Source organism: Dromaius novaehollandiae, chromosome 11 (genome assembly GCF_036370855.1).
Source record: "Dromaius novaehollandiae isolate bDroNov1 chromosome 11, bDroNov1.hap1, whole genome shotgun sequence".
NCBI lineage: Eukaryota > Metazoa > Chordata > Aves > Casuariiformes > Dromaiidae > Dromaius > Dromaius novaehollandiae.
In genome coordinates, this window is record NC_088108.1 from 5,447,348 (window position 1) to 5,591,526 (window position 144,179).

At 38.1% G+C, this 144,179-nt stretch overlaps 5 protein-coding genes, 1 long non-coding RNA gene and 1 other non-coding gene across 12 annotated transcripts in view; 3 read left to right on the top strand and 4 right to left on the bottom strand.

Annotated features, from left to right (window-relative positions):
• FGF16 (fibroblast growth factor 16) overlaps positions 1-73 on the top strand; it is a 6,501-nt gene extending 6,428 nt beyond the window's left edge. Inside the window, exon 3 of the mRNA XM_064518111.1 lies at positions 1-73. This exon is cut by the window's left edge and continues 760 nt beyond it. The gene's annotated coding sequence lies outside the window, so the exon portion shown is untranslated.
• Positions 74-4,037: 3,964 nt separating this feature from the next.
• On the bottom strand, positions 4,038-95,412 carry ATRX (ATRX chromatin remodeler). 2 transcript variants are annotated; one of them, XM_026099984.2, is made up of 35 exons: positions 95,227-95,412; positions 85,176-85,288; positions 81,997-82,052; positions 80,052-80,104; positions 78,238-78,362; positions 76,811-76,930; positions 72,966-73,075; positions 70,750-70,817; positions 66,910-69,845; positions 63,242-63,320; positions 56,371-56,501; positions 55,648-55,827; positions 53,833-53,926; positions 53,164-53,272; positions 52,486-52,665; positions 51,947-52,088; positions 50,698-50,807; positions 45,790-45,936; positions 45,400-45,577; positions 37,914-38,051; positions 36,799-36,974; positions 35,519-35,636; positions 31,588-31,718; positions 31,200-31,288; positions 30,872-31,044; positions 28,351-28,504; positions 27,942-28,045; positions 25,716-25,824; positions 21,446-21,623; positions 19,840-20,034; positions 11,741-11,890; positions 9,510-9,635; positions 8,454-8,549; positions 7,796-7,924; positions 4,038-6,987 (listed from the first exon to the last, which is right to left on the bottom strand). In XM_026099984.2, the coding sequence occupies exons 1-35, from the start codon at positions 95,244-95,246 to the stop codon at positions 6,709-6,711; spliced, it is 7,296 nt and encodes a 2,431-aa protein (XP_025955769.2). In that variant the 5' UTR covers positions 95,247-95,412; the 3' UTR covers positions 4,038-6,708. The 2 variants fall into 2 exon arrangements, with proteins under 2 accessions (XP_025955769.2, XP_025955775.2); XM_026099990.2 differs by having other exon boundaries at positions 55,648-55,824; positions 95,227-95,389.
• A 4,945-nt stretch (positions 95,413-100,357) lies between these two features.
• On the bottom strand, positions 100,358-114,926 carry MAGT1 (magnesium transporter 1). 4 transcript variants are annotated; one of them, XM_026100021.2, is made up of 10 exons: positions 114,784-114,926; positions 112,386-112,555; positions 111,430-111,547; positions 109,931-110,071; positions 109,270-109,410; positions 108,852-108,941; positions 106,222-106,285; positions 104,075-104,149; positions 102,725-102,815; positions 100,358-102,041 (listed from the first exon to the last, which is right to left on the bottom strand). In XM_026100021.2, exons 1-10 carry the CDS (start codon positions 114,811-114,813, stop codon positions 102,026-102,028), a joined length of 936 nt encoding a protein of 311 aa, XP_025955806.2. In that variant the 5' UTR covers positions 114,814-114,926; the 3' UTR covers positions 100,358-102,025. The 4 variants fall into 4 exon arrangements, 3 of the variants coding, with proteins under 3 accessions (XP_025955806.2, XP_025955796.2, XP_064374183.1); XM_026100011.2 differs by lacking the exon at positions 114,784-114,926 and adding an exon at positions 113,668-113,810; XM_064518113.1 differs by lacking the exon at positions 114,784-114,926 and adding an exon at positions 113,226-113,244.
• Positions 114,634-114,749, bottom strand: TRNAL-CAA (transfer RNA leucine (anticodon CAA)). The gene is made up of 2 exons: positions 114,712-114,749; positions 114,634-114,679 (listed from the first exon to the last, which is right to left on the bottom strand). It is a non-coding gene; the product is annotated as a tRNA-Leu (tRNA).
• Positions 114,927-114,990: 64 nt separating the features above from the next.
• On the top strand, positions 114,991-117,135 carry LOC112983134 (cytochrome c oxidase subunit 7B, mitochondrial). The gene is made up of 3 exons (XM_026100038.2): positions 114,991-115,143; positions 116,234-116,358; positions 116,927-117,135. Exons 1-3 carry the CDS (start codon positions 115,107-115,109, stop codon positions 116,999-117,001), a joined length of 237 nt encoding a protein of 78 aa, XP_025955823.2. The 5' UTR covers positions 114,991-115,106; the 3' UTR covers positions 117,002-117,135.
• On the bottom strand, positions 116,996-118,055 carry LOC135329536 (uncharacterized). The gene is made up of 2 exons (XR_010391001.1): positions 117,848-118,055; positions 116,996-117,169 (listed from the first exon to the last, which is right to left on the bottom strand). It is a non-coding gene; the product is annotated as an uncharacterized LOC135329536 (long non-coding RNA).
• A 239-nt stretch (positions 118,056-118,294) lies between these two features.
• Positions 118,295-144,179, top strand: part of ATP7A (ATPase copper transporting alpha) — a 29,664-nt gene continuing 3,779 nt past the window's right edge. For both annotated transcript variants that reach the window (XM_064518114.1, XM_064518115.1), the window contains exons 1-23: positions 118,295-118,374; positions 125,790-125,926; positions 129,069-129,558; positions 130,300-131,034; positions 132,127-132,333; positions 133,455-133,618; positions 133,827-133,988; positions 134,647-134,723; positions 134,915-135,140; positions 135,598-135,831; positions 136,304-136,395; positions 136,823-136,950; positions 137,148-137,302; positions 137,604-137,738; positions 138,575-138,769; positions 138,954-139,136; positions 139,457-139,670; positions 140,355-140,501; positions 140,963-141,105; positions 141,470-141,673; positions 142,298-142,415; positions 142,976-143,078; positions 144,010-144,179. The exon at positions 144,010-144,179 is cut by the window's right edge. In XM_064518114.1, coding sequence (XP_064374184.1) covers positions 125,819-125,926; positions 129,069-129,558; positions 130,300-131,034; positions 132,127-132,333; positions 133,455-133,618; positions 133,827-133,988; positions 134,647-134,723; positions 134,915-135,140; positions 135,598-135,831; positions 136,304-136,395; positions 136,823-136,950; positions 137,148-137,302; positions 137,604-137,738; positions 138,575-138,769; positions 138,954-139,136; positions 139,457-139,670; positions 140,355-140,501; positions 140,963-141,105; positions 141,470-141,673; positions 142,298-142,415; positions 142,976-143,078; positions 144,010-144,179 — 4,390 coding nt within the window. In that variant the 5' untranslated portion in view covers positions 118,295-118,374; positions 125,790-125,818. The remainder of the gene's footprint in view (positions 118,375-125,789; positions 125,927-129,068; positions 129,559-130,299; positions 131,035-132,126; positions 132,334-133,454; positions 133,619-133,826; positions 133,989-134,646; positions 134,724-134,914; positions 135,141-135,597; positions 135,832-136,303; positions 136,396-136,822; positions 136,951-137,147; positions 137,303-137,603; positions 137,739-138,574; positions 138,770-138,953; positions 139,137-139,456; positions 139,671-140,354; positions 140,502-140,962; positions 141,106-141,469; positions 141,674-142,297; positions 142,416-142,975; positions 143,079-144,009) is intronic.

Below are 144,179 nucleotides of genomic sequence, written 5' to 3' on the forward strand. Positions count from 1 at the left end.
GAAATGGGAGGAAAAAAAAAAGAAAAAAAAAGTTTTAAGAGCTTATCGGCAATAAAATTGTCTTTATATTGTAGATCTCTTGCTAGCCCCTTTTTTTTGGTGTTCTGTAGCAATTAACCCAGTTTCCCGGCTCACGTGACAATTAAGCGCACCTAACAAAAGGTTTTGAATGGCAAATCCCGCCATCCCTGTTTGAGAGCATTTGCGTTGACCCATCATTCATGCAACAAAAACACCCCTTCTCGTGCAACCGCCCCGAAGCCTCACGGAGAATCAGTGAAGCAGCAAAGCGATGAAAGCAGTTAAAAAGCCCCTAGTTATTAGCGGACGATGTCGGGTAGCGACACTCCCTGCCCACAGCACTTGGACGTCGATCACCACGAGGCCTTTTCCTCTCAAGAAGCTGCCTGCTCGTTTGGCACGGGGTAAATCCGCGGGGGACGCCTCGTGCAAGCGTGATTCTCCCCCCCGTTATTTTGGTGGCTAAAACCAGCAGACCCACATTTTGGCCATGGCGGGGGCAGGAACGTGGCACCGCTGCGGCCCCTTTGCACGGCAGACAAGACCTAAGCGTGCACCAAATATGTACAAATACAGATTTTATGGGCCTGGCTTGGGTTTTCCATCGCTTTTCCCCAGTGTTGTTTCTCAGAGCAGCCTGGTTAAGACGTAACATCCTCGGGGCCGAAGGCGCGCTGGAGCCGGGGGCCCTGTGCTGGTGCCGTCTCCCACTGCCTCTCTGCCACCAGACGTAAAACCCCCCCAGGTCCTGTACCCAGAGAAAGGGTACTCGCACCCTGGTTTACTGAAAGCCCCTTGGCGAAGGCCGAGCGCAGGACGCTCTTTCCGGTGGAAGCGTGCTGGGCTTAATCCCTGGGGAGCGGTTACTCGCTGCAGGAATTCGCTGGGTCAGGTGCTGCTTCAAGAAAACATTTAAACGTGTGAGTGATCTGGCCAAACCGGGACCTTAACGGCAGCAGGACTGATGGCCGTGGCCTTCGGCTGTGTTTTAGGTTGTGCTAGCGAGCGTGATGCAGCGCAGGCAGCGTTTTGTTTTTGCGTGCGCATCTAAGGCGCGAGGGAGGGCTGCCCGCAGTGCTGCCGCTCCGAGCGCTCTTTGAAGACGTGGGGTTGGGATCTCGGCTCCCGTTGCTTCCTCGTGTTTCCAGTCCAACTTCCCAGCTGGGAAGCACCTCTGCCAGGCGAGGCAAAGCCACAGGCCAGCACGGCGCCGGCGGCGGTCGTGAGGGACCCCGAGGCGGAGCAGCCCCGCGGGGAAGCGGCCGAGCCTCTCCCGGACGCTGAGGCAAAGACGCCCGCGGCTCCTGGGGCGGTGCTAGGCGCAGGAGGTGGCTCCAGCGGCGGCACTGGAAGGCGAAGACGTCCGTTCCCCAGTCCAGCGGTTTGAGCTGGCACCATGAGCCCCCGGCCCCACCGCCGCTCAGCCTGAGCCACAGGGCGCCCCGACGCCGAGCTCGCGGCCGGGCTGCTGGGTGTCCGGGCATCGCTCGGCATCGCGTGTCAACCAGCCGCCCGGGCGCAGGGAAACCACTTCTCCTTTCCTTGACAAAGGAACCGCCACCTTGCTCGAAAACCGCCTGGAAGACGCCGCAGCGGGACCTGGACGCAAAGCAGCTGTGGCTCGCGGGGCACGCGCAGCACCCAGGTGCCACGTGCTGCTTCCTAACCGCACAGGCGCCCGGGGCAGCCGCCAGGGCTGGAGACGCGCCGCGGAGTCAGCACAGAGTGGCGAAACCACCGAGGGGAGCCGGGCAGAGGCGCTTTCTGCCGCCGGAGCTGAACCAGCGCAGCCCTCGGCTGCTCCCGGACGAAGGCGAGCGAGGGCCCGCAGCCGCTGCGGAGAGCGAGCAGCAAAAACCAGCACGGCCGACCGCGGCCCAAGCGCCGTCGGCAGCCAAAGCAGGACCAGGTTTGGTAACGCAGCATGGCGAAGCGAAGTTTTAAAGAGGAACTTAAGTCAGGAGGAAACATGGTGTAAGATGCACCTGCCCCCTCAAAGCAAGCAACTGCTTTGGAGGCGTTAACTTCTCTGAGGCGCCTCACGGGAAGCCACGACGGACGTAGTCTTGTGGCTGCGCTGGTTAGCTCTAGGTGCGAGACCTGCAAAGGTAACCCAGCGCGGCCGCCCAGCCTCCTCCCGGCGGTACCAGGGAGCGCTCGCTGCCCGAACGCGCGTTCCCCAACCTGCCAGGCGCACGTGGGAGCCGCGGCGAGCCCACGCTGCTGCCTGCTTCGCTGTCACCACGCGTCGACGAGAATCCCCAGAAGCGATGGATGCGTTTTTTGTGCAGTTACGGAAGCAGCTGTTGTCACTGGATTATGCTTCGATTAAGGCCCCCAGTATCACTTGCCATTTCGCATTCAGTGCATCAAACAACAGTTTCCACGTGCACCCATCATTTAAAAAACAAACCAAAGCCATCCTAAGCACACGGCTGGAAACTGGAGCTCCCATCTCGACCGCGGCAGAGAGCTGGTCCCTGCCACCCCAAACCCCAACGCTCTCCTCCCAGCGCCTCCGGGGCTCCCCAGCCCACACTGCCCCTTATCGCACGGTTTAATGGGTTCAGCCGTACAAGAACGCTGATTTTTTCACATCCTCGCCTGGCAGGACGAGGGTGGGGAGCTGCGAACTGCTGAGAAAACACCGTGGGCACCGTGTGCGGGAGCAGCCGGGCTTGCGGCAGCGGCACTCGGGGGGCGAGCAGCTTCTCTCACCCAGGCGCTGCAGACCGAGCTCCCCCAGCCCACGAGCGCCCAGTCGCCAGCAGTCCGGTGAGCCCTGCTAGAGCTTTGTGCGAGGCCGAATCCTCAAGGTAGGTTTCTAGAGCACAGAGGGCACAAACTGGCTTCCTGCAGCAGCCCAGCAGGTTTGGGCTGAGTTCAGCACTCATCTACCTACGTGGCAAGCTCGCCCCGCGGCTGCTGCCAAGCCAGCACTATTCCAACCACCTCCAGCTGGGACCATTTAGGACATTTGTCTTTCACAAGCATGGAAAATTTATCCAATTCCAAAACACACTCTTGCTTGAACTGATAAATTTTATTTACTCCGTTCAAAACAGTTCTGGTTTTAAGGACCAAATTATCAGTTTTCTGAAGGAATAAAGAAAATCAACCCTGTCTTCATCCATCACCTAACTGCCCCTAACCAAGACACATCAAAATGTCACCATTCAGCCCTACAGCACCCTGCGGGGTCGTTTCTGTACCGGGCACTCGACAAGGGACCCTGCCCCAGCTTCACGTGCAATGCCGAGACCTAGCCTACAACACCCTCGCATGGGTCTCCCCCGACCTCCATGAAGGATTAGTATCAGTCCCAGCAGCGAACAATTTACAAAGATATCTAAAAAGCCTTTGCTCACGCTGTCCCTTACAAAACAATTCAATCGATTCAGGCGTTTAAGAACTCTGATTATTTTCACGCTATACAAGATTGCTATGGCACATGCACTTGGTCAGCTAGTTTTAAGTCCAGCTGCACCACCCGGCCCAGAGACCCATCTCATGCAGTAGCCCGGCTGCAGCGCCGGCCAGCATCCACCAGAAAGGGTAAATCCCAGGCACAAGCATAGGGGTAACATAAACTCAACTGTCACATGATTTTTTGGTGATTTTTTTTTTGTCCAACGGGTTTACTAACCAAGAAAGGAAAAAGTACAAGAAAATGAGATTAAAATACATAGTGGATTATTCGAGTTTGACCAAGTAGACCAGCTTCACCTCACGTGATGGTTTATCATTGTTGGGCAACACCTCCTTGTTCATCACTTTCAACAGACAGGTTGGCTGCAGAAGCTATTATTAATTTATGCAGTTTGAAAGTCTGGCCCACAACTATTTTCCCTAAACTAAATTAAGGACTAAATCCAGAAAGACATACTTCACTGTGGACAAAACAAGAGCTTAACCGACAGCCCTGTGTAAGTTAGCAATTCTCAAAAGAAAAGCTCCTCAGACTACATCCCTGAAGAGTCAATACTGTACTGCAAATGTAGCACAAGGCACATTGATGTATTTTGGTCACTTTATTAAATGAGATATTAAATAGTTTAAGTTTCAACTACTAAACAGCACTTTGAATGGTGAAAACACAGATAGTATATCGTCATACTTGAATGCTTCTTCTCTTTAAAAACACATTTCCAGTCCTTATATATATTACAAAACAGCCTTATAGGAAGAGGTGACACCTTTTCTATAGTACTTAAGATATTTAATACAGAACTGAAAAGCCATCTAATAGAAACAAAGGCAAGTCTTCACAGCTGTATGATTTCAGCAGCCAAAGCTGGTTGATGGACTGAAACATTACTATACAACTGGGACAAAACATATACAATATCACAATACTAAGCAAAAACGCTTTACATCCAAAGGAATAAACAGGTTACAAAATGTGGAGAATTTAGCAGGCAAAATTGTATTACAAGCAACATTTTTATTCGTCATCTTAAGCCATTTCAACTAGTTAAAACATCTAAAACAAATATAAAAATGAGCCTTTTATTATCTTATTGATGTATGTTCTGTCTTTAAATATTTGTTAAAGCTTGATGTTATACTCAAAGCACATCGTTATGCAGCTAAAATGTCAAGTGAGAAACATGTATGCAAAGTGGTCCAAGTTTTATTTCAATGCTTATCTCCAATTTCTTCTTATGCATTAGTCTTCTGTTATCCATAGTTTTGTCCAGAATGAAAAAAATGTGCCTTTAAATGTTGCCTAAAACTTCCACATTTAAGTCTTTGAGTTATTGTAAAACTCCATTGAACATTCCCAGGTTTGGTAGAAGATATTTCTCTTATTCATGACACGTAGGAATATCAGTGAGAGTTGCCCAGAGTACATTTGCCTTCACATGTTTGTCTCAAAGTCTCTTATGTTCATTTCTTCTAGTGTGAACATATCTCTTTTTTTGCTCCCCTCCCCCCAAATTAAACAAATTTAATTGCAGAGTTGGCAAAGCACTAGAACATACTGAGGGTCTTTTGTGGTACCTTGTAACAAAGACTCCAAGACAGCAACTTTGTTAGCTGGTTTTACAACAGATCAAACAAACTCTGTTCAGATCACAAACCAAGTTTCAATCACAAAATGAAATATCGCATAAGATCTGCATATTTAGATGCAAAAAACACTTGTCCATTCAGGGCAAGAACTCAAACTCCTGCAAGAAAGGTTCCGGAAACCCAAACAATTTTTGTTCATGTCAGCAAGCCAGAAGAGTCCAGCAAAATCCCTCTATCCACTTACTTCTGAAGAACTCTCTAGCTGTTCTCCATACTCAATACACCATTGCATCAAATGTTCCTGTCATTTATTTTACCCCCAGATTCTCAACACTTTTTTTTTTTGAAGAATCAACGAAACTATATTCAAAGAAAAGCCCTATTTGTGTTTAATTAGATCTTCACAAGCACAGAAAATGTGGGTAAAGAGAGTGCTAATGATATATAATAAACCAGAATTTTATCTCTGGTCTACATAAAGAAACCAAAAATCAAACTCTTTTTGTACTAAATTATGTTCTCACACAAACGAAAGGGAATGGGGAGGAGTGCATGGTAACCAAAACTCTTATCTAATAGAGGAAAAGTTATTTCACAATTCTGGCAGCTCTGGAAGTTGCTACACAGCACTTCCTTTGTATCAATTTTAAATCAGCAATGGTTCTGCCATTTTGAAGTTGTTTATAAAACAGGGTTTGACCCTAGCCACCATCACTATTTTAACCCCCAAAATACCAGGAATTTAAATTTCTTGGCCCATCTCCCATTGCCGGCAATGGGAAAAGACACTAGCACCAGCATTAAGGAGTTAACAGAAATGTGCTTTGTATTGGACTCCGCATAGAGTAAATTAGCGTGTGAAGGAAAAACATCTCCAATTCTAAGTTTACCAGTTGTTATTCCATCACATAAAACTGAAAATAAAAAATGGCAGAAGACTAGAGAAGAACAATCATCTTCCCCAAGTCATGATTTAAGGCTGTATACACAGTTTCTATATAACTGCATGACTCAGAAGTTTCAGAGCAGTAGTATTTAAGAATATTGCACTCAATTCTGCTTCAAAAAGAATTTTCAGTTCCTATGTTTTATTCCGCATAGATGATATAGTATGAGTCCAGACCTCAGTCAAAAGGAAACTAGACTATTTCCGTTACAATATTCCCACTAATTTCAAGAAATGGGTAAGCAGAAAATTATTCCATAATTTGAGGAATCAACTCTAATCAAGAACTCAGCTGTGTACAATTCACATATGGTATACTGAAACATACAGATCTGTAGTCCTTCCTAAGCTTCTCAAATCAGATGATAGCTTCATGGCTACTAAAAGCAAGCATAGGAGTTTAGACAGGAAACCTGTGGAGCTGCTACTGTTACGGGAGGACTTGTTTTCACTGAAAACAACTTGTTATCTCCTGTACTCAACATATGTAAGAAGATTCTAGGCAACATCACTGACAACAGGGAAAACATTATGTCCTATTTAAACAAAGCTGAAACACTAATATGGAACATGGCATTTAAGGGGACCAACCAAACTATTTATTATTACTTTTTTTTTTTTTTTTTTTTTTTTTTTTTACAGTTGAGTTCTGTTAAGCCATTGATTCCTAAAAAAATAAAAGTTCTTTCTCTGATTTTAACAATCCTTTAACTTTTAGTGCAAAATCACATTGATTTCCCTTGGGAAGGCCCTGGATTTTTGCCTCTCATTGGGGGTGGTGCTCGTTGTAACGGTGGTGGCTGCATACCACCAGAAACTGACTGATACATTCCTCTCATATCTATCTGTTGGTAGTTGGAAGGATTCATGATTAAATTGGGAGGCTTTGGCATCATGAGATGACTCATTGCTGCTTGCTGGTAAGACATTTGCTGCTGTTGCTGCTGATTGTACTGCTGCTGTAGTCTTCTGTTCATAAGTATCCTCTGAACACAACTGATTAACTGTGAAGGGAACGTAGAGCTGTTATAAGCGCATGACCGAATATCAAGTTCAGAGTTAAAATCAATTTGTTAGGGATACCATGGCTGAAGGAGAAAGCACTATTGTTATCACCATCACTAATGTGATGGCATTCACAAGCTGATTACTGTAGAAACTATTTAGTAACACCATTTAGGGCTAAGTCCTCTTAGGGACTTGCCTGTTGTATTGCATACAGCATATAGGTAAGTTGCTATGGCAACACGCACTATACTGCGAAACTACACCCAGGTATAAGTTACAGCATTTTTTGTTAGGTACCCTTCATCACCGCTTTGGAAGTCTTGCCTGCTGATTGTCACTAAATGTATGTTTTCCTAGCATCAAAGCAGAAAACTCTTCCAATTGGCATAATCTGGGCAACTTTTGCAAAATTATTCTGAGTTAAAAAACCCTTAATTAATTACTTGATTAATACCCCCTAAGAGGCATGTTTCATGAGTTGCTCGTTTAGTTCTGGGAATTAGATTTCTCTTCAAGCCACATGAATTTCAAGCAAAAATACGTGAACAGAAAATTCAGACGACTATTTTTTGCAATGAACTTCCCATGAAGTCTCCCTCAACAAGGCTGAGCAATGGACTCCAACACACTGCAGAAATCAGCACCTCCTGACATTACATGCAGTGCTGGCAACTACCTGACCCAATGAAACGTGCATTCTGTAAGTACATATTTATACATCTAAACATACACCTAATTTTATAAACAATTCAACATCTCAGTTCAAGCACAGACAGTTGGTCAAATAAATTTTAGATATTTTACCATCTGTTGCTTAGTAAGGACATCGTTATAGATGGCTTCTCGGCGCTTAACGTCAAGCTCTTGGCTTGCCTGTCTGCTTAGGGCCAGGGCCTGCACTTGGCTCTCTGTAAGTGTTACATTTTCTTTCCACTGAAAAGGAAAAAGAGTAATGATAATTGAGGTCTCACATTTTGTTTAGAGTCGCATCAAGAGTAAAACTACAACCAAATTTCCAGTAAATGTAAAATTATACTTCCCTGTAATTAGAAGTAAGAGTTATCAGCTCTTTCAACTACTAATTAAAATAATATATCTCTAAGTTATTAGAAAAAAGGGAGAAATGCAACTGTACAAAAAAAGCTAGATACAGACAAAAAAATAGGAATTATTTCCTAGCTGAGTATAATTATCATCCTTACTTTTAGGAAGTCAGTATTTGCAGTGCATGGCAAATAATAATGGATCTAAGCTGCTAATCCTACCAGGCTCTACAACATCTAGATGCCATTAATTGTCACAGCAATCCACAGTGATAAAGGTGAACACAAACTGGAAATTATTTGTTAATAACACAATTAACTAGCTGAATGAACATACAAAAATAGTCATTACTTTGCCTGATAACGCTTAACAGTTTCCCATATCCTGGTCCAAACCTACAAATATCTATTTCACTCACTATAGTTGAAATGATGTCTTCAAGGGGCTGAATTCTTGCTGCAGTTACATTGTTGGTTGCTTCCACAACTTTCTCTCTTCCTTGATTAATGAGGTCCTGAGAAAACACCAGGAAATTAATTATAAAGCATTGATGCAAAGCACACATCTGTTTGCCAGCCTTTTACAAGCTTTCTTCAGCTTATGCACCTATACTTTAATTACTTTTTTCTCCCAATTTGCACAAATCAATGAATCTGGATAACAAGATGGAATCGAACTTCTATACATTTGAATTTGAGAATAAAGTGACTGAACGGAATACATAAATCTCCCAAATTTTACAGTAGATGGTATTTATAAAGATTTTACCCAGGGGTTTTCAGATCATCACAAGAGTGCTACTTTTACAGCCAGGCAAATTTTCTGTGGTGCTGATTTTGATGGTATTACATCCTCAACTCATTCTATGTGCTCAAACTACTACAATCTATTTTAACATAATGCTGGCATACATGTACTATACAGGTATGTTATTCAAAATGTATGTTCAATACAGAAGGACCCCTGAATTTGCCTGCTTTGTTAGAAGGTTTCATTTTGGTAACACAGACTTCTCTCCAGACACTACTAGGTGGCATAAGACAACTGTGCTTCAGCCATTGCTGTTTACAGCCTTGCAATTTATTAGAAAGGAGCATCACCAGCTACTTCAGCCAAGACAGCAAACCATGACCTGAGATAACTGGGTAACCAAGCACACTTTCCTCTCTCCCTTTCCTTCCTGGGGAGAAGACAGAGGTAGAAAGCTAGATGTGGCAATGTCTGCAAAGGATGCAGTTAATCTTGAATCCTGAGAGACACAGGTATAGCTTTTTCAACATGTATACATACTGGCTAAATTTCAGTTGAAGAGACCTATAGCTATAGCAGAAAAAATTAACCATTAAAAATAGGAGACAATTTCATAAATATCAGGATATTTAAGAATGACAGTAACTATTGATTTGTGTCAGAATAATAAGCACGTGCTTACAGCAACATAGACATGTTATGCTATTTGGACTTCACTACTCACCTCGAGCTGCTGATTACTCATCGCTGACAGAGCTCCCAAGTTGAAAGGAATATATGGTGTTTGAGAGTTGAAATTTGTGGGAAGCATAGTGGTCCCAGTTGGCATGTTGAAACGCATAGTCAGGCCCTTAAAAAACACAAAATGCACTTATGTTTGAACATCCATTACAATTCCTGTTCTTCTATAACCACCCATGAACTAGCACACAGAAACAAATCGGACCTTAGAGAAGAATACAAGGACTGTACATTACACATGAAGGCTAACCTGTCTCAGCATAATGAACTGTGTTTCCAAACCTGAATTCAAAAGGACATTTTGATCACAGGGGAACCTAAGCTCTGGTCTTAAATTAATACTGGAGTTTAGTTTAATTATAATTGTTTGGTACACTATGACAATAAACTACCAAGGCTTCTTAATATACCTTAAACTGTTTAAGATGCATCTTTTAATTGCAAACCCACTGTTTAATGTTGATTTTGATATATCTGATTTTAATCAAATTCTGAAGAATTGAAATGGATAATTACTCTGTGTTTTGGCTAGATTGAAAACATTACTGACGTACCAAAACCAGAAAAAGGTCTTCCAAAAATTAGTCAAATATTCAAAAACTGGCAGAATAGGATCAGTCAACCCTTAGTAGAAATACCATAAACAGAATTTTGTTGATGAAGGCTCCTTAAAATTCTTCTCTGTACGATAAACTACACTGTTTTCTGGAGAAAAAAATTTGATTAAAAAAAATAGAATCAAAACCAGTAAATAGATCACAGCTGGGTCCTTTAAAAATTTATGTTTATTTAAAACAACAACAAACCTCCCCAAAACAGGCGATCAGCACAAATTAATTCAGATGAGCATAATGGGAAAGGAAATGCTTAAAAAAGATGGCTGGCTAGCAAAGCCTTGCATTAACTTCTAAACAACAAAAAAAAGGATGTGATTTTTGCTGGCACTGTATGCTTTCAGAACAGGAAACAATAATGTTCCAATGTATACACGCAATATAGAAATACTGTGTGCTATTTTCCCCTGTACCTGAAATTTAAAAATTGTGCATATACATATGCACAGAAGTTTTCCTTTTAAATATACATTAAGGCATCTACTAGGTTCGTTAGCAGGAATATAAAGCTTATATCCTGTATGGATTTCTCATGAGGCAATTTCAGTGCCTTATTCCTTATTATTCCAGTACTAATTTCCAATAAATTCCATATTATTTCAATACCTTCCTATCCCTCCTCCCTCACAAAACCTTCTCCCAGTATCAGCCCCCAGCATTTTATCTAACCCACTTTTTGTCCTTTCAGATTACTGATCAGATCTGAATACCAAACTTGGCCTTTTCAAGAATCTTCTACTATTAAATTCTCCACAGAAGTGCTTGATCGTAGCAGTTACGACAAGTTACCATTCTCCTTTGACAGTAAGATAACTGCAGCCAATTTATGACTTTCCTGGTTCTTTTGCCTGCTTACGTATGATAACGATTTTCATTTTTAAAATCTGAGTTGCCAGTCATTAAAACCAAAAAGAAAACAAAAGGTTTTATTCTCCGAAGGAACAGAATTCATTTTACTTCCTGTAGTGACTGCTCCCTCTGACTTTTTGCCTCCCTTGCTGTAATTCAAATCAAAGTAATTGCATTACCATCAGCTGCTATCTTCTTGGAGAGGTTATAAAAATCTTTGTTAAACATCCAATTTCCGTTCCCACTACTTTTTAAAAAGCAGTAATTTTGGACTTTTGGTAGCAGTCATCATAAATCTCTCCTAAGAAAATAGGACACAGGGAATGATGAAAAAAGGCACATTTTTTGGCCTTTTCTGGCAGATGCTTACGTTTGCTGGACTGTGGCAAAAAGTTCTGAAATCAAGCATACGTCTTCAACAGAGCTAGAAACTTCCCTCAACTTGTAAAAGTGAGGTACTACACAGGACACCAGTCTGGTTTTATTATGAAACAGAAAAACTGTGTGTAAACAGAAAATGCAACTTTTAAATCAAATGAAAGTAACAAAGAAAACACACACAAAAGACCACCATCAAAATGGCAAACAAGACATGATGTCCCAGTTTTTCACATCGCAAAGTTTGCTTTATACATCCGTTTCTTAAGCCTATAGGAAAACTAATTTTCACAAAACTTACTGAAAAGGTAAATTGTACTTGAAACTGAAAAGCATAGCTTCCTATACTTAAAATTGGTATAGACAGCTTTACCTTCTTCTCAGCTTCATACTCTGCCCATGCCGCCTTCCTTTCTTCTTCAGTCAGTTCCTCCTCCTCCTTATGGTCCAGGAGTGAATCATGCTCATGATATCCCACTATATATTCTTTATTGATTTGAAGCAATTCTGCCAGAATAGTATCCTGTTCAAATGAAAAAAAAAAGAAACTGTAAAAGGAGAAGTCACTCAGCAGCTTTGTTACTATATTTATTCTTTGTCCATGCCTAAGTTTCTGCCATGACCCAATTTTCACAAGTAGCAGCTCAGGGGACTTCACAGAGAAACAAAATTTAAAAATAATTAAACAGTATAATTTTCCTCAGAGGGTGAGTAATGGATTAACAATCTGTTACAGAGATGACAGTCAAATCACTTAATGAACCCCAGGAATGCACTCAGATTCCTCAACAATAAACGCAGTTTAAGAACCTAAATAGAATGGAATGTGCTAAATATTTTGTTCTTTGCTTAAGCTGGATACCTGAGAAGACATATCAATAATCCTCATCCATAATCTATAAAGAGCACCTTTTCCAGATATAAAACCCTAAGTAGTACTTGGTCCATCAACTGTCCATCAGCATTCAACAGAAAAGGCTGCTTTCTTAAAACTGTCAAGGGATATGTTGAAATAAATCCTCATCTACCTGGACTAAAAAAAGTCAAATCACTGCCATGAACTGGATATGACCAACAGGCCACAATTTAGATCTCTATATTCCACAATACCCTGAATGTTTAATTGTTTTTTTTTGTTGTTTTTTTAAACAGAAGTATTTTATAAGCAGACTACAAAATCACAACTAATCTCTTAGTAAAAAGTAAGACTTTGGTATTTACACTGTCTTTTATTATTGCAAACTACTGTGAATTATTTTGTTCACAGACATACTACAATTTATATATATAAAAGAAAAAAACCCCATGATCCTAGTACTGTTTTCCAAAAGCCTGTTGAATATTTCCTAGATAAAGTAAAAACAAATAAACTAGCTGCTAACCAAAATATTTAGTTACTACTGCCCTTGTTTGGACTACAGATGCCACATAATGATAGATCATTATCTCAATTACAAAGTGAAATATAAAAACAGATAGAGAAAACGAACAGGAAAGCTGGTGATAGCTCAGGTTAGGAAGTGAATGGTTCATTTTCCCTGAGTCAACATTCCTTGTCTCCGCAGTCTTGCAAAGATGATTCCTCTTCGTGTTAAAATGAAAGTAATACTGCAGAGCATCAAGAAAAACACAGCCCATCAGACTACTGCAAACAGCTCCTGCTGCACCACAGGAGTCAGCACTGCCGAACTAGTGACTTTTTTTTTTTTTTTAAATGCACCTGTATGACTGACGAGCTTGCCTAATTAAGAAAGCAACAGAAAGCATCCTACCCTGACCTTTTCCAGTCGAGGCAGAGCAGCGACTGGCAGGAACAACTTGCACCCACGGGGAAACAAGATGCTTGCAACAGCACCAGGATCTCCAAAGTCCTGACCAGCAGCTTCGTCACAACCGCTGCAGGAAGCTGGTTGTTTCTGCGCAGTCTATACACAGCTATTTTAACCAGCTCTGTAGAAGCCAGCCTTGGTTTCACCCTTCTGTTATCAGCTGGTCTTCTTGAATTTGAACCAAAGTTTTCTTCCCCAGCTCCTCAAGAAAATATTCTCCGTAATACTTGCATGACTAACGGGCCCAAGAAACATATAACAGGATTTTGGGGGTTCAGGGAGAGGGACAGGGATGTGATAATGGGATACACAGGAAAACATCTAAGGAAAGTGGACAAAAAAGTTTAGAAGAGATTAAAAAATTAATTTAACATAATAAAAACTCTCTCAGCATACTGTAGCTGTACATCAATGCGTGGAGGGTTCTTGGATATGCATATGCATTAATTTCCATGGTAACACTATTATTGAAAACAATACTGGAATATAATCCATACTCACTTAGCCAACACAGTCTTCAAAATGTGGTTTAAATTACATCCAACTGTGCACTTGCTTTTCTTTGTCTAAACTTTATTTTGCATTAACTAAAATGAGGGAGCTTTAAAACTGAGATACGGAAGGTACTGCCATTTAATTTAACTAATTTTACAATGCAAAAAAGTAATAAATTCACCTTGCATACAGAACCCAGCAGAATAAGCACTCCTCTTCATTTGTTTAGCTTGTTGTTAGGAAAATGTTTATCGATTTGATTTATAAGCTTTATAGTGAAATCCTGGTGATGGATGGAAAAATGAAGAGATACTGAAAAAGGTTTTGAATTAAAAAAAAGTTTCAGTTGTCTTTTTTTAAACCCTGATGTAAATTAAATGCTACATAGAGATAAACAGGTAACAGAAAGGAAGTCATTCCATAAGAGAATGCAAGTTACATTGTAGTTCATAAAGAAATGGTTTTTTTCAACCTATTCAAAATCCAATACCAAGGTTGAAAAAAGAGGAAAAAACAAATAAAAAAGGAGCAAATCCTCCCGGTTCCGAGATTAACAGCTTTCCCGAAGCGCACAAAACCGTCTCACAGTACAAAACTACACTAAAAACCCATGCCCTGGCCACGTCCTGAAGTAGTACAAACTAATGATATACTACATCCAACTGAATCTGAACTATCGTTTTAATCTGCTTTTGCAATCTGCATTACATGACTTCAGCGGAGCCAAGTTTTCATTTAACATAAAAATGCGACTGCGACTCCAACCCACTGAACGCTGCGATCTGGGGACGACTGAGCAAGGCAAGGGACGCACGGTGCCCCCTCGCTCCCACCTGGTCTTTGCCCAGCTCCTCCCTCGCATTTGCTGCTCCAAAACACGTATCACGCTGGCCAAGGTAAGCCACCTACTAACAAGTACTCATCACCGAGTGCAACAATCAGTATTTGCGGTGGAAAATCTTTTTACCGTTCACCTATGTATCAGCCAAGTCTCTACCCCTGCATACAACCCTTTGGGAAATGAGTGTTAAGAGTCTGTGGGAAACTACTTAAAAACATGATAGTCCGGGCATAAATCACCTTTATTTAAAATAAAAGACTCCAGATCCATCGTTAAATTCAGGGCAAGTAAAACAACATCTGAAACAGGATCATAATACATTAAACAGAATCTTCTCCCTTTACACCATTTTTTCCTGTTTAAACTGCTGCTCTACAGAAATGATTTAAAAAATTGCTTACTACCCTAGTCTGTACTAGATAATGAGTCACTAAGTTTGCATAAAGCTCATGGGGTGCATATAGTAATTATTTCTATACTTACATCAGTAAATTCAAGTCAGTGATTACTCAGTTTTAAGAGACCTGTTATGCCTCTCTTGGACCGAGAGAATTGTAGTGTATTTTCAAATCTGCAGAGATATTAGATGAATGAAATCTGCTTTCAATCAGGGGAATTAAAGGCAAATTTAACAATTCAGGTGAACTTTTACATGGAAACAACATTCATGATAAAAATATTCTGTTAAAATCAAGTATTTACTCTACATTCTTCAAAATGCAGAGGTTGTTTCTGACAGATAAGAGCAGAGAAATGGCACTGTTAAGTTACTGTTGGAACGTAATACACGTTTTCCCCTTGAGACCTGCATACTTTGGCTCTTCAGTACTCCTAGGCAACCTGATGGCCTTGTTCAGACTGCAAAGTGCAGAAAACTGCTGCTAAAATTAAAACTTGACATGAAACTTTGATAAGCTTCCAGGAAAACTTGCATACTCTCCATTTGCCGTGTGACGTTTTATATAAAACAGCAACGTTCTACATCTTCCCCCATTAACACTTCCTAAGAAAGCTGTTCTTTGATTGAAACTGGGATTACTGAGAAGACGTAATTCTCAAGGAAATATTTTTAAAACGAGTAGTATTTGTTTCTTTACTTACACAAAGGCTTTATTTCTGACTTTTAAAGCAATCTACAATGCACTCTCCCAACACACTAAAAACAACTGAATTAAAGAACATTTTCTCATATCAAAAAAGCTGAAAACTGTGTCAAAACTAGGAGTTGTAACGACAAACCCAATCTTCATCCCTGAATGACAACATACACAATTCCTGGCTGCACAGGTAAAAATCCCTACTACTACAGGGTTCTACTGAGTAAAGAAGTACGCTGGCTTTGCAGGCATCCAGCAGAAAACCTACAGCCCCGCTAGCATTTTCCACCTTCATGCTCAGGCAGTTGGAGAAAAGATGGAAGAGAAGATATTTCACCTAATTTCTATCCATAATTCCCACCAAAAAACACACTTTGAAAGTATGCTTTTAGAATCAAACCCTTCAAACATTTTCGGACACATCCCGAAGAAGCTCTTCTTTCTGGTTCTAGCTGTAGCTCTGCTTAATACTTCCAATATACTTATGTGTATTTATTGGACAGTTCGCACCAATGCTACGGATTACACAGGTAAGCCCCTCACCTTACTGCCTGCACAGGAGTAAAACTACACAGTGACGTCCCTGTTCAACAAACTGCGCTGAAAAAGATGAAAAGGCCTGAAGACAAAGAGAGAAAATTACACACAAATCCTGTCAGAAGAAAACGAAAGCCTCCTTTTAGCATACCTGCCTGTGCTGTTTTGCTGATAATTATAAAGGAACAGTTCAGTTTTTGTAAGCAAGGGGTAGATGGCTAAATGTTGGATGCAGGTAAGTGTCGGCACCCAGTTTTAGTGGCCTTTGTTTCCAAGAACAGGCTGCAGAGGGGTCAGGCTGGGGGTGCTGAATTTATCATGACCTAAGTGCCCCAGGATCATGCTGCATGATCTTAAACAGTATTTTAACCTCCAAGAGGTGTACAATTAATGGATGTTACAATAAAGTGTTTTTATAAGCATATCAATAGTCTTTTTAATCAATTTCCCTTTCCAAACATGCTACAATAGCATGAGGTTAACTGATTTATTGTTTTACAATTATAAAGCTAAATCATGCATCTCTTAAAATTACACTGAAATAAGAACAGTGAACTTTCTAAAGGAATAAGCGTACACAACAGCGAATTACAACATCCACTGCCATACTTCCTAGAGCTTGGTTTTGATACTCGCTTTTGATTGTCTACGTAAGATTTCTAGAGAACAGGTCAGAATAAAAGAGATAGAATGAGAAATAAAACATAAAAGTTGAACTAATAATACTATAAATAAGGCAGGTGCCACAATTCGATGAAGCAGCTCACAGGAATCGGGAAGGAGTCACTGCAGCTATTGGACTAACTCCGTTTTGGGGGTAAAGCAAGAACTCAGTTGTGGACAGAATGAAAAAAAATATCAGAATCAGCTCAGCTTCGAAGGGAAGAAATGCAACAACAAAAAAGTGGAATAATCAAACAGTTAAGGGGAAAGGGCTATGTCTTTACATTCTTCATAGTAAATATAAGGACCAGATGAAACAAAATGCTCTGACAAATGAGCGACAGCACACTGCCACCGACTCCAAGCCCTATTCATGGAGGGGAGCCAGCCTGGGGCAAGAGCAGCCCAAGGTGGCCCCCCCCGCAGCTGCCCCCTCCGCGTTTCCCCCGGCACGCGGCGCCCAGGATTCACCAGCGACGGCTGCCGGCACGGCACGCGCCTGCGACGTCCCCCCAGGACAGGCTTCGCCCCCCGCCCAGACAGCTGCCCAAACCCCAAACCGCAATTAATACTTGCCACAATGACAGCTACTGATTCTTATTAAAGCTCCCAAAACACTTTTCCCCCTGAACATTTTGAAGTATTTCAAGACCAAGACAAATCAAGACCATTTAGACACGAAACTACCACACTGCAGGCCACAGGCTACTCCGTCTACCAGCTGAAAGCGGCCATAAAAAATTAAACACGTTGCGTGACGCTCTGGCTGCCCAGGCCTCTCCGTTGCTAACGTCAGTAGGGGCCGAGGGAGCTCAGCAGCCAGCACAGCTTGTCCTTCCCCGTCACGGACCCAAAACCAGTCTGGGGGCCAAAGCCAGGGCGAGAGCGCTGGGGGGGTCCTGGCCAGCACGGCAGGTTCTGTGGGGCTATCGGGAACGCAAAACCTTGCTACACACACGGACACACAGCTAAAAGCAAGACGGACTGATCTGATAGTTTTCAGCCCTTTCAAACACCAAATCCAAGAACTGATGAGAAATTTGCACGCAGTGTATGCTAAGATGTACATCTTAGCAAGAACCAAATTCCGTTCAAGACCATCTGCTAAATCCAGGAAAAAACAAAGAGAATTCCAGTACACGGATTTGCTTGCTTTATAGCCAGGGATTTGGTTAAAAGCTCGTACTCAGCTTCCCTTACACGAACCTCATGTGTCTGGTTGGAAGGGAATTAATATGGAACTTAATATTTACAGCTGGATACTAAAGTAAGTTTGGAGTTTGTAAACCTTCTCTCTTACACTGCACTTTATTCATGAACTGATATATTATCATAAAAGAAAATAAGTAACTTTCAAGATACAATTAGTGTAACGGATTATTTACTCAAAGCATTAATCATATTCAGTTGCTCCACAGGCTTTCCCACATTCAACCTTTCTTAAAAATACACAGTGACAGCACATAGTGACGCGTTAGCTGTTAGTTTGTGGAAGTATAAATGTACTGGCATGAAATAATTGAGAACATAAAAAGAAAATAATTAAGAAACATATTACTTAAAAACTTAAAAGAAGAATTAACCAATATAAAAAGTTACAGTAAAACAGAAGAATAAAAAATTCAGTTATCTACAATTTACTGCTTAAACTCAGACTCATCATAGTAACAAGAGCTTATATTTAGCCATTAAAGTTTGTTTTCAAGGGTTTTAAAATGAATGTGTTACAGCGGCTCTTTATAGGGTTAACGCTTCCTGAAGGCCCCGGCAGCTGCAGGGACGCGGTAGGTGGTCTAACAGGCTATTTCAGAAAACACCGGTGTGATGCTTAAGCACAACTCGATATATTATACTGGTCTACAGACAGTCCAGAATCGAAACCATACCATTTTCATCGAAAATAAATGTATTTACAAACCAGAAAATCTCCACCCTTCCCACACCCAGACAGTTTATAATATCCACAACACAGTAGTGATGCAGAAATGTAATCAGTTAACTAACTAGAGGCCACATGTTTAAGTGTTACTTTTTACCAGCTATTCACCTGACAACCACCTGACAAGCAGAAACCATCTCACAACAGCTCATTGATGAATTTGTCTTTGGCAGACCACACTACATAAGTGCGTGTGGACAACACCTAACATAAAGAATATAATGAGACAAAGGACTAACACCTTAGTCTAACCTTAAATGCAAACTGATGTGCAAAACAATGGATAAATGGTCTAGTCATTCTTTCTCCAGAAGTTTATTTTTGCCTGACTGTAAAAATTATAGCTTATGTTTAAATTTGATTAGTAGTTTTTGGGGGCTCCCTAAGAGTACCTCATAGGATACCAAACCATTACTCAATGGAAGAGTGATGACGAACCACTAGTCACGGTGCCACATACATTACGTGCCACTTAAACAGTAAGTAAGTTTATCTGTTTTACTACCCTATCTCTATTAATGGTCTCTACAAGAAGAGTTAGAGTTAAACAAGGAATTAAAAAAAGAGAAACACTTGGTAAACAAGAGCATGGATTAATTTGTCTACTATAAAGTCCTACTTAGGTATATAAAAGCCAGACCCTGAAGTACAGTATATCTTCACAGATTTGTTATCATTATCGAGATAATGCTAGCTATCACCAGCACTCATTTAGGTGTTCACTCTTTTGAATCTTGGTTTCCACAGTTTCCTGCAGCGAAGCTTCTATTCACTCAAATTGGGTGAAAAAGTATCTCTCTTTGTTTTGTTTCCAATTTTTTTGTCTTTTAACTGAACATCTATTTTTCATGTACTTTTTTTTCAGTTAGACTGAATGAAAAAACATTATCCAGTTTCATTATATGATCCATTATACATTTCACTATGTTCCCTGCTATTCACCTGCTTTCAAAGTGAAGACTACTACCCTTTCCACAGCACACTTTTCCTTCCAAGGTCAAGAACCCCATGCTCTTAAACAGACATGATTTTTTTCTACTGTATAATTCCTTGCGATGTGCATCAACTTACTTTTGGCAACATCGGCGTATCTCTCTTCTTTTTCTTTTCTGAATTAGGATCATCCAGCAAATCTGGCTCAAAAGTGTACAGCTCTGTAAGCTCATTCATAGTAAAGTGACGCTCAACCTGCTGTTGGTCAACAACCCGGAAAGACAATGACTGCTTTGTTACCTGCCGATCATAGATCTTATCTTCCATTGTTCCCTGGAAAACACAGATATTCACTTTCATACAAACACTGGACTTTCTGTCACAGAGGAAAAAAATCAATAAATGTAAAAGAGCAAGAGTAACAACAGTGCAACAGCGCTCTCTTCTCACTGTTTCTTTGACCAAGGATCTACAAAGTTATCTGAAAAAAACCCAAGCTTTCTTTCATTTGCTAACAAGAAAATATACACTCCTGGAAACGAACACATAGTAATGTGGATTGTTTATGTGACAGGCATCATACACTATTGACTAGGGTAAGAAATATTTTCTTTCGGTAGTGTTTTGAAGGGACCAGCTTTTGCCTCAATTCCCCCAAGTATGATTACAACAAAGAATGGCAATTTCCACAGCATGTGCCTTATTTTGCTATCTTGATCAGCCTGTAAAAAGGAAAACAGATACCACACAGTGCTGGCGTGGCGGGTGGGGGGGAAGACTGGCAGTCGAGGCTAATTCATCACAGCTGTGTAACAACAAACTAGATCTTTGGGAAAAAAAGCAGGAAAATTACTTTTTTTTCTTTTTTTTTTTCTTTTATAAAGATGATGGCTATGTGAAGTATGAGAACAGCACAGCCTGTTCTGAACACTGCAATTTAAAAAGGATACCAACGGTTCAAAAGTGCACATGAAGACCTGCAAAAATAGACTGAAGACTGAAAAAAACCCTGTGTCTGACAGTAATGTGTTTCAAAAAGCAATCTATTTAGGTTGGCAATGGAAAAGTGACTTGATCAAGAGTTAAGCATTATTACTGGGAAAAGGTTTTCAGTCTACCACGTAACAACTGAAGACTAGAAGATACTTTGTATCAGAAATATGGCAATATACTTAAAGAGCATAGATCAGTGACCATCAGAATTATGACCCTGCAAGGTCCACAGGTCGAGATACAAGTTTTCAAATCATAACTGGATGCCTTTTAATTAAAAAAACAACTTTAGCTCGCTGTGCTTTAATTCCAGCTGGATCTTCAGCGGCCCACAGACCACTTTTAAGGTGTCTGCAGAAGACAGCTACATTAAGCAAGTCTATTGCCTAATGAGAAGCATCCTCTAGGCAGTCTATTCCATTACAAATTTTTAGTGGTGTGCAAATTAGAAAAGGTTGAAAACACTATTCTAAGTCTAGATGTGCAAATCTCTGGTGAAGTGCTGAGATTTGTATTACACAAAGTGTCAGATGAGGTGGGCTTAACAGGAAATAACTTCAGCTATTATTTTACCAATACCTTTCCTCTAATATTTTGTTCAATGTTTTTTGGGGCCAACTACTGATATCAGATAGGGCTGGAAGATGCTTGGATCACTGATGAGCACTAGTGACTTCAAGTTCAAACTGTTGCTGGTTACAGATTTGATTGCAGGACCAGAATACCACAAAAATATCACTCAGACACATACCTGAGCCAAAAACCTGTATACAAACACAGGTTTGTTCTGCCCAAAGCGGTAAACTCTGAAAATACTCTGGATATCATACGATGGGTTCCAAGAAGCATCAAAGATGATTACTCTATTAGCAGCCACAAGATTAATTCCAAGGGAACCTGCTTTAGTGGAGATGATAAACAAGCGGCCTCTGGAATGAAGAAAAATTACAAAATTTTAATATTTTAGAAAACAAATTACTGTTTCTGTTTTGCTATGCTACTGTGGAATTGTTCATTGAAATAACTCAAAAACTTCATTAAATATAGAATAGATAGAGATTTTACACAGACAAAACTTATAGCAAACCAAATATGCACAATCAGAAATACAGATCAGAGACTTTTGCAAGTCAGTTGTTACCAAGAACTGGTGGGTAAGAAAACGTATTTTTTTTCAGCTTTTTCAAAATGTAATAAAATCAGTTATATTGAATTAAACCATAATTTTAAACAGGCATACCCTGCATTATTGAAACTGTTCTCTGGCTAACAAACTCAAAGGATAACTCCAGCATGATATTGTCTCTATGATGTGCCTGTTTTTTCTCATTATCATCAGCGTTCAGGTTTAATTTAAAGTGAGCTCTTTACAAATACCTGCCAAAATAAACTATATAATATTAAGAGTATTAACACTGAATCAGTTTGCTTTGTTCCATTTAACTTCTTTTTTTTATTCCTTTGTACATTTAAAATGATTGCATTTATGTAATTTCATTTTTCTTATAGGAATTTAGGAAGATGTAGCTCCTTTAGGTTCATTAAACTAACATGCGCAATTTTCTGTCGACCTGCCTATCTAAATCAATCAGACTGGGAAGTCCCAACTCATATGAACAGTGGATGGCCAGGAGACAAGCCCAGTCTGGTTACAGCTACAAGAGCTACGTGCTTCACACTGGCCAAGCGACTGCTGTCTCCGGGCCAGACCCCATGGGGTTTTGACCTTTCCAGGTCCTTGTATCTAGGCTACATATAAGCCTTGAAGAGTCCTTTTGTGTAGTACCTCTCAAGATTCGGTCTTTTTTATTTTAATCCATCTACTTTGTTAAAATCCGTATCCTGTATATTCACTGTTAATCCTTTCACTGAAGAGGCTGCATGCACATCTATTATTTTTCCTGTGGATATTGAGCTTCTCCTTCCTTTATGTGTGAAGTATTTTCTCAGAAACAAACACCTTTCTTTTCTAGAAAAGTGATCACCTTTCCCAAGAATGCCTGTATACTTTACCAGTGCTGAACAGAAAGAAAAGTAAATGTATTGCCTTAAAAGCCTTGTAGCATTTTAAACAGAACCATGCCATAGTTGCATTACAGGCCATTACACAGACAAACTTAAGTGCATCACAGAAAAAAAATGGGAACTGCCTCTCATATCCATAGGAAGCATACGCTAGAGCTCACCGGCTCAGGGAATGGCAGCATTTAGAAATATGTTATTGCATCTGCTGTGCAATTTTCAAACTTTCAGACTGAATTTTAACAAGTATGATTCTTCGAATAAAATTGAAGATTGCTAAAAACAGTAAAAGAACCTCAAGTGTCCTCCTCTGTTTTACATATCTGAAAACAAATGTATTTTGTTAAAGCTGATTTTCCAAAAATGAAGGCGTTTGTCTCCGGAAGAACCTTTAAATACAAAAGAAGAACTGAGTGCTTCAGTTTATGATGTGGGAAGAATCCCATATTGCTTGTTCCATACCATCTCTTTTTTCTTTCTGTTTGTGGCATAGCTCTGTCAGGTGGCGATGGAAAGGCTTTATTTTTTTTTAACAGGGAATTGACAAAAAATGTCAGCAGAACAAGAGACAAACAATAAGTCAGAGTGTAGTTTAAAGATGATTTATATTATGGAATAGTTTGAAATCTTTCAAAAACTGTGATCATGAATTTTTGTAAAGAATCTTTCTAATGGTATCAACAAAATGGGAAAGATCAACCTAAAGGCTAAATATGGTCAGTCATATTGTGAAAGCTGCTGAAAGTCTTGTTCATACAGAACTGCCTTTTCCCACCATTGTGCAATTACCTATTACAGTTGCAGCACAGAAATACTATTAAAAAAATAAAGATGGTACAAAAACATGGGTATTGTATTTTTATAAAATGTTCCTATCAAACTAAAATCGTAACTTATCATTTTTCATCGTCATTTTTGAAGTGATTTGGAAAGACTAGCGAGGTACACCTAAGTCACGTTAACGGCCAGCTCTGCTACCAAACTGCCTCTGCTTGTTCTATTCTGCAACGGGCCATACGCCCACAACACGTGTGAGGGATGGCAAGAGTGCCACATCAGGGGGCAAGACAGGCAGCAAAGAACATACCCTGTAATCGTTCCGCTCAGTAAGAAAACTTTAACAAAATGACAAAATTCCTATCTTAGCAAATTAAAAAACTCTCAACTTCAAGCATGTTTCTCTTCAGTAATAGCAGAACCACATTATTATACCCCAAACTACATACTACAGCTCTCTTCCTAAATATTTCTTCAACTTATTTAGCTCAGTTTAAGAACAGTTCTTACACTGAGCTAAATAACTTCTTATTAAAGAGCATATTTTGCAGCCTCTCAGTCATCTTTCGCACCTTGGTATTCTCCATGATTAATGTAAATAATTTATTTAAAAACAATTAACTTAAGCCAACACATAAGCAAGTTAAAATATCAACTTTGTTACCACTTTAGATTAGTAGCACATAGCTACAGAGAATTTGTACCCAAGAAATGTTATTTATTCACTTAACAAAATTCATTTGTTGAAAAAATTATATATAATATTCCAAGGAGAAAAATCTGCCCCATTTTAAAGACCATGTAAAGGGTACCAAGGTATAGACTGGATCAATCGGAACAAAATGCAGAGATAACATCTTTTGACAGAGTAAATGAAACTGCTTCCTGGAAGGGTTAGTCTTAGAACTCCCAAGAAAGCATTCGACTTCAGCTCTGGTCTTAAGTGGTGCACAGCACATTGCTCGAGAGGTATTACAGCCAGAACCCCTATGATAGAATAATCACAGTATATTTTGGTTTAACATTGTAGTGGAAGAAGCAAGCCAAATAAGATCAGCACAGGGATATTCAATTTCAACAAAGAGGACTATACAAAAATGAAGCGATTAGTAAAAAACAACCTCTGCCCCTCCAAGCCCTTAAAAGGAGGAGTCCAAAAAAACCCTAAGCCTATAAGCAGCCTGAAGGCTGTTCCAAAACACTGCAGTAAAAGCCCAGGTAAACTGTGTATAACAGGTTAAAAAAAAAAAAAAGTGTATGGCTTAATATACCATTTAAGGGCTATTCTGTAGAGAAAAGGCTGGCATTTATAAAATGGAAAGCTTGTCCAAAGGAGAATAGGAAAGCCCATAAAACACAAGAGGTCAAATATAAACAGGAAATTAAGACAGTTAAAAAGGAATTTGAAGATTGACTTGAGAAGGATACTTTAAATATATCAAAAGCAGTAAAAAGCTAGTTATGGAATCGGAGGAACCACCTGATGACAAAGGTGTAAAAGGAGCACTTTGGGATGACAAGGCCACAGCGAAGAAGCTTAATAATTTCTCTGCATTGGTCTTTACTGATAAAAATGTTGGGGAGATTCCCATACCTCATGCATTCTTTGTAGCAGGTAGGTCATAGGAAGTAGATCAATTTGAAGTTAATACATCAGAAGTATTAGACCAAACAGATCAGTTAGGTGTTAACAAGGCACCGGAACTCCGGAGAACCCAAGAGGCCAAGGAACTCAAGCCAGAGATTGCCGAGCTGCTAGAGAAACTGTGCAACCCCTCTGATTCAAAACATGGAAACAGCAGACTGGCTCAAAGAAATAGCTGGAAGATTTCAAACGCAAAGACAGATAAAAATCTATATATTTTCTTAGTTCTTTCTTTAATATGGCTGAACCATTTCAGTTGAAATTAAAAGGAAGTGAACTGTGGGTACAGAAAACACCTGCAGCTGATTTCAGCAAATAAAGATGATGAAAACAAAGTCCCCCCCAAAAGTAATATACAATTTGGCCACAAGTACTGAAGTAAACAAATACGCACACTAAGGAGTGGGGAAAGAACAGTTACATGTTTAAAACAAAAATACTAAGCAAGCTCTGCACCTGGCACCCCTGTGATACATTTTGCACCTGCATATCCCTAAGAGGTACAAGTAACAAAGAAATACAGAACAAAAGAAAGAAAAGGGTAAAAATTTAGCATATACATCAGTACAGATCTCACCTCACATTAGTTTCATCATTAAATTCTTCTGCCCATTTCTTTCTTGACTGAGCTGTAGTTGAACCATCTAAGCGATAGTAATCAATGTTTCTGAACCATTTTCCTTCACCTATAAATGTAAGAGCCATGATTAAAATGATGATGTAAATACCAGACTCACAATACTGGATATACAGGGCTCTCAGACCAATAAAAGAATAAACATTTAACACAAAATATGCTATTCTCTGACATTTTAAAACAATGGGAAGAGAATATAAGTTTATCAAGAAAGAGTCACCCAAAATAGAGAACATTTTGGGAGAACACAGGCGCTTGCTTCAAGCAAGCACTAAAAATTATATACTGAAGCTTGCACAATAAAATATAATATGCAAGTAACGTGACAGAAAATAACGGCAATTGCATTTGTGAGGACAGTGATCACCCACAAGCCTCTACTGCAATAACTCCCACCATCCATAAACTCATTTCGTCTAAAATAATTCAAGAGTAGAGTAATATAAATATTGTCAATAGCATTTTACCTTACAAAAAGCATCCAATTATCCTTTTCTTCTTAAGATTTTGATATTTAAAAAAGAAAAAGATGTTAAATGAAACGTCTCAAATGGTAATCTGTATAAAACTGCTTTAAAGATGTGAAGTTATAATCAAATTGTGTACTAAGGTTAAATTTTAATTGAAATATTTAAAAGAACCTTAGCTTTTCTTGGGTAGTTCCTCTGATTCCTCGCCATTTCTAGTCATTTGGACACAATTGTAGAGCAGTTTCTTTTTTAACTTGCAGCCAAAATCAATTTTAAAAAGTAACCGCATTTAATCTTTAGGCGTTATAGTACTAACCCTACTTTTCTAATTGATCTTTGTAGATTCATGTTTTCAATTAGTCTGAGCTACAGCCTCTCCCATACATAGCATCCGTAAGTAAATGCTTAAAAGGAGATTTCAGAAGTCCAGGTCTAATCATTTTGGAACTGAAATTCAGATCAGCTGTTTGAGTTTAATTATCTTGTGAATTATGGCTAGTTCTTGCCAGATGAAAAGATATAAAAATTACAGCTGATAGAAGCAGATTTTCTTCCCCCTGCAATTCAGAACTAACGTTTCATTTTCTTTGGCAGTATATATGCACACAAAACGAACCCCACTGTGTCATCAATTAAATTTTTTTTTCCTTCTTTTTTTTATAGGAAGCAGCACTGCTCAGTACAATGAATTGTAAGAAACTGCTTGTTGAGTCATGTCCAGAAGGTCTATATATGGTGACTCATATTATAACACATAGTCTAATTGTTTAGCAAAAGAACTGCCCAAACAAGAAAAAAAAGCCTTAAAAATTAGCTCAGACTACAGCGACAGACTCTAAAAACACAGAAAACTCCAAATCTGAAGATGACAAATATTCAGAAGTTACAGAACCAGCAGCAGCCAGGAACAATAAATCTGTGTGAGAAAGATACTGGAGGATCTTCCTCAAACTACGATGTTGATATTGCTAAGCCAGATTTCTCTTATGCAACCGTGCAACATGTTTATACTTAGAAATCAGATATCTGAAAGGAATGACAGATTCAAAGAAACTCTTCAATCCACACGTACTGGGATCTGAAACTTCCACATAAAAATGAACTGAAATCATCAAGAGCAGTGGGAGGATTGCACAGAGGAAACAAAAGAAATTTCCTACACACAGGATACGTCTGGTTAGTGAGAAATTCCTCACCATTCAAGCACCACCAGGAAAATGATTAATTAAATACATTGCTCCCTCATGGAATCCATAAGACAATCTACTGCAGTACATATAAAGCCTAAGCCGACATTTTGCATCCAGTCTCAAAACACACACTGCTTTAAAGTAGTATAGTTTTCCTTCATTATCTCTCTTTCAGCAGGAAGTTTCAGAATTCACCACATATCAGCATACAGTATCACTTTTGTGTAAAATTTAACAAAATACCTTCTCTCTTTTTACATGATCGACATTTAATGTGTTTAGGCTGTATTAAACACAGATGACACAGAATGAATTCAGAAGCAAGAGTCCGTAATGGGGTAGCACAGACAGCTTACAGAGCAGACCAGCGGCCCTGTCAACTTTGGGCATGGCAGAGAGCATACAATATTTCTAACAAAAACAATTTATTTCAACTCTATTCCCTTCAGACTGAACAGAGTTGTAAAAGAGTCATCAGCTTTGTAACAGGCCTTGCTGACACTCACCTTTATAAATAGGAGGCTTTTCTTTGTCAGTCTTCTCCCTGTTGGCCAGCTCCAGAAAATCTTCTATCAAATCCAGTGATATTAGGGACTGGCTAAATACTAGGCTGAAAACAGAAACAAGGAAACGCACAAAATTCACTTCTGAAGTTATTTTGATCATTGTATTGGTTTCCTTTTCTTCCCTCCTCACCCTGACATTACCTTTGAAACAAACAGCCTTTCTAGACAGAGTCAATGACTCCAGAGGAGTACGGGTATGTATGGGAAAACTATATGATGAAAATGAATGTAACATGCGTATTTGTTTCAGAAAACTGAGCTACAGAATTATAAAGACTGAATGAAGAACACTGACAGACTAATATATTTAGATGGTCTTTAAAAATATTAGTTTCTAGAATTGACTTACACTTTGTCCCCAAGCTCCTCTGCCATCCGAAGAATTTCAAAGAGAAGCACCATTTTCCCAGAATGCTCCAACACTTCAGCATCTGCATCTGTAACAAAATCCTTGTACCAATCTGGAGCTGGGCTACCGGGATTGGAAGAAGATGCAGCTTTACCTGTTAAAAATAATAATAATAAAAAAAATTATTAAAATGAAAACTGAAAGCATGAGACTGTGTACATACTTTAAAAATTCTGAACTGCCAAATTGCTTCCTCATTATTAGCTTGTATGAAATAAGTAAAATACACAGTCACACACACAAAAAAAGAAAGAGTACTAGATTAGCAGTTTAATTCCAAGAGTTATCAACAGCAGTCACAAATCTCATTTTTGTGTTACAGAATATTTGGATGAATAGCTCTGCCATCTGCATCTTTTCCCCAGGAATATTTACGAACAGCTTTGTTTCCAACAAGTATGCATCTTTGAAAAACCATCCGTAAATGTTACAACAAGTGAAATAGAACTTTTTATGAGTTACCTAGTTCATCTATCAAGAGAACTTTCTGGAAAAAAACTTCCAAATCTTACAGCAATACAGATTTTTAATACTCACCAGATGTAAACTCTCTCTTATTATTTGTCAGGCTCAGGTTTAGAATCTTTTTTCCCTAAGCTAATTTAAAAGACATGATTAGCAATAGGGTAGAAGAAGAAAAAGTACAGCTTCCTCCTTGTGTATTAATTCACAACAGAGGAAAAAAAAATTGATTCCACTATCATATTCTGCCTTTTTGCAAAGTTCTTTAATAAAATCTTACTGCCTGCTAAACTGCTAAAACACTGCTACACTAATAAAACCTATCAAACACATAATTGGGAACAATTTCATTTTTAACAACTTAGTAGGTGATGTAAGTTAGTTTTGTTAATTTGACTGAATTCCTAAAAATATAATAGTATGAGAAAGAATTATAAAATTCAGTTTCTCACTGTGTAACTACTCCAAAATAACTATGCACCTAGCAAAACAAGTCAAGTCTATCTGGGTCTAAATCACCCACTCCAAAGCGTCAAAGGCAAAGCATGCCCATCTTTAAAGATACTCACGCTATCTTTATTCTGAAACACTGCTGGATTCAAACAGGAGAAAGCTTATATTCAGCTTTATAATCTGAACCAGAAAGGCAGAGAGGAACCAGGAATTATCTTTATTTATATTACTTAATTTCTTCTTCTGATATAGCATGACTTTTAGTTTAACCTCCTTTGCATTAGAGTGATACAAATTGATTAATTAGAAATATAACCTGAACTTTTTTCACTTACAAACTTTGATCTGACTGAAGTATTTACTTACATAGTAGGAGAAAAGTGTTCCATCTCCTGAGCAATTCAAAACACTTAAATTTAAAGACTACACACAGCGAATCAATCATGACATAGCAGTAACATTTTGGGTGCAAGAAAGAACTGATCTTGACAGAACTCCTATTTGAGCCTTCCTTCACACAGTCTTTTAAAGAATACATTTTTCAATTTCAGAGTGAATAATGAACATGTTAACCAAAGAAGCAACCTAGATGTGCAGTGGGAAAATCCTACATACACCACCTATTCCCATTTTCACCCCTAAACTTTGCAGAAGGGCCTTCACCATTTGAAATGGGATAGCAAGTCTGCCCCCAGACCTCGTCTGGTACAGCACCAATTGTTTGTTTAGAAATTCTATGCCCATATTGAACTGGGGAAAGCTGCAAGAGACAGACTTAAACATTTAAATGATCTGTATTCAGAAACTCATCCTTCCTATACTGCAAGTAATTAACACATTTAATTAGAATTTGTATGTGTACATATTTCTCATGCACACACGCTCCCCATTGCACACTTATAATACATGCTTGTCATAAAGTCAGGAACAAAGAAAGAAAATAAGTTTTCATCTTCACTGTCACAAAAAAATCATTTATTTATGGAAGGCACTAGACATTAATGCACCTATTAGACACATAATAAATGATACAGGGAATCACAACGGTGATGGATTATTAAAGAAAAATCTGAAAATTAAACATACAGACACACATAGCTTGAAAAACAAATCTTAAAAAAGTTTTTTTCTATTCCTGCTGCATTATAACCACCTGCTTGCTCAATATCCATTTGAAATTCCAGGTGCAACAATGAATGACATACATTTTTCTTAATCTTTCCATCTATATTTCATCAATACATTTCAGCAGAGATGAAAAGCAGCACAGTTCTGTGTTAACCTGGTAACATTTTGTACTTCTGAATTCAAAAATTAACTGTTCAGCTTCCCTGCCACAAGACCCCTCAGTTTTAAACTGATGCCCTTTATTTTACCAATAGGCATGTATCATTACAAACAGCAGTGAATCAATTCTATGTTTACAGCTCCTGCGTTACGGAATTTGCCATTTTTTGCAACAAAGCAGAATTTGTGACAGCCCTCTCAGATCACCTTTCGCAAAATGACGCTGCATCATATTTGGTTTACTTTACATTGCACTCACCTTCATCCGATTTTGTAACAGACGGAGGGATGTTTACAAGTTCCTCTGCGTTTCCTTCTCCACCTCCACGAGATCTTGAATTCCAGACTTTAATGACTTCGACATCATTATCACTGCCACTTCCACTTGAGCTACACTCTTTCCTCACTTTTTTCCCCTTGGATTTTTTTTTCCTAGAAACATAAAATTATACACCCCTTTATTTCAAAAATATTCTACTTCAAGAGAAGGTATTATAAATAAAATGAACATTTACTTTTATACAAATCACTTAAGTTCTATTAGGGAAATAAATCCAACAACGAACAACAAATAAAAGCTCAATTACTTTGCATAATCATCAGAGCTTAAACTCATTGAAGTTTCATCGGAATCTGAAGCTATGAACTCATCCAGACTGTCTTCATCAAAATAGCCCTCAAAAGAGAAAAAACAGAAATTTTATTAAGTACTCTCATCCAGAAGCTTTTATTAAACCTTTAGCCACCTGCTTATTCCTCATTTAAACAATGGTAAGTTCCACAAAGGATCAGCCTTGCAAAATGTTTTAAGAATGACAACATACCCAGAAATAAAAATATGACAAAAACAGCAGCAAAATCACTCTACCCCACAGCAACAAAGATTTCCATTAATTTGATGAAACTTTACCTAGCATTTGGCATAGCTTATTTGGAAAGTTCTCAATACAGAGTATTTTGATATATCTAATTTACCTTATTTTCTTTGCTAATATAATCCAGCTGCAAACACCAAGGGTGAGTCCAGATTCTGCTCAACATCTGGAAATCCTGGAATAGCTTAGCTCCAGCTTTGCCTCTTCCACCTTCACTGCCACTACCTACACCTGACAATAAAGTTCAGATTTTAGAGCGAAACCTTGAAGTAAGTTTGCCACATACTGTTCCCCTTTGAACAATCCATTAGTTCAGTACTGAGCGTTCTTTCCAGATGCACATCATATTGTAACGTCTCTTGTAAAAGAGGTCAAATTACTCAGTCACAGGCATTTTTTTCCTAGTTAAAGTTGTCAAAATTAGATTTCCCCCTTTTCTTGATAATGAGAAACATGATTACATTTTTACATGGAAGCGCATTTCTCCCCAATATAGGAATGAATCCAAATCCTGTTAAAAGGACAGTCATGTCTATTTAGGTTTTGTAGAAGTAGGTCTTAAAAAGCAGCCCAAGCTAGAAAAAACAAGGTAAAATCTGCACTTAGGCTTCGATGAATTTGGCTTATTGTTTTCAGCTAGCTTTTTTGTATGACTGCATTGATCTCTTACAATAAAGTATCTAAAGATTCACAGCCTATTTTCATTGTTCAAGTCCAAATTAGTGCAAAAAAGTAAAGTGTTCAGAGAGCTGTATTTAATTTTTTTTTGTAGCTTCAATTACTCATTAAGCAACACGTTAACTTGAGGTTCTTGAAACTGATCATATTTCATAGTTACTACAGATATTTATTTCATATTTATTACAGTTACATAGTTTAAGGCACATCTAACTACAAGAAAAAAGAATTTACTGCATCACAATGATCAAATATCTGTGACAAAACAGGCACAAAGCTTATCCAGTGCATTTGTTAAACAGACAAGACAATCCTAGTAAAACACAGAATATAAGTATTTTAATAAAGCAAATTCTTGATAGGTTTTATTTTTAGAACAGGTTTAGGTATCTTCCCATTGGCGTTCCCCTGTCTCTAGGAAATGTGACTGTAAGAAAAGCAGAGTATCTTAGGTTTACCTTCCCTAAACCTGAGTTAACGTCAGAGAAACTTACTGCCCTGAACTCAAAGTTAGTATCCCCGGCAGAGTTTACACTATATTTTCTATGTAACAGAAGAACTGAAGCAAAAATTGCATCATTTTTGTTATATGAAGGAAAACTGAAAGACTTGGTAAAATTGTATCTAAAGTATGTATGTTTTAGTTATATGCCTCTGTTACAGCCCATGGGAAAAAATTAAAAAATACAGATGAGAAGAAAAATTTCCCCTGCTATACTTGTCTTCAATAGGAAGACTCACTTTTTTATTTAATAAAAATTGAAGAGGCCACAGTTAGATTAGGCAGCTTCCTTTCTCTAAAAGAGGCAGTCCCTCCTTCCTTCCTTCTCTCTCATTTCCCTCTTCCTCCTCATATTGTCTCTGGCACTGATCACGGGATGATCTGATTCAACACTCCAAACTGGCAGGAAACTAACCCAAAATTAACAGAGAGAAAGCAAAAAGGGCTTTCTACCAGTTCAGGGAGTTGAATCAGCCCGCTAAGGAATAAGTCATGAAACAGGACCAGCCCTTTAGACAGCTGCAAACTTAAGAGGAGCTCAACTAATTTTGCCGAATCCTCAATGTCTAGACAGATTAATTAAACTACCTGTCCTTGACTGAGTTAGGGAGTGCATTTTCTTAAAGTTATACATATACAACCTAACTGTTAAGAAATTAATGGTTCCAACAATGCAGCAAATTTGAAACCATAACAGGCTTACAGCCAGAGCAAATATTTCCCTTAACTTTAGCAGACACTGGATTAGGGGCTACTTCCTCTTATCTGCTGCCTGGTTTATTAAAAAAGGAAGCACTGAAAGCTATTGTACGTACAATAAAGACTTCTGTACAGAGTGGAAAAAAAACCATTTGTAACCGTACAGCGCTAGCTCTTATGTTCATCAATGACCTGTAAAAGATCTACTTTGCCATCTCAAAACACGGTAGACCAACAAAGCCTGTGTTGTACAGCCTACAATTACAAAACCAGCCCTGCTTTCTATCAGAAACAGGCCAAAGATTCTGTAGAACTATTGTGGCTGTCGTGATTAAAGAAAAATTGCTATGAAGAACAACAGGAATTTAACCTGAATCATTCAGATACATGCCTGTAAAGGAAATGGCTAATGCTTTTTATGTTTAAGCTACGAGCTGTTGGAAGACATTTGGAACAATGCAGAAATGAAGAGAATGCAAATAAGCTTCTTCTCAGAACATTCATATAAAGAGGAGCCAACACAGAACAGACTGCAGTAAAGAACTAATTAGGAATGAGCACTGCATAAAAGTTTAGGTTTGTTTATATACTGTTTTGAAGCACTATTAATGTAAACTTAAAAAAAATAAAATAAAATGCTTTTACTTCCATAAAATAGAAGGGCAAGGAACAGTCTGCACTTAGACATCCCATTATTACTGGAGATATCAGTGGAAGTGAAATTACTTTCACTGGTCCTTCGAAACTCTCTGCTTCTGTAACTTACACCAAATGCAGACAAGAGTTGACAGAATTCCAGAAAGGAAATCTAGCTTGCAGTGTGTCCAGGAGATCACAAACTACATTATCCAGAATCTAAGTCATTGAGAAAACGCAGTGAATTTCATATTGTTATAAATCACAGCTTGATTTGATATACAATTAATCTTTCTTGTAATTAAACTCAGAAGGGTAACCAGAACAGAAAAATACTGCATAGTTAAACAAAACAAAACAAAAGCCTGCAGCAGCTACGGACAGGCATTTTAAGACATGCAGCTTATCAAGTGAAAAAAAAAAGTAGTAAATTGGCATAACAGACTCTGTAATACATTTTGTAGCCACTGCAAATAGCAAATATGTGCTTTAAAGCTTTAGACAAAAGCCTGCCCATCATCAATGCCTTACGTATTCTTGACTATGGAATTCAACTCCTGATCATTAAGTCAATTATTATAAACAGTATTTAAACAAACAGAATTGCTCCAGAAGCCAAAAGCTGCTGCTGTGGAATTCAGTTGCTCGAGGCCTGACCATAAACACCACCTCAGTGAGAGCTCCTCGAGATTACCATCCTCGTGGTCTATTCCTCCGAAGTGCTGCTGACGTTTAGATGCCTTGACATACTAAATGACAAGCCTCAGCGGTTTATCTCTAATATGAAGTGAAGAGCACAGCAGCTCACAGTACATGCACTTTTTTTTCCTTATATATCCTTTCAATTAAACAAGTGTATTCTTAATCTGGAAGAAGCAAGTCCCCAAAGACAGACAGACCAGTCAAGACTGAAATGAAAGCTGATGAAAAGCATGGTCACCGTGACAGAAAGACTTGTGGGTTTCAAGAACAAGAGGAGACAGTTCCCCAAAAGAGCCAATATTTGACAAATAACAGCTTCAGCTAGCAGGATGACAAAAGCAAACTGCAAGGCTCTGCAGTGCACTTACACCACTACATCTCTATTTTGAGTTCTTGCTTTCCAATCTTACTGTCAATAATTTGTTTCTTTGAAGAGAAAGACACTAAATGAATTATGTTTTATGTTTAGAAGAGGAATAAAAAGGAGAGATGAACCCCAACCTGAAGGCAGGCTACTATTAAGAGATGTAAATATCAGTATTCCTCAAAAAATATTTTTATGTGTAACCAAATGTTTTGCTATAATTCAAGTTTCAGAGTTAAGGCAGATTTTACAACAAGCAGGAAAAATACATCTGTAAGGCTGATTTTTTATATATATATATATATATATATATATATACACACACACACACACATATATATACATACACATATATATATACACACACACACACAAACAAGCAACCAATGCAAAAAGCCCCTGATAAAAAGACCATTAATTGTGTTACCTGAGAGAGTTGTAGTTACATACCTGTCAAATGATCCAAGTAGTATTGGTACAGTTTGCACTGAATAGGCGTCATTCTAACTTCTAGAACGTACTCATATTTTGGTGGGAGGAACTTTGTTAATGCTGTGTAATCTTTCCTCTGTAATTTTACAAATAGAATTTTAGTCGTATAAGCACAAGGATTACTATGCTGAGCTTGAAAACTTCTGGCATCTTAAATGACAAATTACATTACATAAATTACAGTAACTCAGATGTTTTCCAACCACAAAGTGGAACCTCCCCCCCCCCCAAATAAAGGCACTGTCCGCACAGGCCTTTCTTACCTACGTATTTGTGGCTGTGTAGTCAAAAGTACATGAGTATATAGCATGTGAGTCTCTAGTCAAGAGTATATGGGGTTAATGAACCCCATGTCCCAGTTCCACATCCTTGCAAAGGTGACTGCAGCTTCAATAGCTGCTCTGATAACTGGGGGTTTTTTTTTTGTTTTTTAATACTCAAACCTTTTTTTGTGAACGAATGGGTAGGTCAAGCAGCTAATACCAATGTTTGTTTCACAAAGTAACTGACTATCCCACTCAAGTTAACTGTTTTCTGTTTTAGGGTACGTTCTGTATGCTTAGTGCCTACAGCATCACATCTTCTACATAAGGTGCAATATCACACTAAGGTAACTGAAGAGCAAGGGAGCCAGCCTTCATTTAGGAAATCCAGAAGTGATTTTTCTTGTTTTTTTTTTTAAATCTAAGGTTTTTGAGGCAGTAAGTTCTTCACCCATCTTGACACAATTAATCCTCCTTCTCTCCTCTTCCCAATTGTCCCGATTCTCACAAATTAAAAAGACCAAATTAAAAAGTCCAGAGCCAAGTGATTAACTATGCATCATCAACCTTCTAGGCAGTTTTTAGACAGCTAAACTTTTAAATGTGTATTCTTTAAATATATATTTAAAATGAAATGAGGATATTTCAAAATAACTTTTGTCCTTCTCTACCACATAATTTTCTAGTCTCCTAACAGGAAAACAGTTGTACTCTCTAATATATACATATGTCCTGCTCAGGATACATTGACCTTTCATAAAAACGATGCATTTTTGGTAAGATTTTCTAGCTATAACAATTAATCTAGAAATCTAGTAATCAGTGAAAATACTTAAGTCAAAAGTGATAGCTGGATTCAAGAGACCACTTTAATAGCAAATTTACAGGATAATAGGCCTTTAAATGTTTTATTAGAACAATATTAAATAACTCCCCCCCCCAACTAATTCAGGTAATTAACTGAACAGTTCTTACCTGAACACATCCAGCTAACATCTCATAAAGAATATGTGCACGCTTCTTCATTACTCTGACATCTACCAGAGTAGAATCTGCACACTGACCATTCTGAATTGGATTTATAAATCGATTCCGGAATTCTTTAATTGAGCCAAGCAAATTCTCCTTAATAAAGTTAACCATGCAGTGATCTAGGACAGAAAGATCAGGCTCTAGTTGTTCAAAATGAGAAGTACAGTACTCACAGAAGGGTTAATTCTAACAGAAAATGAATGTGTCTTATCTAATCAAAGTACCACCTTCTGCTGAGCAAAAACAATTTTTAAAAACAATATTTTCAGGAAAGGGTATCTTAAGCTGATACACACTTTAAGCACAGAAGTAATTTCTAAATTTAATGTCAGATTTAAAACAATCTCATCTTAGATGCTACACAAAATTTGAGAGCTGATGCACACCAACACAATCATATGACAAAATCATATTCATAAAGATTTTGCAATAGATTCAAAAGCATATTAATCAACAGTAGCAAATATTACAGCATATTAATGAATAGAAGGAAATATTGTATGTTAATTTAGAATGAAATGATCAAAACAGTAATATAACTCACTGTTTTAGTAAGTTTACTAAGAACACTGCTTGACAATAGCTTAAACCAATCTAAGCCACTGCTGCAAGACCTGGTCTGCCCTTTTCCACTCTGAATATTTCCTCCCCTCCCCTTGCAACATGCTGACACTCATCTGATTCTTTGGTGGGCCACATCAAGGAACTAAACTGTCATAAAGCTATTTGCTTCAGCAGTGTTAATTTTCTGACACTTCTTGGCTGGCTCCCTGAGAGATCAGATGCATGCAAGGCCAGTGCGAGGAAAGGGATGAGGAAAGGCCATAATCCCAACAGCTTCAGTTTAACTTGGCTTGAACTGTCACGGAAACACATCTTAAGGCAATGAGTTAATATGCAAAATGCAAAAAAAAGAACAAAATGATATTTTGTTAGATAAAGAATCACGAACAGCTTTTCTAATCAAACTAAATCCATCTGTAATTACATATTGCTGCAGGCCAAAGGTATATTCAAAGAAATAAGCACTTCCTCAACCAGAGAAGAAAACTACTCACATTCTATAAGATTATTTTGTAGTGGTGTTCCTGTAAGAATTATTCTTCTCCTAGATCGAATAGAATTCATCGCCTTAGAAACAGCAGATGCTTCATTTTTTAGTATGTGCCCTTCGTCACAAACAACAAAGTCAGGGCCTAGAAAGAAATAACAACGTTAGATCTCTCCTGTCTTTTATGACCACAGAGAAGCTGGCAGCCTGAAGACGCCCAATTCTGTCTTAGCAAAGTTTATTTTGTTTTCACAATAGTCTTGTTTTAGCGATATTAAAGTTCTTATTTAACCTTTGCATAGGTATTCACAGTAGCTAGTCTGGTAAACAACAGTGTCGCTTATAAAATTTTTTGTGAGCAATTAAATACAGTATGGCAATATATTCCTATAAAAACTATCTATCCACGCACCAAGTGTGCGCACATCTATATTTTCTTTCGCCCTGTCAAAACTTCACAAAACTGTTTCTTAAATTCAGCTTATGCTGCCATCTACTGGTCACCAGTAAACCGCAACACAACTGAAAAATCAGGCTGTCATTCTTTTTTTTCCCCTTTTTGCTTTTTTTAAAGAGAGACAGCAGATCAGTACTGGTATGGGTAAACAGTGCAGTTTAAAATCTTATCTAAGCTACATGCACACAGTTGAATCTGATTTGGATTACAGAGAAATGAATTGCCACCGTGTAGCTGAACGTCACAGCAGAAACGTCCGCAACCAAAGATAGAGACACAAAGCCAAGGATGCTAGACTGAAATCCTAGACAAGTAGCCCAAGGAGCATCAAACAGGCACCACGATACGCTCGCCCGGTACGCAAAGCAACTACAGCAGAATTACTATGTGTCAGAAACCAGGGTTTAAGATAGAGAATACAAAACTCGGCAGAACACATTTACACACTGATGGTTTTAAGACTTGGAGCAATCTGTGGAAGCTCCTTCCTTGGAAAGGGGAATAAAAGACATTCTAGGATACTATCGGTCACCTGAATCAAATGCTTTGCCAAATCTAAACCGGACCAACTCCAATACTGTCACAGCCATGAAGTTAGCAGACGCCAGCTTAGGGGTCTTGGAAAGTCACCACCCAAAGCCGTCAGCTGCGGTTAGCTGTCCAGCGCTAAAAACACTGATATTTTAGGTGACAAAGGAGAATTTATCAGCACAATCAATTTAATCTTTCGTTGTTCGCTGAGAAGAGGTTTAGTCGGGCTATAAGGGCAACTTTTAACCAGCTTCTAGAGACGAACATTAACTCCAGGAGAGCGAGCAACAACAGAGAAAACCAACCAGTACACCTTTGATCACTTGCAGGATTTAACGCTCATGCCGGACATCATCGTGCCATTTTAAGTCTCAAAAAGTGGTTTAAATCCTATGGGCCAACAACAGAAAAACAATCGAGGAGACATTTTGTCCTCAGCAGAAAAAAATCCTCTTTTTAACCAAGTCTAGAAGGAAACTATGAAAATCCACTATCTATATGAATTCCAAACACATTTAGACTTGTCTCAATTTACTTGTTTCTGAATTTTCGTACCTGTCACAGAAACATTTCCCCATACCGTTTCAGGACTTTTGTACTCTCCCCAGTTTGGAGAGCATGCACACCACTCCAAAGCCTTCCTCTCCTTTAATTTCAGGCAAACATCTATTAGTGACAGATTCTTTCTATGGTCCCGATTTTGAACCACCTCAGGGCTAGTGTTTCCTGAAGCATAAGGATCTCACACAGGCGACCCAGCTACTCAGTGTACGGTAGTACTGAGATGGTTTGGGGCTGATTTCTAGAACTCAAAATATATGTAAGGATTTGCCAGATCTCCCCAGCAGATCTGGCAGTCTGCACTTTGACATCCCCACTCACAGAAACGGATTTGGTCTAGTACATCATGCTAAGATCAGAATCAAAGTACATTAGAGAAGAAGGATAATGAAATCTTAATGATGATTAGTGATCAGAATTGTGCCGATGCCCCAGAAATCACTGTTTTGGTACAGACTGTGATTCATGAACATGAACTAAGTGGTTAAGTAAAAAAAATTGTTTAGATTAAGTGTCAGTAAAAATATGAAAAAGTATAATTTGCTTTGTTTGAGAAACATATAGCATTTGTGTCTTGAACAAATATCTTGGCTACAATTCAGTGGCAAGGATGTTTCATAATTTTGGATTCCTTTCTTATTCTTAAAAAAACGAATTATGGACAGATTATTTCTCAAAAATTATATAAATGAATGTAAAACTTAAAGGCACCTCAAGGGATCGTTTAGTCATTTAGAGAAAGCGATGTACCCTCCCCGACAGTGGGAGGAAACTCCACGTCCTCTCTTTTGCTAAAACACATCACGTAATACCTGAACTAAATGACTTCTGCTGCAAGTCAAGACAAATTCTGCCTTTTCCTTTCTCCAGCTGATGTAAAGATCAACCTGATAGCGGTCCTCTCTGCAATCACATCTCTCACATGGTGCAGAATGTGTCCGCTTAGTCTTCTTTTTTCTAAGCTACCAAGCCTTATTCCTTCAATCTTTCTTTAAAGATCAGTCCCCATCTTCTCATCCTTCTTGCAGAACTGGCACACATTAATATACAAACCATATTCACTGAGATACATGTACGCAGTTCTCCTGTTACTCTGAAGTCTACAAGAACTTAAGTCAGTTTTATACCAGTGTCAGTTAAAGAGCTCTTTCCGAGTTACACAGTAACGGAATTTTTACTGGTATTAATACACACAAAAAAATGCAATCACTGAAATGCTGCAAGCATAGCACAACAGCTATCAATAAACCAAACAGCATTTTATCAGTTGCACAAAGCATTATGGGAAGTCATTTGTTGCTTTGCATGAGTATATAATCCTGTCATTATTTCACATAGCAGAGCTAGTTAATTAATGAAATCACTTCTCCCCCTCACTATTTCCCCCCCATAAACTTTGGCTAAACCTTCCCTTTCTGGTCCCCTCTTCTGTAGTACACAGGGCTACGTAAGCTTCTACTACAGAATATGTCTTTCCTAGCAGTGTTTGGCTTAACCAGCCATATGTCATTAAATTATCGCTCAAATACCAAATTTGCCACTTTTTAAATTAAAATTGCTCCCAGATGCAAAGGCTTTCTCTTTTACAGTCACAGCAGTAAGCCAGCGCATAGCTTCATAACTCTCCTCTTTTTTACTGGCAGCCAGCTCTATTGCCAGCACCGCGATTCACGGGGATAGCAAGAAATGAGTAGTGGTTGTTGCAAGATACTTCCCACCAATTTAGCCAAACAAAATGCATCCAAAAAATACTGGATAACAGAAGAACATTTCTGCCTTTTTGTCATTAGTTTCAACAGAGAAAGACTTGAAGCAGTATAAAAATAATTACTGAGTTATTTCAATATTAGTTTTCCTAGCAGTCTGATTCCAGTCTACCAACCAACCAATCTAACAGAAAGATCCAAACAAGGTTTCCATGTTCATGTGAAATTATTCAAAGCCTACAAGGCTCAGGGTGCTGCAGTTTCTGAACTGGAGTTAATCTACACAAGTTATTAACCTATTCACAAAAACTGTGCTGTCAAGTTGTCCCAGAATGGATTTGAAAGCAGAACAGAACAACCCTCATCAGCGTGATGCAAAACGAAAAACAAATTCACAAGGGGGCAGGACTGGGAAGGTCACACGAGACACTGTCTCGCCCATACGATTACATGCCCAGCACGCCACCTCACTCCACCGTTTGCTCTTTTCCCAGTTACATAACCATCAGAGGGGATTTTTCTCTCTGCAGACACATAAAGGCTCAGTACAAAAAGGAAGGCCAACTATCAGGACACCAAAACACATTAAGATTAGATTGGATTAGATTTGGTATTATAATCCTTCCACACAGAGCCAGTTATAACCTCCAGAAACTTTCCCAGAGAAGGCTGTTTCCCATGCTATTTTGGAAAAGATGATCCGGTGGAAATAACAATAAAGGAAATAAACTATGAGGAAATGAAAAAAAAGGAAAAAAACTAAAAGGAGCCACTGGAAATCTGAAAATTGCTCCTAACAATTTGAAGCATAAAGTCCAAAACAACAAGAACTTATGTCTTGCTGAAATGTAAATTTCCGATTTTTAAAACAGCAGCATTATTCACAGTCAGAGGTTTCATGACCTCCAGAGACTAAACATTTTCCAGCATTTCACCCTGCTTGTCTTTCCATCTGTTTATAGGGGAAAATCCCCACTTAGTTACTACCAGTCTGGCTGCAGCACCCTGACCTAGGTGGCTGCAGCCTATGGAGCTTCCGATTCTCTCGAAACACTTCTCTATACTGCTCGCTTCTTATCTTTTGCAAGTGGTGATTATTCTTCACATCTGAGGTTTCCCAACTCAAAGGAAGATCGGTTAAAGGAGTACGTAAGTTTCACTGTTGATATGCTCAATTTTTACCAATATTTTAAATGGTATTTTCAGCTTGATTAGGGCTTCTTAACTTGATTCATCTCCCTTATTCTTCATTTATTTTGTAAGCCAAATTCAAATTTATTAGCAGCTTTGAAAAATTTTAAGAAGTCAAAGCACTGACCTTGTAGTTCTGCCTGAAAATGGAAGATTACAATTAAGCAATGATATGTCCATAAAAGGAACATGCATGGCTTTATCACACCTAGTAAGCTCTGACTCTCATCAGACATCAGTAGGCTAGTATGAAATAATTTTCCATGCTTTCTTGGAAAAAGTCCCAAATTTTCTCTTTGGAACTACTTCTTTAACTTCTCTTCTCAATCTTGATCTTGAGCTATACAGGACTTCCAGAAATACTATTCTAGGAGTCCATAGCACTCATAAGGAAAACAGGTTTTCGCCACTGTGTTTTAAACAATCTGTCAGTGTGAGGGCTGCAAAAAAAACACTGGAAGTGTCTTCTGCCCATTCAACTCATCAGTTGCTTGAGCTCTGCTAAAACTTATTCCCAATTTTAAATACGCTCAACTTTTTGCTAGTAGACTAGACAGTTCTTGATGTGAATGAAAACCAGTATGATACTTTGCACTTGCAGTGTAAAACAGTAGAGATTGTCAATCTATAGCAAAAAGAAGTATTATCATCACTTACAAATATGCTAAACACTAGAGATAACAGATAATCCTTACAGCTTTTGAAGCTTAAAAAGCATCAATATACCTTTTTTTTTTTAATTGGCTAAAAGCTCAGTGAGCATGTCACCAGGGCTCTAAACCACAGCTGTGTTACTCAGGAAGCGGTTTTGTGATAGATTAAGTGGATCTACATTGCAGCTGCTCTGATCCTGTCCTGTCCCCAAGCTCCAGCAGCACCTTCCCTCTTCACTACACCTTCTCCCGAAAAGCTGTGTGTCTATCCTCAATCTGAGCCAGCCCAGAGAACTAAAACAGAAACACACTAAGCATTTCTGAAGGTTTAGTTTTGGGCTATTTTACATTCCTGAACCAATTCATAACAGAATCAGACAAATGCCCCTTCCAGTGCAAGGGAACAGGCAGGAGGAGCATAAGGAAATGGCAAAAAGGCAGAACGATTAGCAGCTTTGATTTAAACCAGTTTCAACTGTCAAGAAACCACATTTTTGTGTGTTAAAATTAGCATGGTGACTCAAAAGCTTAATACAAATGCACTGATACAATGGAACAACAATACGAATATATGGGGATAAATAAAAATTTGACAGGCATTTTAAAATCAATTATATCAGATTACATAAGAGAAAGATTTTTCTTAATAACAGGATTCAAACTAACTCTGAACTTTGTTTTGACTCTCGCTGTTACACATTAATGCTAAAATCTCAAACACTAAATTTCAAGATTCCCATTCAAAACTAAATACCTCGTGATCAGTAAGTCTGTATTATTAACAAATGGACTTGTGCTATATGACATTAAAATGGAGATAACATCTTCAATACACTAGTATTTTTATTAAATAGGTTCCTGTGCAAATTAAGAAGTTTAGGAAAAGATGGAGAGCCACAGAATTAAAAAAAATGCTTTAGAAGAAATATTTATAAGAAAGTCCAGGCATGCCGATATTAATCAGATAATAAAAGCAAACAAAACATACTCATAGTGAGCTGACAAACTTCAAAACTAAGAAGGAAGAATAGCCACCATCAGCTAAACATAGTTTAGAAATACAGAAATGAATAGTTGTTTTGTTTAAGGAATACTGAGACTGAAATCGCACAACTGCACCACTGTAGTATGTATAGAAAGCTGTCAAAAACAAACTGTCCATGGTCAGGTTACACACATAGCTGTTTGATTTTTGAAGGGTATTTATCACTGTAGCATGTAATTGCTTATATGCTTGCCAATTAGAGCACTTTTCTATAGTATCAACTTATATCTTACCTCACCATTATGAAAATACCATGCTTAAAGTTGCATAGCAATAATTACAAAATGATTTTTCCCATTAGAGGAGTCCCCTAACCTATTACCACAAAAATCATAGCACTGTTATCATTTGAAACTTTACAAGATCAAGCTTGCCAAGCAGAATTACAAACCGCACCAATGCTATATTTTATCAGAAATCAGAATTAATGTAAAAAAAGGACAAATCAACTGTATTCGTAACAGTCAACAAACCTAAAGACCAGTCAGATAAAAAAAAAAAACCAGGAAAATCTACCTCCAGGATATTTCCCTTGCCGTATCAGTATTCCCAATTCTGATCTATTTTAACAGAAATATCAAAGTTATAGCAAAGGTACCCTTCAAAAACAGGATTTAAAATACCCTGTTTGTTGAATACTTGCCACTTGCCATTTTGGTGAAATTTGCTATTCCTAGGATTTTTAGTTCTGTTTGGCAATCACCTAATAGATTAGTTATATCAAATTAAAATCTTGTCAAGTGCTTATATTTTACATAAATTTACTCCAACGTAGTTCAGCTGAGCTTAAAACCAGATGTCTATTTTTTTTAGACTAAAAAAAAAAAGTGCTTTATCTGCAATCAGTTCATTAGCACTTAATTAACACTTGTTTCTTCACACTTCTAAAGTATATTCTCAACTGGTTTTAATATGTAGTTGCTCCCATAAAGACAGAATGCTAGTGAGGATAAAGCAGTTTGTGGTTATAACAAATCAGCAGGTTAAAATAACCTTAGGCTCCCAATAGAGACACTTCATATTACCCGGCAAAGCAAGGAATGCTGGCAAAAAAAAGATACCTACTAGACAAAGTTGCTAATGGTCATTCCTGTCAAATGCCTGTGGTCATTTTTGTATTTGACCTAATACACAAAATCACTGACAGTCTACTTACAAAAATGCAAGGGGTGGTTTCTGAATGACCATTTCTGTACCTCAGCAAAGGAAACAAACCCAAAAAAGACCCCTCACTGACATTTTAAAAATGATTTTCCAAACAAATTTCCATATGCCAGATTACTTAGCTCATATATTCAAACCAGAAAATATAACATACATAATGCATACTTGTATTAATTTTCACTTACCTGGATCAACTAAAGCCTTATTAAATATTTCTTTAAGTTTTCTACTCTTCACATTTCTGCCTTGTGCAAGATTGCGATACATCTCGTAGCCTATAATCATCACGCCTCCTTCATCTTGCCAACGTTGGAGCATATAGCTTCTCTCTTGAGGGCGTTTCACAGTTGCTAGTTCACAGACCTTTCAAAGGGGGAAGAATACGCTTGAATCTGCTCTTGAAAATATCAAAGTAGTGGTATAACATTTAAATTCCTAAAGGATATTAATGTAAGTATGTTTTTCAAATAAAGTGCATTCCTTAATCTGTATTTTGAGTGGTAGACCTTGCCAATTACGTAAACCAATTATGTAAAAGTTATTTCATTTTTAAGAACTCTTTTTAAGCCTTATACCTCTAGTTTCTCATCATCATCTAAACCTTCTTGCCATTTTTCGAACTCATTCAACCAGTTCAAAGCAGTGTTCAGTGGACACACCACCAGAGCTGTGCGGAAATCCAGCTTGTCACAGAGCAAGACGGTGTGAAGAAAACTTACTACCTGCAAGAAGAAAAAACAAACAAACAAACCCAAAATAAAACACTATTAAAATCCAGAACAGAAACATACAAGCATATATTCATTCACATAGGAAACTTACCAACAGTCTTGTTCAAACTTTTTTATTCTGCTTGTTAAACAACTCACTTTCTGCTTAAAATTCAATACACATGTATTTCATTTAAAGACAGACTCACTTCTCTGTCTGTTATAATGGCTGCTCACATCCTTCACATAGTGAGAGACACATAATTTTGCATTGCTCCAGGTAGCTGAACAATTCCACAAATAATAAATTCTCCCTCTAAATTTCACCAATTATTTTCATAATTTAAAACATTTCTACTAGGTCATTTTTGAGTCTTCTCCCAATCCTCCCCATGACCCTGACCCTTAAATAAGTCCACATATTTAAACTTCATAATATATTAAGTTTCTTCAAAGCAAACTTCTTCCTCTTAAATTACATATTTTCCACATTTTTTCAACTTACTGGCCAACTCTGGCCTGGATTTATCAGATTTTCCAGGATTCAAATTTAGGTAGTACTTTCTCAAAAGACCTCTGAACCAGGATATTGAAATCCTTTCCAAATATTCACCTGCAGCCAGTCTGGGTGTATGTTGCAGATGATGTTGCCTCCTTAAGGCTTGGAACTAACTCTTCTGATGCCAGCCAGAGTATTTCTGCTGGAGTGCCTGTTTTTGAGCAGTGGTGAATGAAGAAAGGACTACAGGTAGCATGCAACATGCTATGAGCACAGAGTCAGTGACTCTGGCAGCTCCAGCTCTCTCATACCAAACTTTAATGGTGGAGACTTCGCTCTAACCCACTTAATTAAGATCAAAACCTGGTATTTGACAACTCCAATTTAATATACTAGAGTATCAGAGACATGTCAAACTGCATGACTACTCTGTGAACACTAGACACCAAACTGTTTTGAGATGCTGCAATACTGAAAGAAACATTAGTGGTTTTACTATTAACATGAAAACATCTTACGTTCAGATGCAGGAAGAAACTACCCAGATAACTGATGACACAAGTCCCATGTCTTTGAGAGCCAGCAAGTCCCTAACTGCTTTATTTCCCTGATCCTTTACTGACATTCTTCTCCGTGATTTACAAAGTCTTCTAAAAACTTTGATCTAGCTCTTGTAAGAGCTAAACAACAAATGCCATTACAGAGTACAGCAGAAGCACTGGCCAAGGACCACATAAGAAAGAAAACAGCCCAGTTACCTAAGCTACAAACAATGGTCAAAGCAATTAATATGTATTTTAAACTGTGGCTTTTTTTTTTTTGATTATTAAGAAGTTACAGCCAAAAAGACTATCAAATCTTATGAACACATGTAGATCACACAGGAAAAAAGTATCTTCTGCTGTAAAGTATTTCCTCAAATTATTTACTGAAGTACATAGAATATAAAGTAATGTAGACTACACTTAACTTCTACTATTCTTCAATACCTTGCAAGTTTCCAGCAAAAGGCATAATCTTAACTCCTGAAGAACCATAATGCCTAAATCAGAATTAGGTATGTAAAACACACTTTTCAAAGGTGAATTTCAAAGTATGTGCAAAAATCCATCTCTGTAGGATTGTGGACTGACAAAATTTTGTGTCTGTGGTCTTAACTTCCATAAATAAAACAAAGTTACATACCAGCAGCTGGATTTACTAGAAACATACTGTCCATACATTGTGCAACACAAGCATTCAAAATTGAAGCTTGTTTTACCTAAACAGTACATACACAGAATGACTGCAGTCCCCCTGCTCCTCTGTAGCTCCATGTTACTCAAAAAAACAAAACAAAACCAAAAAACAAAAAAAAATACAATTCCCATGATTCCCTTCAGCCTGTTTTTTACAGAGGTATCTAAAGAATCTAAAGGTGTTATTCCAACCTAAAGTGCTCCACGACAGCTCCTGCATCTTGCAGTTCCCAGGTCAAGAAAGAAGATTCTCAAAGTCCTCTCTAGCAGGATCACCAAGTCTTAAACAAAATTTGTCTCAACTAGGCCAGAGGAGAGCAGGATCATATATTTGCTATGTAACTACTTTTTGAAGAATCTTGGATAGCAATAGGATTAGAGGGAAAACATAAGTACCAGGAAGGCATCTGACCCAGTAAGGCTTAGTTAATTCTAGCTAAGAATAACTGACTCCTGCTAGATTCTCTCTGAAGATTTTGCCTTGGAGTATACTTCAAATGTCTAAAAATAATACTCAAGGACATCAAGCCAAGCCAAGCCTGATGTCTAGTAGCTTCCAGGTGTGATGAATATGTCCAATGCCAAGCAGCAAGGCAGACACGAGCACTACAGAAAGTAAACATTTCTGATAATTCTCATACCAAGCATAGAAGTGTCAAAGACTAACTGATTGTCAACAGGATCGTAAAGCATTTTGTTTGCTAAGTTACTAACAACACTGCAACACTGGCTGTTGTCACTTTCAGGCTATGAATCTCGCTACGGCACAAAAAGGCTGAGACATCTTTTATACAGCTTGGAATTCCAGTACGCTGATATACTGACCTCTCTATGAATGAACAGATCTGGAGCCTTCAGGTATTGTGATAGGGCTTCCCAATCCAGTGGGGAAGCATTCACCACAACTGACCAAGATGGAAGAGGATGGTGAAATGGCATTTCCTCACAGACGCTTTGAGGATCCCATCCTCACTGTAGGAAGAAAATAATCTCTTTGAGAACCATCATCACCGTGCTAAAGAGACTGCGCTCCAGGGAATGACTAAAGTGCGTCCATTTGAAGAAGAAACCTAGAATGAAGTGTTGTTCGCTGTTGTGCGATTTAGAATTGCCAGCCACAACCTCACTTGAAGTGTTAGGCAGATGTCCTAGAGAGCGATTTCATAGCTAAGAATTGCTCCTGGAGGAAGAAGGCCCTGACGGAAATGATACTGAGTTGAAATCAATTCTAACAGATTCCAATGTCTGCAGAAGCTGCAGATTAGACTTCTAGTGTTCACCTTGAGCTAGAGAATCAGAAAGGTTCACAATAACTTGAAAATTCATTCCTTTAAGAGTCATTTCACCAGCCAGTTGGCCTGATAAAGATATGGGAGCATCTCCCGTCTCCAGAAATGAGCAAACAGCATCGGAACTTCAACGAAGGCTGATGACAGGGAAACCAAAATGGCCCTGCTTTTATCAGCAGTAATCTCATCTAACAATAGCTAGCAGATTTTTGTGGAAAGATAAAGTGACAGTCAGCTTCCTGCAGGTCAAGAGGCATGAAGCAGTTTCCTTTCTGAAGGCTCAGGATGACACCAGCTAAGGGCACTATCTTTTTCCCCGATGAATGTAAACATTCAGTCCTTTTCAGCCTAGATGAGACTGTTACTCTCCTTTCTTCAGTGATTGCAAAAAAATCCCTTCCTTTTTCCCAGAACCAAAGGGAAAGGTTCTTCTGTCAAAGGAATTCCTGGGAACAAATGAGGCAAGCAAGGGAGGCAACTCACCCCACTACTTTGTTCACAGCATTTGTAGTGATGCTAAATCTGGCTCAATGCAAACCCCAAACTTATGAAGACAGACAGACAGATACTTGGAAAAAAGCAAATGGAAAAGGAACTCGCCTCTCCTGACTGCCTTCAAAAGGTACTAGCCTGAATATTGAGATGCAGGGAATCCAAGAAATCTCTGGATTTTGATCTTTCTTTTCTTTTGAAGTTCAAGGTGACCTGACAGGGCAACAACTGTAAGAGGCCCAAGAAAAAGAGCTAGGAGCAGTGACCAGTTTCGGAAGAAACATTAAGATGAGGATTGAGCTTCAGGTTTTAAAGACTTACAGATGTGGGGAGTTGTTCACTGTGCCATTTTTAACATGGCAGAACAGGGGCTTGTATCAGACAAAGGTATATGGAAATCTTTTTGATTAATGCTGTAATATTCTGTTTTAAAGTTGTTTTAAGAAACAGTCCTCAGCAGTGTGAAAGAGAAGGAAGAGCTTACATGCACTGAAGTGACAAAGGAGGCTTGAACCTGAAGATCTTGGGAAGCAAAGAATTGTAAAGCCAAAAGAAACAAACGAGTAAGTGAAAAAATAGTTGAAAGTGGTTGAAACTCGTATGGTTACTGTCAAGGCAACAAAAATTTCTGGTCTTAACTGTCTGCAATGCACAATGACCCAAAAATATGAATGTACAGATGGACAATCGCTGAAAAATAAAACAGACCACCTCCGGCCACAACCCAGAACAATCTGTCTAAATTGTAACAAAACATTGTTTATCTTAAAATACAACCCATTTGACTTTAGACACTAAAAGACACAAAAAATGTGCGACAACCCTCTACTTCAGCAGTGTAGCAAATAAATCCAAAAACCACTGAGAAAAAGGAACAGTTTAAAGGTTAGAAACAGAGGTTCTTGAAGCTTATCTACTACTCGCTATACGCTGTTATTCTGGGTTGCAAAGGAGGTACACATTACTTACAATTAAATATTAACTTTTCAGTGAATATCAATTATTTCCTGATTTAATTTTAGATAGTTCTGAAGCAGAGGATGCACAAGTGTATAGCAGAACTTGCAAAACTACAGAGACAAAACCTCTTTCAGAAAACCTTTTACAAAGCTTTTTTCAGCAACCCCCATCAAGTCACTGCCTAGGAAATAGCAAGTTTTTACCATGTTCTGAAAGTCATTAAAATTGCCTTTTGCTGGATCAGCTTGTGAGAGCAAGCTACAGACCAGAAAACAAGGAGACTTTTGTTCCTTACCTGTAATGTTTTCCCCAGACCCATACAGTGAGCAAGAATGCATCCAGAACCAGGAGATGTCCTTGTTTTTTTTACAGATTCGCAGCAGCAATCCCACATGAACTGAACACCTGAAGAACATTTTTGAAAAAATTCTTATTAAACATTCATTTTATTAAAGTTCAGCTGATAAGAGATAGGTTAAATCACTGTAAGATAATGGTAACTCTTAAAAGCAGTGCTCAAAGTAATTATTGATACATTTCTGTCAAATGAGTAGTATGTGGGATGATCTTTGTCTTGAGCTTAGGCATATTCAAAGTTTTCATTGCAGATGTGGAAACTGGAATAGAAAATGTAACTGTGCAGGCAGTAGATGACTGCAAACTTGGGGACAAGGAGAAAAGAGGAGATGGCAGGGAAGTGGCAAGAACTTCATGAAAAGACTAAAATGATCTTGGTAAATTAGTGAAATGACACAAAATCAACAAGAAGAAATTCTGTAAAAGTAGATGTAGAGTAACAGGCTTAAGGAGGTAAAATCAAATAAAGGAGAGGAAATATATAATATATAATAAAATGCATTAACAACATGAGGGGCTGCAGAGTGATTTTTTATTCTTCGCAATATATTTATAGGAGAGTTGCATTCTACTCTGCTATATTCAGCACAGATGAGGCTTCAACTTGACTGCTGTGTTTGGTTCAGGGCACCTCCCTTTAAGAACTGGAGCAAGTTCAGAAGATTATTATTAAAACGGAAAAGCTGTAGATTATGATCTTTGAGGAAAATTTAGAAGAATAAGTTACGGAGAAACTTATAATTAGCTATCATCCTTTTCTTCTTCTTCACCAGAAATAAAAAATGATAAGAAGTTGGCTTGACTTGCAGTGAAGTCATGTCAGGTATTAGAAAAAGTATTCATGACCAAAAAGTCAAGAACTTTCAGAAGATCATGAAATCTTCACTGAAAACTGTAAAAAACAATTAGGCAAATCTTTCTCCAGAATGATAAACCTGCATTTGATTCTGCCTGTGTGCAGAAAATCTGATGATTCTGAGGCCCCTTCCAACTTTACATTCCTAAGGTTGCCTGTAAAACAGAATAATGTATTGCTGATTTCATTTATTTTTGTTTAGACCTTCCAAAAACGAAACATTAAATCCTGTGTTTTGGCCAAGGAGCTTTACTTACAATTCTAATTTGGGTTGTATAACCCACACTGCCAGAGTAAAAAAAGGATAAAAACCTCTTTTTTTTTTTCTTACCATCTACTTGGTGTGGTTTCAGTTTGGTAACTATGCTCCTGTGAACCTGCACTAATGGTTCTTTAGTTTCTTCATCTTCATCTAAAACCAGCTTAGTTGTAATTGGACATTTCAGAGGTGAAGCATCTTCTATCTCTATCACCTGGAAGCAGAAACAGTGCACGACAGTACTTCACATGTGAATAAGCATTTTGCAAATACAAGGTTTAGCAAAATTGGAAGTCATCTAGTTATTAAGTGAAACTTTCAAGCCTTTGCATTGTCAGCCTACTTCAGGAGACTTCCCCCCCGCCGCTCCCATGAAAGGTAAAACAGTAGATAACTAATACAAGAAACACCTTTAAGTTCTCAGTACTCTTAAATAAAATTTAGAAATCTTAACCTACAGCAAATTACAACTCAAACTTGTGGCTTACATAGTTGCATGTAAGCAGCTTTAAAGGTTACTTACCAAGTTAAACTGAGATAGAAATATGATGTCTTAAACATCTTTAGCAATTTAACTCCTAGCAATGTTTTGCGAAGAAAACAGAACATACCTCTCTCAATTTCTCTCTCTCTCGTTCTCTTTCTGCAATACGTTTTCTTCTTTCTTCTTCTTCTTTAAGTGCATTTTGTGTTTCTGTTCTAAGCTTATCATCTTTAATAATTTTCCTTATTTTCTTTCTGCCTTTTCCAGGAGATTTTGAATCATCATTGTCCTCATCCTCAGAATTACTCTATTAGAAATTAAATAAATCAGCCATTAACAAGAAAATTATGACACTGACCACCAAACCCTTGATTTTTAGAGAAAATTTTTATACACAGCTATACAATATTCATACACAAAATTTTTTATATTTAGTCAGTTTAGCTCACAGAAAAAAAGATGCTTTTTTTTTTTTAAACAAGTTAGTTGGCATGATAACAGAGGTACCACCTTTATTAGACTGTATTCTGAGATATTAAGGATAACTTTACCTGTGTAAAGCAGTACTAAAGCTACTGTTATCATATGATACTAATGAGTTATATAAAATATTAATATATCAACTATAATATATTAATATATATTAAATAAAAACTATTTTTCTGATCTGGTGGTGCATTTAGTCAGCTATAACTTGCTTGTTACTTTGCACACAGCTGCTCCAGATGTCCAAGTCCCTAACCAGCTGGCATAAGAAACACGAACTCCTTTTCCCATTTAATTAACTTAAAGCACAGTATTGTACCTTGTTGTTATTTTCACTCGAAGAATCCTCTGGAACCCTTATACGCCTTCGTTTCTTTTTCTGTTTGTAACTGCGCTGGTTTTCTTCTGCCTCAGCTTTCTTGGCAGATCTATTAAAAAAAAAAAACCCACAGGCAGTCCCATGGTAAACAAAGACAATTCACTGCTTCACTGATGGACAATGCTAAAAAATTACACAAAATACATGGCTGACCAACAGAATACATACTCCTTTCATGCAAGCAACAATGTATTTCCAAATTCTCTCCTCGCCCTCCCCTCACAGGAAACACGCAACAATCTATTTCAGACAACCTCACAGAATCTCAACATTTTTAAGTATTCTCTTTTTACTGGAATCCACCATTCCTTGATTGACGTATTTGGCAAAAAATGGTCATGTTTCATTAATCTGTTTTCCCCATTAGCTCATCAAATAGCCATGTACCACAAACCGCAATATAAATACAAAATTCTTGCATTTGCTGCAAAGTTAGTTAGCAGGTATCAAAATTAATTATAAGAAGTATCAAAGGATTTAAGGATTGATTCTAGGTCTCTTAAGTCAGTAAGAGTACATAAATTCTGCCTTTTCACTGCTTAGATTATACTATTAAAACAAAAACCAAACACCAATCACAAGATAAGCATAGTTATGTTTTATTTATACCTTGTTCTTGGACGTTGGTCATCTTCAGACTCACTAACTTCTTCACTAACTGCAGATTCATGAAACTCTGAGTCATTTGAATCATCACTGCTCACTTTGAAAATAAAATATGATTTCATATTGAATATTATGGTAAAGCAAGCAACATCATGTATTTTCTGATTATACAACATATTGCTTAAAATCAACAATCCCTGTAGCAGTTCATTTCAAGCAGTATGGGAGCCATTAAATATATCAAGAGGGAGCAACAGTAATAGAAGGTGTCCAGAGCAGAAAAGATAACATGCGAGCACTAGCTGAGTCCTTATAAATGGCATATTAAGCCCACAAGACTTAAAGTCTTTATATATGTATACATCTAACTGTAATTTAAAAGCAAGTGACGGAAAGCATTATATTAGAAAGCTCCACATTTCAAAGACAGTGTGTGACGGAGAACACAAGGAGGAACAGTACAGAACTCTACAGTAAACATAAGATGATTTTTACTTAAACAAGCTTTTGTTGCAAATGTTATTTTTATAATCGTGATCCACTCTTCAGGATTCAAGAAAACAACACTAATTTACTAACAACATAGGCAAATAAATGTATTCATGGCTTGAAATTGCTTCAGGTAATGCAAATTTAAAACGGACTGAAAGAACAATTAAAAATAAACTTAAACAGCACCATTAAGTAATATTTTTGTAACTATTTTTAGAAGTCATCACTGGCATTTATAGGTAATTAAAACCATCATGCTATTTAGCACTTTGACTTTGAACGCACTGGAAAGCTGAATTGTTTTATGAGTAGCAGACTTCAGTCACAGATTGTTTTACATACTTGGGGAAATATAACGTTAATAATGGAGGGTTAAAACACGTGAGCTGAAAAAAAACTGTATTGCTCTACTTGGGAACAATGTAATTTCCAAGACTTATTGCTAAAGTATCCTGAGAATTATTCTGGCCACCCCTTATTTGCACATTGCCACTGTACTGAGAATTAATTTTTTGAAAGAAATACCACTGGTAGAGTAAAAACTCCATAAGGGAAGAATGGTATGAATGTGTGCTCAGATAAAAATGAGAATTTTCATGGGGGAATACATTAAACAAATTACATTGCATCTTTTGGCCTGTGAACACTGCTAAGGAGTGTGACATAGCTTGCATTACTGCAACGCTAAAAAGAGAAAAGTACATCTTCATTGTACAATATACATCCTTACTTCCACTGCCACTGAAACAGTCAGACATCTACTCTGACCAAGGTGGCAGTCAGCGTTCACCTTTACCACCACTCCCCCGCTCTGCCCCAAATGGGAAAAGGTTAGGGCAAGGCCTCCTTTGCTCTTGCAGGTGTCAATGAAACTGAGAAAAGTCAAGCACCGTTTCACAGTGCCATCTGGTGTCCAACTAAAGCCTGCAGCGTTTAAACTCTACGATGGAGAAATTTTCTGGTGACACAATGGCCTATTAACAGTCCAAGGAAAAGATAAATTGCATTAGGGGAGGAGGGAAATTGATATTCATGAATTAGTCATACTGGGTTTAGCTCTGTTATTCAAGATTAATATTCAAGATTTAACAAGATTAACCCAATTCAAAAGCCAAGAGAGCTGTTACGAGCTGCAGTCATCTTTCACATTTTAAATAAAAGCAGTTATCAAGCACAGATAAGGGAATTGTAGATTTAATACATGAGGAAGTTTATATAGATATTCTAAAATTACAGAGTTTACTCTAGATCTCCAGTGTGGCATGCTTTGGACCTGTTTTATAGAAACAAAGCACTTTCTGTGACACAAGTGTTTAGATTATGTACCTTTCCTTCTATTTCTGCGTTTCCCTTCTTTTGTATCTTTAGGTTTCCCCTTTTTCTCTTCGCCAGATTCTCCGTCACTCACAGTTAGCTTGTGCCTCAGCAGTCTGTGTCTGTATCTAGGCTTCTTGGACTCTTCTTCATCTGAATCTGACTCAGAATTATCTTCCTTTTCATTCTCTTCTGTCAGAGATAAGAGTCAGTGCAACATGCACACTGGTAATTATTTTCTTATTTAAATTTAGTAAAAATTAAAATCAGAATTAATTTTGGCTACTCTTTGTGCTTTTTAAGGAAATTACGGACAATAACACACAGTTTTACCTTCCAGGTGTAAGTATTTTACACTGTCTGATCATCTGAATCATCTGTAGCAACAATTGTGTCTGTTAGTCATATCGTTCCCGGGCTTTTGCATGTCCTACTGTTCTTTATACATTATTCTTCACACATCCCTAGGACTTCTAAATTGGTTACAAAATCTGACCATTAACCAAAAAAGAAAAAAAACAAAACAAAAACAAAACACTTGCACTGTAGTTTGCGATAATAATCCATATGGTCATACACATTAACATCTATTTGGCAACTAGCTATCGACATCAGTTAATTTATTTTTTGTTGAAACTGAAGACACTTTACTAATTACGATTTTCCCTACGAGATCTTTGAAATTATGACAGACACTACAGCACTGCTTTTTTCCGGCTGCTTTTTGGTGCTCACCATCATCTCCTGCGTTTTCATTTTGCTTTCCAGTTTTCTTTTTTCCTTCATCCGACTCTTCATCTGAAGATGCATCCTCATCAGAGGAAAGATTGGCTTTGATTTCTTCTAAAAGCATTTTCTTGGCAATTCTTTGAAGTAAAACAGAAAAAACTATGTATTCCACTGTTCAAGCAAATCTATGAACAATAAATGTAATCCTATACCATTCAGAACTTCAAAAATAGGGTTGAAAGCTGAACGAAAAAAACGTGATGAAAAAAATCATAGTGATAAGACAGGATATATCAACAAAATCTCATGTTAAATGACATGTCAACTTGCTTTTAGAAAGCTTATCTTTATAATGCTTCTTAAAAAAGTAGTTTCATACTTTACAAGACTGGAGATAGCTATAAACTGTACAGATTTAAGCATTTCAAAGTAAAACCATTTTTTTTCCTCTGCTACTTGCTCAATTCTTCCCTGCTCATCTCTCCTTGTTAATTTTGGCATAGGCGTCTATATGAATTCTAATGGTAACAAGAACATGAAGATGCTGCAGACCAAATCCTAACAGTCAAACGACCCAAGAAAAAAAAAATTATCACGTTTCATTCATTTTAATCAATGGGATCCAGGTGCCCTAATTTCCTGAGGCACTGAATCTACATGATTGTAAACAATAATAGTTTTAAAAACAGTGCATGACTGGTTGCATTTGTTCTAAGCATAAAGATTACTATAATATGCATTAATTCACACAATTCAGACTCTGCGAGCTAAAATGAAAAACAAAAAAAGTATGACCCTACATCTACATAGTTTGCCTTCAACTGTGTTACCATTCTAATCGCCTTGGCCCACTCTACTGCAAAGAGATGCTGCAGTAATTGATGCAACTCATGATGTCTCAAGATGAATTGCTATTAAGTGCCCAGGGGAAAAAAAAATCACGCTGAATCCCTCAAATATCTGCAAGCACTTGCCTTATGGCAACTACAGCAAAATACACACATACATGTATGTATACGCGCGTGCACGTGCACACACACACACACACACACATATTTTAAAAATAATAATCTATCGAACATTATGGGACCTGAACTTTACAGAAAAATTACCATCTTATTTCCTGTCCCGCAAACTCTTTGCTCAGCTTTCCAGTTTCATCTCAGCACAAAAATGTTTTCAGCTAAGATACAAAAAGTTACTATGGAAAAATGATTTCTTTACATGCTCTTGCAACACAAAACATAAGAAGAAATCCTATATGAAAATACATCCAAGGGAAAGTATGAAATGATGTGTCAAATGCACAGGAAAACAGTGGACTTATCTGAGAACTCTTTTCCCCTTCTTCTAGGGGAAAAAAATCCTGAAAGAATGAAACCAGGCCTTCCTCATATAAATATTAGAAATATTTTACTTTTCATTCCATAGTCTTCAATATTAAATGAAAAACTTCTTTCTTTCCTAGGTCAGATCTGGTCTGCCCAGCTTTTCAGGAGAATTAGTGCATACTGTAGGTATATAGTTCAGAATGGGAAGGTATTTATACCAGTCAAAACAATAGTTCGAAACCCATGAAACTGAACCACAATCTAGGCTTCACTTGGAAGAGGCATAGGAACAATGAGTTTTTATGTATGGCTTCTTACGCACTAGAAAATTACAGTTGGTAACTTTTATGTTGAACTACAAAATATGTTTTAACGAACTTGTATTTCATTTTCCACCATACAACGTGACCCAAAAACAAAGGAACTTTTCAAAAGGAATTTTCCCAAAACATCTTTCAATACACTTCATATTGTATTTTCTATCTTTTAATACATTACTGTATCTTCTACAAAGACTTTAAGGCTAATGTGTGTTGTTATTATTCAAAGATGGAAGTAAAATGGGTTTGTCAACAGCATGAAGCCATTTTAGATAGCTCAGTCAATCACAAACTGTCAGCATCCAAAACAAAAAAACCTTTTGTTTGAAAAATGGCTTTCTAAAGAAACACAGTCCCAATTAAAATGCAATACTCTTGGTGAGCTTTTAATTCCATATACACCAATAGATCACACTCTAAACCCACTGAAAACTTTAGTAAAGTCCATAGATCAAGTATTAGATCTATAGATCCTCTTCAGTCAGTTTTTGTATTAGCCCTTTCAGAGGATTTAGGAAAGGGACTTAAATAAGGTATTAAAAAAAAAAAAAAAAAAAAAAAAAAGGATAATGGCAACAGGAATAAATGGCTCCTTTTATTAGGAGTTCAGGCTGCATTTCTTCCATCCATCTGTTAATGCTTTGAAGAACATTTTATTCAAAATAAAACTGCTTGGAACGTCACAAGTTGCTTTCTTTTTAAAAGCTTTTAATGTAAATTATTAACCTTGAATCCTACTCCATGAAATGCAGACAGAAGCAGTTTGGCCACTTTTCATATTTAAAAAGATAACATCATCATCATCATACTGTTGCTTTGGACGGTAAAGAAGCAATGCTAAAAAGAATTGCAAAATTTTAAAATTTAATCCTCAAAGAACTGTCTAGTAATATTTCATCTGACTTATTTCATATCACCCCCAATAACGTCAGCAAAGTCAACAAAACTTTAATCAGATAATGATACTCACCTTTCACACACATCTTCTAAAAAAATGATTTTTAAACAAAAGTGGACTGTGGTTTAATGGGAGAAGGCAGGGATTTTTATTTGTTCTTTACTTTCTTAAAATATATTTTTTAATGAAAAAATCTAATAATGAATATATCATTCATTTAAAAAAACCACCCATGCACAAAATCTATTATTCATAAACAAAACATGCTGCTATTTCCCTATTAATAATCATTGTCCTTCATATCAACAATCAGCTCAACCTCCACACTGGGTAAACTCATTAGTTTCTAATTAATTATTTATAATGACGTTGATTGGTAAGTGATTGCTTCTATACTCTGTGAAATAGAAAAAACCCTTTTCAGCCAGGATGAAGATTCAACCACTTTAAAACGAAAGGAGATGGAACTATTTATTTAGTGGAAACAGCTATATTCTCTTCAATGTGTTCTACTGCAATAATGTTAGACTAAAAATGCAACACCTTGTTCAGACATGTCCAGAATTTAAAAGATTTCTGCTTTTAATGTAACCACATAAATTAACAGAATTAAAAGTGTAAACAATATATCAGAACTAAACATATTAAACCTTGTAAATGCATCTCAAAAATGACTGATGTAACAAACAGCTTATATAGATTATAATAAATTGAGCACTGTGCTCTTGGAATTGGTTTACGATAAAATTATATGTGGCTCAAAATAGCATAGCGTATTCTTATTTTAGGATGTAAACCCATTAAAAGTGAAAAGGTTCCTAAGCTAAGAAACTTCATACTTTTGCTTTACCATTTTAAAATTTGTTTTAACATCAAACTGCAAGTACCAGGAAAAACAACTCATGGCAGTGTGAAAACTCCCCGCTCCCATTTTCCCAAGCAAACCCATGACAATTAAAGATACTGTAATATTTACTGGGGTCATGGAAATAAAGTGTATTCTTGGCCACCCAGATTTAACAATTGAATACTATAAAAACCTTTAAATACAAAACACAGAAAGCTGTATTATCTTCTGCACAGGACTTCAGGCAGTAAAGAAACCCGCACTGCATTCTCATTTCTGCCACGGACTTACTGTGACCTTGAGCAATTCATGTTGCCTATTCCCACTCCATCTTATCTGAACAGATAGCAAGCTTTATAAAAAGGACATTTTTCCAATATGTATTGATACAGAGCCTTGCAAAATGGGGCCATAATCTCAACCAGGGGATATAAAAGTAACTCTAGAATAAAATAATAGTATATAAGTATAATTTTATATAAATTAGGATTTAAATATACTTCAGTTTTGTAGGAATGACACTGAAAATATACATTTTTAAATGAATTGGTTACAATATATTTTCTAATTTATGCTAAAGGAAAACATAAAAAAAAAAGAGGTAGGCAAACTGGAAGTTACCTAGGGGCTGCTTAGTCACAGAATAGGACTATCTTATATTATCCTTCAGACATTTAAGTAAAAATGGAATAGTAGGTGCAGCCTTTCATGATGTGGAGTTAAGTCCACACAATAATTTGCACCATTCTTGTTGATGAATTTTAGGGAGCCAATGTGATGGACTTATTTATAGCTTGTCAAAAATCTTGATGAGACAATGCTGACACTATAAAACAATTTTCCTCTTAAAAAGTCATAATTTAAGCTATTAATTACCACAATATATTATTATTACCAATTAGATATCAACTCACACGTAGTGTTCATAAATACCTACTAATTACATGTAGAAATTAAGTTGCCCAAAACAAGCCTTTAAGGAAGGGGGGAGGAAGGGGGAAGACACCTGTGTGTGGCTAATAAAAGGCACCATTTTTTCAGCTAAAGCATTACTGAATTAAATGGGCCTTTGATATAGTTTTAAAAATTTAGATCCATTTAAAATAAATTTTAAGAGATGAATGTTTGAATGAAATGTCATACATATTACAAAAATAATTAGTCAAAACTGCCAAACACCTTGTTCTAAATACTGTACTGTCTTTGTGGAAACAGTCTGAATTTCAAGCTGTCAGAGTTGTATTAAATTAAATGCTTGGACAAGAAAAATGTTTTACAAAAATTTATTGCATCCATCAAATACTTAAAGGCATTCTGCATTAAATACACTATGTACTTCTTAATGAACAAAACTGCTGCAAACATTAAACAGTACCATTTAAAAGATCAGAAGGACCAATAATAGATAATTACATAACATAAGATGAAAGCATACAGCACTGTCTGTCATATTATGACCCACTTGGATATTGCATTTTGGCAAAGATGATTTCAAGACTATTAATATTCATGTCATGCACATCCAAAGGTATGCAAATAAAAGAACATCTAAACTAGAGACTTGCAAACATGAGAGTTCCCACACTACAAATACCCAGTAGGTACTATGTACCCTCTTTGGCCTGGAAGAAAATAGGCAACTTATCTGAATAGTAGGTAAACTATTTAAACACTTTGTGTTGAGTAAACAGAAAACAAGCTTTTAACTTCTCAAAATTTGTTCCATCTTTTTACACTTTGTATCTCTGATTTTGGTGCCAAGTACAATGCATGCTGAATGTAAAATTAGACTGCAGTTACCAGTTAACATGTCTGAAGGTTGACAAATCTATTCATTGACAAACACCTCCCCAACTCAGAAATATATATTCAAAATATTCTCTAAATAAAAATGTCAACAAAGATTCAGCTTAAACACAAATTACAGAAACTGATTTTTAAAACCTAAATTGATATTACTGGTTTGTTCGTTACCAATTGGGTTAACTCATTTCCCGATATAGCTCTTAGACTGATAATGAAGATCTGCCAGTTAGCATTTGTACTGTAAACATTGAACTTTGACAAAACTGTATTGGCTAAATTATCAACCATAAACACTTAAGAAACAAACAAAAAAGGGAAAAAAAGAAAAAAATTCAAAACAGGACTAAAATTAAAGCATCATTTTAAAAAATCTTGTATTACCAATGTTTACATGTTCTGCTTATGACCCTGTGCTGTAAGTCCCTAAAGAGCATCTTTCTTTAAAAGCTGAATTACTTCATTAAATTTTATGACCGAAAACAGGCAAAAACTATATCATCAGCAACATTTTGATGCCAAACTGAGGTCCGTAAAGGATATAAAATAGTGTTTTTAAAATTTACTTCAGTCACATATCAAAACGTACAACTCTGTGAAACAAAGATACCATATTCTAAACTAGTAAGGCTCAGAAGCAGAAGAAGACTCCATCAGCAATTGTGCAAAGCTATGAAGCTGGTCCCATATATACTATATGGCAAAAAAAATCAGTTTCTGAAATACTGTATAAAATTTTGATGAACAACTGTTTAGTCTAACTACAATAACTTCCAAAAAGAAACTCCAGCTCGTAACTGAGCAATACTTTATTTATGTTGTGCATTCACTAGTTAGGAAATGAAGCTTTTACATTTTCTAGCCAGGCTAATTTCAATGACTACAATGGTACTGGTTAAATTATGACATGTCTTAATGAACTAACTATATCTTACATAGAATCATTTTTATTGAACTTGAAACCCAAGCAATACATTTAGGCCACAATTCTGAAAATATCTATGCAAAGACTTAAAATTTAATGTATAATTAGTCTCCTTGATACCAGTTGAGCCTATGCACAGTGCTTGTAGAATCACGGCCTTAGCTATCACATAAGTGACTTCAGGTATTCCATTAATGGATTAAAACTCAGTTTAATTAACAGTTGGAAATGTCTCTAATACTGTTTTCTCCACATTGCGCTTTCTCTTTTATTGAGAAAAAGGTGTTTCAAGTAGAAAAAAAAAAAGCAAATTATGTAACAGTAATAACCAAGTTCAATCCATAGAGATTTTAGCACTGCATATTGCACAGATGCAAATTTTTATCATCTATTCATATAACTATTCAAAATTCACATTTATCAAAAGTAGGCTTTTACCTGACTGAGTAAAAAAACTTGTCACAAAACCCACATGTTCAATGGGAACATAAAATGGACAGTGCTGCAGTGCATTTATAACACACCCTATGCAAGGTGTGTTAGTTAACACTTCTAAATACTTTCTTTGCATTTCTGGATTTTGGCCTCTGTTTTCTGGCCCCATGTTCAAACTTGCGGGAAGCCTGTGAGCGAGTCTTTACAAGGCAGGCAGTCCTGGTTTTTACAACCTGCTTGCTCTTCCGTTGCGCCGGTTTGCGCCCACGCCTAGGGTGTGTTATAATCTTTTTTAAGTCCTTACGGATGGAATCATACCTATTCTCAGGATCGTCATCATCATCATCTTCCTCCTCCTCCATTGGAACAGCCCTTGACTTAGTCTCTCCCTCATCTCCTGGGGGAGGAAGGAGAAAAGAAAACAAAAACAAAAAAGGAACACTTGATACGTGTAAAACCAGCAACAAACATACAAGGCATATGAACTATTGTCTCCATCAGAAATCCCCATGTAAAAATACTTTGGCAACACCACTATTTTTTCCACTAACAAACAAAAAAGGCAGCTACTGTCTTAATGGATAGAAATGTTTCTTATTAATAAAATACATAATTTTTCAAGCAGCAGTTTTGCCCACATTATTCTTGTTACTATACACAACTTGCAATTTTTCCTTCCCATTTAATACAATAAAATTCATTTTCTACATTGAAACAGATAAAGACTGCATACTCCATTCAGGGAACTTCATTTCTGAACTCCTCCTGAACTTCATTTCTGAACTCCTTTCAGAAGTTCTGCCACTGAATTTGTGTAAGTTGAAAAGGAGGCCCAAACAAATACAATGCAATATCACTTACCACACTTCTGAGTTGCCCTGCTTCCATTAAGAAGTACTTCAGAACAACAAATTTCTTCTCTTTGCTTATTTTTGTTTTCAGAGTATCAAGGACAATGTGCGTATATTTGCTGCATGTGTATGAAGACTTACATTTTGAAAACTACACTTGCTATCCTTAGAGCAAATATTAAAATTCAGCTGTACAACATGGACACTGTCCTGTATAGAAAACACACCAAACCCAAAAGCATGGGGCATGGAACGCAGCACCTAACAGAGCAAGAACAGCACAATGTGATGCCTGCCTTTAAATCCTCTGCACTCCCCCAGCTGAACTGAGGGGAATTCAGACAGCACCTTACATCTAGCACACTCTGAGGCCTTCCCCCTTCCTTTCCTCTTTTCTCCGACTCAAATGTAAACAAGTCAAATCTGCTAGTGAGTATATTAAGTTCAGGGAAAGACACCTCAAAATCCTGATGAACTGAGGTCCTCTCATTCCTGATTTCTGTTGCTTATTTTGTACCTGTGCAGAGTGGACCAAGATTAGGCTGGAACAGGCTTGCTCCAAGTTGTTCTAACATATACTTGTCCTGGAATAAACACACACTTGTCCTGGAATTAACACTAACTAGAGGTCTGGCAGTATTGTGTAAGAGGTGATCACAGAAAGTTCCTCACTCTTAGGCTCAGATAAACAAAGTATCCTGTTGGTTAAAACAGATTCCAAGTCAATCGTCTACCTACAGAGCTTGTTCAAACATAGAAAATACTCCTTTATTTACCTATTAAAACACAGGTAAACTGAAGACAAAGGGAAAGTTTACCTCCTCTTAAAATAACGCAATAGTTTATTTTCATAAAAATCATACAATAATTCAGATAGAAAGGTACCCCCGGACATCACCTAGTCCGACTCTCTGCTCCAAGCAGAGCTAACTTTGTAATCAGATTTCTCAGGGCCTTCTCCAGCCCAGTTTTGATTATCTCCAAGGATGGAGATTCCAAAACTTGACTGGCAACCTGTTTCAGCCATTGACCATCCTCAATGTAAAAATCTTCTCCTAGTATCCAACCTGAGTTTTCCCGGCCACACTGGTGTCCACAGCCTCTCAATCCTTTGCAGTGCACCTTCAAGCATCCGCCTCTGCCTTCTCTATAACCACTCACTAGGCAGCTGGAAGGCAGCAATTAGAGTCCCCATCTTTAGCCTTCTCTCCCCAGGCTGACCGAAGGCAGTTGTCTCTCAGCCTAACTCTACTGTCCGTGATCCCAACTCCATCATCTCATTTTCACCCTTTGTACACTGCTCCCCACCCTCCCATGCAGTAATTATCAAACCTTTCAACTTGTGACTTGCAAATAAAACTTAATTGCCAGCAATGCCTCAGACAACTTCTGTAACATTACTACCAACTTGTGCCCCGGGGACATTTCAATACCTAGTTATGGACACACACTGTACATGAGAATTTTCTATTTTTAGAATATTTTTCTTTGAAGATCCAGTGAGGCTCAAAACTGTTGCAAATGGGTTACTGCCCCGAGTGTGATAACTATCTATCTGTGGGGCATGTTTTAACAGATGCAGCATTTACCACATGAAAGATGTCAGTTCATTACTACGCAGAGTTGATTATCTTCCATCTCCCTCAGCAGTGGCATCTTTGGGGAAATATGCTTCTGGTGGCTTAATAGTTAAGCAAAAATCCTAAAAATCCTAACATTACATGCACAGACACTCAACTAAACTTACTTCATCAGAGGGCCTCAATAAGCAAACGAAGGCATTATGGGGCAGAATAAGGAACTTATCTTCCAACTGTTACTCTACAATGATGCAAAATACCATTAATAAAACTTTGCTTTCTTACAGGGTGCTAAATCCAAAGCCAAGGGTAGCACCTGTGAAAAGGAATCCTTGCAGATGCAAAGTTTAAGAACTCCCCAGAAACTGAACTGCAGCAGAATTGGGGGATGAATCTGGTTGGCCTCAAGCTGGTAGTAAAAAGGAGAAACATGATATTGGTAAATTAAAGTTGAAATCTGATTTTTAAAAATTACTGTTCTCTTAAATGATGTAATTTTGCACTTAAAAGTGATACTGCAAGTGTATGCTTACAAGTGTTTTTTGGGAAAGCCGAAATGCACCTACGTCCCTTCTGCTATCTCCATAAACATACTGCTGTTTTATTTGTTTTTTGCTTAGTTGCAGCATCACAAGCTAGGTGGAAGTATTGGAGTGAACAATTACAGTAAAATCAAGTACAGAAAGTACTGTGAAACATCAACAGAAATAAACAAATAGGAAGTCATTTCCTTCTCACAGTAACCAAAACAGCAAAGAGATCTCATGTTTTCTAGTTGAAAATTATTTTCTTAAAAACATCTATAACACCCACGTAATGTGAAAACTACCCTTCCTTTTCAAGTCCTCTAAAACCAGGCTTTCTAATCAAGCAGTTCTGGGGGGTAGGGGGGGTAGTATTATTATTATTTCCTAGAGATATAACACATCAAGCACTGATGAAGTAATACTTCTATGTTAGCAAGAATAATTATTACTACGATGCCTCCTAAGAAAATCTTAAGTGATGACAGACTGCTGTTAACTGATACCAGCTGCTCTATTGGGGTCTCTAGAGGCACAAAGATGATCTACTTGTTTTTTTAAAATGTATACACACAGCACAGTAGCTAAGCGTCAGCAAACCGTACAGTAATGCCACAAGTCTTCAAAGTTGTCCCTGCTGCCTGAATGTGACCTGAGAAACATGATTTGAGTTCATGAGACCCCCCTACTAAAAACCAGCTTCTGCTAAATATTAACTGGACAGTCAAAAAGAATAACAAGCACTGGAAAGTCATGGTGCAAAGTTATACTGGCCGGAATTGCAGACTATGACAACAATTCTCTCCATTTACAGTAACATCCCTTCTTCTAGAAATCATAATTTGCAAATTAAGTTGAAATGCATGCTTCCAAATCATTATCAGACAAACTACCTGGCTGTAGATTTTTTTAATGTATATTTACCACCTTATGGATATTTTTACTTCTAGACTATTAAATGCTATCAAAATCTTATAAGTTTCCCTCTACTAATACGTTAATCAAAATGTAGATGAAAATCTTTTGCACACCTGACGACTGACAAAATCCTGCACCAGCAGACAGCACTAAGTTCTCAGTCACTGGCATAATTTTCTGCTCATCACTGCTTCCATCACCTGTTGAATTCTGATCATCATTTTCTTCCTTATCAGATGAGGAAGAGGAAGTAACAACCACCTTCTGCTTTTTTGACACTTTCTTTTTCTCTTTTAAGTTACCCTTTTTATTTTCTTTTACTGCCCCTCTTTTAATCTTTTTTTTATTGTCTTCATAAGACTCCTCATCAGAAGAGGACAATGAGTCATTCTGTTCTTTCTTGGAAATTTTCTTTTTGTGACTTATTCTTTTCTTTTCTTTAGCTTCAGTTCGTTTTTTATTCTGCACAGCATCTTCAGAAGAACTTTCCTCTTTCAGAGGAGATTTCTCAGCATCAGAAGATAAATCAATATGTACTCTTTTAGATATTCTCTCTCTCAAATTCCTCCTTTTCTCTTCTTTAATCATAGTTTCATTTTTAGTTTTATCATTTTCAGAAGAATTGCAACTACCTTTCTCTGGGGATGACTTTTCAACATCAGAAGAGGAATCATCTTGTTCTTTCTTGTAACTTTTCAAGTTTTCAGACTTCTTCTCTTTGCTTTCAGCTTTTTTATTCTTCAATTTTTCTTTTGAAGAATCAAAACTGTGTTCTTTCTTTGCAGATTTCTCAGTACTCTCTGAAGAATCATCTTCTTGTGCCTTTTTCTTTTTCAAATCCTTGTTTTTCTTAACTTCAGTTAGCTTTACACCTTCAGAAGGACAACTCTCCTCTTTCTCCAGTAAAGACTTCTCAACATCAGAAGACTCATCCTGCTTTCCCTTTACATTTTTTTCTTTTAAGTCTCTGTTTATCCTTTCCTTAACAGCTGACCCCTTACTAATCTTTTTATCTTCAGAAGAATGATTAATCTCCTCCTTCTCCAGGGATGACTTTTCAGCATCATCATCTTCAGAATATTTACCTCTCTGTTTCTTCAAGTTTATCTTTCTCTTACTAACTACTTTTTTTCTCTGTTCTTCTTCAGAGGAATCATAACTATCTTCTTTTCTTGAGTATTTTTTCTTGGCTTTTTTCGCAGACTCAATTTTACTCAAATTTTTTATTTCTTTTTCTAACTCAGAATCATAATTTGAAGAATCTGAATAATTTTGTCGTTTCTTTTTTGCAGAAGCAGGGCTTTTAGCTGATTTGCCTCTTTTAGCATCTAAATCCGAACCAGAACTGGAACTCTTTCTTTTTCGTTTTCCATTTTCATCCTTTACTGGCTGTTTCTTTAAAACATTTAAAGTCTTGTGAACATTTGTTGGAGCTTCACTATTGCTATCAATATCTGAAGAACTGTGACTCATCATAGCTACCTCTTTAAGAACAGCTGGCATCTCATCAGAATCTGAGCTGTGATCCAATACATCTGGCTTTTTCGATTTAGAGAGTTTATTAGGACTAGGACTATCAATAGGACTGTCAGAAGAATTTCTTTTATCTTTTTTCCCCCTTGGTTGTTTTGATGATTTCCTCTTATGTTTTTCATTACATGTGTCATTGCTGTCTTCTTCTGAATTTGATGTTAAAGGATTAATGTCTGTTTGGCGCCTCAGAGGTGTGGTCTTCACACGCGGGGATCTCCTGAGATCAGATTCCTCTACAGGTGAGACAGTTTCTTTTTCTGTGGAACGTTCACTGACAGCATTATGATTTTGTTTTACGGAATCACAGTTTTCGGCTCTAGGTGTTACATGAATGTCCTTATCTGCCTTTTCTGGATTGCTGTCTTGATCTTCAGCTTTAATTGTAGACTCAGAAAGGGAAACAGGAGTCAATTTTACAATTAATTCCTTTGTTCCTTTAGCTGATGCTTTTAACTTAGTTCCACCTTTGGTATCTTTCAAAGGAGTGTTCAATTTTATGTTTGAATTTAGAGTCTCCTGATCTGTTGCTGTATTTCCACTGCCTTGCTCATCTGATGTATTCTGAATTTCCATAGCAGATTCTAGAGTCTCAAAAATATCTTCAGGAACTGATGAGGGAACAGATACTATATCCATGTCTAAAGCCTCTGTACTATTAGGTTCATACTGAGGTTCTTCCTTTGTGCCAGATCTTTTATCCTCACCAGTAGTACGCTTGTTATCTGTTCGTTCCCTTGTTGGAACACTTTGATCCATGGGCTCATTGTCAGGCTGTTCTGACACAACTTTTTTCTCTGCCTTTACAACCTCCTCCTCTTTTAACTCCACGTGTTCCTTCCCTTCATCTTTTTTCACCTCATTTTTTTCAGATTTAAGATCATTTTTTTTCTCTTTGGTACTTTTCTCTTTGATTTTAACATCCAATGTTTGAATCTCCAGGTTCAGACCTTCTTCTAGTGCCAGATGAGCTTTTTTGATGTCACCCAACACAGATTTAAAAGCTTTCAGCTGACGAAGCTGCACCGTTGGGCTTATGTCTAAATTTTCTGCAGCCTTTTTCAAAAAGCTTACAAAGCTAGCATTCATATTTGCTGTAGTCTCAACCAGTTTTTTTGTTTTTTTAAGCATGTCTTTTGGCACCATTAGTGCTTTATAAGAGTATGTTAATGAACCAGAATATGATTCATCTAATTTTTTTTCTTCACCATTACAATTTGAATTATTTCTCTTCGGAGAAAATTTGAGTGTATGGTCGTATATTTTACTTTTTTCACTTTCAACTCTGATCTTTTTTTTGTTTTGTTGCAGTAACTGTTCTAAATTTTCAAAGACGCTGTCACATGCAGTGACCAAGTCCAACAAAGGTTCTGGATGGCAAATATAGCAGTGCCACTGGCTATTTTCATCCAGTATGGTTGACAGCTCTTTTCGACCCAGATTGCGCAAAATGCACTTTTTACAGAAGGCGTTATGGCAGAAGTCACAGCAAATTAAATTTCCACCTTCAGCACACCATCTGAAATGAGACGTAAGAAATATAAAATTATCTCCGTATAAATGAGGTGAAAAAATATCAGAAGTATATACATTTTTCACTGTTCAGCATGAAGAATTTGCATTTTAAAAATTAAGATGGTAAGCAGATAGCCATTAACTGAAAACATTATTAAAAAACATGACTGAAAGGCACCCACTGAATCGGAAAGTCAGAAAATTAACGTGTCAAATTAACAGTTCAGAAAGTTGAAAAGGCTAGCGATATCCAAATACAAGTTCAGCACCAATTTTATCTCCATTCTAACTATTGTTGCCCAGTCTTCATATATCACCGTAAATAAGAGAAAAAATAGTTAGTTTTCCCTGTTCCTTCTGAGAATTAAAAAGAGAGCAAGTCTTTTGCTTTAGAGCCACACAATCAGCTCCAGTCTTTGCACCTTAATGAGTATTTTGCTACTGCAGGCAATTAGAAATCTTTAGGTTCTGATGTATGTCTAGAACACAAAATCTTTGATCAAGACCTAAAGAGTGGAAGGAGCAATCTCATAGGCAGCATAAACTGCACAACTTTGGCTGGACTGCATATTTATTTATTTGACATAAGGACAGAAAAGTACCTTAATCTTTCAAAACTGGGAGCTGCATCCAGAAAAGAAAGATTCCGTGGCCCACCAGGAATTTAAAGTATTTGTAAGGTGGCAGGCTATTTAGGTAAAAACATGTTTATTACTGGATTTCTTTAATATGTTTCCCTGCTAAAGAATGAAATATTTACATAACCCTGAGGATGAACTTCTCTTGGTAAGAAATGATTGCTGATTAGGCTCCTTAGTACTGGTCTTTATTCATTAATAATTTTATTATTGTTAGGAAAAAGAAAAGCAGAACCACCCTGAGTGTTAATACAGACTTTTTATACTTACCTACACTGTTCATCCATTCCATCTGAATCGCGACTAATGTCATCGCTCATGTAATATTTGTAGCAAGTCTGTAAATAAAGTAAAAGAACAAAGATTTTTTCATTAAAATCTCACCTCAAATTTAGTAATTCATATAATTTCTACATGTATTAGAAGTGGACTATCACAAAGAACAGCTGAGAGGTTTTCAGCATTCTAACCATTTTAGGTTCATGATGAATCTAAAAACCATTTTCCATAGATACAACAGACCCTAAACCATGACTGACTTAGATTACTCAAGACTGGATTGAAAATTAAATAATAGGCTTTCGTTTGATGGCGACGTATTTTTACATTTTAGAACATCCAAACTGAATGCTTCTTTTCATGTCTAGAAAACTTATTTCCATCTATTTTCTAGGAAAATCAATACCACAGAAAAAAACCCAAACTACATATCTTTCACTGACACGATTAATACTACATAAATTACAATTTTCAACTGCATGCCTTTTATGTTAGCAATTGGTCCCGTAAGATTTTAAATAAAAATTTCTTCGATATCTATCCTGATTTTAACCTCCGAGGCTTCAATTTCCAGGTGCAGATCCAGCGGTTTCATTGAAAAATGGGTAACATGGTAAGAAAAACAACACATGCAACTCAGCTAGTAGCAGTGGCTTCAGTTACTGAATTCTTTAAATCAAATTTTGAACGTTTTTTTCCACTTGTTAGTAAAGAAAGTTCTCCCTGACTTGAAGTTCTACTTTGAGTAAGGATTAAATATAAGGCATTAACTAAATTCTGCCATTATACCCAGTGAATTCAGAATCCAGAAGAGACTTCAGCACCTGAATTTAAAATGATGATGCCCCTTCAACTGGAATACAGAGTTCAATACCTGTTCAACCAATCTCAAAAACAAAAAAAAAGGGGAAGCAAAAAAAGAAAGATAGAGTAAAAACAGATGTTCAGACTTGTCAACAGAACATTCAGAGTCAAGGAAAAGCAGCTTCTGAAGAGAGATGGAAAAGTCTGGGGCTGTTTACCTAAGTAGGAGAAAAATAAGGGAAACTGGCAGAAAAAATAATGGAAGGAATAGAGTAGGCAGGTCAGAAACTTCCATTCCCCTTTCACACATTAACAGAAGGCCATGTTCAATTAAATAAAAATACAGAAAAATTTATGAGAAACAACATGTGCTATAATTACCTAGCAGAGCTCATAGTCAAAATGTGTTACTGAACCCAAGAGCCTAACTAGTTTCAAAAATGAATCGGGTACTTGCATGTACCACAAGAATATGGTGTTACATGTTAGGGACTTTAAAGTTTTGGAACAAGAGTTAGGACTCTAACAGAGACTGGGAACAATTTTCTTGTGAGCTAATTTTTCTAAAGCTTACACACCATGTTTTATAAAAGAAACAAGCCAAAATAAATAAAAGAAATAAGCCAGAACATTACATTAGATGGACATGTCTGATTCAGTAAGTCACCTAAAAATTCAACGTTAATTGGATTTCGGAGGCAAGGGGAGGGAGCGAAGAAAAGTGGAATGCTAAATGTTTATTGTAACACAGATTTATATATCTCTCTGAAAATTTTAAGAGGTCTCCACGGCAGGAGGTAGGAATATTTCCTTCCTCACCTGTTCCCCACCTCCTCCACCACAGACAATATAGGGCCAACTGAAGCCACCATGAACTGCATGGTTCCAAGACCCAGATGTTCATTTTGGGACACGGACAAGGTCATCATTACAGAGGCTGCCATAAATTAAAACAGTCCAGCAGCTGTACACAGGTGAAACTCAGATGGCTTTGAAGCTAACTTTCTGCTTCTTATTCTGATATTTTACACGCAGTGCTTCACCGGGACATCCAAAATTGAATCTGTTCTTATAATATGAGCAGGCAGAACTGTTTCAGACAAATTCATTTAACATAAAAGATTCACTAAGATTAGTCTTCATGCTCTAAAAATAATTTCAAAGAAACCACAATGAACTGGACAACTGGGGTGTATAAAAGTGGGCATATAAACTTTTTAAATTATTTGCCTTTTCTTTTTTCTGCTATTAATTTCCTTAACTGTAACAAATAATGACTGAAAAGTTTATTGTCTAAAAAACAAGAACTAGTCCCACAAAAAACCACCCAAATCCACTAACATGACATTTCAAACAAGAACAAAAAACAAACAGTACAAACTATAGAACTGTTTACCACATACCTTACAAATAAGAACTTTCAGTGTAGGATGTCTATAGATTGAATCCTTTTGAAAATGGTTCACCTGTTGCCCACAAGCTGTACAGCTTACAATTCCATGTAGTCCTTCCTCTATAGAGAGGATTATAAACCACACATTAATGTTTTCTTTTTTTTCTTTCTTTTTTGTTTTTTTAAGAAATCTATTTATATCTACTTCATTTTCTTACAGTACTTTTTGGCTTGTCAGGCTTTTCCATATGCCTTCACTTTTTCACCACCCAGCATTAGAGACAATTTTCTTTAACCACTCACCATTTAAAGACTGGAAGATTTTTTTCTCTAATTTCTATTCTCCACTTGGGGCCAAGCTAAAATTTTATTCCTTTGAGAAATCTATAATCTTGGACTAACTGGTCATTACCTGAGGGCACATCTGGACATATGAGTGACGACGAAAAATGTTTCAAAGCAGCCCTGATAATTCTGTACAACCTTCCTCATTTAATCTTGTTTTAAATAATGTTTTTATTATGCCATTTGTTTCACAGTTTTCGTTTCACAAAGAAAAATATGGGAAACCATGACTGAAGATACATAAAATCCTTATAAAACACACAACTGAAATAGTTACAACTTCTGTCACAGTACAGGATCACCAGGCTATTCTACCAAACATTGTCTGCAAAATCCTTATTCACTTTCTGTTTCCTTCTCTACGTTGTTCTGTTTGAAACTGTACTTCTCCTATAGCACATGCATTATTACTATCTGGCCGATTGCTCCACTCAGTTTTGCGTAACATTCGGAGGCTGTATCTACATTAGTACTTTGGTCAAGAACGCATTGCTTTGATGTCAATCCCCCAATTCACTCCAGAAGGTGGTGAGCTTGGGGTTGGAAGGCTTGCTATCTGCCACGTTGTTTAATTCATTAATTAATACTACACGATGGTTTTCCTTTCATCAGCAGCAATGCTTCCAAGAAAAAAGAAAATTGTTCGAGAAGCTCATCCAAAGTCTTACAAAATTTTAATTTGGGATCAAGCAGATAGAGGCTTGATATGAGAGCACTGGGCTGCTACTTGTCCTTTGCTTTCATGTGCATACTATACAAAAATTAACTCAGCAGGGTAAGGTTTGAGTACAGGCTATATAAAAAACAAAACAAAACAAGAAACATCAAACCACCACACACACACACAATTAGAACCAAGCACAAACACCACAACATTAAGAAACCAAGTGAACTTTCTCAAAACACAACACGATGACTTTGCTACTAGCAAAGACCAACAGTTTTGCTACCGAAGCATAAATTTCAGAGAGATTACAGGCCAGTGAGGACAACTAATACACAGCTAATAACAGATTTCACTGGAATCGGAAATTTTGAGGGCAAAGTTTTCTGTGTTCTACTCCCTTGCATGCATATTTCCATGTAACAGAGTTCAGTCTCGCAAAGCACCCCTTAAGACCTCAAAAACCCACTCAAACACTTCTGCTCCCAATGCTGCTGAATAAACGCATCCATCACATTTTAATAAAGGGAAGAGTACCTCCTTTTCTTATACCAAGCACCACAGAAGTCTAGACAGACTTTGTCAAACCTCACAGTCTTTTAACAGATATAAGAATCACAAAAGGTAACAGCAAACTGAGGAAGAATATGCTATTTACTGTTAAGTCCCAAGCCACTTCCACTTTCTCTGCAACTTTGAAGGGAAGCACTACTGCCTACTTCCTAAAACCTGCAAGCTGAGGAAAAGATAATCTATGATGCAAACTAACTAGGAAGAGAGGAGCATTTATGATGTGAACTTTCGTAAACCATTTTATTATTACTACAAACAAAAATGGTCAAAAAAACTAAATAATTGCTAATTCATTACTATTGAGAAAATATTTATTTGAAAAATATTTCTAACTATAAGATCATTAGCAAAAATAAGTCCATAACCATTTTGCAGACACAACTTGGAACACTGACATGATGCCTTTTATAGTCTTGGATAAGAACATATGGATGCTACAAAGGCAGAAGAATTCTATTACTATTAATATTTCTAATATATGCAAAAAGGCCAACTCGTAATGAAAATGTGAAGATGCAATCTGCAAAGAGTAAGATGGACTGGCAATTTTTTAATTATTCATGATCTCTTGAATCACTGGGATTCTACACGCTCACCTGCTTAAACCAGTAGTGCTTAACTTTCCATGTGCACATGCCACGCACCTCACTCCAGCGGCAAGAGAAAGCTAATCTGATTGTGAGGAGTAGGATAAACTGGGATCTGCACCACCTTTTCTGTACATATGCCACAAACCAAAACTGTTCAGATACATTCCTAATCCAGCTGTTCTAGAGAAGGACTGCAGTCATGATCCTCTCCCAGCTACCTTTCCTGGTCTAGAAATGGAACAAGGGGTACCTTTTCCCTTTCCTTGAAAGTAGACAGGGGCTTAACACATGTACTGGTTATCTTTAAAAACAGGTCCAACAAAAATTATCAGTGATGACACAAATATAGCTGAGCTTGCCCTGGGTAAAGGGATGGACTAGACAAGTTCTTGATGTTCCTTCCACAACTCTTGTCCTGTGTGAGGCACCAGTACATGAGTGACCAGTCCAGATACACAAAGAAGGGGCCTCACATTGCCTAGAAGTGAGGGGAGAAGAGGAAGCTGGTAGGAAAGGTTATATGAATTGTCCTGGGCATGCACACACAGCCCATGAACATTAAGCAGAACAGTCCTAGCTTAAGCTCTTTTTAACATCATACCCCTGAAGATTTCACCTGCAACTGCTGCAGAATTATTTGCTATAAACACATACGGAAAAAAGATTCCTATAAGATGAACAGTGCCTTCCGATAATAACTGAACAAACTTAAAGATTGGTAATTTAGAGAAAATGTCAATGATCAAAACATGATTAACAACATACATGAGCTCATATGTATGCACAAGCACATTTCCTCACAGTCATGTTTTACTCCTCTTCAACGACAGATGGAGAAATAGCACATATAAAATTATAATAGGACATTAATAGAAAATAAGTCTCTCAAAGGATACAAGGGAAGAAGGAACAGCGAGTACGAGGGCTTGTTCATCTGATTATCCTGGATACTGCTGTTGGTGTGTGAACTAAGATCTTGCTAGTTGGATTAGGAAAGAAAATATCTGTCTTCTTATTGGATGGTTTATACATGCCCCCTTTTCTTTTTGAAAACGATATGAGAGAAATGTATGTTATCACCAGCATCTACCTATATTCTCCTCAGTTTTAGCAGAGGCAACAGGTAACTGGCTGGCACAGTGGGTTTTCAGAGATAACCCTTAGAAGGTGCCCATTGGCAGGAGATTTCCCAGTAATTAACAAAACCTTTGGATTTTCTTGCGGAGTTTTAGCTCTCTTGTCAGCTCACCGAGTGACAGCATGTCTACATGTGTCCCTGCTAAAATCTGATTGTTTTCTTGGAGAGTCAGTGAACGTTCTGGTATCAGCAGTGTTCCAGTATACTTCCTTAAAAAAGGAATATGCAAAACACCTGAATGCCATCAATCAACTATTCTGAATACAAAGCAAGGAGGGTCCATATGGAGTACCTAATGATGCATCCTATAGCTACTGAAAATAAGAAGTTTAATGAGAACTAATCTTAGCTTTCACTGCTGCATTGCAGGGGCAGCAATGGAGGCTAATCTGAGCATGCTAGAACCCTTAATGAACAAACAGCCAGAAGAGTGGAGGTATTTTTAGGATAATTCATTAGAAATAGGAACAATTTTTAGATGTACCAAATGTGGTCATAAGCAGCAATTTAAACCCGTTTTAATAAATGTTTTAAATTGTATTTACCTCCACGCTTTTTGGGAGCTTCAGGTTTCATTTTAACGGTATTTCTGCTTCTAAATTCAGGCCCTTTAAAATCATCTTTGTCTTCATTCAGCACTGGCTCAGGCTGTACAACCACTGTACCTAGAATAATTTCATTTAAAAATTGGAAACCATTACACATCCAAACGAAGTGCAAGAGTCCTGTTTAAATAAAAGCCAACACAGTATCTTAAAAAAAAAAAAAAAGAAAAAAAAGAAAAAAAAAGTGCAATCTGTTGACTAAAACTCAACCAGGTGTTCATAGGACAAAAAGCAGACACCACACACTTCAAACTGATTTCCATCTCACAGCTGTAGAACGGAAGCCAAAGACTGACTGGATTATGAGGAGCAATTTCTGCTCTCTAGATCCAGAAGTGGTCCATGCATAACAGGACTGTCATACTGCTGGGAATTTGCAGTGCTATGCTGCAACTAAAGGACTTTCTTTTGGTAACTTAAAAGTATCAAAAGCCTTAGAAGTAACTACTCTTCTCTCTCAGTCTTTTCCCTCTTTTACCCAGCTTTCTTCACCTTAATTTATTTCAATAAGAAATGAATGAAAACACAACAGAATAAAACCTATTCCTTTTACAAAATTCTGAAATTCACATTTTTTATTTAAACGGAGAACAGCACTAATCAGAATTACGTGAATGAAAAACTGTCCTTCACACTTAGAGTTCAGTTTTAATACTTTTGTTGTGAGGATACTGGAGATAAATCAAACATTCTGAAAAAATAACCTTAAGAGAACTGCTACAGGGACTGCTACTCATATACTGAACAGCAGCAGTTCCTCCAAATCTTTCTGTCACTTTCAAAGACAAGAAATGGAAGAAATTAATCAAGCTCACGCTATAGTTATGAACAGCAGGATATACAGGTTTATAGTGTTAACCTTTTAAAAATTATGCTTAAATATAAATTCAGTAATGACATTTCTCCTGCCCTGCTCCCCCCAAGATTTAGTTTTGGTTCTGTTGATCCAATTTTTTAACAGCCTCCAAAGACAGAACAGTAAAAATAAATAAAAACACAAGTAAGAAAGACCTGGAAGTGACATAGGGATTTCGTGACTTTTACATAAGAACAGAATTAAAGTATTTTCCCTGTTTCATGTTGGTCTTATTTCTGCAAAAATACAGATGTCGATACACATTTGAAATTAAGCCATCAGCATATCTTGGCAGACTCACAGGTTAAAGTATGCTGGGTCCAACTTAAAGGTACTTGAAGATATGCTTTTCTCTTAAATCTGTGTGCGCATGTATATGCTTCTACATAAAAGCCAACAGAACCTAAGAGAGGCATTTTACTAATACATGTGCATTCTAGTCAATTATTTATGCTGCATCATAATGTTGGCTAATTTGCTGAATTCAGAAACAAAGACAGACATGAACTACCTTTAGGCAAGCTTTTCATATCAACATCGTTTTCTGAGTTTTCATTTGAAATATCTTCATTTACAGTTTCATCTAAGATTTGTTCATCATCTGATCCAACATATTTTGTTACAACTGTAGGTTTCCTGCATAGACAGAAAAAAACCATACTGTGACAATTATATATGGCAGGCAATACAGGTAAGCCTGGTGCTTTGCACGAAAAACACCATACTAATTGGAGAGATCTATGTTCTATTTCTAATTAATTTAAGAGATTATTAACTGGGATTCTCTGAGTTATTACAATAAATAAGTTGTAAGGTAATTTTCTTGTTAGGAGCAGTTTGTATCCCTCAACCCTCCTACCTGAAACAAAAAGATTTACTAGTAAAAGATTTTTGTTTCACAGGCTTGTTTGGGGTGTTTTTTTTTTTGGGGGGGGGGGGAGAGGGGGGTGTCAAAACAAGATTTGGTATTTTTTAAAAAAGGTATGCAGGAAGAGATATTTTTAGAAAAGGAGCCTGAACAAAACACAAATAGATGCCTGCTCAGAAATTTTGTATGTCATTCCAAGGCAGCCCAAGGAGAACACAGAGATATTAGCAAATGACAAAAAGCAGCTTGGCAGCAAAGACACTTGCAAGGAAATAAAGGAAACGCAGTAAGAAATGAAAAAGCTACTGCTGACCGTTGAATACAAAGACTAGCAGCCAGAATTTCATAGAGAAATAATTTAGAATTCAACCCAGTAAAGTGAATAAAAATACTGTGTCAAAACATAAAAAAAATCATGAATTTTGTGCATAATTCTCAGTAATATAAAGGTAATACATAAACTAGGGAAGTCAGAGTAGGATGCTGTTTTTCTCAATAGCAGGCACAGTATGATAAATGTATGTGTGACAATATCTTTAATGATAAACAGCAAACAAAAAATAAGACTACAAAAGCAATGTAAATGAAAGGACATAGTTTGGCAGGAAGTCAAATTCAGAAGATAAGGGAGAAATTTAAATCGAGTATGAAACTACACTTGTAAATATGGAATGAAATCGAACAAAAGGGAGAATGAAAACTATTATTTAATATCCAGCAGACAGTATAAAAGAATAATCAGAAACATGGATTAAGAGATACATGACACACAGTAACAAGCAGTAAGAAGGCAGCTGTTAAATCCTGCATTTAGAAGAGGTCACCTATCTACACAATATACTAGGATTCAAAACAAAACACGCAAATCATGAAGAACATAACCTGAAGGAGTATCGGCTGACAACAAAAGTTGAGAAAGATTTTACTAGAATATATCTGCTGTTACTTAGGGCACAGATAATCTGTATTCTGTGCGTTCAAACTGATAAACAGTTAATTCCACATCTTTTTAATCAAAGAACAAAAAGGGATTAAACAGAAATACAGCAAATGGCAGTTTCTGCACAGGACAACTTACTGGCACATTTTGATTCTACAGCCTCCCAATAACAACATACATAAACTCATTTCTCCATATGACCTAAATTACGTTTCTGGAAGAAGCCTGTACATAGAGTAAGAGCGAAGTAGCAATGTGTAAGCACCTTTGTCCAGTTAGGAGATGGAGGCTAATGTTGTTGTCTTTGTTAATAAAAAAAAAAAATCAAGCTTTGACCACAAAAGACAGTTTGAATTTTACACACCCCATTATGTACTCATTTGTTTTAACAGAACTCTGTTAACTCAATGGATTTATACCAATCTATACTAGAAGTATCTGACATGAGATGCATGGACTTACGTTACAGTTTCATATAACAAAAAGTTATTTATTTCTCTTTATTTTCTGAACCAACCTTTTTGAACGTGATGATCCTAAGGATTTGTTTCTTTCTGAAGAACTATTGCCCTAAAACAAGAAAATATTAAAAGGTCACCACATTTTTCACTGAGTCACCTGTCAACAAAAATAGTTTCTTACATTAACTAAAAAAATCAACATCATCTCAGAAGTCATCAGATTTCTTTAATTAAAAGCATCAAGTGAATATATGATTTCAACAGTCAAGCCAGTTCAGTTAAACTACAAAAACTAGTTAAACTGTGGCATTTTAGATAAGTAGTAAGACTCCAAAAGTCACAACTACTTTGAAAGTACATTTTAAAAAAGTGTTATCAAACTGTAAGCTTAATCACTTTAAACCTCAGCATATACCTCAACACAAATTAAGCGGGAGTAGTTATTAGTTGAGACATTCTGAGAAAGACACTGCACTTATCTCAAGTACTGAGTCTTCTCGAAATTGAGGAAATTCTCTCCTTGCAATTCTCAACTTCCACTGCCTGCTGAAAGAACTATCAGCTTTCTGGAGCAGGGACTGAGCACAGCCCATGAGCAATGATCGGCCTTAATCGGAAACAGTTCTGGGGTCTCCCAGTCTGTATGTTTTCACTGCAACATTAACTTGCACGATTAGCACATGGAAGAATGGCATAAGCCACAGCACAACGTAAAAGCCACACTGAGTACACACATCCACCTGCCTCTACATTGCTCTACGCTTTTGCTTTTGTACAAGTCACCATGACTCCTCATTTTTTGCCTCACAGCACTTGGTGCTGACGTAGCTTAAGCAGCTCAATGAATATTTTCCACACTATGTGAAAGAAATTACTATTTTTCCTGACATACAGACATAGGGGGTACTACAAGGCTGGCCCTTAGAGGGCCATCAGTGCACAAGTGATACAGTGTGCATCCACATCGTAAGGCCAAAGAATTGCCAGCAGAATGCAAACACTTGGTGTCTGGCTCATAAGCTTGCAAAGGGCTGGCTTTTCATGAAAGCATATTTTTAATAGGCTTGCACATGCATATGGTAACCAGGTTTGGGCAATATCAAATAAATACCTGAATTTACTGCAATAAAGGCAAATTAAGATAGGACACTGTCACTTGTGCTTTCTCGACATATAAACAAATAGTGTCAATTAAAATGTTTCAAATAGGAAGGTAGATGTTAGTAAGACATACAAGATGAAAAATGTCTTTGATGAACATACTATAGAGAAGAATTTTGCTACAGTTTAACAACATTCCTGTATCTCCATTTTTCTTTTGAAAAAAAGAAAGCATATTTGCCTGAAAGGACATTTAAGAACCTATTGTTACCTGGGTGACAGGGCATAAGTGTAAATAAGAGCCAAAGTCCAATTCTTTTAAATTAAAAATAAATAAATTAAAAAGTCTGCTTACATGAAAACCAAAGAATAAAATTAGGAATAAAAGTATGTATTAATAGAATTTCTAAAACAAAAACAGAAAAACCCTTACTTTGCAATACATTCATTCTCAATTTTAACGATTTGCAAGACTTTTCCATTTCTTAACAAAAATGTAATTGCATGCCTCAGGTAAGTAAAAATTGCCTCTGTAAAGTATATTAGACAAATTTTACCTAGGAATTCATTTAGCATCATTAAAAAAATGAAGTTGTCCAAGTAAATTAGCATGTTTCAATAATTTAGGAAAAAAAAGGAGGGGGGAGGGAGAAACATACGCTTACATATGCTTAGTTGCAGTGGATATCATTCAAAATTTAAAAGGTAACTTTAAAAACTATTTTTAAATATTCTATAGCCAATGTTTCTCTTCAGCATATAGGATGGCAACATCTACACATGGTTCTGAGAATATTCTTTAAGCATTTACTGTAAAAGCAACAAAGTAAATTTAGTTTCCTATACAAGCCATTCTGCACTAGCCACACAACTAGAATTCAAAAGCATTATTATTCCTACCTCTTCTCTATTGTTCTCCATCGGAGCTGGACTATTTTCAGGTTCACTACTTTTACCTGTAGAGAGAAAGGAAAGCCATCCAATGAAATAGCAGTTCTTTAAATTGTATCTCATAGTACTGTCTATGTTTTATCAGCATAAATAAAGAATGACTGTGTGAGTTTCACAGACGAACCTGCTGCACAACAACAAAACACAGTTCACTGTATGCCACAAATTCTACAGAAATCATTTAGAAATTACTTTCAGTTACATAAGTTGTTGACAGGCCCCATTGAGGAAGACATCGTATTACGGAAATAAAAGTGCAACTGTATATGCAGAGATGATACAGACAGTGCATTTTTTTAATTTCTGAGAAGTTACTTTAAGTATTTTCTCTTACATATCTGACATTAAAAACACAATGTTAAATCTGGGATGATGGGACCACAGAAAAAAATCCCATTTGGCACAGTATATGATACAAATTCCCTTTTATCTCAGGAACTGTGGGATATGTAACCTAAAGACATGTAAATGGCCAAGAACCTACTAGTATCTGCTCTGGCCACCATGTCCAAGCGATGGAAGAGGGGAAAGTTTCCAGCTCAGTGATTAACAGTAGTTGGATAGAGTTGCTCAAAGGCTGAATATGATAGTAAGATAGTAGCAGCAGTATTTTAATAGATGTACTACTGGGAAACATGCAAGTAAAGCAGCAGTAAAATTATAGGATAAATATCATTACCATTTGTGATTATAACATGAGACTGCAAGCATTGCAACTTACTATATACCGACACTTTACATGAAAAAACCTCTTAAGTTTGTAAAAATTTGTATCATGTTGACTAGAAAATTTCATGCTGAGTATATCTTAGGCTGAATTATTTGGGAAAATTCTAGCCAAAATTCATGTGAACAGAGGTGGTGTGGGGGGGAAAAATCGAAGTAAAGATTCAAATAACTGAAATTATTTCTTGGGAATATTACAGGCATTCCCCCCTTGTAAGAAAAGAACTTAAAATCTGGCAGAAGGCTGCCATTTCCTTTAGAGACTGGACTCTGTCCACCTTTGATTGTTTGCCCAATTTTGCCCAAATTATAAATCTACAGAAAGCATCAGTTTGTATGTGCTCAGCAGAGATTTCTTTGAATCTGGCAGTTAAAATTTCTGCAGACTCTGCGCTCACAGACGGCACACGCACAATCCCCGAAAGTGACTCAACATGCTCCATCATCTTATGGCTTCTACAAGTGACTGGACTGTACACGCGCCATCCCCGTAGAATAACCAAGCATGCTGCATCCCCTCACAGCTCCTAGCGCTGACCAAACTGCACATCCTCCATCCACTTCTGGGCTATGAGAGCGCAGGATTTTCCCTGTGACTGCTGCTCCAGGACAGGGGCCGGTCACTTGAAACAAGAGCAGGAAGTCAGCCTCTCCTGCGCTCTCAATGATCCTCCTGCCGGCACCCACACAATGTAGAAGAGGGAGTCATCCAATTTGAATGCAGAGAGGATAAAGAAACATTATTAAGGCTGTAAAATCAAGTACTCAAAAATTAAGAAAAGCCAGAATCAAGGTTATCAGCACAATTTTACTTTACTTAGCACTCCTAGCATATAAGCATTATGGTACAGTTCAACTGCATAGCAGTGTACAAGATGAAGCTCTCAACAAGTGACTGTTCTGTGTACCAGCTGACCTGTGTATGTGGTAGGAACATGTCCCAACTCTCGAGCCACACTTAACCACCTTTGTCACCATCCCTCTCCTCACAACATTCTACCTAACACTTCATATATCCTCCAAATTCTGGAGGTTCTTTAACTATATAAACCTGACTTAACCCCAATTATGTCCATTACTTATGCAGTCAATGTGCATCCCGAGGGGAAAATATATATATAAATAGTGTGGATCTCAAAGACTGTATCATAACGCACAGAAAGCTGGGAGGAAAAGCAAATCTGCACAGTTAATTCTGGCATTTCCTAATATTTAAGTGTTTAATTCTTGACTTTTCAACTTTAATATGTTCTTTAAAAAAAAGAAAATCTGGGCTCTCACATACAACATTGAAAAGTGTCTGTTGTTAGTCAGTGTACCACTGTTGCAAAGTAAATTTGTATTTTGGGGCAAGGAGCCCAATTCTACTTTGTAACTACACAGGATAAAGGAAAAAGATTTGTTTCAAAACAGTATGCTTCTCAGAAGAATCTCACTTTGAGACATATGCATCCGCATCATAGCTGAGTTTATTATTCTGCTGAAGTACCACATGCATCATTTCTTTCTCATATGTTAACACTTCAGCTGGATGCTGACACAAGGAGGTTAGCACCAAACTGCAGTGGGCTCTCTGCTCAGGATAAAACATTAGAAGATAAAAAACTGTACACCAGAAAACACACAAAAGTCTATTACTGAAGACAACAGGGGTTTGAAAATGAATTCCATACCACAGCCAACAAACTCTCCTTCTCCTGTACTCTATCATTTCATCACAATTTTAATTCACTGCTATGAAACAGTGTAGCCTGAAAAGTTGTGTGCCTGAACCCAGTCCAAATTAAACTTTAGTGGAAACAAATTTTGCTCAGTACTGTTCTGAAATAATTTCACTTTTCCATGCTGTAATCAAAATAAAGTGTTTAAAATTCAAGTTACCTCTTTCTAACTTGTAAGTAAAAATTACTAATACCAAATTTGACCTAGCAAAACACTCCATGTTTTTCAGAAGCATCACTTTGTTTTCAGATGTTTCCAATGTAGAAATTCTTTCCAAATAAGTAAGAAAGCATAATCTCCAGAACTTCTTCCATGTTACAATGACCAGAAAAGCTTGAAAAAAGATTCTTTACCTACACAAAGTAAAGTAACTTTAAAAACTGAATAACCACCTCTCCAAGAAACCGCTACCAAAGCGAATGGATGCACGCTACTGATCTCATATTTTGTAAACAGTAAATCACAGGTAGGATTTGCTTTTTCCACATTTAGAAAACCTTCAGAACTGAAAAGAAAATGTATCAAAGTATATCTACCAAGATATCACCACTTAATTAAATCACATTAGGAATATGCATAATTACCCCACTGAAGTGCAATATAGTGAAATAAAGACACAAAGTCGTTTGACTTAAGAATCATATACACATTGAAAATGAAAACATAAAATTTCTTTTTACCTATGGTTTTGTTTTCAGAGAATGCTGGAGGAGAGTTTGCGTCCTCAGATTCTTCCGATGAGTGAGCCAAAAAGTCATGAAGTTTCTGCACCAATGTATTCAACTTGCTTTCACTGTAAAAATGCAAGTAAAACTTGAAGTTACCTATATATATCATGCTAATTTAGCAGCCTGAAAGAAATGATGCTCTCAATTAATACATACCTACAGAGGAAACTCAATTATTACCTGAACATTTGTTTCCAAATGGGTTATCAAATTAAATATAAAATACACAATTTTATTAAACCCTGAGTCAAATACAGGTGCAACTTTTTTGACAACATATGAAAGCACTGAGGACTCTGTTAATAGTAACAAAAAGAAAATCACATTTTAAACAATGTTCTTAACTAGATCAAACATGACGTACAAAACTCAAGAAAATCTGAGTAGCAATGCTATCACACAAACTGAAAAATGAATTTTTAAGATTATACTTTGCCAGAAGCTGAACAGAAGAAGAAAGAAAATCTTTATTTTATTATCAAAAATGTAACCTTTGTGGATATAAAACACTAAAAATACACCTCAAAGTTCACCTACAACCTAAAAAACAAACAGCTCTACTCAGCGTAACAGACCTATGTGCTTGTGTAAAGCTTATGTTAAATCAGCCATATACGTACTGTATATTCTGTATTTATTTTGTCAAAAAACAACAGTGTAGGATCAGAACATTTATTGATCTCTTTGTATTAGTATTCATGTTTACTTTATATACAGTATTACCCTGGGAGTTTTCAATAGGCCATTTTATAGACCAGGAGACATTAGTCTTCTATCTATACTCATTCCTGTAAAAAAGCAACACTTCCATGTTTCTGTTAAAAGGGTCTATCTCTTTATAATCTACCTGTTACTCCCTCTGATTTTATGTTTTTTACTTTAGACCCATTTTTCCACCCACAGCTTCTACTATTTCCTGAGACAACATGCCTTTTTTTAGGGGCAAGCATACTGACTGTGGCCAAAGGCCATCACCCTCTTTCAGATCTACCTGTACCAAAAGTTAACACTCTCAGCTGTTTGTCACTGCTTCCCTCCTGGATGCAAGCAATCCTCTAAAATCTGCCAGCTCAAATGTCTGAGTCATCATACTATGTCTGCTATTAGATACAGTTTCTCAAGCTGAAATAAACTATCCTCTTCATAAGTTAACTTTACAATATCCAGTTAAAGGATATAAGCTTTTATCCTTTCCACTTTTTATCTCCACATTACTTTCAAAGTAGTCTTCTGATAACAAGAAAAATAAAGATGTCCTGGGCCCTATTTTACAATTTGAAGGGTCTTCTGAATATTTATCAGTGTAATCCTTTACCCTCTCTCCTATTTTTCTGAACATATCAACTTATTTATTAACTGCTGACTTTCAATTTAACTATTATTGCTAAGGAAAATCACCTGTTTCACAGAAAGGACATGCAGGTGAGCCCTCCCCAAAATAACACATGAAAGGGTATCATATTAATGCACAGGACTATTTAAAACAGTAAAAACAACTATATATGCAACAGTGCTAAATATTCATTAAAAATCTATTTCTTTCAGATAATCTTCTGAGTTATTTTCAAAGTAAAACAAAAGAGCATTTTGTCATGAAAATATTTTCTAGATGAGAAAAGCATAGGTTTTATTGGAGATGACACACATACCATCAATCACTAAAGCAACTCTGAAAGACAGTAACAAAGCCTGTTTTACTCTCAACTGTATCTTAAGAATTTTCCTCTCAATCTAAGTCTTTGCCTCTAATGATTGGACTCATGCTGCTATACACCTGCCAGTCCTTAAACTTGTGCTTCCCTTTTGCTCATGAATGCAGGGCATATCTGGAAAACATTACAGAAGATGATAATGATGCCTTTCAGTTTTTAACAGATTGCATTCTCTACTTTAAAAGGCAGGTTTAATGACAATTTATTCACATGAAGTTAAAAAAAATAAAGAGCTGCTCAGAATTATTTGATAATAAAAATATACAAAGAGATTTTATTTCCTTTCCAGACGGTGTAAAGAACTAACACGTATTTAGAAAGGCAACAAAAAGTACCCTTACAAAAAAGGCAGTTGAAATTCTGCTAATTTAGTACATAAACAACATATTTTGGTAAAAAACTTTTAGAAGAGAAAATGGGAACTATAGATGAGTTATGACATTATTGTTCTCAGCATACAACAGAAATTCAGAACAGTATGCATGTGCCTTTGTGACTAAGAATTCAGAACATCAGCTGCTACCATTTACTACCTCTTATCCTAACTAGCCTGGAAATACCATTATCAGAGCAAAATGTTCACGGTGACAAAATCTACAAACTAATACTACGCAGTACCCTTAACTTGCTCATCCTCTTGCTTATTCAGGATTTTACACCACAATCCCATACTAAAGAATACCAGGTCAAATGTAAGTTACGGTGTTAAACTTAATATACTTCACCACAAAAATATTTTAATTTAGGGCAGTGCTTTACCTGATTTTCATACAAAGCAATTTTTTTATATATATATATGATGCATTTATAGTTGGGAATATATCATCTGTAATCCTTTTAAAGCTTCTACTGCAAATTCGTTATTCTTTGTAATATATTAATAGACTCACCCACTATTAAGTTGATCACAAAATGTATTATTTTCAAAAAACACAGGAGCCTAAAAATTTAGACACATCTAAGCACTACATCAAGCTGTCTTCCTCTACCATTTAGCACCAGTCCCTACACTACTCACTAGTGATTCCAGGCTTGCATGTTTCTAAGCCAACTGCTTCACGATCAGTCAGGAGCTCTTTTACCACTGTTTAGCCTAATTAGAATAGGAATGAAAAGAGAGGTGTCCTACTATTATTGCTTTGGCCATGAACCCGATTTGTGACCTTGGGAAGCTAGTTACTGTTATGATTAGTTCCATATCACGTAAGAACACAATTTCTTACCTGAATTCAGAGCAGTGCTACAATCTTAACCAGTAAAGGCCTGGCCTAACTTTGGAGTAATCAAAAAATGTACTAGGCAAACCTAAAATAGGTATAGGCTAAAACCTAAAAATACTTATAGGCTAAATGAGCTAGAGAATACAGTGAGAGAAAGGTTGTGGGGGTTTTCTCCTAATCTAGACGTATTCTAAATGCTGCTAAAGCCCCCTGACTACAGAAAGTGTAGGAAGGAACAGTCTCACAACACACTTAATTCAATCTGACTGTTGACCACGACTCCCCTGCTGCACGTGCTTACCTCATCCCCTGCGTAACCTAATGATCAGGCTTCTCCAGAATGAGTCAAATCAACTTGCCACACATTCATGTAAGTGTCTGATCTGATGGCAGGTGAGGCACTAAAAATTCACAGCCAGGGCATGGAAAACAGCCAGACTGCCTATTTTGGCAGCAAACACAGGTCATATTGGATTATACTCACCAGAAGAAACTCTTTACTGTATTCAATTTCTATCTACTTTCTCCAAACACCTTGAAGATACAGCTGGGGAGTGCTTCATCTACTGTCAACAACTGGAAGAATAGTTCTTAAACCTTCCCCCCCTCCGACAAGCGAGTTTCCTATCCCTCTACAGGATCCCATCAGCTTCTGGACTGAACAAATACCCCTCATCTTAATTTCAAAAGCCTCCTGAAAGTCAGAGATGCAGGAGCTTGTCAGCTTATCTGTCTCAATTTGTTTTCAAATATGTTTTTGTAAAATAAAGCTAAGACTGATGTAATTTCATTAAGCATACAATTTCAAAACTGGTAGTAGATATACTTTTTTTTCAAAAATGTGTAATTTCCTTTCATATTGCCTAAGTCTTGATATAGTCAGATCAGTATTCCATCATTTGCAAATCCTCAGGCAAATTTTTCCTTAGGAAAGGAAAAGTATTAGTGACTTATCCAATTCAAAGATTTCAATTAAAATGGCAGAGACTACAGAGCCTTTTCCTATCAACTGTGTCAATGCTGTGACTGAACACACATGAAAGAAATGGCCGTGGAAGAGAGAGTGAAAGATGGTAAAATCTACAACAAAAGCTGTTTACTTTCTGATACCTAATCAGAAAAGGAGTGAACAATCCTGCACTATTATAAGCAGCCTACTTCTATCAGAAAGAATACATAACCAGAAAGTGAAATTCACCTATCATTTTTATACCAGTTGTACAATAAAAGTATGTTTTTATAAACATGTCAGAATAGACCACTGCTACCCTTTGTAGTGGTTGTTTTTAACTCATCAACAGTTCTTAAGAACAAAGCAACACGATGTTGTATAGGTTAAACCAGATTAATATTTTGTAACCTATTCATATTGGTATGAATAATCGTGATTCACACAATCAGTTCAAGTTGGCATGAACCAGCTCTGCTGTTAAAGGATGCCGGCCCTCAATGCCTCCAAACATGCATTACACCTGTTCCCACAGTCGCAGTTCTCTCCTTTCTCCTCCGCTCCCTGTGGAAGGGTTTGTTTTGACCTATACATAGAAGCTGATCCAGATTTAAAGCAGCCGTTTCTTCTGCTGACCCTAGATCACGTCCCTGATCGACCTCACTGCTCATTGGTACGAATGTTTCTGCAAGCACAAAGAGGTGATAACAGTGTATTAATCAGTCTGAGTTGTGTGTCAGGATGGCACTGTAACGTGGCAGCAATATTCTACGTGAGCTTGAACTACTCATACGACAGCAAAAAAAACAATTTTTTCAGGTAAGTGACACTATAAATTGTACCACATTAAATTTATTAAAATCAAATACAGCCTAGAAAATACCTGACTACTGAAGCTCTGTTTCAGAAGAGATGCAGGCATCTAGCAGTTCACTGAATTAGACAGATTCACTCATTTATTTTGGTTAGAACTGACTTTAAATTCACAGGGGCTTAATCAAGGGATAGCTAGTGAGGTCTAAGTCACTTGATGATATGGAGGAAATATCTTTGGAGCATAAGAACAGTAAAACACGTTCAGGAGGAGTAGAAAGAATTAATTTTTGCCAGAGACACAATGGGAATGAGAAAGAGATGGTTTAAGATTCATTAAGAGATCCTTACTAGTATTCTAGGAAGATCACACAATTTCTTTCTGCTGAGATGGTATCCAAACAGCCGCAACAGGATTTGGCTGAAAGTTACCATGCTTCACTAAGGGGTGAAAAATTCTTTGTTTTTTAATCCGTTTCTTCTACAGGGGCTTCAAAAAAAAAAAAAAAAAAAGAAAGAAAGAAAGAAAAAAAGAAAAAAGCTAAGATAGATGTTAGCAGGCTTAAATGCTATGCAGAAGTCCATAACTTCATTTGCAAAACAGTTAGTCTGCAAACTGAAGACGACTAAAAAATAGTGACTGAAGTCAACCACTTGAAAACCTAATTTCTGGCTTTTCTTTTTTTTAAAAAAAAAAAAAGTATTTTCACCTTTATGAGACAAGAAATAATGGCAAACTGAGTACCTTAACATATTAATCCAAGAAAGGAAGCTCAAACGAGCACATTTTTAAGACAGAAAGCAGTATTACAAAAAGCTTAAACATGCTTTGTTTAAAGGGAAACAAGGGTTGCATCCAACAGCATCATAACTCTCTAATTCTAAAACTGCCTTCTCTTTTGCTTCCTCTGCCATCTCCTTTCTGGAACTCTGCCTTAGAACTCTGCTTTACATGGTTAGATATATCTGCCCAAAAACATTTCTACAATTTGGCCTATTAAGACCAACGGGTAGACATATTAAGACAGAAATTTCTACAACTGTGCAGCTTTCAGACTTGAGAAATAAATTCCCTAAATAGCACTAAATTTGATATTGGTCAACAGCCTGTGTAATCAAGTTCTTGTTTTTTCAAGGTTTCACTCCTTTTCTAAAAAAATCAACTAATCAATCAATCCATCATCCATCTTGATTGACAACAGCCTGGTGGCTAGGTGTTGTAAAAAAACTGTGAAAGTCCAGTACTCTTCATTTAGTAAATCAGAGCACACTACCTACCATCTTTTAAAGTCAATATAAAACCTTCCATTATATTTGCCACTGGATTTCTGCAACTTCTTTTTTCCCCCCTCCTGAGTCACCACTGGAACAACTTTCCACTGACCTATCCATGAACTGATTCATGTTTCCAAATCACCTGCAGGCACAAACTGAGCTCCAATGATATGAAAGGTGATTTCATGAGGTTCAGCAGTATCCTTAGGCTTTCCTGATTATAAAGGACACATCTAGTAATCTCATCTAGGAACATACTTTGTCATAGGCTGTAGGCATTTGTTCCTACATTGAACACAGTGTATTTTAGTAGTATTTTCTGTTCTGAGGTTTTCTTTTGGTGAGGTATATCCAAGTAAAAACACAAACAGGACTAATCCCCTTTTTCTCCCTTCAAGCGGAGGATGCAAGTGTTCATGAAATCTTGCAGTTGTCTGTAACAAATCTGGGAATTTCAAGCTTCAGTAGTGATAAGGCTATCCTATTGCAGAATTCGTATTGTATATCTCTGTCACACTAAATTATTTCACAGAAGGTGAAGATACCTTCAGCAAGTCCTCTAGAGACCCTGCCACAACGTTTAAAAAACCCTATCAGAGATAGTACTGTACTAAAACAAAAGTAATGCAGTCACTGCAGCAAGTTCCTCCCTCAGGGAATTTCATTTAAATAGTATCAACACATCTGGCACAGAAGATGATAGGCAGCCTAAAGTTTTGCTCTTCATAGGGGAAGAGTCAAAGAATCTGCTCATGTTCATTCCACATGATTGTGTGAAAGACAAAAGCTTACACTGTACTTTCAGGGAACAAGGAAGATTACTACTGACCTATTTCCAATTAGATTATTGTGGCATTAAATAACACGCCTCATACAATCCTGTAACATCACTCATTCAGAACAAAAGAATCCTGATGCAAAAAAGCAGACAACTTTTAACGAAAATTTTAAGACTGTTATCAAAATTATATACTGCAAGTTGAAAAGCCTGAAGTATTCATCTTAAAAAAATATGAAGTTTATCAATTTTTAAAAAATCTTGTCTCACTACACTGCCTAATAGATGCTCCAAATGAGTAAGATTCAACACCTGTTTTCCTTCTCTGTTGTGCTTATTTTGTAAAGACGTATGAACCTACTGGTAGGAACGGGTAAGGTCACTATGACAAATATCCCGCCACTGTTTAAAAAAAATCAAGTCTTCCTATACAATTTTTTGCTCAAAAATCTTTACAAATATTTACAGAACGGGCAAATTTAAAAGTTCTTTCATAATTTATTCCACTTTTGATCATATTTCTATACATTCCTAACTTCTTATCCTGGGCATTGAAAATGCTCAGATTCTTAACATTAAAGAAAATTGCTTCCTATTTGTCATAAACTTGAAAGTCAGCAGACTAGTATTGATCAGTCACATCTTTTTAAACACTACAAGCCTATCTTCCAAAAGGGCTGACAAAAATTATTTTCATGAGAATTGTACTGTTTGCATATTTTCCAAACAATTCTATCAATGATCTTCTAGCTGTGTATCTGTACATTTCTTTAAGGGGCAGTATTATAGACAGAAGATATGCAGAAGAAGAACATGTAGGGTGAAAGAAATGCAGGCACCTGACAGGCAAAAATAGGTCTTGTGGGAAATGGGAGCAAAGAATACAGAGCGCAAGTGTGCTAGTCTCTGAGGGAACAATGGGAGAAAGATCACCTTTGCTTCTGTACCAAGACATTATCACATCAAGTTCCTCTATAGGGATTTTCTTTTCCCTCTCATTCTCTCCAAATCCAATTTAAAATAGAACCTGAGCTGCCAGAAAACAAGAAAAAGCCCATTAAATGTATTCATCAGCTTCCCAGCTTCTTTTCATGGTACCCTGCAACTTCATGTGTAGCTCCTGGCATGGAACTGTTCTTGTAAAATAAAAACAAACTTTTCAAGATGAGCTCTATATGAGATGAGGACTATCTAAAACATTCAGGCTGTTTGAGAACTGAGTTCATGAACAGAACAAAGTTTGGAGCACCAAAAAAACATTATGCTCATCTCCACAAACACTTTTTTAAAAAAGGAGTTTGTCGTATGGTACACTTAACATGTGGGCCAGACGCAACCCGAAGACTGCACACAGTCTCAAATCTATTTTGCATATACCTTTTCATCCTCAAGAATACAAATGAAACTATGTGAAATAATCTGATTTACCTTTACTGTCTGCAGGTAACCTAAAAAACTGGGCAGAAAATTTATGAACTTCTGTATTTCCTTTAATTCCACTGAAGCATCATCTAAACTAGCCTTTTTAATATTAATTGCTGCACTAATGACAATTTAAGAACACGGAAAGGGTTAAGAAGGAAACATGCAAAACACAGACCACCAAGGGAAGAAAAAAGACAGCAGAAACAGGAAAACAGGGAATAAAATACAGCAGTGATGGTATGAAAAAAAAAAAATCAGTATAGTCCAAAGGAAAGAACATTTTCAGAGTTAGAAATATTAATTATAACTGTAAACCAGTCAATAAATATTAGTAACCGAAATCTTTTTGCTATACAAAATTCAATTCTACCTTTGATTTTCAAGGATTGGGGATGGAGGAGAAACACTCCTCAATTAGTATTCCAGTCAACACACAAAATAAAAATCAATCCAACACAAAATTGGTTTAGACTGTCAAAATACTTTAAGAACACAAAGGGGAAGGAAGTGGGGGAGAGAGAGAGAGGGAGAGAGAGAGAAAAGAAAAGAACAAGAGAGAAAATCTCTATTCTACAAAATAAGTAAGAAAAAAATATGCAGAAGAAATGGAAACTGTCATAAACCAAATAACATGTATTTGTAATGCTCGCAACTTATTTCCTGAATGTGATCAACACTGGTAACACAATGTTGATAATCTTTTAAAAACCTTTTTTTGTTAGAAGTAAATTACTTATGCATTGCTTCCTCATAAACACGAAGGCTTTAAAATTGAGATATATACAAGAAAATTACTATCCTTTTAACTTTTAGCTGCAGCTAAGTTGTAGTTACGAACAACTATTCAAAAAAAAAAAAAGGAGCCTGAAACTAGAAGGTGAAGATAAACAAGTATGACCACGTAAGAAACTTTTAGCTAAGGTTCGTAACTTAAGACAACATGACGCTTCCTTTTCTTGACGTTTTGTTTTGATTTTGAAGGTACGCATGACATTTGTGAGGGTTAAGTGACAATACTTTATGGTTTAAGTAGTGCCTGGGGCATTCTGCATATTTGTGGGTGATGGGCTGTGTTGATCAGACCCCTCGAGATACCTACAAATAGGAAACACACAAACCCAACTATTTATTAATAGTTTAATATGGCGCCTCTGCCTTAACACTGAACTTGTCCTACGGCAGCATGTTTACTTTATGCAGCAAGGCAGGAGCTGCTGGTAAGAATTAGCACGGTACGACGCGCAGCTCAAGGATAGAGGGAGGCGTTTGTAAGCCGACGGGAAAACAGATCCTCCACGGGGGGATCGGCAGGGAAGGAAGGACTTTACTACGGAACAACACGTGGGGCGGGGGCGGGGGCGGGGGCTGGCAAGCGGAGGAGCAGATGCCTACGGCGCCCGACAGCCCCACGCCGGGGGCAAGGCGACCGGGCAGGGCCCCGCCCCGCCGGGCCGGGCCTCCCGTCGCGCTTCCCGCCGGGACGGGGACAGGGACAGCGGCGGCCCGGCCCGCCCCTCCGCACTGCAGCCCCGCGCGGGCCCGACCCCGCCGCGCCCCAGCCCCGGCCGCCGCCGCCGCCCCCGGGCCGGGCGGGTGAAGCGCGGGCCGCGGCTGCCCCCGGCCGCCTCCGCCGCCGCCCCCCCCGCCTCCCCGCCGCCATCCCCTCCCCCGGCCCGGCCCCCGCGCCCATCCCCGCCCCGCCCCACCCCGCGCCAGCACCGGCCGCGCGCGAGGCCCCGGCGGGTTTTGCCCCCGGCCGCCTCCTCGCCGCGGCGGGGGCCGGCCCGCCCCGCTCTCGGCGGCCCCGGCCGGAGCGGGCCCCGAGCCGTACCTCATGGGCTCTGCGGTCATGTCTCCGCTACCGCTGCTCGGTGCGGCCGGCCGGGCCGGAACCGGGCTCAGGCGCTGAAAGGAGACAAAGCCGTTATTGCCGCCATCGCCAGCGCCGCCGCCATCTTGTCGGAGGGAGGATGAGGGAGACCTGCCTCCTGCCGCCTTCCTCCTGCGCCGGCTCCGATTGGCTGCTTGCCGCCCCCATCGATTTTCTAATTGGGCCGCTCCGACGGGGCCTGTTGCTAGGGTCGTTCACGTCACCTTCCCGTCCCTCCCCGCTCTGATTGGCTGGCCGCGGGGTTACATCAGCGGCGGGGGCCTGACGTCATGCACCCAACCCCATGACATCACTCCAGACCAGAAGTGTATTGGCTACTTTGCCCAGCAGGGGGCTCCAGCCTTTAGGTGCTCAATTACTCTCGGCCGCTTTAGCGGCAGCCAATTACGTATTTATTACAGACACCCAGTAAGAGCAGCACAGCACCCCGCGAGGCAGCTTCCTCGCTCCCGCCCCCGCCCCCAGCTAGGGGCACATTCTGCAGCTAGGAAGCCTTAACCACAGCAAATTAATCATACTGTTTAAAATAGACCCTCAGCCATGTGAAGAACACCACGATGATGTCTGCCAAAACTTTGAAGAGAGCCCAGAACAACCCCAAATCCTCTGTGAGAATCAACTCAAAGTGGACCAGGACATGAGCACAGAACAGACTTTGAAAACAGAGAATAAAAAGATGGTGAGCTACGAATAATGTAGCCTATACTGAGAATTATCAAGACTCAACTTGAGCTGCTACTAGTTACAAATGTAGAGTCTCACTTAGGCCCAGACTTGCTATGATTTCTTTTTAAACTAGAAAATTCATAAGATAAGTTATCATCAGTGTGTTTCCTTATTAGCAGTTTCATGTAAGACAAAGGTATGCCCAGATCATTTTCCCCGCTTTACTAGCGGCATCTATATTCCTGTCAGACATTAACTACAGGAAAAGAGGACAGGGATATATCATATGGGGGGGGGGGGGGAAGGGGGGAAAATCACACACTTGCTTAGATAAGGTGGCAATCCTGGCTGGAGTTCTGGGTAAACCTCAGTCTTCTCTCACCACCAAAACAGAAGAACTGGCTCCAAACACCAAGTCTACTACTGGACAGAATTTGAAACAGATGACAAGTATTATTCGCTTATGAAGATAACCAGCTTTGAAAATTGGTAATTTTTCTGAACAGATTAAAAAATGTCACCTAGCATCAGAATGCAATGTGCAAAATGAGAGAAAACTTGTAAGCGGAAGCCCTGTCATTTTAAGTATAACCTCTCCTTAAGATGTATTTCATTCAAAAAGGCTGGAAGTAGAATAAATATCATTTTTAGACTTTGGCACATATAACCTTACATATCCCAAGGAAATTCTACAAATCAGTCTAAACATAATTTGCTTTAGAATTTGACTTTTATGCAAAAATTACATCCAGTACTGAATGTTATTAAAACCAAACAGCAGATTTAAGAACAGCTTTTGTTAGCAACACTATCTCACAGTCAATGTTACAATTAAAAAAAGACCAAAACATCACCTACCTTTCAGATAGGTTTTAGAAGGAAAAAAATGAATCCATGTTAACTCTACTACAAATTCCATTATAAACTTGCAAAAAGCCATCTTCATTTTCCAGCCACTAGCTGATAACTGGGATAGATGAATCAAGCTGGAAGCATTACCTATTCTTAGTTCTGCATTGGTATTCCAAATGTGTGATTAAAATAAGCACACAACATTTATCTTCCTTGTAATTTTTCTCCTTTTCAAGGGATTTATTCTGCTTTAAGGACTAATATCCTACTGATTTAAAACAACTACACAGTAAAAGAATAAAACCATAGAGTGAAACTAGTAAGTATCTATATCCTTGGGAGAAGGAAGAAGGTATCTGAAAGCTGTTTAAAAACAAATCTAATTGCCTCAAATTCCTAACTTACATCTAAAGATGCACTTAAAATCCTATGGTGAAGGAAAGGCAAGATCAAGTTACGAATGGAAATGTTTCCATCTCCCAACTGTTACTCCAAAAGACAAAACCAGACATTAATAGTCAGGCTGCCAAAAACAGACGCAGTAGGAACACACTGAAGTCTGCACAATGTCAGATATTGCGTGCATCTCTACAAATACATTCTGCAGATCTAACCTGCCGACAGTTCGGTTCTCCAGCATGCAGGATCACTTTCCCTAACACTATACCAACAGACACTGCCAGCTCCACTATGCTCAGAAGAGAGACTTGGAGCTTACAGTTTGCAGGACAAATGGAGGGTCACTACTGGGTCTCATCACTGTCCGATTTCTTTCGTAATGATAGTAATTAATTTTCTTAACTAGATATTAGCCTAGTTTTTAGAAAAATGGCTGAAACGTGCAGTCGTTATCATTTGACGAGAGTATTTTAATAATTGTCCACGCTCCTGACCTACAAACTACATTACATCTTGTTCAGATTCTCTACAATAAAAGTAGCACAATCCATCCAGAACAATACAACACTACATTTAAATTCAGTTTATAGGAATGGTCAAGATCTGAGCTTTCAAAACATTTAAAATGTCACTTTTAAGAATAGATTATGTGCAATGGAACTCATTCTCTATTCAGAGAATAAATATGATAAAAACTGAAAACAGATGATTGCTTACTCAAGAACTTGACTCTGTTCTCATGTTTTGTTGTTACTCTCTTCCTCTTAAAGCTCAAAGTGACAGCGTGAAATCAGTCTAGTAGTAGTTTGTATTCAGTCATTAAAGCTTTTCAGCAAGAGAAAAAGCAGTGAATGTCCAGAACTCCCCTACAGAAATAAAATGCCAGTACTCTTCCAAATTCTCTGTGGGAAAATTCACTTCTCATAGCAGATAAAAGCATTTAGCAATTTTAACATGTTAAAAGTGATTTCAGCATAAGTGGTCTTCTGTAAATGACTTGATAACTCTTCATACACTATCAGAAACTATTGCTATAAAACATAATGAACATTATAGACCTCACAGAAGTTTGTATAAAAGATGCCACCATCTAGCATAATCTGTTATTATGGGCAGCATATCCGAACAAGCATAAGCAATTTAGGCACCTAATTTTCTTTGGATGTTCCCAAGCATTTAGAGTTAAGCAATTGACTTTCTTTAGTACTTCTAAAAATTATACTTTGATTTGCCATGAATGTAGAGCAGGAAAAAAAGTTTGCTATGCTTTTTAACAAGGCTCGAAATTAGTCTTGCTGTACATTTAGTTAAATGTCCTGTAGTTGTAATTATACAGCATCTACATTTTGCTCCTAAAGCCTCTAAGCAAACATCATCTCATCATATCCCCCAGACACAGATGGCTATCCCATTGCCTGCCAGAAGGTTTGTCATATTCCTACCCTCATGTCTCAATGTGTATCTTAGACATGTGATTGCGCATGTACACCCAGTCACACAGACATCACCACGCATGGCATTATGGATTTTTTCATGAGCGCTAAGCCATTCATAGGAGACAGACCTGAGCACATTTTCCATCTTGCTAGAAGAGCAAGCAGTTGTGTCCCTGGACAGCATGTGGTTCTGAAGTTCCTCTGAAAAAGGCTTAGAGGAATGACTACTAAGCACCACTACTTTAAGAAGCACATTCAACACACTAGCATGATTTGAAGAAAGAAGCTTTCAGTAACCTTACCCTTTTAGATTAACACAAACCTTTGCCTAGATTAATCCAACTAGAGTTATTCACTTGCCCTGGGTTTAGCTCAGGGAACTCCCTAAATTACTTTTAGCTACTATTATTCCAAAAGAATATTCAAATATACCACAGTTCCTTCTCAAAAGCAGAAAAAGCAGCAGTCTTTGTGGCCAGCCATATTAAGGAAGTCAGTCCATTTTCAACTACAGCAAAGAAACCAAATACACTACTTGCTCCTTTTATTATAGTAAATGTTCCCTTAAGGTGAGCTTTTACAGTATTTCTAAGCTGTTTAGTGGCTCACTTTCTGAAAGAGCTGGCCCCATCCAACTCCAGTCTTAACATACCAATTCTCTAACGCATTGTCGCTTCCACCTGATCTACTTGTGCAGAACTGTGTTACACTAACTACTCAGGCAAAATGCATGTACTGATGGGCCCAAGAGCCAGATAATCAGTGTCCCAATTATAGCTGGCCATTGCCTTTCAACTGCTGCGCAGATCAAATAAGAGTTTCTAGGACTGCATGCTCTAAATCTGCTATGGGTCCTTGCAAGCATTCAATCTTTTGCTCCACTATTGTATTTGTCCCCTCCTCTATGCACTTAAGTTTCAGCCTAGAGAGCAGAAAAACAATTGGAGAAAATAAGCATCATTTTCATTTCATATAGCTTGAAAAATAAAATGATTGACATTTTCCTCATTTTCCATGATGACAAGTATACTGCCTTAAATGGAAGGCCAGCACTTCCCCTCCAACCACCAGCATGATGTACATATCTTAAGTTAATCAATATATGATTATATGCTTTTCAGAAGGACAGAATAAAATACATATCAAGTCAGAAAAATTAGAAACAAAACTGAAAGTTTAGAAAAAAATTGTACTACTTTAGAATGGCATTTTAAGTCACTTTGGCCTGCACTGCTAAGGAGAACCAACTTACGAGTTTATTGGAACCAACTTACGAGTTTATTGGAACCAATGGAAACATTCTTAAAGTACTGAAGGGGTGGAAGGTGGGAAGTCACAGCTATTTTCCAGGCATATCTATACTGCTAACTAGATTCCACCTCTGGAAATACCATAGTGATCTGTCTGTGACTCCAGGAAGCCAAGATTTTCACCTCAGGACAGCTGTCAAAGACGACAATAAAAAAAAGCATACAAAACATGAGACCCTTTGCTTTTAACTGGCTATATGAGAAGATCCCTAGTATTGGCATTTTGGGCTATATTTTCCCCACAAATGCACACACATTAATGCTAACCCAGTCTTGTCAGTCACATCCAGGTTATTTACCACATACAGTCACTTGTATTAACATGGTGGAGCAACAGTAGAAGAAAACAGATTCTTCTTTAAAAAAAAAAAAAAAAACTTTTAACAAAGTTTGAAAGACAAAGGAACATGGAACAGACTAAAAAAATTTATTGAAAGTTGTCCAAAATCCAGTCAAGCACACAATTTATCCATTCCACTAAGGTTTGTCATTCTGTATGGCATAAAAATGCATCTCAACGTGTTGAAACATCACCAAACTAAATTAGTGGAGTTAAGGCACTTCAAATGTATGTTAATTCAACAAGCTTGCATAAGAATAACATTGTACTTTGAATGATATAGTCCTTTTTGAGCTTCAAAGTGTCCAAATTCTTTAACCCCTTGAGAAAGGGGAGAGGCAGAAGCAGGAGACAGAAGTCTCATATTTGTCTCTTTGACTAGTAACCTCCAAGGCTACCACAGCCTGAGGGAGTATTACTGAATCAGGCTGTTAAGATTTTCTCTAGCACAGACACCGAGCTACGCAAGTTTGGACTGAGGCACAAGGTCTTCTCAAGAATCCTGAAGGCAAAATAATCTTTGTGAGAGAACAAAGAAAGCATCCACTCAATTTTAAGGCTAACAAATCTTTCATGGGGTAGTAACATTCATCCTGAGATTAGATGTCTCTCTGCCCACTCCCTTGTCCTCCCCAAGGAAAAAGCTGAAAAAAGCTTACAGAAATTAACAGAAAACATAATGAGCACTTAAATAGAGACTAAAAAACTGATACCTGCTAGTTTGTCAGGGCACTGAACAATAACTTAAAAGGCAGTTAACATCCTCTAACTCATGCTACAGAGTTATCTTTGTAGTTCTGGTTTTCAGATTTTTGGGAGGGGAGTGTGGAACAGGCTAAGAATATTTTGACTTCGAGCCAATGTTTACAGTTTACATGGTAGTTTCAGCATTTGGCAATCAAAGACAGTTCTCAATGAATGATTGAACAAGTTGCTCTGTAACAAATGGCGATTTCTGTTGAACTGAGGATAGGAGTTACTGGTTATTTAGTGGGGGGGTTGGAAAAAGGACAAGGAGAAGAAATAAACCTGGCTTTTTTGTTTTTGAATCTGAAATATCAAGTAGAAAACTCATTAGTAGGTCACCTAGCATAAAAATCTGGAAGTTATTTTAGTAAGTCATTTCTATCCATTAAAAACTCTCCCTTCCTCTGTGAGGCAATCTCTTGCATCACACAGCAATTAAGTATCCTTCTCAAAATTAACATACAGCTGTAAGATATGCCCATTTCCCACTGCAATGTGGAGTATGTGCCAAGGGTCATATACACACTGAAGGAAGAGGTTTCCAGGTACAAGAAGTTTCCTCAACCATGAGAAAGCATGATCCAGAGAAGCAACCGTCACCAGCTACACATGAACAGGAAATAAAATGATAAATATTTGAGGGGAAAAAAATATGAAAAACAGATTATCCAACTGAATTTAAAATAGTTTATAGTTAGTCTAAGGAAACATAGTAGTTCTAAGCAGTAAGCTTTGAATTTCACTAGATTTAAAGTAAAGTTGTTTAAGATGTAAAGCTTATGAAAAGAGATTGCATCTTAATACTCTGCGTCCTTCATAGCAAATTACTTGTTATATTTAAGGCACTACACATTGTCTTTGGTTCAGTGTTTAACTATCTCATTCAATGTAAAGAGAGGTAGCATGAACCATACGCATTTATCTCTTCCATTCCAATACACACAATTTCAGAGTCGCCATCCTTCTGATGTTATAGATTCTGGAATCCTTTAACTCATTAGGAAGCTGCAGGAACAAAAGAACAAACATTCTTATTAATCTTAGAAAAAATAAAGGTATGCAACATTTCACTTGGCTTTCACATATGTCCAAAGAATCAGACATTCTCACGAATAACAATAAATAATCAAGATGCATAAATAGGGAGGAAAACAAAAATGGAAAAGAGGCACTTATTTTTCAACATAGGTTGGCTGAGAATATAACTATAATATATTATATATATATAAATTATAATATTATAAATATAATAATGTGAGAATATAAATATTTTATAATATGTAATAGCATGAAAAAGAACACCACAATCTTTGCTTTGACCAGATGGAAAAATGGTATTACTCTCCACTGGAACACCAGTATTTTTGGTCATTGTATCAGCCAATATTACTAATCACTGAGAAATGAGTGTTAAAAAAAGCATTTCCCACCAAACTGGATTTTAGAAAACAAGCTCTTTGTTCCTGCTGACTGGTGTTTTCTTGTCTAGTAACATTAATATAAACCAGAATGGAGAATTAGGCAGATCTGTTCATAAGCAGGCAGTCAAGATTTCAAAGCTTCCATTATTACTTTCAAACTTTAAGTCCTTATTCCTTAAGTCCCAATTCCTCCAAAAAAGTTGAAGGCAATATAGCTGTACTACAACATATAGCAAAACAATGACTGGAGCAGCAGAAAAACCAAACCTGTATGGGTAGCCATGGTATTTAGATCTGAAGACAGAGAGTAACCAACTGAAGAACAACACCACCAAGCCAATACCAGCAATACACATGACTGCAAGAGAGACAGAAGAGGATTATGGTAAAGTGACAGTCCTCTCTGAAAATACCACTGTAACTGGGATTTTCAAAAGCATTCTGCAATACTTACAGATTTACTTGGTCAGATAAGAGAATTATGATCACTGAAAAGAATTAGGTTAACATCAGTTCCTTTTCAAATTCCCACTCTAAGTCCATTTTATAGCATTGGTTGAAGTCCCTTCTTCTCTCCCTTACTAATAAAATGCTGCAAAACATCTGTATATCTCCCTTTTACCCAAAAGGTCTTTGACTTTATCTTGCACTTTCTAAGCAACTCCAAATGCTGCTGAAAAAACAAAGGATTCACTTCTGCTTAAAGGTGCAAAGTATACAATAAACTAACTAAGGAAAAGAAATCAGTAAGTACACATGCATGCACTCCCAGAGTAAAGCAAAAATCTGTTTCACTTTGTTCCCACCATAGGTCCAATTGTTTTAAGGAAATCTGAGCAGGAACCAATAAACTACTGTTCTGATTGCTGCTGTGAACAAATAGAGAGGAATCAGCACATATACAAAAAACTTCTTTTGCGTTTTATACAAGACTGGTATAGGACCTGCATGCACTTTTATGTTGAAGCACCCTTCATAAATAGCACTGGGGAAGGAAAATGACAAAGATCCATATACTCCAAAACAGAAGTATTGCCTAAGACACGTAGCACTGAAACATGGCTTGAATGTGGCTGCAAAATGAGAATAACGTCAGAAAAGAAAAACTTACCTCCTCCTTCCTGGACAGCTAAAATAATGAAACCCTTAGTAAGTTAGTGCCTGATGCTTTCTAGAGTATTTTGTTTTGTGATCATTTCTTAGATTTTACTTTTTTTACTACAGTAAGAGTCTTAAAATGCCTTATCTCTATTCTCGTCAGATTACCTGGATATTAAGCAAGGCCACGTGGAATACTCTAGGCCTATTCTTCAGCTGTCAGAACATTAAACTTTAAGTCTTTTTTTTCCCCCTCAAAGAAGAAAGATCAGATTGTGAAATACTAACTTATTCCACTACCTACTTTATAATCCATAGATGTTTCAACAATTGCATGGCTGAAGGGCAGAGTCCATGGGATCTCTGACTGCCATTGTTTGCTAGAAACTACTTACAGGGGGAAAAAACCACAACCAATACACAGAATAAAAAATTCCATAGTGAAAAAACATTTTTATTAGCGTCTGTATCAGAAATCTTTACTGAATGTCTTCCCCTGATAGAGACAAAAGTACTTACTTTTTCGTTTCCCCACGTCCATGTCAGAAGTAGCTGCTTCATGCAGGAGTACCATTCCTAAAGTAACACCACCATCTGTGAACGCTGTTTAAGGCTAAATCAACAAAAATACAATACACTCATTCCTAATTTCATAAATTCAGCTCTAACTCAACACCTGGCGCATTAAAACTCACTGGAAAAAGTAATGACTTCCCACCTAAACAAGCAACTACAGAAAAAAGCAACATAAAAGCACTCAATTGTATAATTTAGTTTAAAATAAAAAGTGGAAGATATGAGAGTCTCTTAACACAAGTTTTAAAATTTGCATTTACTATCTCAGCTTGTAATGAAATAGCACTCCTACCTAAAGAGAGGTAGGTCTACTTCTAATACTGTTCTACACCACTGGAAAAATCTCAAGAGGTATTTAACATATATGCATTTTAATCAGCTAAAAAATTAATAAAATATTTAAACAGTATTTAATGTAACAGGATATCTTTCAAGTACCGACATTTACGTATTAATTTTTCAATTGGCAAATTATTAAAGTTGCTAAAATTAAGGTAGCACAAACAACTTAAAAGGCCTGATATTTGTCAGGAGTGAATCCTAACAAAGCTATATTGCAGATCCACTGAAACAAAATGCAGAACTCCCAAAGGTTTAATTGCATTTCAGTGTAGATGTTTCAGCCACAATCCTGCTCATGAAATGAGGAGTATTTATCACAGACTGCAATGGGAATGATAAAGAGATTTTTCAATTTCGTATGCAGTCCACCTTCAGCATAAGAGAACCACAGGAGAAAACTGACTTCAGCCTAAAGGAATCTTACCAACTTTTTTTTTTGTAGTTAAGTTCTACAGCAATTGGTATATTTGGTCCGCAACAGTATGGATAGCACAATATTTTAGAGCCCACAATAAGATAACATTGGCACAAATAAGCAAAGTTGTTAGGTTGCATCTGATCAGATGCATCAGAAGTACAGTAATAGCTAGAGAAAGGAAAATCAGAAGTCCTCCTCCAAACTGATTTTCTCAGTTAAAAAAATACTTCTGATAGTAAATACAAAGCAAGAATATAAAGCTCTTTCAACACCAGAATATTCAAACACCAATTGCTTACTTTATGTTATCAAGGAAAAAAACAATATGCCACTTGTGAAATTCAGATTTAGAAGAGAAAAAGTAAGAAAAAAGGGAGAAAGTAGCTGAAGTCACTGGATTAAAGAAACCTATTCTTCTTGCAACAACAACAAAAAAGACATAAATCATCGTCAAGTAGTACAGAAGGGGACAGGTACTCTGAATTAAATATTGACGCTATACTGGTAAGTGAGAAACTAATTGATGTGCCTGAAAATAAGTTTGCTATTCTGTGCACTTGTGTACTATGAAAATATTGACAATTTGGGACTGTAAAGCTGCAAGATGGACAGTATTTGCAAAAAAGAAACAAGAAGAATTCCTGAATGAAGACAAAAGAATGCATAGGCTGTTACAGGTAACAAGACAAGAAAGAAAAGTTGGGGTCACAGATAACTACAGTTACAAGTGATGGATCAAAAACATGTGTGAGTTGAGAAAGAGTACTGAATTTCAGAGTATTCCTATCACTCAAAAGAAACATCTTCATATAAATGGGAAACGCAAGAGCTCTCAACACGCAAGTTTCTGCTCGCCTTTCTTGATGCCATAATACTGGCATGGAAAAATTCTGAATCATTATCATGAATGAGAGCTAAGATTAAAAGCAAAGATGAACAAAAGAAATAAGAGATAGATCAGTAATAAAGGAAAAAATTCAACACCAAAGCAAGAATTAAGTAAGAGATCAAAAAGGTAAGAGACATGCAGAAGAACAAGGGCTATCCTAATGAATCTTTTGGTTCCACAAGAATCCACATCTTTAACACTGTATTCAGCTCAGTAATAGAGTGAGGAAGAAAGTGGCAAGAAAGATCAGTAAACATTTTTCTATTCAACTTAAAGATCTTTGGCATAAGAAAAGCATAGCTGTCAAAACAGAAAAGCTCTGCAAGTCTCTGCATCAGTATTAGGTGACACATATGAGACTTGGCAAAGTACTCAAAGAAAAGGCATTAGCATAAGTTAGCAGAAAAACTGTCACCAACCGCATGCATCTAAGAAGGATACTAAACAGAAGAACAATGTGTGTTTCTGCCACAAATTGGGCTTGGCTGCTTCCATGGATATAGTTCTGTAAGAGACAAAAAGCAATTGAATTTAAGACTGGAGTCAACTTTAAAATAATTAACAACAGCTATAAAGCTTGGAACTGTTTTTGCGCCGTCTCTTTCAGGACACACAGAAGTTGGACCCCAGAAAGCATGTGAACAGTTTCAACTGCTGACCATTGATTTTTTTTTTTTTTTTTTTTTGGGGGGGGGGGGGGGGCGGGGCGGCGGAAGGGTGTGAGAGCAGTATCAAATCTCTCCCCGCTAGTATCAAGTGCAATCAGCCCAAAACAGTGTTCAGATTATAATAATGCAAGTGCAGCTATGGCCTGCATGACCCGGACTCCTTGTTTTGCAGTGCAAAACACCACAACTACTGTTATCTAAGTCTGATCCATCCTCAGACCTAGATTGTTATGCTGCCTACACTGCTCTGCTGCTTAAGGGCATTCTCCTCAAGCTACATGTAGACCCTACTCACCAGCATTTGAAATCTTCCCATGCCATACCAAGAAAAGGAAAGTCATTACTAACAGAGTTGAAGCTTTACTCTTTGGTCTCCATATTAAGATCAAAAAGGGCTTATGAACGAGGTAAACAGAAGAAATATTACAAAACAAAAGGAAATGTTTCTGAGAAAACATGTTGAATAAGAACTTCCACTCTACAAGTTGACTCAGATGGTTAGTAAATGTTTGTGGACACACACACACAAAGGGAACCCAAGTGGGTTAACAAAGTTTGAATTCCGAAAAATTAAGCCCACTGTTATTGAATCCCTTATGGGAAGCTCTACATCCCATGATGTTGTGATGTTATACCAGAGTAGAAAAGCATGTTTGATGAACAGATCAGCTTTTTAATGAATACAGAGGGCTTAAGCCCACCCAACTGGACATGAAAGGACACAACCAGATTAATTCCTTTTTGAGTAAGATACACAAGAACAGCCAGTAAGTGTAAGCATCTCAAGAGATGCAGTATCCCCAATGCATAAAGACTACTCTTACAGTGAATCTCATGCAGTATTATGTACAGGGAAGCATATTTCAAGCCATGCTAAAACTAATCTTTCCCAAAAGTGGGATTTCACAAATCTGATCACCAGACATCCATAATTTATCTCAAGAACCTCAAAATGTATTTATATGGGAGTTACTAGATGGGTAGAGGAGCTGAGAAGAGAAGGTTTTTGCCAGGTTTAGCAATAAGACTATTTAGCATGTAAAGACCCAGCATAAGCACCTGTCTTTCACTGTTAGCAATTTGGACCCATCATGCCTTCTCATAACTAGAAATACCACATGCGTACATGAGAGGGTAAAGCAATGTCACAGACAAGTAAGCAGTGATGTGAAAACAAACAGGAATGGTTAAAAGGCATAGAAGGGTCACAGATGGAACAAATTAAGTCATTTAAAATAATCTACCCTCAGAACCTAAGCAAAAAGGATTTTCATTATTCTTCCTCCAAAGCACATCACATATGTTCTACTTGCACTTATGAGGGAGACAGGAAACAAGAAGGATGAAGGAAATGCTGACCTGAGGTTCTAAAGCAAGGGAGAAACTCCCTGCCCCAAACACCATGTTAGCAAATACCTTTGGTAATTCAGTATGCTATCCTGCATACCCTAAAGCATTATTTTAGTATCTGCTTAGCTTTCTGGTAACTAGAAAAATGGAAGTTTCCACAACAAAAAAAGACCTTGAACTCTTCATATTAAAGCAACAGTAATAACCTCCAAGGCAACACTTTAGAACGGATGTGTCTCATTTCCAACACAGTACCATCCAGATGGCTACTGTCTATTGCTTTATTGCACGGGAAGCATTTTGAGCACTTTCTGATGTAAAACTGAGCATGTTATTACCTACTAAATTATTCTCAACATTTCTAGTCTGATTGAGAACTGCATTTCTTATTCTCTCTTAAAAAGCTTATTATTGAGCACAGGAAGCAATACATCTGTAAAAAAACCAAAAAAACTATGAAGCAATGTTTGACCTTAGAACTCTTTGAACATCTCTCTTGCACTTCTTACTCTTAGAAGATCACAGGATACCACCATTCTTACAGAATTAATACTGATCACTGAACAAGACAACTGTAGCAACGACCTTCCTATTAAGATGGAATTCTAGGTGACAGAGTTGAAATCATCACACAGCAATTACAGAACACCAGCACTTTGTTTGCAAACTCTTATTTTACTACTACATGATCACAAAATACTGACCTTCATCCAAAACAGAATGCCTTGTTCCACTTGAGCCGAGAAAAGGACAAAGCTCATTGGAGCATCATCTAAATCATGACTGGAGCTCTCACACTCTTCCTGTTCCCAAAGCTTACCTATAAAACCCTTCTTTTGCAGGCGTATATTTTGAGAGGACAGATCCTCTCTGAACCAATCAGCAGCTCTTTAATTTGCCTTGCTGACCACAAGATAGGTTAACCTCACTGACTTACTAAGAAAGCAGCCAAGAATAGAATTTGCACTTTGACTTTCCTCTTTTAATGCGGGCCTATTCTGTGTTTCTATTGTATTTCTACACAATAACTAAACAAAGAAAAAATTGGCTTACCACTTGTCCTGTATGGGGATTCTTATGAGCATATGGTGGCCCTCTGATGTGGTTCCACATCTGGCCCGATGTCATTGCTAATACAAAACACTAAAAAGAAAAGAAGAACACTAATCGGTAAGGACCATCTTGTTTCACCCAACTTCTTTTCATTTCATACCAAGAAGTACTGGCTTGGCACTCAACCTTAGGCTTTGCACTGTCCTGTCTTTTATTGGCATAAAAGCATCTGATCAAGCATTAACTAAAAAGTCTGAGTCAAGGGGTCAAATAGTATTATCAGACTACCAAGAAAAGCTAAATGCATCTCATTTTCCTCTACTAAATTTGAGCTTCTTTAAAACATAGGCTTTTTAAGATTTAAATTGTTATAAACCTCATGACAACAGGCAGACAACAGTTACAATTAATTACTCACCAAAGCAGCAAATGCCCAGCCAGTTTTGTTATACAGAAAGTCTAGATTGCTTCCACGCAAATATACAAGGCCTCCAATGACAGCCAGCAGCAGTCCTAACATCAATGGTCCAGCATAATTTGGTGGCCTTATCACACGAATCTAAGCACAAAGGATATTTAAATTATTTTCCCCCAAGAGGAACATACCTTATATTCTCACTCCTCCTAATAAACACACAATATACTAGAATGGAAAAACAACCAAAAAATAAACAAGTTTTATATGTAATAAACCTGACTGTAGTGAAGTTATTAATGCTTCTTCTCCCTTTATTGTAACAAAAGTTATGCAAGTCTTTTATACACTTTTACTCTACCAAATAATTGAACGAATGCTTTTCTTCCATAGGAACAGAAAAGGGAGAAGGAAGGAGGTGAGTCTTACCACCTCATCAGACAGAGAGCACAATATGCTGCACAGAATATAACAATCCAAGAATCCTTAAAGATGTAGTGACTTAAAAAAAAATCTTGTGGGCCAAATCCAGATTTTGTAGACTACAGCTATTTAGAGTGGCTGAGACTACACTGTTATCCACAAAACACAACTGACAGATATTTCATAGCTAGCATCATATAATAAGAAAATGCTCAGGAAGGGCAAATCTGTCCACACTTACATTGACATCAGTTCTGTCAGCCACCCAACGAGCAAGCTGCTCAGCTGCGAAGCCTCGCACTTGAAGTTCATATGTGTCACCCCGCTTAGGCTTCCCTTTAGCAGGAAAGTTAATGAATGTTGGAGCAGAATTCATGTTTAGCTGTATTAAAAAAAAGAATTAAAAAAAATCATAGAATGAACAGCACTGAGAAGTCTCTTAACACATGCTCTCATTTCTGTAGATGCTTCATTTGCATTTTGCAACACAGTATGGTCACTAAAGATCACAAAGAGGAACTATTCATTAAATAGATTTCATTGACAATGCGGGGAAGGAAAGACAGCACAGAAGCTTGAACTTCTGTATCTTATAAAACAGCCTAAATTCTCACCTGTTCTAAGACAGAAATCAATACACATGACAGATGAATTTTGCATATTTTCCTTGTACATTCCATGCTGTTTTCTTTTTAGTATTCAGAAATATTTTGATCCCATGGCTTAAGAAAAAAATGTTGTCTCTCAGTAAGTTTTTTCACAACCAAAAGGGCTTTCTAATGTGATTGACATGCTTTCACTAGGTATTCAGGTCTATAGCTAACAGGTGATTCAAAATATTCAGTCCAGTTAATAGGAAATTTATAACAGATAAGCAGAAAGTAGTTGTTTATAAAATAAAGTTCTGTATTTTCCTATGAAGGCCATTTTTCCCCACAGCATTTCAGATTTTTGGAATCTGCTCATTCTACAGATGCTATTATCCTGAGAGAAATCTGCAAAACCATAACAGGAATATGCACAATAATATAAAGACTGTAGCTTAATGAATGAATTTTTGACATAACAAGCTATGGAAAAATTTAACAAAAATAAAGACATCCTTTTGGACTAGAGAAGTGCAAATGTTTATGTTTATTAAAATATCACTCCTTAATTTATGTAGCTTTTAAGTGTTGAGATGAGTATCTTTTTGAAAATTTGTAAAACTGTGATGAACTATTAATTTGATCTGGAACTGCAAGTGTATACGGAACGTTCTCGTACATTAAAAAAAAAAATCTGGTTACGTAATGTTAGTAGAAGAGCAAAATGGCCAGGTACTTCAAAAAGCAATACATTAACCAACATTAAAAGTTCTACCGTTCTCTTGTAATCTAAAACTTTAATAGCTGTTCCTCAGGACATCACTGTTTTCTATCTTGTCTCTTCCTGTGTTAAAGAAGAATTCCATTAAAAGTTACACTATATGGTATTATAGGAGACAGACCTAGCAGAAACAATCAGATAACCCAGTTCACTCCTTGTGCCTATTCCAAAATTGTCAGTGCTATTAACATTACTGCCAAAATGCTACTGCCCTCTACTCTCATTTCTTCTAAATTAGTGGCAGTTTTTAATTTTTCAATTATTTCTTGAATCATTGTAACACTACATCCTGTATACATCCTTATCCTCTTGTCCTCATTCTTCAAAATCCAAGTTAAAAATAACGTCTGAAGAGAAAGAGAAAGGTATTACCATTTGAAATACATCTGAACCTTCATCAAAATCTACCATAGCAAAAAAAATCTTATTGGTAAATGAACTGGAGTATCGCCAGGAGTTTGCCAGAATCTGGTATTCCTCATCAGCTTGCCTGTAAAAAACACACAAAATTAAATGCTTATATCATGTTTCTCCAAGAACAAGTTGCAGACCCTAACCATCCGCTCCCCATTCACCTCTCCACATTCACTTTCAAGTGTTCAGATTTTAAGAAGTTCAAGGCTAGATATTCATTTAACAACCACATTCAGCAATCGGTACCACCACTTTTGAAATGCGAGGTCAAAGGCAAGCAATGTTGTGATCAAAAGCAATGATAATTTCCAGGGAGATGCTTAGAGAAGTTTGTAGTGGAACACAGCAGCTCATGACTTGCTAGTCTGTGGAGCACCAAAATGAATACAGGTCTGTCCTCTTCTCTGTGTCAGAGAACAGGAAACCGATTAGTTTTAACTAGGTACAAAATTCATCTTTACAGATCCCTGCCTCCTCTGAATAAATACATAAAGCGTAATATGTTTAGGGATCTACCATATTATCACAGTAAGTAAGTGCCAATCAATATATTAAGAGCAACTTTTACACTGCAAGGCCAGCAGTAATTCTGCAAATATTCTTCTTTCTCAGCAGCTCATGCCAGCAAAGCTGAGTTTTTATCCTATACTTTTCCAGAAGCCTATTAGAACAAGTATTCTGTCTGCACAGCAGCAATGATTTCAGGAGGGCGATCAAATCACTAAGGATTACATTATTTTTCCACATATGTATTACATGTTATCACCACACACTTCAAATAAAATTCTACTACAACACGCTTTAGTATCTTCCTCCCATGTAAATGGAAAAAAAAATCTTCCTCCTAAATTTAATTTCCTACAAGGTATATGAAGATTTCCAAGTTCTAATTTAGAATTGAATTAAGTCCATACTTGCAAACAACACACTGTCTGTGAGGCTGAAGAGCAGTGAACATCACAATCACTGAATAATTTCTAGGTGGTGCCTTCACAAGGCGTCGAAACTTGTCTCCGTTCATTCGAATAACGGATCTTTTACTAGCCCACTCCATTAACTGGCTCACTTTTTCCGATAACACCATCTGAAAGTAAAATCAAAGAAATGTGGAATGCTTTTTAATCTATAAAACCACAATCCTGAAGGTCTTTATACGTGACATAAACTATCGCACAGTATTTCATAGGAACACTGACAAGATGTAACAATGCTCCATCAAGATTCTGGAAGGCATTCAGGCTCCCTCGACAGTCATGCTGGGGATAGTAAGGGCTTATGCTGACATGACTATCAGCTCAGTAGTACTTTATCTTGCTGCGGATTGGGAGACCTGTTTCAGGTGTATGAACTACCCCAAACCAATCAACCCCCCTGGGTTTTATTTCATACTAAGCACCATGTTCTGTTTCAAAAGGTTTCAAAACTCAGTGGGCAGCAGAATTAACACAGCAGCTGGAAGCACTGTGGAAATGAGTTCAGCATCTAAACTTCAGGATTACTGAAAAACCTGGTAAATATTTTGGAAAACTCGTGAGCGCTCAACACTAAGCCTTTCTTCTTTTAAAAGGGGCAAATAGAAATTGGTGCATCAGTTCTACATCTTTATTCAAAGCAGTATTAGATAAGTGGCATCGTATTTATCCTAACGTATTTATCTACTCCTAACACTGCCAACGCTCCTCCTCAGGGACAGAGGAACAGCTCGCAGTAAGCAGTTAACTACTTCGGGGGTTTTTGGGTTTTTTTTGACTTACAACGGAAAAAGTTTACGTAAAGGGATCTTTTTAAAGCCTAGAAAAAGCCAGCACGTGGAATCAAGTGACATCGTTGTGACTCAAACCAGACCAGGTAAGGTCCCCCACAGCGGGAAGACAGTAACACCAGAGAGCTGAAGCACTGTACGTTTTATGAGAGATTCTAAAAAAAACAAAGAGAAAAAGAAAGGAACTGGAACCACATACACCTAAGAAACACAGAAGAAAGCAAGCAAAGCGCAGCCCCGCAGACCCCGCAAGCCTGCGAGGCCCGACGCCCCTCCGCCGGCGCCAGGCGCGCGCCTCCAGGCTCCCCCCTCGCGGCGCCTCCGCCTGAGGGGACTGCAGACGCGGCGCGCGGGTGGCGCAGCCCGCCGCAGAGCGGGCACCCGCCGCGGCATGGCGCGGCCCGCCCTGCCCCTCGGCGCCGGCAGCTCCTCACCTCCTTCCGCTTCTGCCCCGCGGCCCCCGGCCCCCCCCACGCCGCCAGCAGCAGCAGCAGCAGCAGCAGCACCGGCAGCGGCAGCGCCGCCATGGCTGCCCCGTCTCCCCACTACCCCGCGCCCATTGGCTGCAAGCCGCAGCAGGCGCTGACCCCCTGGCCCAATAACACCGCTGGCTACTCCCTATTGGAGACGGAGGCGATCGCGGGCCTACCGCCAGCTTCCTATTCGCTAATCCTTCCCTCCCTCGGGCTCTCATTAGCCAATAGAAAGGAGGCAAGCTGGAGCCGTTTGATTGGCTGGGGGAAGGAGGGGGGCGGGGCGGACTGTCCCCCTGGGGCATGGCGGCGCTGTCTGAGGCGGGGCGGTAGCGGTGTGAGCTTGGGTCAGTCCTGGTTGCCGTGAGGGAGTAACGCAGCTCCTCGCTGAGCGGTGGCTTCTCCCGGTGGACGTGCGTCCAGGGCCTCCTCAGCACCGGCAGCTCGTTCAGTTGTCAGGCGCTGCGCGAGGGCGGTGCGTTTGCGCCGCTCGTCCCCCCAGAGGGGTCCCGGGGCGGGGGGGGGGGGGGTGCGAGGCCCCTCGCGAACAGCCCGCACTAAACCGCAGTGGAAAAGCTCGACGCCATCCGCAGTAAACGTCACCCACAGCTCTGCCAGGCCGTTTCCTTGCTTCGTTTTACTCACGCACAAGTATTGCTAGGATCGCGTATTAAAACGATGGTTAAAATCACACAAGCGCTTAGAAAATAATCAGTGTGTCAATAGATAATGTGATCTCTAATAAAATTTCTACATAAATCTTTTTTTTACAATTGCTTCTTTTTTATGCAGATCCTTGTTTGAAGACACGTACAGTATAGAAATTCCTTCTGGAGCAGCGAGGCTCCCTTCAACTTCTGTTTGCAGTAAAATCTTAGGCTTTAGCGCTTTGATTAAAATTCGCGAAAGAGAAGGAAAAAAACGTTGTGTCAGAAGTGGGATTCGAACCCACGCCTCCATACGGAGACCAGAATACCCAGCTCTGCGCAGGAAGGCGCGTCACGCCTTGAGTCTGGCGCCTTAGACCACTCGGCCATCCTGACACTGCGACAACAAGCCCCGCCGGGAAGTCCTTACTCTTTTCCTCAGAGGCGCAGCCGCCGACATTTTTCCCTGTGCTTCTCGGTCCTTCGCGAGGAGGCTCCTCTAAGCTTATGAAATGAAGCAGAGACCCTGGCTCGGTCTCCCAGCTACGAGACTGTTTTCTGTTCTCGCTGCATCACAGCGAGAAACTACCCCTCCTCCGTCACTGCGCGCCCGCCGGGGCGGACTACCCTTCCCAAAAGGCTCTGCTCCGCGGCGCCGCGCGCGGCGACTTCCGGCGCGGCCATTTTGTTTTTCACTGCTCGCCAAGGGTACGGGCTCCCCGCCGGCGGCAGCGTCGCGCTCGGCTCCTCACCATGCTGCCTGTGGCCAGGGCCGCCCTGAACCTTACTGGTGAGCGGGGAGGCTCGCTGGGGCGTGCGGGTGCTTCGTGGGGCCGGGTAGGCAGCTTCTTGGGGGTGGGGGTCTCTCCCCTGTTGCCTGCCTTCCTGTCAGGGCTGTCCCTGAGCGGCCCCCGGGGCGCTGCGGACACCCGTCCCCTCGGCCTGCACTTTTCCTTCTATTCTCCCTCCTGGCTGCCTTCGCTCGGCCTGACCTTGGGCTCCCTTCCTCGGCACTCTTCCTCTTTGACAACAGCTAAAGGCGCACGCGGATCTCGTTAGCTGCGGTGCCGCAGTGTAACGCCGAGGGCGGAGTGGCCGCCTGATCTGATTCCATCAGATCTGTGTAAACTGCTAAACAATTTCTGTGTTTTGAAGGTGGTGATTTGATTCTTTAGTCTGTAGCTTCTCCTAAATGTACATCATAAAATGTACGTTTATTTATAGTTTACATGCATGCATCCTGTGATCTGAAGATACCCTCCTGTATTTTGTTGTGTATTATTTACATCATGCAAAGGCCTCCTGCTATTTCCACTTCCTCCTCCATCTCCCTCCTCTCCATTCAAAAAAATCTGGAATAGATGAGAAAGGTGTTATCAATATCAACTGTCTTCAACCACTAAATTTGATGCTGGGCTTCATCCTGGAAAATCCTTTTTGGTATAAAAAGAAACATTTATTAAATGCCAATAAATGTTTATTTTCAGTATACACTTTTAAGCATTAATAAATTTTATGTACTAAGCAAATTACTTTCTTGGGGAAATAGTCATGCTTAAAACTGTGCTTGAACTTCCACACTGAGTGAACATACTAATGAAAAAGGCAATTTAGAGGATTTGATTACTGGAATTAAGAATTCAGAAATACCTTTCTAGAGAGAAATTGGAAAAGCTGACACCTAAACTGCAAGGATTTCTGTATAATCCCATATTTCAGAATCATTCTAAAACCTTAAATCCAAAGTTTTTTTTTTTAGCTCATCTTAAAAGGAAGATAAGTCCTTAATGCTGGTGCTTGTCTCTCTGTTGATGGGAGAGGGGGATTCTGAATGACCTGAATGTATTTTTAGTTGATTTCTAAACTTCTTTTTTGATAAGCTCGTGGCATTCAGCGCACTGCAGTAAGACAAGCTCATCGCAAATATGAACCTAACTTCCATGATAAATATGGCAACATGGTACTCCTCGGTGGAGCTGTAGTTTTTACTGCTGTTTGGAGCTATGTAAGTTTTCCCTTTTTTTACAACTCTGTTGTAATTGTAGCTGTAATCTTGCAGGCTATTAAGTTTCACAAAGTTTTGAAACAACTTATGCCATCAGGATGGTGGAGCTTTGTTAAATAAGTGAATATTGATGTGATAGAGACGAAAGTTGTATTAGTTCATCTTTTAATTTTGGGCTCTTACATAAATTTCAGTGTCAGTCTTTTGCTAGATCTTAAAACTTATTGGAAAGAAGTATTCATTTTTCTCTGATTTACTTGCATTTGAGCTGTATAGTTAGAGGTCTTAGCAGAAGAATGTATAGGTGATGGAAATATCACACGGATGATATGTAAGAAATTATTTTATTGATAATGTTGTACATGCCATATGCTTTGTTTGAAAGCTAGATATTTTAGAATAGAAAGCCAAAGTATTTAAATATTGCTCAGTATAAATATTTGCTCCACTTTGTTAAGAGGTGAATGAGATAGTATATTCCAATATAAGAAATCTAAATTGAAAACAATAAAAATTAGCTATTACAAGGCCTTCAAAGTTAATAATCTTGATTTTTATCCTTCCACAGGTGTTAACACATGCTGGAATTGAGTGGGGCTTGTCACCTGTTGGCAGAGTCACTCCAAAAGAATGGAAAGAATAATAGTCAACACATTATGAACTGGTCTAAGCTTTCACTGAAGACAGTGCTCATGCCATTAATGTAGTGGCATTTGTTTCCTGATTACCACTTGTACTGTGGCATTCCCTGATGTAATAAACATACCTGGAAACTTCTCTGGCTCTTCTAGGCTTCGTGTTCAGTGTCCTTCTGCAAAAGTATAAGAAGTTGTGTGAACACTGAAAATAATTACCCTGTATTTTACATAATCCCAGTTGTTCCTGTTAAGGCCACCAATGGATAATGGACAAACTGTAAGGTACAAGTCCAAAGCATTGTGTAATTGTCAACATGTCCATTTAGGCAGATGTGTATATGTGTATGAATTTCAGGTGCATGCTCACTGCAGAGTTCAGATCACGTTAATTACCTCTGGCTGCTGCTGCATTTCAAATGACAAAGTTTATGATTTACTTTGAGATACCAATTTTTTCTACAGAGAGAGATTTTTCCCTTTTAAATCACTCTACAAATAAGCTGTTTCTCTCTGAGCTTGAGTGTTGCAGAGAACTCTAGGTATTTCCACACCCAGATCTTGACTGAAGTCCAAATTGTTAAGACCTAGGTACTTCAAAGAAGCAGTCTATTTCTCAGCAGTGCTATTCACCAATGTTTAGAGAAATATGCATTTTCTAATTAAAGTATTAATGTCCAATTCATTAGGAAATAGATTCACAATACATGCAGACTTTTTACACCTTTGGGTCACAGTGAATACTTGAAAAGCATAAATATCCTGCTTTCTGATACAGCAGAGAGATACAAAACAGTTGTTTTTATTCTTCTTGGAGACAGCAATAACTATTTGCTTCCTAACTGCTACTTTACCTTGGGCTAAAGCAGAAATGCTCCTTTGACCACCGAGTATTTTAGGTGCTGCATATGCACTCTTAAGCAGATGGAGCTCTTTGTAAAGCATTGTAACGGCTCTAGCAGCAGCTATTCGAGCTGTGTGTTGGGGGTTACGCTTAACGGCGTTTCGCAGCGCTTCAGTACTCGAGCAGCCGTGACAGCGCAGCGGAGGCTTGAGCGGAGGAGGGGCGGCGCGGCGCGGCGCGCCACGTGACCGCCACGCGACCGCACGGCGCCTCGCCGGTCACATGCCCCGCGGGGGCGCCGCCGCCAGCCGCGTCCGCATCACATGACCGGGCTGGGCCCGGCGCCCTCCTGCCACGTGACCGGGCGGGGCCCGGCTGGGCGGGGCCCGGCTCGGCGGGGCGGGGGGCGGGGCCGGGGCCGGGGCCGCCCGGCGGGGCGGGGCCGGGGCGCAGTGCCGGGCGCGGGGCGCGGGGCGCAGTGCCGGACGCGACCCGCGGCCGCGGCGGATGGTGCCGTCGGGACCTCCGGGAGTTCCGGTGAGTGCGGCCCGGCTCCGCCTTGCCTCGCCCCGCGCGCGGCTCGCGGGGCGCCTCCTTCCCCCTCGGCCGCGGGGCAGTCCACCTGTGGGGCCGGGCCGGGGCCTTCGCTGCGGCGGGGCCCGAGGTTCGGGCGTCCGGCGGAGCGGAGCGGAGCGGGGAGGCGCCGCGTGGCTGCTGCGGGCCCGCAGCGCCTGACGTCGCGTAACTTCCGCGGAGCGCGCGCGAGCTCCGCGCAGCGCGGGCGGCAGCGGCGGCGCGGCGGCAGCAGCCCGGTCCCGCGGGCCCGGCAGCCCCGAGCGGGGACTGGGGCCGGGGCCGGGGCCTGGCCGGAGCCGCGTCAGCGCAGCGCCGTTTCCGCGGGATGCGGCTTGTGCCGACAGGGATCAAACCGGGAGCTGAAGGGAAACCAGGGGCTGTTTTCATCAGCGGACAGTCCCGCTTGGGGTCTGGTTCCTCCGTGGTGTTCCTTAAACGTGTAGTTACTGATGCGTCTGCGAAAGTGCCTTTTTTAGCGCTGGCAGTGGTCGGGGCAGGTTAAAAAGAACATTTGGACCTATGTCACTACGACTCTCTTCTAACGCCCCTGCCTCCAAACCAGAGCTGCTTAAGTCGTTCTCCCGAAACATTTTGTTGGCATTGTGCCTCGTGATGGCTGTGCTGCGTGCGCAAGTCAGACTTTTCCAAAGTTGCCATTAAAATATTCCAGAAAAGGCCAAATATGTGTTTGATGACTTGAGGTAAAACTTCACGAAAACGAATAAGAGCAAACGCTGCTTAACCACAGCAAATGTGTACCCATGTTCTGGAAATTGCATGTAACTCTTGTTAGCGTAATAGCCATAGTTCATTAAAGCCTTTTATGCAGTCACCGGAGTCTGCATTTCTGTACTTAAATACTTGCTGCATTGTTCTTGTGAATGTAAATTGACCAAGAAATAATTTTTATGTTTGGTAACGTAAAGCTAGTCGGGTGTGTGTATTGTCAACTGGGGGTCTATTGTGTGAGTGCACCCACCTTTGACTAGAAATTGATAATTACAGTTGATTATATTTAGTTGTAGAGAAAAGGAATGAACCTTTTTTCCCCTTGTCAGATGATGAACAGGGAAAGTAAAGGCTAGTATAACATGTCATTTACTGTTTTTATTCTTCTTCTCTTATTTTCACTTGTATAACGCATTCTGCATTGTTCTGCCCTGTATTTTGAGACTAAGCTTAAGAATAAGGAGCCCCCGTTGACCTTGGTATACTCATATAACAAGGGTTTCTAAATTATATTCTGTTCCTAATGTTTGTTATGAATCTTTGTGGGATGCATTCATGTTTTCCAGAGATCTGTCTTGGAGAGTTACTCTAAGGAGAGGATCAAGTTAAAGGGTTTGCTAGGACTTTTTCTCAAGTGTTTTCAAGCTCTTGTTAGGATTGAAGTAGAATGTTTTCAATCTGTACTTTTTTTTTTTCCAGCCAGCTTTACCAGAACTAAAATCCCTCAGAGCAGTTTCCATAACCTGCTGACCAAGCAGGACTCATGAAGGTCTTGAGCAACGTGAATCGCAGCCCAGTTTCACACAGCTGTCTGTCAATGATATGGGTGTGCAGTTTCCCTCCCAGATATTAGGCCTCGTTTATCTAGTCATACTTTCAAATATAACTTTTTGCCAGTGAAAGTAGTGAAACCCTATTCTTTTGTATCAGACCAGATCTCCTGTAACCTGTCCTTCAGTATCGTCGCAAGCCCGTCAATGAGACAATACAGCTTTGTCCTTTTACGTTCCCCTCTGTTCTTTTTCATATGTCTCTGCAGACTTTTAAGGACAGGTACCTTTTTTCACTTAATATAATTAGTAATTTATCTTTCTGCTGCCATAAAGCAAATAAAGCAAGCTATAAAATAGGACTTGGCCATTTAGAAATTTAATAAAGTCTGAAGACTGTAGTTAGATCTGGCAGATTCTGTTACTGGCATCTGTGCAGCTTTAGCTAGGCTTGCTGACATCTCTCGGTTGCAGCAGCTGTAAATTCAAAATATTACATGCAGAAATCTTCAGTGAAAACTGAAAGCCTACGGTTTGAGAAGCGTACGATGTTTTTGGCTGTTACGTATCCTCGCTGATCCCCGAACAGGTACTAAGCAGTTCTGTGGTGCATAGGGCTTTGTTATACAGAGATGCTCAGGTTAGCTCATGCACTAGGAGCACTGAAACATCTTTTGTGGATAATGTAAGAGCCTAGGGTTTTGCCAGTGTTGTAGCTTCCATTTCATATGACTTTTTTCTCATAGTGTGAGGTTGAGTGACTTACTTTTGACTTCATCAAACCTTAGTTATCTTGCTTCAGATATTTTACTTACAAAGGTTGCTGTTAGCACACCACAAAAACTGGTTTAGAGATGTGAATCTGAGTTTCTCAGTCTCCCTGTGCCTGATCACTGTTTTATTTTTTTCCTTACATAGAAATTATTGTTGAAAGAGGAAATTCTTTTTCTTTGTGTAACTTCATTCACTTAAAAACACTGACTTTCTTGAAGAAAGTGACATGGATTTTGACTTGTACGCAGTCAGCCCAAGCATTAAGCCTGAAATTGTACTTGCAAAACCATGTAAAGATTTATGTCTATTTAGGGATAAACTCTGGGTTTTAATTCTCTTGTATGCCTGCTACCCTGTCACTGGGTGCTGCTGCTCCAGTTGCAATCTGCGGTGTTCGCTTCTGTGCTGTCGCAGAGCCGGATTATTTTGAGGGCTCTGCTACTTTCATTGATGGTGTCAATATACAAACAAGGAAGTATTACTGGTTTGTGTTCTGCAAAACACGGGTGAAAGAATAATGGAAGGGAATAAAACTGTCTGAAATGGGAGTTTCTAAAGGTGTTAGGCACTAAGCAGTATAATAGAGAGCACAATAAGGAGCTAACGGGCTTTTACAAACTTTGTTCAAAGCCACGGTTCCTTGTGACCTGGAGCTGCTGTAATGTTACTCCAAGACAACAGTAATAGACCTAAACCTTTTGGCTTCTTGCATTCGAAGTACATAGCTGTTAAACTAGATGGGGGGGGGGGGGAACTCCCATGAAGTCCTAAAATTCTCTACTTGTTGATGATCAAGGTTTTGTGTATGGAGCCATGTTTTGGTTTAGAATACAACTGTTCTTCTCTAAAGCAATGTATGATCTATGACTTAGTTAGCAACTTACTTATAATAAGAACACATCTATGATAGTTTTGAATTATGAATTATCTATTAGCAGTCATTTCATTATTGGTGGCAATAATCAGAATCTTCAGTGTTAGCATATAAAATATATATATTTCCCTGGAAAGCTTTTCAGATGTTACAGAAGATTTCGATTTATTTTTTGTTTCAGCTGTATCCTGCCAGCATCACAACTATTCCTTGTACAGTGAGGTCCTCTTCAGAGCTAATGCACATCACTAGATATCTGTGTATGTATGTGTGTGTGTGTGTGTGTATATGTGTGTGTGTGTGTGTGTGTGTGTGTGTGTATATATATATATATATATATATGCACACACACACACGCGCGCAGACACATATGCATGTAACTTGTTGTGGATGGCAGGAGTGCAGAAGCAGGAAGTTCTAAGTTCACACCATTCCTCCAGCTTTCACGGGGCGCTGCACAGCCTCACACAGATCATTTGACTTTTGCATCCATGTCTCCTTCTTGTGAACTTGGTAACATATTAACACATATAGAAGAACTAGGATTAAATTGTCAATGTTTGTGCACTGCTTCTGTGGATCTAGTGATAGTTTATTGGTGTAACAAGCACTTTTCAGTCTGCTCGCTGGCGGATTTGTCTTCATTTAATGTTGTCAGGAGGAAATTATGAACAGAAATATTTCTCTTTAGTTTCAGCCAAGCTATTTCTACTGGTCAGTACTTGTAGGTAGAATATTAGAAATAAACTAGAATATAGTACAGTAGAATACTGTCACAGATACAAGCAGGTATTAGCTTCTAAATTAAACCCAAATCATAATTTTGGTCATTTTATGAGTGGATGAGAAAGGATGCATCTATTCTTACATTCACTGTACGTTCACCTTATACTCTCTGAAAGGAAGATCTGCCAAGAACATTGGAAATCCAGAAAACTTGGCATTCAGAAATCTCAGCCAGCATGCTTGAAGGTTTACAGGAAAATTTAAAGAGATTATGAATGTACTGTTTATCTGTTAAATGTCAATAATATAATGTAACTGACTTAAAGAGTCAGCATTGCTTACAAATGGCACATCTCTTTTAGAAAGCAATCTGATTTAAAATAGAATGAGACCTGTTAGCTTGCAAAAATGCAGATGAAATCCCTGTTTTGCTGGTTTGTCTTTTTTTCCTGTAGAGAGAGATAATGATGCATAAATCTTATAGGTCCAGTAATTAGTTTTTTTTATGAAAAGCTCAAGAACAAAAAGAAGAGACAGTTTGAGTCAACAGATAAGTTCTGAGACAGAAGTTCAGAAGTCAATTATAGTACTTTGAGGCCTTAAGGGGAAAATATATATATTATATATTATATATATATTTTTATATGTATGTGTGTGTGTGTGTATACATGCATACATGCATACATGCATAAAAATACCTTTTTGTTTTTCTGAATTGCAGTCCCTTGCAGGAAAGGATTTTCTCTACTGTGTTTACAATGCCTAAAGCCACAGGGTCCTTATCAGTTGGTCCTGAGAGAACAGTCTGTGAATTACCTAAACAAAAAAAAACCACCTTGGTTTTGGCAGTGGAACAATTGACGCTTGGTTGCTTTTGATTTATTATTTACATCCAAACAAATGCCTGATGATGTTTTCTTTTCTTTGAAGGTCAGATTGTCTCTATATGAAACATGCACTTGAAGCGTAAACAGGAAGTAACGCTGACATCATGAGATTTGAACACGCTTTTTAAGTGGTCCTGAATTACGGAAATCACTTTTTTTTTCCACTTCTGCAAATACCATCCATCATAATTGAAGTCACTTTACAAACATTATTTAGTTATATTAGGCCAGTAAAGGGGAACAGCTCTAATGAGTCTCCTTCTCTTTCCTTATGATACCTTTTAAATGGGAAAACCTGAAGTGATGATTTTTGAAAGAGGTGGAACTGATCATGTGTAAAACAAACAGCAAATGGGCAAGGAAACAAGCTGAAAAAAATAGAGGAAATGTTTTTCTCCATAACATTAAGCTGTAATAATATTAGATGGGGAAAAAGTGCTTATGCTGTTGTTTCTACATATATCAGCATTTACACTGTTTCTTTTGGTGTGTGGGTGGGCATTTGGTAGCTGTGTTGACGGCTACTACAACATTTTAGTGTTAGTTCACCATGTTACACGTGGAGCTGCTGTTAGTTTGATGCATGACTTACAGAAAAGGCAATTTTAAAGCTATATCCTAGTTGGTTTTAATAAATGTCTAGCTGTACTACAACTTGACTCCCTTAAGCTGGAGAACAGCCAAGGCACGGGCGGGAGCTGCACTGGCTGTACCCCGGCTGTCCTCCGAGGCAGCAGGTCTTCCCAACCTTTGAGTATTTTAGATAGCAGCTCGCATACATTGTTTTCCATATTTTATATTCTTTCAAAATACAGTAGAGTGCCGTTGTCAGGGCAGTTTGACTGCAAATCAAATACTTTTTGAAACTTTATCTGTACTTTTGCCTTGTGGGAAAATTCATTTCTGCCTGACTGTGGAAGTGCAGTTTTTTGCTCTACGTGGACTGAGCATTCATTGTAGAAGAATGAAGGAATTGGTCAGGGCCCTTTTTCAATACAGTGAAAGGAAAGCATGCATTTTCTTAGGTAGATTTGCTGCATTTTTTAAAAATATCTTGTATCTCCGAGTGTACAGATGCGCCTGAGAAAGTACCTACCATATGTGCGTTTCTGTCCTCTAGCCTTGCTTACCACTAACGTCCGCTGGTTCTTGGTTTGTCTCGTGAGTTATTGCCTAGTTCTTGAAGAAAACGCCTATTGCCTGCCAGAATACCCAGGTTCATGCTAAAGCGTGGCTGAATTTGCAATTCATTTGAGGAATTTAGGGGGCATGTTAGGAAAGTAAATCCTTAAAGTCAAATTTTCAGACTACATTGTGTGTTGTGTAATCAACTATTGGATTTTTTTGTTTGGCCTAGAAATTATAGTTAAAAATAATAATAGTTTTCCAGCATGTTAGTGGCTGACAGAGATTAGAGATTTATTCCTCGCTTTTCACAGTGCAGTTAAATAAAAAAAAGTATTTCCTCTGTTGACTTACTGTGAAAATTTCAAAGGGTTGTACTGCCTTTCCTTCATGTTGTTTAAGCATCATTGTTTAATTTTTGTAGGTTATTTTGTACATCAGTAAGGTAATCATCTTCCTAAGATGAAATATAATCCTAGTATTCATAAACTTCTATGGTTTTCTAGCATATCTCAGTGCAAAAAATGAAACTTTCAGACCTTCTGTAACATGGAACAGTTCTGAAATGTCACCAGGAAGAGAGTGAATTGGTATTATTAAACACTGCTAATGTTTACTGTAATTTAATTTTCCCTAGGTAAGTCCTCAGGGTAGCAAACCAGTTAAGCACATGCTTAACTTTAATTGCTCAGCTAGTCATCTGTATTTTTTGCTGCTTTCACTGCAGCCAAACATTAGACACTTGACTGTGACTTTTCCTGTTCAGTAACTTCTCACTGATTGGAAAAATAATACAAATTTTCAAAGACTGAAAAAAATCTGGATGTTTCTTCTTTTGCATTTTTTTATTCCTTCTATTACCTGACAATGTAAGCATTGGACCAAAAAAAAAATCGTTTGCATTAGCCACTCTTTCTGCAAATTAATTTCACTTTAGGTTCAGCAGTTTTTTCTAGGCTTGCTTTTGTGACCGGCAATAAATGTGACAGTCTTCAGAGGAGCAGAAATTAGATCTTATTTTGAATAAAATGTAGAAAAAGTGTGATGTCTTTCTTAGGATTAATGTCAGTATCGCTTATTCTTGTTAGTGTAGGATAATACATAAGAGATACAAATGTGGAAAAACATGATCACCTTTTAGGTCACTGTACTTTAGGTGTCATCCTCTGTCATTTCTCACTGTTTTCTCCCTGTGCTTTGAGGTCACACACCAGTGAGTTTGCTATGCATGATTAAATTATCTTGATTGTAATACGAAGCAAATTATAAATGTCTGGATAATTTTCTCTATGAAAATAGATAGAATTAAGTAGCTAAAGGCCTCCTTCATCTTCAACTTTGCCCAGTGTGATGCGTTGATCAGATTTTTGACACCTGCTAGAGTTGTATGTGGCCAGCTACCCCGTCGCGGTTAAATCACGGTGGATTGTTTTAATTTTGATTTTTGTGATGTCAGAAAGAAAGTCTTAAAGAATTCTTTTTGCCCCGCAGCTATGTGAAGACTTGAGTAGAATTTGACAATGGAGGCAAAATCCATAGTCATCGTCGTGGAGGGAATGACATGCAATTCTTGCGTTCACACCATTGAACAACATGTTGGGAAAATCAATGGCGTCCATAACATTAAAGTAAGTAACACTATTGATATTTCTTAAAGTATTGCTCTTACATGAGAAGCCATGGGAGGCAAATATGCGGAAGGAATATATTCTGTATATTTCTTGGGAAACTGATGTTAGAGGTGCATTGGCGTATTTCTAATACATATAAGCAAGAGAAAAACAGGTGTTTGCTTTGCTGAAGTGGGAGCTAGGTTATTGCTCTTACTCTTTTTAAGTGATTTTTTGTGTGATTTTATTTCACAATACGGAATTAATTATGAGCAAAAGGTAAAAAATGAAAAATTTTAAAATAAAATGAAACAGAAGTCTCAAAAATTTATACTGATGAAGAAAGCAAGCTGTCCTCACCCCTTAAACTCAATAAATGTCAGTATTTTGCCCACAGTCCTGCAGGCCTTTTCTTGCAAATTGACAGGACACACGGGTCACTTGCACAGGCTCAATAACATTTGTGTTCCTGAGATGGTCAGTCAGTCATATGCTAGCTGACCCGCCATGAAAAAATATTGCTGTTTTGTTGTGGTTTATGAAGTGAAGGTAGTGGGCAGTCCAGGAGACAAAGTTTTGATAGCCCTTTCAAGCATCAGAAATTTGCCTTCCTTTGTACTGTCCATGTGGGAATGTGAGAAAAAGGAGCAGAATGTCCTCTTGAAAGAAGTGTTAATGGAGCTACTTGATCTGCTCTTAATCCAGACTTCATTGATTTGACTTGATTTTAACCTTTTTAAAAATTATTATTATTTTTATTTAGTTCAGAGAAGATTTCAATATTCTGTTAACGTTTTGTCCAGTATGGGCAAAATAGTGTACTGTAGTGTATCCCAGAGTGAGCTGGTTACTCTTACCCAATGCATCATTTCACAGTAGTTTGATTATTAAAACTATGTAAAAGCTAAGAGATTCCTTATGACCTAATTTGTGCTGGGAAGAACAGTCCTAACAATTACAGTAACAGAAAACTGCAAATTGTTATTGCTTTGTATATAAACGAGGATTTCCCTTCTGAAATCATGCTGCTATTTTCTGTAAAATACAGTAAATTACTATGGAAACTTATCTTCCTGGTTTCATCAAAAGGTATTTCCATTTTAGTGGATATGCTTCAGAGGAACGCTTTCTTTCCCAGAATAGGGGATGCTATCTTGATTTCAGAGGCATGTGGTCATTAATTCCAGCTGATTTTAAAGGCTCATTGCAGTGCACAGTGATATGCAAAGGAGAATGATACACCAATTAATACTGTTTACATTTGCCTGAAGTAGAAGTTGGTGTATGCTCACAGGAACTTAGGTGAACAAGAGCAATATTTACACTAAGTCCCATTTTTCATCTTCCTTCAACTTTAATGGAGTTTTACTGTGATATGTGGCTCTTCTCTCACACCAGAGTCTTGGATCACTGAACAGATTCTTTTAGAAACAGGGATACCAGAGTAACAACATTTTATCACGTGGGAAGGACAGATGAATGACTAGGTATCCGCAAGCATGAAGTCAAATGGAGACTAAAGCCATCCGGTAAAATAATACCCCAAATAATGTGACTTCAGAATCCTTTCTTTCTTTCCAAAATTATCCAAGCATAAGGTTGGATTTCTACAATCTTATATTTTCTGTTGTTTCAACTAGTTTCTGAAAATAAACAGATAACTTGAGATAGGAGGAGGAGAGATTCATGATTTAACTTAAACATGCATCCTGTAGCATACTCTTAGGTTAGGAGTGAACAGTGTGGTTGGTTGGTTTGTTTGTTGGAAAGTACTAAGTATCTTGTATATAGGTTTTAAGGTAAATACCTTATTCCAAAGCCAAATAATATTTGTAAAACTACTCTTGGCAAGCAACTGTGATAAACTTCAAGAGATCATATTTAGTAATTATCATCATTACAGCATTAGAACTTCAGTTTAACCAAATAATTTGTTTTCAGGAATCATCTTTGAGAAGAGTAAAATAGGTTTTTGTTTAGTGATTATGAATCAGGTCAGCCAAAGAGACAAGTGTTGGCTGGCTAATAAAAAAAAGAGCTGCGTTTAAGTTATTTTGCCTCCAACTGCAATGAAACCAATAAATGTCCACGTTACTAATTCTGCCAAGGCCCGTAATTGGGACAAAAAGGAAGAAAGGTGATTCTTAAAATTATTTAACTGATGTAATTTAATCATGACTGTGGTCTTTTGGTTGCATCTTTGCCCACAGGAAAGATAAAATTGAATGATAATGCGTTGGGCTTCTGGCAGGCATTGGTTTTCCCTTTCGGAAATTGCAATAATTATGTTTGATTATATTATCAATCGGTACAAATATCCTTAATTTAATTTGTTTCTCTCTGATGTGAAAGGTTAGTACCAAAGGAGGAACTCTGTGGATCACCAAAATGTACAGAGAGAGAAAAATAGCTTTTTTAATGTTTGCCATGTATCTAATTTTAAAACTGAATTTTGTTCTGTGAAGTCTGATGCACTTTATTCCTGGGAGCAGGATAATAGCCTGTGCTGTTGTCACTTACTGCTGCAACGCACTGTAGCTGTCTGATCTACTGATTCCGCAGCAAAGAACACCTTGGTTTGCCGACTTTTTGGTTCCCCCTCTCCCCCCCCCCAATACCTTAAGACATGTGGAACTGTTGGACTTCTATCACTGCCACTTAAATCTGGGATTTTTCAAAGAGCATTTTCTTCCGTCCTTATAGCCCAAGGAAAGCTGCTAATAATGGCCAAATTATACAAGCGATTAGAATTTTCTGTGTGTGTTGTTTTGCTTTTGAAATCAAATTACACTGACTAACCCAATTCAAGAGAGTTTGGCTTTGCAAGTTTCATTATTTGCTATAAAATGCATTGAGATGCTGTCAGGATGTCAAAAGCAAAAGTGGCTGGACCAGCTTGTAAAGGATTCTGAAACTGGTTTTAAAAGTCTCTTCTGCCTAGCCTTGTTGTTGCACAGATAAGCACAAGTTACTTTATCGTTGCCACTGGTACGATTTCACTTCTTTAAGGTGAGTAGTGAAGGGTAAAATGATAGTGGACAAGTGTTACTAACGTATATAAGTAAAAGCTATTCACCTAATCTCGTGCAGGGTATTAGGTTCCCATCTCTTAATTTTGAGTTTGCAAAGTTGTTGGATTTTTTTTTTGTCTTTTGTCAAGGTATCTCTAGAGGAGAAGAATGCAGTCATTATTTATGACTCAAAACTGCAAACTCCAGGGACTCTGCAGGAGGCAATACACGACATGGGATTTGATGCTACATTAGGTGATTCAAGCCCACAACCTGTTTTATCCGACACTATTTTTCTTACTATTCCTACTCAGTCAACTCTAACGTCTAAACAGATTCGTAGTACACTACTGAAAAACAAAGGTATTCTGGATGTTAAAATGTCCTCTGACCAAAAAACTGCAGTGGTGACTTTCATCTCCTCCATTATAAATGGCAAGCAGATTATCCAAATGGTCCCAGGAGTAGATTTAAGTACTTCAACACCAGAGGTAACTCCTGGAACTTGTGAAGATGCCAGCTTGTCTCAAGCAAGCAGCGTTGTGCTACGCCTGAAAGTAGAGGGGATGACCTGTCATTCCTGCACCAGCACCATTGAAGGGAAGATTGGCAAATTGCAAGGAGTTCAGCGGATTAAAGGTAAGACCTTATGTTATTTTTACATAGCCTGAAGTTGACTCTGCTGTCCACTGATAGCGTTGTGGAGATACCTGGGACTGAGATTGGATAGCTTAGTATGACAATTACTCTTTGGGGTATCAATACTTAGTTACATATTTAATTTGGAGCAGAAGTGAAGAAAAAGTCTCAAGCTGTAGTGAGGCTGTTGCTATCACATGAGTGATAGCATTCAGTGCTTGTTTTGTATTTTGGTAGGGAGGTCAGAGTGGTAGCGTTCCAAAGTTTTATTTTCAATTATGGAAATCCCTATAATACCAGATGTCTTTTTTTTTGGACTGTAATAAATACTAATATTTTCTATTCAATTAAAAACTACTAATATTGACGTATATGTGATTCTGTCTAAAAGGGCAAGATGAAATTACCTGTATAAATATCTTAAACATAATGCCACAGGCCTCTGAAGAAAAGGATATATTTAGTATAGTTAGTAAGAAACAGTTAACTATGCCATTTGTGAACGTCCTGGGGAAAGAGCAAAAATCGAGGTAAAGGAATTGAAACTTGTTGTAGCACTTGGACAAAAAATGATTGGAAAAGATAAATTACATTGGTCGTAATTTACAAAACCTCTTAAATTTCCTTTTCATTGGAGTTAAGTTTGAGTGTTTAAAGCATTCTTGGAAAGCTTTGACAAGATTCATTGCTCTTAGGGTGCTGGGCAGTAATGCGCACATATTTTTGTTGTTTAATTCTTAGTGTCCCTGGACAATCAGGAAGCTGTTGTCGTGTACCAGCCTCATCTCATTACAGCAGAAGAAATAAAACATCAGATTGAAGCTGCGGGTTTTGTTGCGTCTTTCAAAAAGCAGCTCAGACCTCTCAAGCTCAGTGCTATTGACCTGGAAAGGTTGAAGGGTGCTCAAGCCAAAGGCTCCGAAACAATACTGAAAGAAAACTCAAAGAACGCGAATGACACAAAGACCATTGTCTTCAGAATTGATGGCATGCATTGCAATTCATGTGTCCTCAATATTCAGAGTGCTATATCAACACTCCCCTCAGTAACAAATGTAGTTGTTTCATTAGAGAAGAAATCTGCTATTATAAACTACAACCCAAACTTAGTTAGCATAGAGGTACTGAGAAAAGCCATAGAGGCAGTGTCTCCAGAGACATTTAAAGTCAGCCTTCCTGATGAATATGAGAATGTAGCACTTTTCACCACACTGGCGTCTCCACTGAAATCTCCTGTCGCTTTAAAGGATGCTAGCCAGCCCCTTACTCAAGTTGTTGTGATAAATATTGAAGGAATGACTTGTAACTCTTGTGTGCAGTCTATTGAGGGACTCATATCCCAAAAGGCAGGTGTAAAATCAATACATGTCTCCCTTCCAAATCACAATGGGACTATAGAATATGACCCTCTACAAACATGTCCAGAAGACTTGCGATCCTCAATAGAGGATATGGGATTTGATGCATCTTTATCAGGTAATGGCGTGTTAAACTTTTTACTTTAAACTTAAAAGGATGGTACGATTTTGTTTGGGATATGATCCCATCCAAGATGAAATTTAGAGGTTTGCGTGTTGTACTTCATGCTTGCCAAGAGAAGCTTTGTATCTTTGCTACCAGTGAGATGCTTAAGTACACATGTAATACTTCCTTTACATTACGTAATTTAATATATTACATTAAAGATGATTGAGATGTCTGGAAATATAAATATGTCTCGATTCTTGTGGAATAACTGGCAAAATGGTGTTTAACCAGACACAGTCGTGAATGAAGAGTGGTAAGAATCTGAGGAGTGTGAACATCACTCAAAGTTAAAATGATGCTTACTGTGATGACTGGTACAGTATAAGGAATTGCACAATGGGAACAGATGGCTAAATAGTAGAATCCAGTAGACTTATGGAGAAAATTCAGACATTACATAGGAAGTGGAGTGTCAGAGCCCCCTTGGGAAGCTTCATTTCTTGATTCACTAAGATTAAATTTTGAAATTTTACGAGAGCTATTTTATGCCAATAACTGCAGGAGTGGAATCAGGTGGTCCCCTTTAAGTCCTTTCTTGCAGCCCCTGCATTAACATGGCTTCTCCTGAACTGCTGTAAGAAGCAGTTGTCTGGCTTGAGAGCCCTTCTCTAAGGTCGCAAATGTTGAATTTGCTGGCAAACCATGAATTTGCCTGTAAACTCAGCTATGTGCATCAGGTAAAGTCAATACAACTGTGTGTAAAAACAAAGTTTGCAGTGCAGAGGTTTAGTTTACAGTCTACAGAATGGGACAGGGGATGTACAACAGGACAGACAGGTACAATAAGGAAAGGCAAAAGAAAAATAGTAACAGTACGGTTGGGTGGAACGTTGATCAGTGGCCTAACCGTTATCATTTAAGAGTGAGAAAAAGAAGACAAGACCTACGAACACGTGGATGAATCTGCTTGACAGGGCACGTGCAATTACCGTTTTTGGTCTGGAAAGTTACAGCAACATGCACTTAGGCCTTTATGCTACCAATTCGTAGCTCATTGAAATGGCTGTTTATAATGTCATGAATTACAATTTTTTTCTCCAGCAAAGACAGAACTCCCTGTGGTAATAACACGGCCTTCGCCCAAAATGCAGCTGGAATCTCACAAAACGGAGCCTCCCTCCAAAGTATCACTGCTCCATGTTGCTAAACATGAGACAAAGACTATTTCCAAGTGCTACGTCCAAGTCACAGGCATGACGTGTGCGTCATGTGTTGCAAACATTGAGAGAAATTTGAGAAGAGAAGATGGTAAGATATATGTCAGCAGAATCTGTTAAATTTCTCGGCATTGCTTTTAGAGAATCCATCCAGCTTTTGTACAGTGTTTTGAAATGGCAGGTTAGTCAAGAAAAGAAGTACCACTGCTGGGGTGTTGGATGAGTTTGAACATAAGCTACTCACAGTTGGGGCATAGGATGAAAAGGGAACATGTTTCTTGCTGTTTTGATGTCTTGTTGGCTAGAGACTGCCCTTGAAAAAGCTGGAATCGGGGCACTGCAAAGAGAATACAGGTATTGAACCTGGATCCTCTTGAAACTAAAACAAACCTCTTCTGCCTTTAAGGTATAGACCTGGACATGTCACTTACATAGAAGCGTGCATGTCTGTGTTAGAAAGAAAGCTGTTAGAGAAGGACAGTATTAATATGGATTAGAGGGACATAAGTTAAATTTAGCTCTATGAGTTAGGACAATGATATCTATTACTGTTGGATTAATGATTGTATTTACAGGAACGAATTGTTGCATGTCTGTGATGTAATGAAGAGTCATTAATATAGACTGTGTTTAATTATTATAATGAAGATGGATATATTCCAAAGTTAAGCTGAAATTGTGATTTTTTCCTGCTAAAAGCTTTTCAGACTTTCCCTTTTCCTTAATGCGTACAGTAGGGTTGCACATTTGGTTAGGCCCACCCTTTCTCATACATGTTCATTCAAGTTCTTTCTTGAAAGAAAGCCTTTTAGAAGTGCTAGATGTGGATCAACAGATATGTAGACTTGCTTTAGAAGAGCTCCTTTTAAGAAGAAAATCACAAATTTTGTTTGTAATTAGACAGTTAAAAACATGCAACCTGTTTTGCCCCTGTCAGAGTAGTACTTTGGTCTCTCTGGCCTTCGCACCTACACTTAGATTCTCTTGGTACAGTTATGCCAAGCGTTTGTTCCTCAGTCCTGTGTCTGTCTTGTCTGTGCTGTAATGGCTTTGTTGATGTCTCTTCCAAAAATGCTTACAGTTCTCTTTCTGTGTACAATGTGATAGGTTTTTTGATTTCAATAAATAAATTGCTGTTGTGCCATCGTATTGTCATAGATACAGTGTTTTCCTTAAATGGGAGCAGAAGTGTTTGCACATTTTGTCTTCTAGGAATACATTCAATACTTGTGGCGCTAATGGCAGGAAAGGCAGAAGTGAGGTATAATCCTGCTATCATACACCCATCAGCTATTGCAGAGCTAATACGGGAACTGGGATTTGGAGCTACGGTCATGGAAAACTGCGATGAAGGAGATGGAAATCTGGAACTTGTGGTAAGCTGCTAACAAAAAACCACCACTACCCTGTCTTTATTACCTGTATCTGCTGAACATGCTTGTATAAACGTCCACTTCCTAAAATGTTTACCATAGGTAGTCAGTAATTCAGGACAGTCATAAGCACTTTTCCCACTTCTTAATCACAATGTATTTACTGAGTAATCTGTGGTTTTGATAACAGGAGGGAACCTCTCTTTTACAGGTGAGAGGAATGACTTGTGCTTCTTGTGTGCATAAAATAGAATCCACCCTCATGAAGACTAATGGTGTGTCATACTGCTCAGTAGCTCTCGCAACTAATAAAGCACACATTAAATACGATCCTGAGATTATAGGTCCTCGAGATATCATACAAATGATAAAGGTAAGTTTCACGAAGACATGAAAGTCTCATTAAAATATCCAGCATGCTTCCAAAAGTTACATGTCCCAGAACTGAAAAACCCTTGATTTGAACCAGCTATAGAAGGGAAGACTATCAAAGGAAAAGTCCTGTCTCTCGTCTTCCAACTGTCATCCCCTCAATCTCAGTGCAGGTGTCTGCAGATAATATGTGTTCTGGTTCAAAAGCAATGCTCCGTTATGACTTTGCTGAAGATTTTAAAGAGAAAGGCTGGGAAAGCAAGGCTGTGGTAGAATTGAACCTGTTGGCTTACACGTTTGCAGAAAAATGAAGCGCATCTGTGAGCATTGTAGTAAAAGAAGAGACAAGATAAGTTGGTTGGTGTTCTCCCTCAGTTTCCGTATCTTTGTGCCTCAGGAAGAACCATTTCAAAAGCCACTTTTTAGAATAGCATTTTATTGTTTTGGAAAAGTTTTCAGAAAAGTTGGGGGTATTTTTGTTGTTTTTTTTTTTTTTTTTAAGTCATGTTTAACAGAGAGAGAAAGGCAATCATATCGGAAACGTTAATGAAATAAAGCACATGCATGGTTGGCCCCACCAATAATCTGCCAATAACTTCATAAGAGCACAAAGTGTCTTTAAAATCTGACTGCTCATTCTTACTATGCTTTTTTCCTAGGATTTAGGTTTCACTACTTCTTTAGTCAAAAAAGATAGATCTGCTAGCCATCTAGACCACAAACAGGAAATAAGGCAGTAAGTATTCCTGAACATATTTAAATTCTATATAAACATTTTTGATTCCCCTTTTTAATGTTTGCACAAATTTTACTGTTGATTAATAAAGAAAATGAACAAAATAAATGTTTGTGGACTTGTTAGCTAAAGTGCTATCCATCATTTTTTTTAGTATTTATTTATTTATTTATTTATTTATTAAACCTGAGGTGGAGAAGGTCGTTCCTTGTGAGTCTGATTTTCTGCCTTCCTGTCATGGGGCTGATGATGTACATGATGGTTATGAACAGCCAGCTTGAAGATGCTCACGCACATCACAACATGAGCGCTGAGGAAATGGAGGCCCTTCACTCCTCCATGTTCCTGGAGTGCCAGCTCCTACCAGGATTATCTGTTATGAATATTCTGTCATTCTTACTCTGTCTCCCTGTACAGGTAAGTAGCAATATGGCAACTCCTAGTGTGTTGGGGTTAGACATTCAAAGTGAAAGGCAATGAAGAAATGGAATTTGACAAGTGACTTTATACTGATTGAAAATGTTTTGAGGTTGTTAGATGTTTCTGCTATAGCTAAAATAAGTGCTGCAATGGACTATGGTGGGCAGGCCAGTCGGTGCATGGGTGCTGTGGAGCCAGATAGCACCGGAGGCAGCTTGCCTGGCTGTAGCCAGCGGGCATGGGAAGGAGCTGGCAGCGCTGGGTGTGGATGAGCAGAGGGGACGGGGATGTGGTGGTGGGCGCTGTAGCCCAAGGCTAGAGCTGGGAGTCTGTTCAGGAAGACATGGAGGTGACAACCACCACAAACAGGCATCAGCATCTTTGTTATGGAAGTGTTGATGCCGTGTGTTACAAATGCAGGTGTAAAATATAACTGGTGCTGTTATTGTTGCAGATTTTTGGAGGCTGGCACTTCTATATTCAAGCGTACAAAGCACTGAAGCACAAAACTGCAAACATGGACGTGCTCGTTGTTTTGGCAACTTCCATTGCGTTCGCCTACTCATTCGTTATTCTTGTAGTTGCGATGGCTGAGAAAGCAAAAGTAAACCCAGTGACTTTCTTTGACACACCTCCCATGCTGTTTGTGTTCATCTCATTGGGCCGGTGGCTAGAGCATGTTGCAAAGGTAAGGAAAATAAAAGTACTTGTGTGTTGGGCAGAAGAGGAAGAGCATGGCAGGGCGATTGGTACTTCAGACAGGTTGCCCTAATTGAAGGTGAAAGGCTGAAGTTTTTACCTGTCTACCAGATACAGTAAAACCAAATCCTATCAGGAAAATGATGACAAACATCACATCTACAAGTTGCAAGACACGCTTTGAGTATCACTTCAGAATGTTGTGTACCAAAAAAACAAAAAAAACCAAAAAAACCCCACACAAACAAAAAAGCACAAATGAAAAGGTTTTGTCAGTTTTTTTAACCATTTTTGTTACGATATCATCTTTCATAATTGAACTAGTGAAAATATGAAATGACTTTAAGTCTGCAGAAAATATTTATTAAAAGAGTAAATTGTAACATATACAGTTGGTATTTACAAAGCAGTTTTTTCAATAGAAAAAATATGTTAGAAAAATATGAAAATTATTATTCTAGGGTAAAACATCAGAGGCACTCGCAAGACTAATTTCATTACAAGCTACCGAAGCAACTATTGTTACCTTGGGCCCTGATAACGTTCTCGTAAGGTATCTTGCTTTGTCATTTGTTTTTTCCTTTTGTGTCTTTTTTGTTTTAATACGCTCAATTCACAGATTTATTTTACCATTCTATAGAATTGCGAAGCAAATAACCTCAAATTTGCTTCAAACTTGCTTGCAGATTTACCAGATGTCAGTGTTAAAATGTAAACAAATTAACACTGTTCTGATTTGTTTTATTGGCACCTTACTAACTTTTCCTGTGATAAGAAAATGAGTGGATTTTCTCAGAAAGCAAAATAAATAAAATAAGCTTAGTGCTCTACAAAATGGCCTTTTTTTCTTTCCATTAATTTCTGTATACTTTAACAGTGTGAACTGATGTGTTTCTGCTTTGTGTAGTATAAGCAACTCCTTTTCGCCTTGGTAATTTTAGTCAGCAGTGTCTTAGTAAAAATACTATATATCATTCTAGTGAGGAGCAAGTTGATGTTGAACTGGTTCAACGAGGTGATATTGTCAAAGTGGTTCCAGGAGGCAAGTTGCCCGTGGATGGCCATGTTATTGAAGGGCACTCTATGGTAGATGAATCCCTCATCACAGGTAAGCATGTACTTTTTGCAATTTTAAAAATTTTATTTTCTATTAAATGAATTTGAAGAAGAGAAGTTGGAATTGCTTGATGTTCTCTCACTCTTCTAATTGCATGTTGGAGTTGGTAGATACTAGAAAAAATAATATTGCCAAAAAAATTTCCCTCAATGTCTGTTTTTTTGTTTTTTTTGTTTTTTTTTTTTTAGGTGAAGCAATGCCTGTGACTAAAAAACCTGGCAATACAGTTATTGCAGGTTCTATTAATCAGAATGGGTCGCTGCTGATTTCAGCAACCCACGTTGGAGCTGATACAACTCTATCCCAGATTGTCAAGCTTGTGGAGGAAGCCCAAACCTCAAAGGTAGAGTAGCTTCAATTTAAGCAGTTGGGATTTGTCTTATCATTTAGACATCAGTGCACCAACGCCCTTGAAAGGTCTTCTAGATTGTTTAGATTTGAATCACAGTTACACCGCGAAGTGTCTTGCTCAGTGAGGACTTTGACGTGATTCAGTGTTCCAAATCTCGTTGTCTTATTGAGTATAAGTAACTGATTATAAAGTACAGTATGCCAAATGTGCTGAAAAACAGAAACTGTGTTTATAGCTATATAAGGGAATAAGTGTAATATTGCTGAAGCTGACATTTGTTTCTCCTTCCTAGGCTCCCATTCAGCAATTTGCAGACAAGCTTAGTGGCTATTTTGTTCCTTTTATTGTGGCTGTCTCTGTGGTTACCCTTTTTGCCTGGATTGTAATTGGATTTGTGGATTTTGAAATAGTAGAAAAATACTTTCTGGTAAGTAAGTTCCCTTAAACACCTTCTGAAATATTTCAAAAATAATTAGCCTACGAGTCTATTAGATTGTAAGAGTTCTGTTTCTGTATTATTCTTGTAGGCAGTTGCTGAATGTGTGCGTGTGTGTGTGTGTGTGTGTGTGTATATATATTTACACTATAGCACTCTTTCTACCTTTTTATTTAAAGAAATCTACAGTAATTAATCACAGCTCCTGAAAGTTAGTTTAAAAAAAATCCAGCTTAGGTTCTCAACCTTGAAACTTCCCAATTTCCATTACTTCCTTTTGAGGAAAAGCAGTCCCGTCCCATCCCTTGTGTTACAAGCCCCAGTTTTGCATCTAGTTTTGTTAGCATAGCTCTGTGTAAATTCACCTTTGAAATCAGTGGAATTCATATTCTTTACAGATCCTGGAGTAGAAGCAGGGTCCTAACTTGTATCTTAGGGCTGTTTATATCACAGGTTTCTTGACTGACTGCTCTACTGGCTAGAATCTCTTATTTTTAAAACAGCAGTCTTTGTATCATCTTTCATTTTTATTGCATATATTGTTGATAGAGTATCTTTTATTATGTGACAGCTTAAAAGAATTATCATAGCTTGTAGTATCTTATTTAAGAAAAAGTCCTATAAGTAAAATAAATGATGGGAACAGAATTGCTAGAATTAGTTATTAATAGTAACTTTGGCATAATTTTTGTGCGCTTTATTTTTCAGTGTTAATACTTTTTTTAACTTGCATGTTCGTAAATGTTTTCACACCAAAAGCAACGTGCAGTCGAATGCATTGTTTTCATTGTTCAATATCTTCTACTAAAATGAATTTCTGTCACTAGGGTTACAATAAGAGTATTTCTGCAGCTGAAGTGATAATCCGCTTTGCATTCCAAGCCTCTATCACGGTCTTGTGTATTGCATGTCCCTGTTCTCTGGGATTAGCAACCCCAACGGCTGTGATGGTGGGTACTGGAGTAGGAGCTCAGAATGGCATCCTGATCAAAGGAGGAGAGCCACTAGAGATGGCACATAAGGTAAGAAACGTGGGTTATTTTTACAAGACCTCTGAAGGTTGGTATCAATGACATTCTGCCGATTCCTGCCTGAGCAAGTGTTTGTAAGTGGCGTGGTAGTAAGTTTGGTTAAAAGTGGAGTTTTCTGAGGAAGCTGTACGTTAAAGCCTTCGTCGTTGAATTAAATCTTTCTGTTTTGCTGCAGGTAAAGGTGGTTGTATTTGACAAAACAGGTACAATTACTCATGGGACACCAGAAGTGATGCAGGTGAAGTTTCTAGCGGAGAGTAACCAAATACCACGTAATAAAATGCTGGCGATTGTGGGGACCGCTGAAAGTAATAGTGAACACCCTCTCGGAGTAGCAATAACAAAATACTGCAAAAAGGTAAAGTACTTTTTACCAGAAAAGAGAAGTTTGTATTAGGAAGAACCCTTCCTTCAATGCTTTTGTAATATTTCTGAAGAATCCTGCATTACTTAGAAAGCAATTGATATATTCAATCAAAAAGATGAAAATTATGAAGCCACATACATAATTTGATACCATACTTGCTGCACTGGATGCTTAAACTTATGTTTTGATGAGTGCATATTTTTCTGCTCCTCTTGCATAGTTGATTTGGCAACCATTTATTGGGTGAGTTTTGTAAATGTAGAATGCCTTTATGCATTTCAGAATTACCCGTTTGCTTCCTTTTTCTTCAGGAACTGGATTCAGAAACTCTTGGGACATGTACAGATTTTCAGGTAGTTCCAGGCTGTGGCATTAGCTGTAAAGTCACCAATATTGAAGCATTACTCTACCGGAAGAATAAAATGATCAAAGAAAACAATATTAAAAATGTGACACTTGTGAAAATTGAGGAAAACGCCGAGGAATCAATGCAGCCCGCTTTGATTATTGATGCTGAGCTACCAAGTAAGCCAACTCAGGCTTATAGAACAAGGTGGATAGCAACACAAAGTTTTGATTTGTGTGCCTTATTCAAGATCCTTAAGAATGAGGTCACTATTTTTCTTCCCTGGAAAACTGAGCTTACATCAAGGCCTACATGAAATGTAGGAGCATGAAACAAACTAATGAGCAGCTATACCACTCAGGACATTAGGATAAAAATGTTCAACTGGGATGCATAGACTTACACATTAAATATGGAGCTAGAAAATCATCTAGAAATTGTCTCTCACTGCTCTCTTTTCTTTACATTTGCTTTGGCCCAAGTTACCATTTGCTAGCCATAAATGACCATGTGTATTTGCACAACCAACTGGTTTTCTATCAAGAGCAGCTCTTTGTTAGCTCTTTCAATTACATTAGGATGTATTTTTGAACCACCGAGGGGACACCGAGGGGCTTCGTCCTGTGCTGTCCCTATTCCAGTGGTTCTTGGCTAACTGAAGTGGTAACGATCTATTATTGAAGAATTGTCAGTGTCCTTCCTGTCAAGAACCTATGAAAAGATTGGTGGGACAGAAAGAAAGTAAATCTTTATTGTTTAGATTTTCTATAATGGTATTGCACTGGGAGAACCTGGATAGGATTAGCTGGAGGGAAGCTTTCTGGTTATCCATATGATGGTAGAATTCTATTTTCTTCTTTCAGCTACTTTGACATCTCAAAAATACTCTGTTCTTATTGGAAACCGGGAATGGATGAACAGAAATGGCTTCCTTGTTAAAACTGAAGTAGATAAAGCCATGGCTGAACATGAACGGAGAGGTCGCACAGCCGTACTGGCAGCTATTGATGGTGAGTTCATTGCTGTCCTTCATTCAGAGGCTGATTTGTGCCCTTTTAGATAGAAAGTGATGAGGGAGACATTCGATGCCTGAGTAGTTAAACCTGTAGTAGAATAATAAAAGCGATCATTAGCTGAAGTTTTGTAACACTTTCGAATGAGGAAGGCCTCTTCCTGCTTTTCTTAAGTGTTAGGAGGGTTGGACTTAATGCAAAGACTTCAAGGAGAATAAAAAGGAAGAAAGGAAAACAGGAAATCCCTTGTTGCTGGACAATCCACTCTAAGGATTGCCTTAAATTAAATATGCCCTGATGACTGTTCCCATTCTGCACTGCGTTGCCCCACAAAGTTGTGTCCATATCACTATTTCTGGAATTGATCTTACTGAAAAGAAAGTTTGTTTGTTTTTTCCCCTTAGAGTGATAAAAGGTCTTTATAGGGAATGCATTTGTTTGTTTGTTTGCTCCTTTAGGAGTGCTTTGTGGCTTGATAGCTATTGCTGATACTGTGAAACCGGAAGCTGAGCTGGCCGTCTACACTTTGAAGAGTATGGGATTAGAAGTTGTCCTAATGACCGGTGACAACAGTAAAACAGCAAGATCTATTGCCTCTCAAGTAAGCAGTTTTGAATGTCTTTGGACCTGAATCTTGCTATAGTCCACTTACAGGAAGAAAGACATTGTGTCTTGTTGGTATGCCCTGTGGCTGATGGAGCTGGCATGCTAATGTCAACACCTTCAGAGGAGGAGGGGAACTAAAGCCTTTCTGACTGGGAGCAGCATCAACTTTGAATTCAGAGCTGTTTTGTTCTCAGTTGAGTTTGGTCTTTGGTTCATGAGTGATGACATGGGTTTCAACTCTTATAGTCATATTATTACCAAGTTATGCTTGAAGATGTTTATTTTAAAAAAAAAATCCAAGTAAATCAATTCAGAGGCAGAAGCTTTGATAGCTCGTTTTGTACTTTCTGTGTCTTCAGGTTGGCATCACCAAAGTGTTTGCAGAGGTTCTTCCCTCCCACAAAGTAGCCAAAGTGAAACAGTTACAAGATGAAGGAAAACCGGTGGCCATGGTTGGAGATGGTATCAATGACTCCCCAGCTCTTGCTATGGCCAATGTGGGAATTGCTGTTGGCACAGGCACTGATGTAGCCATTGAGGCAGCTGATGTGGTTCTAATTAAGGTAAGAAATAAGGATGTTTTATTAAAGAGAAATGATAGGGCAGGTAGGCAGGCCAAGGGTGTCATGAGTGATTCAGGCCACTGCTGAGGTGAAGTGTACTACCTTTATAGGCCAGGAAAGCTGGAGCAGGGGAGAAATTGTTTTTGCCTTGTTGTTTAGTAGTAGTAATTATTTTGTGAAGGAAACTTTGCCCATCTTTTTTCTGGGTATTACAGTTTGGAAATTAAAGTTTGAAAATGGGCAAAAGAGGGGAAAAAAGTGACCTGACCTCTGGCAAATGCAAATTTTATTACAATAACATACAGGAGTACCACCTCAGTTATAATCCCATCTTCCTACATTTCAAGAATACCATGACGGAAATTGTAGTGAGTTTTCTAGAGCTGTACCAGGTGGTGCTGTGTACGTTTTTTTGGATTATGGTGACATCTCGAGTCCATGGTCTAAGGTTGAAGCTCCTTTTGGGGCTCTATGCCGGCAAACTAGAGCAGCCTGCCGAATACTTCCTACATGAAATTTATGATGTCCAGTGCATGTTAGTTAGCTTTAAAACAGGAATACGATGGCACTGCATGCATGCCTTTACTTCTGTTTGACTTTTCCCATAAACATATCAATTTGCAGGACGACTTGATGGATGTGGTAGCAAGTATAGATTTATCAAGGAAGACTGTCAAAAGGATCCGGATCAACTTTGTCTTTGCTCTAATTTATAATCTTATTGGAGTTCCCATAGCTGCAGGTATGTGAATATTTCCCCGTGGTAGTAAGATTATGCTTTGTGAGTAGAAGATTGCAGTGATTTAGTACCCATTTTCTGTATTTCTGATGGACAGTGCGTGCAGAGTTCTTTACCTGCAGAGACTGCTGCGGTACACAGTACATTATGCCTTCTTCCCACATTATGCCAATGATGGACATGTTCAGCTTATCATAGTAACTTTAGGATAACCTGTTTATTGAATGAGCCATGAAACACATGGCCTAGATCCTGTGACTAAATGGTTTGCTGCAAGGCTGGCAAGGCATGTCTATCTCCAAATTTCAGGAGCTGTATAATAAATTACATACTCAGCTGTATTCACTTTCAGGTTCTAGCTGAGATAGAAAATAAATGTTTATATATTAAATATTTTTATCTAACACTGAACTAAAATCATGTTTATTTAATGTATTAAAATACAACTAAAATTTAGACAATTTATGTGAAGTTTTATGTGTTTTTACACAAGGCATTGGATTCATATAGGAGGAATGCTGTGTTCTTGCTCTGATGAACTCATCACTATTTTCTTTTTCAAGGGGTCTTTCTGCCCATTGGTTTGGTTTTGCAGCCCTGGATGGGATCTGCAGCAATGGCTGCCTCCTCAGTTTCTGTTGTGCTTTCTTCTCTGCTGTTAAAGATGTGAGTATGAGCAATTCTGTGTGGTTGTTACTTGGTTTTGAAGCTCAGGTCTCTCCCTTTAAATAGCAGAAAATGAGTGTGGGGCTATGCCAGACTTTGAAGCTTTTGGAAAAACAATTCAGACAAGTCTCTGTTTAGCAGTGGCTGCCTTCAGGACTTGATACTTGCTTTCAGTTTTGGTTTTGCTTGAGAGGAGTAGTCAGATGATCTAAGACAATTTGGACAGTACTGTTTAAAAATGTAATTTCTAATGTGAAGATAAATGCTCAAAATGGGAATGTGTTCAGAATTTAAAAATCCTTAGTGCCCATGGTATATTTCTGAGAAATCTCGTCAGAGCACTGCTGACAACTTCTGAAAAGTGGAGCTTCTGAGGCAAGACAGTTGCAAACACCACGCTTCTAACACTTAGGATTGTTGCAATAAATAAAGCAAGCTGCTGCGTTTGCCATGCTGCTGCTGTTCCTTACCCCACAGCTGGGAGGAGCGTAGCGTGGGGGTGGGAATGGTGTTTCACTGTTTAACATGTTGTAGGCTTTGGAGGAAGCTGGGTAGAATCGGCAGTATGTTAGGTTCGGTGGTCCGCTCTCAGTAGATGCACTTTGCCAGGATGTTTTGCAGACATTCGGCAGCCGCTGAAGCAGTTAAATACTGAATGATACTTGTCTGCTTCGCTTTACATGTTCTTCTGTGTCCTGGCCAAAAAGCATTGAATTAGCTTCTGGTTTTACAATAGTCTTCAGCAATCTGAAACTTTCAGCACTACATAATGGGTCAATTATAAACGTCTGCTGATTGTGCATGATTATAGCACTTACAGGACAGTTTCTTCCTGAATTTTAGGAACTTTACCTGAGATGTATTGTGTTCTTTTTTTTTTTTTTTTTTTTTTTTTTTTTTTTTTTTTTTTTTTTTCTCTTTCCTTCCTTAGGTATCAGAAACCAAGTTCCGAGAAACTCGAGTTCCGGGCCCGCGGCCAAATAAGACACAAGAGTCTGTCAGAAATTAGTGTCCATATTGGAATTGAGGAAACTGGGACAGGCTCTCCTAAGCTGAGCTTAATGGATCGAATCATCAACTACAGCAGAGCCTCTATAAATT

Bases quoted from the DNA above. Each gene is read 5' to 3' on its own strand.
- ATRX (XM_026099984.2), bottom strand. From the start codon at position 95,246: ATGACCGCAGAGCCCATGAG. The intron at 78,363-80,051 runs GTTGGTTCAGAA...CTGTCTATGCAG, and splicing joins GGATCATCACGTTCAAAAAG to GAAACCTACAGTTGTAACAA. The intron at 31,719-35,518 runs GTATGTAACTAC...CTTTATTGTCAG, and splicing joins CTACTTGGATCATTTGACAG to GTGTAGGTAGTGGCAGTGAA.
- MAGT1 (XM_026100011.2), bottom strand. From the start codon at position 113,760: ATGGCGGCGCTGCCGCTGCCGGTGCTGCTGCTGCTGCTGCTGCTGCTG. The intron at 106,286-108,851 runs GTAAGCCAATTT...TGTCTCTTACAG, and splicing joins ATCCCCATACAGGACAAGTG to AACTATATCCATGGAAGCAG. The intron at 102,816-104,074 runs GTAAGTACTTTT...TCTCTCTTGCAG, and splicing joins GGACGTGGGGAAACGAAAAA to TCATGTGTATTGCTGGTATT.
- LOC112983134 (XM_026100038.2), top strand. From the start codon at position 115,107: ATGCTGCCTGTGGCCAGGGCCGCCCTGAACCTTACTG. The intron at 115,144-116,233 runs GTGAGCGGGGAG...TTTTTTGATAAG, and splicing joins GGCCGCCCTGAACCTTACTG to CTCGTGGCATTCAGCGCACT. The intron at 116,359-116,926 runs GTAAGTTTTCCC...ATCCTTCCACAG, and splicing joins TTACTGCTGTTTGGAGCTAT to GTGTTAACACATGCTGGAAT.